The sequence below is a fragment of the Rattus rattus genome, chromosome 5, assembly GCF_011064425.1.
Source record: "Rattus rattus isolate New Zealand chromosome 5, Rrattus_CSIRO_v1, whole genome shotgun sequence".
NCBI classification, from domain to species: Eukaryota; Metazoa; Chordata; class Mammalia; order Rodentia; family Muridae; genus Rattus; species Rattus rattus.
Window position 1 is genome coordinate 105497293 of NC_046158.1, and position 121896 is coordinate 105619188.

General features: G+C 42.9%; 3 protein-coding genes across 6 annotated transcripts in view; 1 reads left to right on the top strand and 2 right to left on the bottom strand.

Moving 5' to 3' along the window:
• Nucleotides 1-10816, bottom strand: part of Gabpb1 (GA binding protein transcription factor subunit beta 1) — a 43158-nt gene extending 32342 nt beyond the window's left edge. For 3 of the 4 annotated variants that reach the window (XM_032904134.1, XM_032904137.1, XM_032904139.1), the window contains exon 1: nucleotides 9547-9876. The gene's annotated coding sequence lies outside the window, so the exon portion shown is untranslated. Of the gene's footprint in view, nucleotides 1-9546; nucleotides 9877-10507 lie in introns of those variants that run through there. The other variant, XM_032904135.1, reaches the window with a different exon arrangement.
• Nucleotides 10817-58202: 47386 nt separating this feature from the next.
• Usp8 (ubiquitin specific peptidase 8) lies at nucleotides 58203-96165 on the top strand. Its single transcript, XM_032904140.1, has 18 exons — nucleotides 58203-58372; nucleotides 60303-60447; nucleotides 65098-65183; nucleotides 67692-67854; nucleotides 70393-70435; nucleotides 72189-72333; nucleotides 74167-74329; nucleotides 75263-75407; nucleotides 75809-76032; nucleotides 79776-80336; nucleotides 84186-84266; nucleotides 84685-84947; nucleotides 87378-87590; nucleotides 88601-88811; nucleotides 91244-91480; nucleotides 92446-92588; nucleotides 95008-95140; nucleotides 95306-96165. Exons 1-18 carry the CDS (start codon nucleotides 58269-58271, stop codon nucleotides 95489-95491), a joined length of 3246 nt encoding a protein of 1081 aa, XP_032760031.1. The 5' UTR covers nucleotides 58203-58268; the 3' UTR covers nucleotides 95492-96165.
• A 2442-nt stretch (nucleotides 96166-98607) lies between these two features.
• On the bottom strand, nucleotides 98608-121612 carry Usp50 (ubiquitin specific peptidase 50). Its single transcript, XM_032904141.1, has 7 exons — nucleotides 121560-121612; nucleotides 118716-118898; nucleotides 118251-118446; nucleotides 116167-116376; nucleotides 113739-113881; nucleotides 107341-107473; nucleotides 98608-98847 (listed from the first exon to the last, which is right to left on the bottom strand). The coding sequence occupies exons 1-7, from the start codon at nucleotides 121610-121612 to the stop codon at nucleotides 98608-98610; spliced, it is 1158 nt and encodes a 385-aa protein (XP_032760032.1).
• Nucleotides 121613-121896: the final 284 nt, after the last annotated feature.

The following is a 121896-nucleotide window of genomic DNA, read 5'->3' on the forward strand; positions in this document are numbered from 1 at the left end:
ACTGCTCTCCAGAGGTCCTGAGTTCAATCCCCAGCAACCACATGGAGGCTCACAGCCATCTGAAATGGGATCAGATGCCCTCTTCTGGTGTGTCTGAAGACAGCGACAGTGTACTCATATGCATAAAATAAATAATCTTTTTTAAAAAAAAATCTTTACATTAAAACTAGGTTACAGGTAAGCTTAAAAACTTCAATACATAATGTTAAATGATGAAAGCATGTTTTAAATAGTGAAAAGATGTAAAATATTAACATGTATATAGCTGTATGTATGAAATACTCTTGGCAATCAGTATTTAATTGTCAACATTCTCATGAGAAAAAAACTTCAGGGGCTGAAGAACTGGCTCAAGAGTTAAGAGCACGTGTTGTCCTGTGTTCAGTACCTAGTACCTGCATGGGAGCTCACAAGTACCTGTAATTACAGTTCCAGGGGACCTAGTACCTTCTTCCTCTGGGCTCCATGGGCACTGCACACACTTGGTGCACACACACGCATACGTGCAGGCAAATACTCTTACACATAAAACAAAACAGAAAGGAATTTCACTAATACAGTCCTCAGAATCTTGTCACCTCTCACTGCTGTCCCCAATGTACAAAGAGAGGAAAGATAAAAGGATTTATTAAGAACACTCGTTTTCAAATGAACCTCCATATCCTTGACTTTGTCTTCTACTTTAAGAGAACACAGAGAAGCTCCTGAAATTAAAGGCAGTATGTCATCTGAAGATCTCCTTGTGGTCTCTGCTCCCTGTCTAATTCTTTAGAAGGGAAAAATGATCACCATACCCCCTTTTCTTTTCTGAAAAGGCCTTCTATGTAGCCAAGGCTGGCCTCATACTCAGTACCCTCCTACCTCAGGCTCCTGAATGCTAGCTAAATGTGCTACCATTTAATTATCCAACCCACATTTATCTTAAAAACAAAATAAACGCTAGAGATGCAAATTAGGGATGAAGGCCCTGCATTCAATCCTCCACTCCCCCTAGCATTCGCGCACACACACACACATCCAATCAAAATCTCCTCCTCCCTCCTCTCTCTCTCTCTCTCTCTCACACACACACACACACACACACACACACACACACACACACACACACCCCTCTCTCTCCCCTTGTATTTTCTCTCCCCCCTCTATCCCTGCTCCCCGACCCAATCTCTCTTTCCTGTTAGCCATTTTGAAGTAGACACAGTAGAGAGCTGAGGCAGGGAAAAAATGACCAGGAGTTCAAAGCTTGTCTGGGTTACATAGTGAACTTCAAGTCATTCAAGGCTATACAGCAAAACTTTGTCTCAAAAATTTTAAAACCAAAAGCTAATGATTTCCTTTAGTTATAAAAATCACTGGAATAGGGGTTGGGGATTTAGTTCAGTGGTAGAGCACTTGCCTAGCAAGCGCAAGGCCCTGGGTTCAGTCCCCAGCTCCGGAAGAAAGGGAAAAAAAAAAAAAAAAGAGTTCTAAAAATCACTGGAATATCCGTTCTATCCAAAGCAGAGTAAAGGGAGAGAATGGATAGCCTGGAAAATAAGGACCCAAAATAAATGCAATGGAAAGGAATTCAGAAAATTGATGGCCTCAAGGCAACAGCTGTGCCAGCCATGGAAGGCAAATCCGACTGGAGCATTAGGGCAGAGGTTGCAGGAAGGCAGCCTCCAACACAAGCCTTCTGCGAAGGAACTGCAATTTTTAATGTAGAGTATGGGGTACATGACGATGGATATGAGGCAGCTAAGTAAAATATTAAAAAGGGGCTTAATTTCTCAGAGAAAAGCAAAAATAGTAAGTTTTTCAGTCACACTGTATATAAGCATAAATCACAAAATGTAGGCTGAGCAATAGTCCCCAATAGTCTACACCCATAATCTGAGTGTTGACTTACACTAGAAAAAGAATATAGATATGGATTACCCAGCAGAGCCCAATACAAAGGAAGCAGGAGGGACTGAGATGTGATGAATTATGATCCTGACAGTAGATGTGAGAGACAGACAAATAAGGTGTGCTGGAACATGAGAGGGGAGGCAGGAGAGGGAAAGAGGAAAAGACTGGATTGAGATTAGTTTGAAGATACTAGAAGGATCACCATTCAAATATTCAAGAAAGATGCATGTAATAAGCCGTGGCCATGATGTTTTCTCACAGCCACATATAAGTCATTAACATAAAAGTTGGCACCAAGACTGGACTGTGGCTGTGAAGAACCCATGTTTGTTCTTTATTTACACACACACTCTTTAATTTTTTGAGGAATGTGGAAGGCTTTGGAACTTTGGACTAGAAAAGCAGCTAAATGCTGTAATCAAAAGTTTAAAGAGCCACTCTCAGAAAAACCTGGAAGATAGTAGTTGTGAAGGAAGTGCAGTCTGTGTTGGCCCAGTTCAACAGGTCTCAGAGGGGACGATACTAACAACTGTGTTAGAGGCAAAAATAATTTCAGCAAAAACAACTTGCCTGGAGCTAATGAAAAAGTAATGAAATACTTTCTTGGGCAGAGCAAACACCAAGACTTCAGTGTTGAGTCTATGTCATGGTTATTGACAAGCTATACAGATTTACAATGAAAAAGAACATGTGGGCAGAATTATGGTTTGGAAAGAAAAGGACCATTGAGAAGTTTAATGCTATACAGTCAAGGCATGTGCTAGAATAAAGGCTACAACTGTTAAGATTAGCACTGGTAAGAAGGGATCTGCTCTGCACTACGGTCAAAATGGGGAAAGAAAGGAAAGAGGGAGGGGTGGAAGGAAGGAATGTATGGATTATAACAAAAACTCAGTGTATAGTTCAGACTTTAAAAATAAACTTTATTTAATAGTGTGGTGGTCTGAATAAAAGTGGACCCCATAGGCTCATAGGAAGGAGAAGTATTTAAAAGGATTAGGACTGTGGCCTTGCTGGAGAAGTGTCACTGAGGGAGGGTTTGGAGGTCCCAGCTCAAGCCAGGCCCAGTAGCTCACACTCTTCCTCCTGCTGCCTGCTGGTCCAGATGTAGAACTCTCAGCTCCTGCTCCAGCACCGTGTCCACCGTCATCATCATAATGAACTAAAATCTCAGTAAGCCAGCCCCCAATTAAATACTCTCCTTTATAAGAGTTGCTAGTCGTGGAATTTCTTCACAGCAACAGAAAGACAAGTAGACACATATCAGATTTCAATTTCTCATGAACCATGACACATTCTAATGAGTTAGAGCCAGTACTTTTAAAAATCTGGGCATACAACATAGTTACACATACACATATGCACAAAACCACAGTAATGAGTACAAACAACCACCATATTTCCCACTGTGGGCTACTATAGAGTATTAGGGACTGAAACAGTAGCTCAATAGTACCTCTCCTTTGATATGTGAGGCCTAGCAGAGTTTTTAACAGCTTGAATATAGTTTTCTAACACCAAGTAGGCACACCCTACCCAACCCACTTAAGGTCTTGAGTTCCTTCAATCCAGAAGTCTCTCACTCTGGCACCCAGGTACCAGGTTTCTCTAACCACTCAAGTGAAAGCCACATCACGGCACTCCTTCCCTTACCTAGCTCTGCTCCTTTCTATTCTGTTCATACCCAACACCAGAAACTGCTTACTACACCCTCCACTCAAATGACAGCTCCCACAACAAGGACTTGGTCTTAGTTTTGCTTTTTTTAAAACAGGGTTTCTATGTAGCCCTGGCTGTCCAGGAACTTGCTCCAACTCAAGATCCACCTGCCTCTGCACCACTCCTCCTTACCCTCCGATGCTGGGATTAAAGGAGTGCACCAACACCGCCTCACTGGTTTATTTTACTTATTACCATGAGATCTGAACAGAGATCAACATGGCTAAGAGCTTCTGAGTAAGAAGCCATGATGCCTCAGAGTAAGGAGTAAGGTCAAAGCCGCAAATGTAATATGAAAAGTGTGAGTATCAGAAAATAGACTTTACCCTGCAGACTACTGGGGTTATTCAAAGTGTTGATTATTCAAACATTTATTGAGCACAGGTTCAATCCATGTTGCTTGGCACAGTGGTCAGTATAAAGGTTAACGGTGTAGTGGAGTACAAAGGCCAAAGCCAAACTCTCCTTGAGCTTTCAGGAGCGCGGACTGGGAAGTTTTGGGAAATTATTCTGGCAGCCACATGCAGGATGAACTCAAGAAAGGAGAATCTCAAAAAAAAAAAACAAAACAAAAACCCTGATTGGTAGATATAAAGAAAGAGCATGTATCATAGACAACTTCAAGATCCAAGGTGGAGAAAAACCACAAACTTATAAGAAGACAGGAAGTAATATAGTTAAAGGTGATGGAAATGGAAATCCCTTAGCTTCTACTAAACCCTGAGCCTTCACACTCTCAGACGTTAGCAGTCCCAAGTTTCTGGGAAAAGAGCGGGGGGGGTGGGGGTAGGGGTGGGGGTTTGTGTGATGCTCTACCTTATTGACAAGAACAATGATACTGGTAACAGTATCACACACACACAAAAAGACAATAATGAAAAGGGGTAAAGAATAGAATATTAATATTAAATAAAGAGAAATAAATGTAAGCACCTTTTTTAAATCAAGCAACAGGGGCTGCAGTATGGCTCAGTAGTCAAAAGCACTTGTTCTTGTAGAGGACAGGAATTTGATTCCCAGCACCCTCATGATGGTACACAGCCCAATTCCAGGGCATCTAATGCCCTCTTCTGATCTCTGCAGGAACCAGGCACACACACAATGCACATACATACATGTAGGCAAAGCACACATACATATAAATCTAAAGATTTCCTAAAGAAAGTCAAGCAAATATTCACACTGGCTCCCTATAATTAAGATAAAGACAGTTATTACTGACAAAAAAGTCCTCTTAAGCAGTTTGAATACCGATGGTATCTAATAACACAGTAAGTTAGGAAAGTAGCAACCGAACCTGGAACAAAAACTGTAGCTGGGCTCTTAACAATAATGAAATAAAAGGAATGAGACACGTAACTAGGAGACTCGAATTTATTTTCTTCTCCCATTTTATGTCTGTATATCTGAAAGCAAGGGAAACACTTTTACAGATAATGAAGTAATGAGAGAGAAAAAAAGTTGTATGTAGCAGCTAGATTCCTGAAAATACAAGAAACCTCTTTCATTTAGTCCACAAAGTGGCAGAGCTGACATGCACTGTGACAGTATTTTTCCAGTAAATAGAAGAAATCAGAATCAACTGAGTTAAAGAGGAATAGAAGAAATCAGGGAAAAAACATGAGATACAAATGTATTCCCAAGTAGCAGGGGACTACTTGAAATTGTTCACCATCAGTTTAAATCCTAACCATTGAACGTCCTCACATATGCTGACTTGTGAGGCAATGCTGAAGAAATAAGTGATGGGAAGTTCTGATAAAGGGAACACAGAAATATGAACGGGACTAATGTCAAAATGCACTCGACAAAACTGTCTTCAGTCTGAGCCAAAAACAAAATGCTCACAAATGACTGGCTTATAGACATGAGGAATGTCTCTCTCATAGTTCTAGAGAGCAAAGTCTCAGATCATGGTGGTATGAACAGATAGCATTCTTTTTGCTGTGCCTTCACATAGAAGGGGGAAACTAGTTGTCTACAGTCTCTTTTTAAGTGCACTAATGTCATACAAAAGAGCTTTATATTTGCCCAGTTGGTAGCATATACCTTTATTCCCAACACTCTGGAGGCAGAGGCAGGTGGATCTCTGGGAGTTCTAGGTCAGCTGGTCTTCAGAGCAAGTTCCAGGACACAACAAGGGTTACACAGGGAACAGGGCTACACAGAGAAACCTTGTCTCCAAAGGGGAAAAAAAAAAAGCTTTGCATTTATCACTACCCAAAACACTCATCTTGAAGATTTAGAGGTCAACATGAATTTCAGGAGGACATATTCAGATCACAGTATAAAGAGAAAGATTGGGGGTGGGAGGCCCTACAAATGAAAAGGATTAACCAATCAGCCATATGGATAAAGGTCAAAGATTTTGCATAAGCCATTTTGAATACAAAGGTAAACTTTTTTTTTTTTTAATCACTGTGAGCTTTATACACCAAATGTTTGGATATAAGTGACACAGACACAAAGGAAATAACAGCATTTAATAAACTACACATCCAATACTTTTATTTCTTGTTTCTTGGGTTTTTTATCTGGAAGGTGAGACAAGGTTTCTTTGTGTAACCCTGGCTCTCCTGGAACTTGCTCTGTAGATCAGGCTGGCCTTGAACTTGAGATTCCCCAGTGTTGGGAATAGAGCATGTGTCACCACACCCAGCAAACAGTTTTCATTATAAAAGAAAATAACTTAAGTCTAGTGTTCAATATTGTAATTTTATGGTCTTAATCACTTCTCTCCATCTACCAAATAGGAGGGGGCTATATTAGAAAGAGGTGTACCCCTCACTATGGTAACACACTACTCACTTCTTTTAAAGAATCACTACATGATTAGTAAGTAGTAGCCTACCTCTCCAGTGTAATGAGACTGAAACACCTAATAATAGACACTCAAAATTCTTCTAGAAAAAGACACATTGTATAATTACAGTATCAGTGGACTTAGCATAATTTAAAAAATAGATTCACAGTGGCTGGTGAGCTGGCTCAGGAGGAAAGGGGTATTTTCATGTGTGTGATGCACAAGAACAGGATGCCACAAATGTGCAGGAGTGGAGTGGGGTCACATACCCCAGAACTGAAATTACAAGCAGTCATACGCTGTCTGACAAGGGGGCTAACAACTGAACTAGAATGCTCTGGAGCCAGCAGCGAGTGCTCTCAAGCAGGCTTCTCTCCAGCCCAGGACAAAGATCTTTGCGACCAAGCCTGTCCTGTCCTGACTGATCCTAGGCCCACATAGTGAAGAAAGAACCAGCTCTCAAAATGTCCTTTAACCTCTAGTTAAAGTGTGCCATGGCCCTCTTGCACTCATGCACAATAAATAAAAATACAAAAACCTTACCAGAACCAAAAGCAGGCCATTTAATATATCCCACTTAGCCTAAAAACGTGAACAATTTCCAGCTAAGATATGTTTGAAAGAGGACACTGCATTGAACTCCTTCCAAAGGTTACATAACATTAATTTGCATATATATGTGTGTATATAAATGCATATGTACACACATTCCATCCAAGATTATTGATTACAAGGGTCTGGATAGTGGGGCTGAGACCCCATAACAACTATGTACTAAGTTGGGCATGGTGGCTCATGACTGTAAGCCTAGCCTGTTAAGCTGAAGCAAGGGAATAAGTACTCCAAGTTTAAGATCAGCCTGACTACATGATGAATATGGAGAAAATTGGAGCTATACAGAAATAAAAACAACAAATCTATCAATTATTTAAGGCAGTAGTTCTCAACCTATAGGTTGTGATCCCTTGGGGGTAGTTGTAGGGGTGTGGTGTATTAAACAATGCTTTCACAGGGGTTACCCAAGACTATTGGAAACAGATACTTACATTACAATTCATGTATTTACAGTTACAAAGTAGCAATGAAATAATTTATGGTTAGGGGGTCACCACAACATAAGAACTGTATTAAAAAGTGGCAGCATATAAAGAAAAAAAAAGTGCTACTCTAAGGCATCATTGTAACCACTTTATATGTAAGAATTTATTTAATTGTCCCCACCATGATTCTAGAATGATCCCTACTTACAAATGAGACAACTACAGCACATAGGAGTGTCCTGTGACCAAAAAAGTTCCAACTGGCATCTTTTGCCTTTTTAGTCCATCGAGATAAATCCAGACTTATCTTTGGAGGAGAAATCCCTTTCTGCCTAAAACCCTACTGCGATGTCATAAGCATCTTCAGTCCAAATAAAGATGCACTAACCTTTGTGGACAACACCACAGTGCTGAGAAACAGGTCCTACTTCTAACTTCTTCTGGCACTGGATTTATCTTTTACAGGGACAAAGGAACAGTCATCCTTAGATAAGAAAAGGCTAATTACTACTGACCCAAAGTTGAGATACTAATGCTACAGAAATGTAATGTTTAGTTGAAAAGCCATGAGGTCCCTGGAAAGCTTTCCCTACTCACATTAAGTTTGCAATTATATATTTATAAACTAGAGCAAAGGGAGTGAATGGGTCCCAACACATAAGTAGTTTAGGAGACAAATACTAACAACCTTAATTTGTACACTACATGACATATACACAGATGTCAAATTCTCATATTTGTCAATCTATAAACAAGTTCCTAGATGTCCAAGAACCTGACTTGGCATGAGTCTCTAATATCTCCAGTGAGGTAAGGACTGGGTCTCATCAGTGCATTTAATGACAAGACAATTTGCCAGAAACTTGCTCACTCAAAACTTGAATCTCTGACTTAAAATTTCATGCGACAAATTTTGACTTTGTAATGTTTGCCTTACCTACACTTAAAGAGATACTACAGGTTTTTTAAATGCCAGGAGTGGGGGTAGGATAAAAAAAAAAATCAAGTTAAAATTAAGATCCAATTTTTATATGAATAGCAGCAAACATTAAAAATGCACCTGGCACTTTCTGACAACTACATGAAGAATGGCCAGATGCTTCCTGTTGATGGAACAGCAGAAACACGAAAAAAAAAAAACAAAAAAAAAAAAAAAAAAAAAAAAAAAAACCACTGAAAACTCAGCTTCCTTCCAAAGCCATTAACCACAAACTCATCTTGAAATATTACAGATTAATCACCCACATCCAAGAAGCCCAGAGTCAGGGAAGAGGCTAAGGCTTACACATGCAAATTATATATGCATTTTGTTTCGGCAAACATCTCACTTTCCACCGAAGTCTGAAGCTCCTAAGGTGCACGTGTCCTCTTGAAAAAAGCTAATTACACGCAGGTCTTTACAAGCTTGTTATATGTGCACATCATTAAGCATAAGGACTGGAACTTAAAATATCTTGTCACTTGAACTATTTCCAGATTTCAAGACTAGAGGTACATTAAATCTTTGTAAGGCTTAGACATCTAAATGCCCATCTTTTAGAAAGTTAGAGCCTTCTCCCTCAAAATACACTCTTTTAAGTTTGTCTTGCACAATATCCTGATTGTATTTAACATGCTGAACACAAGGATGGGATGTCATTTAAATAAAAAAAAGCATGATATACTGCGTTTTCCACTGGTTATGTGTATAATATCACAAGACGGCCTGCAAAAAGAGATTCAAGAATCTGTTTTCTGTTCAACTAGGCATTAAAAAGGTTTGCAAAAGTGTAAGACAGTGTGACTCTTGCCTAAGTCATGAGTTAACACATAAAATAACTTGATTTTTCACAAAATAAGAAAAATGAATAAAGGAATAAGCCATCAGTTTCCTTAAAACTTAAAGTCAGAGTCTGAAGGCCTAGGAGTCAAAATCTATCAGTTAAATTTAAATTAATCCGGGTGAATCTCTGCGAGATAAACTATCTTCTGCATACCAAATTCGGTGCGTTTTCAATTCTGGGAAGGCAACTACTTCACAAGAAAAAGCACACCAACGTTCTCTTCCCCACCCCCACCCCCCCAGTAAAAATTACACTTCTGAAAGTAACTTGCCTGAATAGACAGAAAACCAGTGTCTGGAGAAAGAACTCTTTAAAATTATTTCCATGTTATGAAGCTCCCATTCGGAAGTACTATGGGTCTCGCTCCCTGCTTTAAACAAATGTCTATTAGACACAGTGGAAATGGGCTTAAAGCAAGAGTTCCAAGGGAAAAACACAACAAGTAGGCCCGCTTAACTTCGCTTTCATTTTGGAGATGCACACTTCAAGCTAGGCACGCGGCTTCAACACCGTGGGAGACGTTCACAACAGCACACACAACACCAATCTGTGCCCTGGCAAGACATGACCGACGAAACTCGCGGCTTCTTTTCCGCACCCGCGCTCGCGTGGGTTCCGGCGGCGAAGTCTCCGGGGCAAGTCTCGGCTACTGAGAATGGCAGGCTCTCTCCCTTCGAGACTGTCCGGTCTACCCTGCCCGGGCCCGGCTGTTACCGCCGAAATCCGAGCGCCCCCGGTCCGTGGGCTCCAGCGGGGAGGCGCAGCCGGGCCTTCCCTCCCTCTTGTCGTCGGCCGGGCCCGGCCGGGCCTTCAGGCCGCCAAGACAAAGGAGCGGGCGGGGGCCGCGACGCCTGTCCCGCCGCTCGCCCCACCGGCCCGTACCCCCACGGCCATGGCGACCCCACGGAAACTCCGGCCCGTGGGGCCCGCAGGAGGCCGCGGCGCCTGGCCGAGGAGGGGGCGGCGGCCGCCACCATGTCTGCCGCCCCTCCCAGAAGCCAAGCGCCGGGCGGACAAAGCGCGGCGGCGGCGGCGCGGACACCCAGACCGACCCCGCCGACCCCCGCCAAACAAGCGGGGCCAGGAGCCCCGGAAACCCGGCGCCTTAATGCAATAAACAGGAAATCGCGGGGATGATCTGGGTTCCGGGGGAAGTGGAATTATTTTTTACCAGCGAAGAGATCAACTTCCACATCCGGTGGTAACAGGGCCCTACACAGACCCGCACTGACCTGGAAAAGCTTCGGGAGCGGCGGCGGGGGAGCAGCGGGAGGAGGTGCGGGGACCGCGGCGCCTCGGAGCCGGCAGGGCTGACGCGGCCCCGCCACACACAGAGCGCTTCGCTGCACAGGGCGCTATTTTCCGAAAATGCCGCGTCTGGTCGGCGCCCAAAATCCCCACCGAAAAGTCCCCGTCGGCGCGGAGGGACACGGCGGGCGAGCTCCCAGCATGCCTGCGGCGGCCTCGCCAACCGCGCCGGTTTCCGCCCCACTGGCCCAGGAGCAAGTCTGCCGCCGCCCTCCCCGAGCCCTGTTCCGGCGGGAAAGAGGGACGAAAGGGTCTGGTTTTGACTTTAAACAGAGAGAAAGGAAATAAGCCATTTCTAGCGTTCGGCCACACAAAGGCTGCGGCGGAATGATCCACTGGGCGACCGCGAGTCCCGGCTCGCCCGGCGCCTGCGCGGCAGCGGGGTGAGCGCTGCGGTGGCCATGTGCGCGGCCGGGTATTCGCGCCGCGTCGTGGGGCGGGATGTGTGGGAGTTGGGGTGCGTGTGCTAAGTTCTCCCCGGCGTGACACGTAAAGCGCAGGCACTTCGGGACGCTTGGACTTGACTGCGGGGTATTCTAAGAGATTCTCGGCAGGCGGAAGGGCAGCCAGGAACCTAAGAGTTAGCTTACCGTGGTCTTAGAAGGTACCCGGAATCGCTGGTTGTGGGGCCAGTGCAGGAACAAAGGATGTGTCCTCTTGCATCTGGTGTTAACTGGTCCTGTGTGACGAGGATGTTTCTGCGGTTTGTTTTTTTTTTCTAATGTAATAGTGACACTTTTCTCCTGTTTGTAGTGTCAGGATTTTTGTTTTCGAGGCAAGATTTTTTTTCTTTTAACAGTCCTGCCTGTCCCGGAACTCGCTTTGTAGACCAGGGTAGCCCTCAAACTCAAAAGAATCTGCCTTCCTCTGCTTCTTTATTGCTGGGATTAAAGGCGTGTACCCCCATGCCTGGTGTTGTATTTCATTTTTAATGTACCAAGAATTCATTGGGAGATGGTGATTTGTGAAGAAAAAACCTTATAAATTTACTTCACATGTGATTTTCAAAGTTCCACTTTGGTATATTTAACAGAGAACTCCACTACCCGTGGAACTTTTGGCATCAGGTATCTAGGAATGAGAATGTCTGAGACACAACCAAGAATTTAACCTAGGAATGAAAGGCTTAAATGAGGTCCAAATTGTTTACTGATTTGATTTGTGTGTGTGTGTGCCTGACCTCAGATAAAGACACTTGCCTTATTTATATAGTGAAAGTTTGTAGCCAGTGTGACTAAAACATAGCAAAGTAAACAATATGGGGATAGCATCGTTCGTCTTTTTTCTTTTGATTTAATATTTTATTTCATGGGCTTTTGTCATTGGGGTTTTGGGGTTTGTTTTTTGTTTGTTTTGTTTTTGAGACAGGTCTCACTGTATGAAGCTCTGGGTGGCCTGGAATTCACTATGTAGACCTGCTGGGCTTGAAATCACAGAGATCCACCTGCCTCTGCCTCCCAGGTGCTGGGATTAGAGCTGTGCACCAATACCTCCAGCTCTTACGAATTTGTTTTGTTTTTAATATGTTTTTAAGATTTGTTTATTTTATGAGTAAACTGTAGCTGTCTTCAGACACACTAGAAGAGTGCATCAGATCTCATTACAGATGGTTGTAAACTACCATGTGGATGCTGGGAATTGACCCAGGACCTCCAGAAAAGTAGTCAGTGCTCTTAACCTCTGAGCCATCTCTCCAGCTCCTATGAATTTTTTTAAATCGTTATTCCTTTCCATAATATTTTGAGTAAATATTCAGTTAATTGCTGCAAAATTCTTGCCTTCATTGTGCTATAGCAGCTAAACAAGTATACATCATCGGGGTTATGCCAGAAAAGCTGAATATGGTGTCATCTCAGAAGATTCCCCTGCCACAGACAGGCACACGCACGCACGCTTACCTGACAGGGGAATCAGATAGCCCCATAAAAGTGACTCGATTTAATACAGGAGTTGGTGAAGGCCTTCCAGTTGAAGGAAACAATAATGCAAAGGTTTAGTAGACAGACACTGGGGAGACGACATCATTTCAAGCATTCCCAAAAATGTGCCTGTGGAGGTTGCATGACTGCCACAAATGTCACCTTAATCAATGGATTGCTGTTTATGACTGGTAACTTCAGTAAAACACCCCAGGCATAGAGAAGCAGTAGTTTGTAAAACTGACTACACAGGTTGAGGTAGTCACAAGTAGGATTCAAGAAAATCACAACTTCGTGCTGGGAATTCAGAGAATGTGCTTGACAATGTGAGAATTACTGGAGGAGATGTCAAAGGTGACTGTCAGGTCTGTCAGAGTAGCTGAGGGATGGTAGCGTGTTCACTGAAAAAAGCAAAGGGAGGACTGTGCTAGGGAAGGGGAAGCGTCTGTCTGACCATGTAAGGGCTGTGAACCTGTCAATCAGCTGTTGTGTTCCTTCAGCATTTGCTGGAGCACGCATTCCTTCTAGCCCTGTGTGGGCTAGCAAAGATAAAAGCAGCGGCAAAGAACTTGGCTTCAGCTACTGTTGCTGGTGGGAGGGAGAGCAACTGGAGTTTTAAAACAGACGGATAATGTCCCATAATAATTTCACAAAGAAAACCAAAGGGTAACCGTGTGAAGCAGTTCTCCAAGTGAAAAAACTGACAAAATATTGGCACTTGGTTCCTGGTAGTCTTCCCCTGAGGTGGTGTCTGAGCTAAGCCCTGGCTGGGAAGAAGGCAGTTTGTGAACTTTAAGGCCAATAAGTCTAGGGGAGCAAAGGGAAGGAGGTAAGGAATACGAGTCTGCAGCTTCAGGAAGACGAAGTCACCACTGAAAGCCTCAGGAGTGGAGTAACACAGAGAGCAGTAGGGATGGAGAAAGATGGATCCATGAGAGTTGTTAGACATAACCTGTCTCATCTAGTGTGAGTGAGGGGGAGGAATCAGTGCTCGCTAAGCTTTGAGTGTGGTTGCCTGGGCTACTGCCGTCGGGTAAAGGTATAAGCTACTCACAATTTTGTAGTGGCTTCATTAAAAATAAATATGAGCCAGGCAGTGGAGGGTCCACCTTTAATCCAGCTGTTCTGGAAGTGAAGGCAGTTGGATCAAGGCCAGCCTGGACTATATAGTCCAGGACAAGCAAAGCTATACAGAGAAACCCTGTCTCAAAAAGCCAAAAAAGAAAAGAGAGAAAAATTGGTGTGTTTGATCTATATGAAAAAGTTTTATTTTTTCCTCAGTATTTGAAATCTCGTATATAAATTATTTTAAAAGCATACTTCTTGGGGTTGGGGATTTAGCTCAGTGGTAGAGCGCTTGCCTAGGAAGCGCAAGGCCCTGGGTTCGATCCCCAGCTCCGAAAAAAAGAACCAAAAAAAAAGCATACTTCTTTTAAAAGCATTCATAAAATTGAAACGTTGATTTACCTGTCCACCTGGCTCCAGTTATTAAAAAGTTTGGTGGTGACTAAGCCATGCTCATTTTAACTTTACCTTAAAGTCTAGGTTTTGTTCTTTTTTTTTTTTTTTTTTTTTTTTTTTTTTTTTTTTCGGGGTTGGGGACCGAACCCAGGGCCTTTGCCTAAAGTAAGCTAAATCCCCAGCCCAAAGTCTAGGTTTTAAAAGTAAATTTCTAGATTAAGAATATTTCGGTTGGGGCTGGAGAGATGGCTCAGTGGTTAAGAGCACCCGACTACTCTTCCAGAGGTCCTGAGTTCAATTCCCAGCAACCACATGGTGGCTCACAACCATCTGTAATGAGATCTGATGCCCTTCTCTGGTGTGTCTGAAGACAGCTACAGTGTACTTATATATAATAAATGAATAAATCTTTAAAAAAAAAAAAAGAATATTTCGGTTGGATAACCCTAGCACTTGGAAGGCAGAGGCAGGTGAATCTAGATAGACCCTGTATCAGAAAAAGAAAAACACAAAGGAGAGAAAAGTTGTAATGGCTGAGTATATAGATATAGAGGGCCTGCCTGTCTTAGCAATACCCTGAGTATGCCTAGCACTGCCCCGCTACCACCCCTCCCCAAAAGTTTGAGAATAGACATGAAAGTCTGATGTGCTAAACTAAAGGATTGTGAATTTGACCCTAGAAACTCGGAGTGTTTAAAGCTAGAAGGATACCACTAGGTGGCTGTGTGCTACACCTACCTATGGCAGTGCTTCCTTCCATCCCTTCGACTGTGACACTCAGTTTTAATTTTAGTTATTCTAGAAGAATGCAACCAAAAGTCTGGCTCATTAGTGTAGTCCTCAGACCCTTTGTCACGAGACAAGCCATTTAAGAAAGAGTGAGAATTTAGAAGCACAGGACAATTTAACAGATGAGTATCTATAAATAGACCATCCAAAGCTATGTTTTTTGTTTTTTGGGTTTTTTTTTTTTTCTTTTCTTTTTTTCGGAGCTGGGGACCGAACCCAGGGCCTTGCGCTTCCTAGGCAAGCGCTCTACCACTGAGCTAAATCCCCAACCCCCAAAGCTATGTTTTTTAAATTCCCATTTTCTTGTAATTTTTGTTTTATAAAACAATTTCTTTGGTTGGGTTTTTTTTTCTCTTTTAAGGGTCTTACGTAGCTGAGGTTGGCCTCTGTGTAACTATGACCTCCAGTTCCTGATCTTCTAGTCTCCCTTCCCAAGCAGATAACTGGTACAGGGGATCAAATCCAGGACCTGGGGCATGCCAGACTGGGTCTCTGTTAACCCAGCTACACCCCAGCCTTTCGAATCATTTTTGTAAAGCTGCTCTAGAGTTATAAAGAATCAGAAGGACCAAGTTTTCAGAAGATACCAATTGAACTTGGGTCCTCTGACAGAACACACAATTGCTCTCAACCGAGCCTTCTCTCTCTGGCCTCCCAGCCCCTGTTTATTAAATGCCACCCACTGAGCATATCTTGTTAACAGTTTCTCACTCAGTGCTCAAAATAATAATTGAAACAGGTATTACTATATTAGCCTTGTCGTTCCCAATGAGTTGTGTTGAATAACTTGCCTCAAATTACCAAGAACCTAAGTGTTAGAAGCAGAATTCCAAACAGGCCTCTTAATTCTGAACTGGCATCTAGTGAATTCCTTGGCACAAAGACACAGTGCATTATTTAAGAGAGAATATGTGAAATTGTCTGTTTTCTCGAAAAATTTGTTAGAGAATTTAAGGGAACAAATAGTATTCTATTTTTTTTCAGATACAAAATAGTTACACCTTCTTGCTTCTTGGTGACATTTGATTGGAACGCCTTTTCTGTCTTTTTATCCTAAGGAAGTATCTGTTATTGATAGGGAGGTGTATTTCTGAGAGGCAGCAGAACAATGGATTCTGGTTTCTAATCCAGTCTACCAGAAAATTTAAACCATTACTATGAAGTCTTGTTTAACAGTGTTTATTAATTCCTGTTATTCTGTTGTGGCAATAGTATTTTCTTAAACTTGCATTGATTAACTGTTCTGAAATTGTGTGTGCCCCCTTGGGTATGTTGAATCTTCTCTTCAGTCTGAAGTATTCCTACTTGTATCCTTTATACAGCTGGCTTGATGGATATAAATTCCTTAAATCTGTTTTCATCATAGAAATTTTCTTTCTCCTTTGATTATGCCTGATAGTTTTACTTATATAGTAGTCTTGGCTGGCATCTGTGGTCCGAGAGCTTGTAGAACCAGAAACTTTCAAAGCTTCCATCGAAGTCAGGCATTAATCTGGTATGCCTGCCTTTATATGTGACTTTGTTTTGTTTTGTTTCCTTTTTCAATATCCCTAGCTCTGTGTATTAAGTGTTTTTATTATGTGACTGGGTAGTTTTATTTCTGGTTCTGGTATTCCGTATGCCTCTTGCACCTTAATAAACAACTCCCTATATTTCTTCTGTAATTTTGTTGAAAATATTTTCTGGGTCTTTGACCTGCATTTCCTCCTTTTTTATACTTATTATTCATAGATTTGACCTTTTTGTTTTTGTTTTTTTCTTTTCAAGACAGGGTCTCTCTATGTAGGCCTGGCTGTCCTGGAATTCACTCTTTAGACCAGGCTGGGCTCAAACTCAGAGATCCTGTGTTTTCCTCTGGAATACTGGGATTAAAGGTGAGCACCACTAGTGCCCAGCCATTGGTCTTTTTATGATATTTCAGATTTCCTACATAATCTATTTTGTTGGGTTTTTTTTTGTTTGTTTTTGTTTTTTTGTCTTTAACATTTTCCTTGGCTGTTAAATTTATTTCCTCTGCCTTGTCTGTAACCTCACCTTCTCTTTTCCAACCCATGCTGTCTGGAATACTTCCTTCTGAGCTTTTTGACCTCCCAAGTTTATTTCCTTTCAGCATTTCTTCAGAAATTCTGTCTTTTTATTAAATATTTTCATCTCTTGAATTGTTTCTTTTTTTTTTTTTTTTTTTTTTTTTGTGCAACTGTTTACATTTATGGGAACCGACTCCCATACCCCAGTAATATAGTGTTGAGGTTTAGATATAAAATGCACCCAACAAGTTCAAATGTGTGAACGCTTGGTCCTCAGCTGGTATGCTGCTTTGAGAAATTGTGGAACATTTAGAATGCAGGGCTTACCTAGAGGAAGTGCTGGTTGAGGGGGTGGAGCAAGCCTTAATATTTATAGCCCAGCCTGCTTCCTGTCCTGTCCACTTCCTAAACTGCTTAGAAATGAGCCAGTAGCCTTCCATTCCTGCTGCAGCCAAGAGTAGCTCCCACTACCTTGCCTTCCCTGCCAAGATGTTACCACAATGAACCTCACTCCCATTAATTTGCCTCTTGTCACAATCACAATGACTAAGGAAAGCAGTAACAGTGGGTTTATTTGGTATTATAAGCCTTTCGGTATCATTCTGATAGTATCCATAGTGCCTTCACCTGAGGCAGAGTCCACTTTAAGAAACAACTTTCTGGGATGGTGTTGTGTGACTCCTCCTGGGGAGAAATGGGAACAAATGTCTGCTGATAGATGGTGAACATGATAGTCCAAATAAGGAGACCAAGAAATTCCAAGGTGGTGAACAATAGTTTTATTAGGATTGTTTACAGAGCAGAAATGACATTACCAAAATCCCACTCCAGTGTGGGTGACAGTTCACAGGGCTGGGAACCTGGGTCACACTGTTGAACCCATTGGCAGCTCAACAACTCAGAGAATTTCTTTTCTAGGTAGTTGAATTGTTCTGAGCATCTTCGGGGCAGCTTGCCAGGTCTGCCTCTTCTAAGCAGTGTGGCTTGTCTGATACTCTTCTAGCCTACCAGTTTTCAACCTGTGGGTCATGATCACTGAAAAACACATATCTCAGTGGTCTTAGGAACTCCCAACCATAAATTTACTTTCATTGCTACTTCATAACTGACTTTGCTGAGTCCTAAGACTGCTGTTCTAGGCAGCTCGGCTTGTCTGAGAGTGCCTTTCAAACAGTCTCTACTGCTTATCTACGCAATGGAGAGGGAGGAGTATAGTGAATCTTTTTGTTGGTTTCAGGGACTTCTTGGAGCTATTTTGAGTTCCTTCCTGAGATTAACGATTGAGCTTCCCTGATGGATGGATTATTTCACCTCCCTATACACATCCTGTGTCTGAATGAGCTGCCTCTTTTGATGGGAGGTTTTAACCGTGGAGGAAACTGCTAAAGAGCAGATTCTGATACGGTTCAGCAGGTAAAGGCGCTTGCCACCAAGCCTGATGACCTGCATTTGATCCCCATGTCCTACATGGTACAAGAGGGGAGCTGACTCTTGTGAGTTGTCCTCAGACTGCCACATGTGTACCACAGCATGTGCATGTCCACCACCACCCCCCAAAAATGTAATTTTTAAAGTATTTTTTTTCATAAGGGACAGTGTAAAGTCCCCACTGCCACAGGTTATAAACGCAGTTGTACAGAAATAAACTGCTTTCTTAGCTAATCTGTTAGTGGTAATTTTGTCCAATCCTCAAACTCCGCTGCTAGCTCCCTTACCGCTTAGCCACATCAGCGGCTACTGGGTGATGAAAATTTGAAACCCTCAAACAGAGACACGATGATTAGAATTAACTTCTCGAAATTTCTTACATATTTATAGCTTCTCCTGAGAATATTGGGTTTTTGTTTTGTTTGGAGGGGAGTTGGTTTTCAAGACAGGATTTCTGGGTATAGCCTGGTTATTCTAGAACTCACTCTAGCCCAGGTTAGCCTTGGATTCAGACATTTGACTGCCTGTTCCACCTGAATGATGGGGTTAAAGGTATGTACTCCCATACCCAATTTAAGACTTCTTTAGTAGGGAAAAGTGAATGCTGGGTGTGGTGGGCCAAGGCTTTAATCCCAGCATTCAGGAGGCAGAAGCAGGTGGATCTTTTATGAGTTAGAAGCCAGCCAGAACCACACCATAACACCCTGTCTCAGAGGGGTTTTAAAAAAAAGTCTTCGATTTATGGCTTCCTTTGGTCTATTACTGTAAAAACTTCATGAAACTGATACCATGTTGAAATGTGGACTTGAGGCAATTTGAATCTGTGTTTCCAGGCCATGATCACTATATGATTTCAGAATAAACTGTTTCTTAATTGAGACAAGATCTGTGTGTGTGTGTTTTGATGTCTGGGGTTTTGTTTTGGTTGGAGGGTGGCAGTGACCCAGCCATGTTCTCAGCACTAATATTTTGAAATGAATCCTTTTGTTTTGAGTAGTCCCAACAATCAGCTTAAACTTTTCAGTAAACTATGTTATAAACAAATGTGCCATTATCTACATTTTGTCATTTAACTTATAAAACATAGAGCAAGTGGATTTCTCCAAGGATCACTGTGTTAGTTACCTTCCTATTGACATAATAAAACACCATGACTGCTGGGCAGTGGTGGCACCGGGAGGCAGGGTAGGTGGGTCTTTGAGTTCTGGGACAGCCAAGGCTACAGGAGGAGGGGGGAGAGGGAGGGAGGTAAGAAGGAAGAAGAAGGGAAAAAACCCACCATGACAAAGCAACTTAGAGAAAGCATGTATTTGAGTTTAGTTAGCATCCAGGGGGACAAGGGTCAATGGCCATCATGGTGGGGAAGTGTTCTGGTTTGTCCTGGAGTTTTCCATGACAGGCAGGCATGAGGACTGCAGCAGGAAATCTAGAGATTACATCTTAATCCACAAACAGGAAGCAGAGAACATGAACTGGGAATGTCAGTTGGCTTGAAATGTCAAAACAAGTCCAGTAATCCACTCCCTCCAGCAAGGCCACAACTCCTACACAGACCCAAACAGTGCCATCAACTGGGGACTCAGTATTTAAGTACCTGAGCCTATGGATGACGTTCTCAGCACACACCTAGGATTGTCAAAGTAATAAGCAATGATTTCATCCTAAAGCCATTGATGGTTAATCTTGGGTATCAGTTGCATTGGCTTTGGAGTCAACTAAGACATACCAAAGTCTGTAAAGGTATTTCCTAGAGATTAACTGGGAGCTGTGGGGGGTGCCGGCTAATTTTATTTCAACTTGATAAAAAACAAGAGTCATCTAAGAGGAGGGAACATCGATTGAGAAAATGACTCCATGGGGTTGGGGGTTTAGCTCAGTGGTAGAGCGCTTGCCTAGCAAGCGCAAGGCCCTGGGTTCGGTCCCCAGCTCCGAAAAAAAGAAAAAAGAAAAAAAGAAAAGAAAATGACTCCATAAGATCCAGCTGTAGTGCATTTTCTTAATTAGTGATTGATGGGAGAAGGCCCAGCCCTCTGCCGGCAATGCTACCCTTGAGCTGGGTGGTCTTGGGTGCTATAAGATAGCATATGGATTAAGTCATAGAGAGGAAGTAAGCAAGCACCCACCCTGCTTGAATTCTTCCATGACTGCTTTTTTACATTTTTGTGATTGATTAATTTAGTTTTACTTGCACTGGTGTTTTGCCTGTATCTGTGGCATGCGTGTATGGCATGCATGTATGGCTGTAGGAGAGTGTTGGATGCTCTGGAACTGGAATTACAGTGTGAACTACCATGTGGGTGCTGAAAATTGAACCAGGGTTTTCCGGAAAATCAGTGCTCTTAAACACTGAGCCCCATCTCTCCATCCCAGCCATGACTGCTAAGCATGAGTGTAAAAGACCCTTTCCTCCCCAACTTGCTTTTGGTCGTGTTTTTTCATCACGTCAATAGAAACCCTAACTAAAATGGAGCAAAAGTTTCCCCAGAATGGTGACAAGATCATATACATGAGAAGCTTTAAAATGAACAAGATGAAAAAAAAAAAAAAAGAACAACAAAAAAAAAATGATTTAATAGTGGTAGAGCGCTTGCCTAGGAAGCGCAAGGCCCTGGGTTTCCCCAGAAAAAAAAAAAAAAAAAAAAACAATAAAATGAACAAGATGTAAAACGTAGAGACGAAGCCTAGTTTTTGTTGAGGAAAAAAGACATGTATTGCAATTCAGGAATCTTGAGACATAGATGACGTTTCCTACTGATTACTCAGCAAGTGGGGGAAAGGAAGAAGGAACTGGCTTTGGAGTTTAAAATCTGGCCTCTGATAGCCAGGCATGGCGCACTCAGTGTGCCTTCCATTCTAGGCTGCTCCCTGGCTTGCCTCACTTCCACTACTCTTTTGAGTGCTCCAGGGCTCTTATAAAGGAAGAATCTTTGCCTTTCTCTTTCCCAGGCATTTCCTCAAAGGCATATTTGATGCAAATTTGACGTTGGTCCTAAAGGGTTATGCTCCCCTCAAGGCTCAAGATACTCTGGTTGTTTCTGTGGAAACATGAGTGTGTTAAAGATGAGGTAGAAAGAGCTCGTGCTGGAGACTCAGATGTACATACTTTCAAGTCTTGGTTCTATTACAGCACCTCCCATGGTACTGAATAACTAGCATCTTCCTTCTTCTCTACAAAGCAGTCTACAAACCAATGAAGAAATGGGTGACAGCTCATTGTCCTGTCAGTGGCAGGTCCACTGCGTGCGCCACGCCTGGCTGCCAGGCAGCAGTCTTACTAACAGAAACCTACGTTACCAGTTTCTGAGGACCGGAGCAGAGCTGATCTTCCAGCTGCACTCTTGGGCCTGTCTCTAGCACTCTAGCCTTGGAACATTGTGCTCTTGAGATGTGGCAATTTGACCTGACAAAAAGCCAAGCCCTGGTGTGCAGATGATGTAGGCACCCTGTGGACAAGGCCCTTGGTGACAAGTTCAAGTCTCTAGCTGTTCAGTGATTGCCATCTGTTATGATTTGAATGTGGCTTCCAAGAGTTCCGATGCTGGACCTTAGAACCAGTTAGGCAATGTTGAGAGGTACTTGAAGGGGTAGGGCCCACGAGAAGCTGATGAGGTAAGTGGCCCTGTCCTTAGAAAGAAATAGTGTAGTTTTTCCAGGACCCTGAGTAGCTCCCAAGAGAGGAAGTAATTGTACATTAAGGTAAGCCTCACACGTGCTCTGTCCTTCATGCAGCTGTTGGCATTGTCCTTACTCTGCCATGATGCAACTCCGGAAGCCTCCCACTGGAAACAAAGCATAGGTTTCCCGATCTGGGGCTTTCAGGCTCCAAAACTACAATGAATGAACATCTTTCTTTATAAAGTACTCAATTTCAGGTATGTTGTTATAACAGGAAATGGGTGCTACACACTGACCAATAGTACATGCTGGAATCCCAGCTCTTGGGAAGTGAGAGCAGACGGAACAAAGAATTCAGGCTGCTCTCTGCCTGACAGTAGTTTGGGGATTAGTCTGGACTACTTGCACTCAAATTATAGATGTCTCTGTGCAAGGTATTATGATAAACACCAGAGTTGCAAGGATGAACGTTATTTTGATGCTTGCTTTTGAGACTAAAAAAATTTTTAAAGACTTATTTATTTATATGTCAGTACACTGTAGCTGTCTTCAGACACTTCAGAAGAGAGCATCCCATTACATATGGTTGTGAGCCACCACGTGGTTGCTGGGAATTGAACTCAGGACCTCTAGGAACAGCAGTCAGTGCTCTTAACCACTGAGCCACCTTTCCAGCCCGAGACTAAAAATTTAATAGGGAAGACAGTCTCAGGAAGTATATTCATATTTATCACTGGTAAAGACTGTTATAATGGTATGTTCATGATGTTGCAGAAACAGAATAATTGACTGAGCACTGGACTAGGAAAGCCCTGGATTCCACCCCTAGCCCATCACCACAGCAATAAAATAAAATAAAATAAAATACAAGAAGAATAAAAGGAAGGACTGAATAAACATGTGTTACAGACATGAGTCATTGCTATTGACAACCTGAGTATCTCCTTAACAAAAATAAGAAATGAGAGCTAAGGCATGGGAGAAATGAAAAAAAAACAAAAAAAACAAAACCACATTTGGAACATACTGGTTCTTGGGAGCATTAAAAGCACAGTTTTAATACATTGGTAGAAACGAGACAAATAGGTCACTTATTGACTTTTTGTCCAGTTTGCTAAGAGCAAATGTACAATGAACAACTTGGCCAATTAGTTTGAATAGGTACGGTCCCAAAGACTCACGTGTTTGAATGTTTGGCCCGTAGGGAGTGGTACTATTAGGAGGTGTGGCCTTGTTGGAGTGGGTGTGGCCTTGTTGGAGTGGGTGTGGCCTTGTTAGAATGAGTGTCACGGCACGGGTGGGCTTTGAGGTCTCAGATGCTCAAGCTAGGCTAGTGTAGTTCAGTCTCTCCTGATGCCTGTGAATCAAGATGTAGAACTCTCAGTTCCTTCTCCCGCACCATGCGTGCCCGCACACTGCCATGCTTCCCACCAGGATAATGGACTGAACCTCTGAACTGTAAGCCAGCCCCGATTAAATGTTTGCCTTTTTTAGGACTTGTCATGGTCATCTTGTCTCCTCACAGCAATAGAAACCCTAAGACACAGCAGATATGATTGTTCCTTATGGACTTTGGCAGTGAAGGAAGAGTTCATGAGGACAGTAACTGAGGCAAAATGAATTGGCGAGTTTTGTTTACAGGTTGAAAGAGAAACTGTGGAGAAGATTTAAGAACTGTAGGTAGAAAGGAGGAAATAAACGACGGGAAACTCACGGTATCAGAGTTACCGAGGAAGGAATGTCATTAGGGACTTTGTGGCTATGACCAAATATCTGACAAGAAGCAAGTTTAGAGAGGAATGACTTGTTTGCATGTATAGCCTGGGTGCATTATGTCGGGTATAATATCACAAGGCCTGACCTACTTCCTCCAGCAAGGCTCCTACCTCCTAAAGGCTCCACACCTTCTAAACCACTGTCATCAGCTGAGAATTAGCTCAAACACATGACCCTATACGCAGCATTTCACAATTCAATGGAAAGGAAAGATTAGCCTCAAAAAGACTAAATGTTTCTGTACCAGGGTTTTCTAGGCATAGGAGATAGGTGATGGTGATGATGATGATGATGGTGGTGATGGTGATGATGACAATGATTTTTAAAAAACCACATGCTAATTCAGATTGTCTCACTGTTTTCCTGCAAGTCATTTGGTTACAGTCACATGTATTCCAGGCTGGCCTCCAACTCACTATGCACCTCCCAAATGCTAGGATTAGAGATGTGCAGCACATCCATTTCATGCAGTGCTGGATGAAGCCGGGGCTCTGTGTATGCTATGCAGGCACTCTGCCACCTGAGTTACGTTCCTAGCCCTGCGTTTTATAGGCTCTCCTGGTTATTCCAGAAGCTGATTTTGGAATAGTGTGTTGCTCCATGGCCTTTTTAGCAGGATGGCTTAGCTGAAGTAGATTGAGAGTCATGTAATTGTCTACCCTGGCTTTCCTGCTATAGAGCGCTGCTCCTAAGACTCCCTCAGATTTCATACCACAGAACACAGTGTTCCTTCTTTAAAATTTAAGCCAGGATGGGAGGTGGCAGAGGCAGGTGGATGTTTGGGAGTTTGAGGCCAGATTGATCTACCTAGTGACTTTCATAATTTCTAACTCAGGCATTTTAAAAATCACAGGAAAAGGCTGGAGAGATGGCTCAGTGGTTAAGAGCACCGACTGCTGTTCCAGAGGTCCTGAGTTCAATTCCCAGCAACCACATGGTGGCCCATCTGTGATGGGATCTGATGCCCTCTTCTGGTGTGTCTGAAGATAGGGACAGTGTACTCATATAAAATAAATAAATAAATATTTTTAAAAAATCACAAGTAAAGCAATAAAGTCTGTAGAAAAAAAACTATCAAAGTATTTCTTCATGACTTGAAATAGGCAAGATTTTCTTAAATAGGACACACACAAAAAACATAAAGGGGAAGTATGGGATCATTAAAACTATTAAATAATCACATTTTGTACATAAAAATTCATCTATAAGGGTTGGGGATTTAGCTCAGTGGTAGAGCGCTTGCCTAGCAAGCGCAAGGCCCTGGGTTCAATCCCCAGCTCCGAAAAAAAGAAAAAAAAAATTCATCTATAGACACTGTATTATAGTTATTTCTCTGTTACTCTGATAAAATACCCTGACAAAGCAACTTAGAGAAGAAGGAATATATATATATATATATATATATATACACACACACACACACACACACACACACACACACACTGGAGGGATTGGGTCCATCATGGTGAGCTGCTCCAGGCAGTAAGGAAGCAGAGAGCACATTTCACCCTTATACAGGAAGCAGAGAACAGGAAGTGGGACCGAGCTATAAAGGCCACCTTTACCAGATGCTTCCTCCAGGAAGGTTTCACCTGCCAAAGGCTCCAAACCTCCTCGGACAGTGCTACCATCTGGGGACTAAGTGCTCAAATACAAGAGCCTTCTCGGGGCGTTTTCCATGCATACTACAATTGACATCCATCATAGTTAGGGCGTTATTGCCATGAAGAGACACCATGGCCAAGGCAACTCTTATAAAGGCAAACATTTAATTGGGGCTGGATTACAGTTTCAGAGGTCCAGTCCATTGAGGCAACAAGGCAGCCTGCAAGCTTGGTTTGGGAGGAGATGAGAGTTCTTCATCTTTTTTTTTTTTTTCTCTTTTTCAGAGCTGGGGACCGAACCCAGGGCCTTGCGCTTGCTAGGCAAGCGCTCTCCCACTGAGCTAAATCCCCAACCCGAGTTCTTCATCTTGATCCAAAAGCAGCCAGGAGACTGTCTTCCCACAAGCAGCCAGGAGAGACTCTCTTCTGCACTGGATGGAGCTTGAACACTAGAAGTCCTCAAAGCCCACCTACACATTGACACATTTTCTTCAACAAGGCCACACCTATTCCAATAAAGCCACACCTCCTAAAAAGTGTCACTTTCCATGGGCCAAACATATTCAAACCACCACAATACTAATAAGAATATTAAAAGGCAAGCTACAGGATGAAAGAAAATATTAATATATGGGGCTGGAGAGATGGCTCAGCAGTTAAAGATCACTGGCTGCTCTTCCAGAGGTCCTGAGTTCAATTCCCAGCAACCACATGGTGGCTCACAACCATCTGTATCAGGATCCAATGCCCTCTTCCGTATGTCTGAAGATAGCAACAATCTATTCATAGACATAAATAATTCTTTTTTAAAAAAATAAAATGTTAATATGTAAATAAATAAGGCTTGTGCCCAGAATAAGAATTTCTACAAGTTAATAAGTAAGAGAAAGCTTAGTTAGGTATTCTGGCACATTCCTGAAATCTCAGCACTGGGGAGTGTGAACCAGGAAGATTAAGGGTTAGAGACTTTTCTGGTATCCTTGAGGACAATTCCTGAAGCTCAAGGAAAAATAATGATGGAATGAAGAAGGGTGGAGATCAATAATTATGTTGGCTGAGGTGTTAATTGGTAGTAATTGGAGTAAAGTAATCATAAATCATTCATCATTTGGGAGAATAGTTACACCAAAACAAAACAAAATAAACAAAAAAGCCTTTAATACAGATATCTGGGTAATAGATGGGAAAAGCCCTGGTAAACTAACTTTCAAAGAAATAAAAATAAGCCAGATGGTGGTGGCACATGCCTTTAATCCCAGCACTCAGGAGACACAGGCAAGCAGATCTCTGAGTTCCAGGACAGCCAAAGTTATCCAGAGAAACCCTGTCTCAAATACATACATACATACATACATACATACATACATACATACATACATACCTCATATCAAAGACTCGTTTTGTTGTTGTTATGTTTGATCTGTTTTGAGACAGCATCTAATTGTATAACTCAGGCTGGCCTTGAGCCTTTGTACCTCAGGAACTCAGCTGTTGGGAATAGAAGCAATCAATGTCTGGGCATTATAAATTCTTGATTTTAAAAATAATACATTATTGCCTCCAAGACTGTACAATTTGATGGATATTCCCTTCCACTGAAAATGTGATTTGGAGAGAAATGACATTCCAATAACATTGCATTTCTCACCCAAGAACACAGTGTATCTTTCCAACTATTCCTTTATTTTAATAAAAATATTTATTTGTGTGTATGTGTGTGTGTGTGTGTATAGATTGTGTTTATGCGTGTGTGCAGGAGCACACAAAGGTCAGAACTGGAGTTATGGAACTGGAGTTATGGGCAATTGCGAGCTGCCATGTGGGTGCTGGGATCTGACTGGATCCTCTGTAAGATCAGCAAGTGCTAGATCCACTGGACCATCTCTGCACCCCCTCATTCCTGTCCCCTATATAAAGTTTGGAAGATTCTCTCTCTAGCTATTATTTATAGGCATTCCTGACACTCAGCCTTCCTAAAGGAGCCCAAAGGGAAAAACTGGGTCCTTTTCAGTATTCATTCCCTAGTTCAACTCAAGTGTAAATTTTCCAGCATAACTCAAGAACAAAATCTTCCATTCCTGCTACCTCAGGAAAATTAATCTTTTATTTGAACTGGGGCAAAGGAAATACAAGGATCAGAAGGTTGTGTCTCACTATGTTCTCACTAAAGTACAAATCTTAACATGTATGATTAACTGTCTAATTTTCTCATTAGTATTGGCCTTCTATAGTATTGTCAAAAAGCCTTTGGAAAGGGGTTGGGGATTTAGCTCAGCGGTAGAGCACTTGCCTAGCAAGCGCAAGGCCCTGGGTACGGTACCCAAGTTCCGAAAAAAAAGAAAAAAGAAAAAAAAAAAGCCTTTGGAAAGATCTTCACATCAGATCCTGTGCTGTAGAGGGTCCTGTGTTATAGCATGTGCGTGCATGCACACACACACACACACACACACACACACACACACCCCTCTTTTAAGTGTGTGGTGGCTCATCCTCTGATCCTAACACTGCAGCAGGAGTTTGGAGCCTGCTTGGGCTACGCAGTGAATTCCAGGCAGCCGTGGCCACATAGTTTGTGCTTACCTGGCCTTAAAATGCTGGACGTAGGTACAAATGCCTCACTATGTCACCTAGGATAGCCTTGAGCTCACAGTTCTTCTGCCTCAGCCTTGCAAATGTTGAGGCACCAACATGCCTGGCTTAGACCATTCTTAACATGAGAGTACTTTGGACACTTGAGACCTAGCAAAACTGCAACAATCATTCCCATAATTAAGTACGTTCAGCCCCCAGGAAGTAATTCTGCCTCCACATCTCTTCATCTGTCTTGAGATTAAAAACTCACTTCAAATGACTCAAAGCAAAGTTGCTTAAGCTTTTCAACTTAAGATTTTCACACTCTTAAAAACTGAGAGTACTCAGTAGAAGGAAAACAGTCACAGACTAGGAGAAAACACTTGCTAAAGGCGTGTGTGTTAAAGGGTGTTATCTAAAATAAACAAAGAACATTACAATGTCCAAAACCTGGCTTAAAAAGTTATCTAGGCCTAGTTGACCACAGCCCTATAGTCCAAGCTACTCAGGAGGCCCAGGCAGGAAGATCACAAGTTCAAGGCCTCCCTGAGCTACAGAATGAGCACAGCATCGGCTCAGTGTCCATGTCTCAGATAGAATATAAGAAGACTGGGGATATAGCTTAGTGATAGAGGACTTGCCTTGCTTGCAATCCTCAATACTATAAATTGAATAAACTAGAGATAATTAACCAAAGATCTTAACAGATACCTCATTGTGCTGGTTAGACTTTTGTCATCTAGACACAAACTAAAGTCATCTGAAAAGAGGGGCCTCAGTTGAGAAACTGCCTCCCTCAGATTGGCTTCTAGGCAAGCCTGTTAGGGTACACTTTCTTGAGTAATGATGGATATGGAAGGGCCCAGCTCACTAGGGGCAGTGCCATCCCTGGGCAGCTGGTGATGGGCTGCATCAGAAAGCAAGCTGAGCAAGCCATGGAGATCAAGCCATAGGCAGCATCCTTCCACATCCCTTGCTTCCGTTCCTGCTGTGACTTCTTTCTGTGATGGACTGATCGGGACTTGTAAGCCTATCCTCCCCGAGTTGGTTTGGGTCAGTGTGTTATCATAACAATAGTGAGTAAGACAGGATGCCCTCTAAAGAGGTGAACTAATGTATTAAAAAGATGTTCTACATCACATGTTGAGATGGCTGAACTTGGTTGTTTAATTGACTGAGTTGAGAGACCTTAAAATTGGTATACTTCTAGGTGTGTTTCTGAGGATAATTCTTCTGTATATGTTTGGCACGCAGGTCTGTGAAGTGAGTAAGAAAGGCACTGTCAAGGTGAACAGCATGCCTGACAAGCTGAGACGTGCATAGCACAACAGAATAGAAGAAGGAGAGACCAACAGTTGTGTTCAAGCTTGACTCCACTTGGGCAGGTCTGTTGTTTGTAGCTGCTGTTGCCCATGGATGTCAGATGCCAACATTCTTTAGCCTTTGCATGCAGATTTGAAACTCTCCCAGCTTCTGGGTCCTCAGGCTTGGACTGGGACTGCCCAATCCATTCCCCTTGTTTCGGAGCATATAGCTTCTTGGACTGAGGAGCTACTGGTTCCGACAGGCTCCCCAACCAGCAGATTGTCATTGTGTGGCTATGCTTTCTCCGACAGTCAGCCACTCTGAAATCATTCTTCTACACACCACTATCCCTGAAGCCACTGATTCTGTTCTTGAAACTAACTAATATCCTAGTTTGTTTTCTGTGATTAAGAGCATGTCCAAAAGTGGCTTGGAGAGGAGAGGGTTAATTTCATCTTAGAACGGAAGTTAGGGCAAGAATTCTAGGCAGAAACTGATGCAGAGAACATGGAGGGACATTGCTTATTGGCTTACTTTCCAAGCCTTGCTCAGCTTTCTTTGGGGGGTGGGAGATAAGGATTGTGAAGGTTGTTGTCTCTCTATGTAGTCCTGGCTGGTCTGTAACTTTCCATGTAAGCCAGACTATCCTCACTCACAGAGGTCTACCTGTCTCTGCCTCCCAAGTGCTGGGACTAAGGGTTTGTGCCACCAAGCCTACCTGTCAGTTTGCTGGGCAGTTCTTATATTCCCAGGACTATGTGTCCAGAGTGTGCTAGGCTCTCCCACATCAATCATTCATCAAGAAAATGTCTCCACAGGCTTGCTTACAGGCCAATAGGATAGAGGCATTTTCTCAACAGGAGGCTCTCTCTTCAGAGACAACTTTAGTTTGTGTCAAGTAGAGAAAAAATTAACCAGCACAGTTGATCCCTTGTTTTTTTTCTTTTTTTTTTTCTTTTTTTTTTTTTTTTTGAGCTGAAGGCCGAACCCAGGACCTTGCGCTTGCTAGGCAAGCGCTCTACCACTGAGCTAAATCCCCAACCCCGATCCCTGTTATCTTAACAAATATATTACTATTAAACCATGACCTTTTAGTCCGGCTTTGTGATGCACACCTTTAATCCTAGCCATTAGGAAACAGAGTCAAGCAGATCTCTATCAGTCAAAGTGACATAATGAAACACTGTTTCAAAAACAAAACAAGGGCTGGAGAGATGGCTCAGTGGTTAAAAACACTGACAGCTCTTCCAGAGGTCCTGAGTTCAATTCCCAGCAACCACATGGTGGCTCACAACCATCTGTAATGAGATCTGATGCCCTCTTCTGGTGTGTCTGAAGACAGCTACAGTGTACTCACATACATGAAATAAATCTTTAAAAACAACAACAACAACAAAGACAAGACAAAGAAAGCACTATCCTCAAGAGCTCATATTAATATCATAACATAGAAGACTATTCAACTTTACACTCATATGGTGGCTCCAAACCCATCTGTAACGGGATCTTATCCTTCTTTTGGTATGTGGGAAGACAGAACACATATATACATAAAATAAACACATTAAAAATAAATAAAAAAGAAATAAATAAATAAAAGGAGATGACTTCAATTCCTTCCTCCCAAACTCAACTTTGGAATCACAAGGTTCCTAAAGATAACTCGGGGGTCGTTTTGTTTTGTTTTGTTTTGTTTTGTTTTTTTGAGTCAGGGTTCCCTGACATAACCATGGATGGTGTGGAGCACATTATGTAAACCAGGCTGGTTTCAGATTTTCAGAGATCTGTCTGCTTCTGCTTCCAGCTTGGAGGATTAAATGCGTGTGCCACCACACCCTGCTTATAGATCGTGACTTTAAAAATCTTTCCATCTGTTGTAACTTTGATTTCAGCAGGTGATTTCACAATCCTAAGGCTTACGAAACCTTGCTGGATCTCTGGGAGATAATTAGCACTGTTGGGAAAAAGTATTTCCCGAGCACTTCAGTTAAGCCAAACTCTCTTTTGTAGAGTACTGGCCCATGAGGCTGAAGTTGAGCAAAATGATTTCTTTCCAGCAGAGCCTTCCAGTCCTTCCACTCCTGCTGACCCCGTATCCCCTGATTCTGTTTGAACACTGCCAGAATCCACTGGTAGAAGTGGGACTGCACAGAGCTGCAGAAAAGAAGGGGAAGATAGATTAATTTATTCTCTGTGGTAAAGAATTAAGTACACAATACTCAGGGGACACGGAGAAGACAACAAGAAGAGATAGGAGATGGGACTGAGGGGGGAGAGAAAACTTGAGAGAATGATTACACGGTTGAGAGAAATTGCAAGGCTGCTTGAGGGGAGAAATGCTGCAGCTGGACAGTGAGACAAGGATGCTCATGCAAGGAGAGGTTCGTACCTGTGATCAGAGATCCATACCTGCGATCAGAGATCCATACCTGTGATCAGTGTATAAGGAAGCATCCATGTTCAAGGTACGATAGGAATTCATGAGGAGCTGCTTGCTGAGTCTGCCTCATAGTGTGGGAGTGAAGCTTAACTTACAGTCTGAAGGACAAAAGATTTTCCAGACAATACAAAGGAATAGAAAAATAATAAAGTGGCAAGCTTGCTGCAAACAGTGACAGGAAAAGTTGTGAAGAGACAGCAAATCATAGAGAGCTTTATGGAAATGCTAGGAAAGTGGACCTGTCAGGTGCATAAGAGGCATTTAGTGAGAAACAATCCGAAGGACAGAGAGAATCTCTTTCAGAGGTGGATATAGATTGCTCAAGGGACCAGGTTTGATCACCCAGTAGTGCAAACACATTAAGCATATAATATCCACCTCTTGATACATTAAATATTCATTTATATACAAAATAAATATCAAATTATAAATAGTGTATACTAAATATAAAACACATATACAAACCTCTATTTGGAAGGAGAAGAAATTTTTTTAATTGGTTTATGCAATTATTAGAGCTAGCAAGCTCAAATCACATAAAACAAACCAGCATCCTGGAAATTCAGGTAAGAGTTGATGATAAGGAGCTGGAGAGATGGTTTTGCGGTTAAGAGCGCTTGCTGCTCTTTCAGATAACTCAGGAAAACTGAAGGAATGAATTCCCAGCTGCCACTAAAGTGCAGTCTCAGAGGCAGAGGCAAGACTGGTGGAGGCTGAAGGCTGGTTCAAGTAGTGCCCTGTCTGGTGACAGGGAACTCTGTGAGTCTTTCTCCAGGAGCTAACCGAGAGCTGAGCTCCGAGTCTTCATTCAAACATCTTCCCCTGAAGACAGCAGGAGCACTGGGGCAGATCGCCCAGTCAGAGGCAGGAGCCACATTCATACGTCTTTCTGCCTCTTCTTCTGCCTGCAGTTCTACCACCTTTTGTGTACTGGAGTCCAAATGTACAGAGTGCCAGCGACGCCTAGTTGTCCCTGGTGGAGAAGGTAGGTATGCCAACAACGGGAAAGGGCAGGATCACTCAGGGAAGGGCTGACAGACAGGTAGGGGAGAGGAAGAACCTTGAGCCTGTGGAAGGTTGACTAAAATTTCATAATCCAGTGTCTGTCTCTGCAGAGGGAGGAAACCTGCAGAAGTTGCTCTGTGCCAGTTGCTACAGCTGCCTTTGCGGCCTCTTACTCCTTCCCTGCTTTCTTCTGCTGGGGCATTTCGCTCGGCTGCGAGGCTCTGTAGCTGCTTCTTTTGCAGTAGGTGCATCTCTAGCTGCCCTTGGGGTTTAGTCACCAGCCCCAGACGGTTGTCGGAAAGCTCTAAATCAAAGGTGACTCACCTCTCCCCTAACACTAGAGAAGGAGAAATTTAAGACAGAGTCAATGGTCTCTCGAGAACTAGAGCCCCACAAGTAAGACATGAATCCCTTCTATGAGCAGCGTTCTCTCTAACTTCCACTTCATAAAGGATCCGCACCATCTCTCAACACTGCCGCCCTGAGCACAAGCTTCCAACACATAAGCATGACCAACCCATGCAGCCCAGATGTAGTCACAGCAAAGAAAGAGTACACATCACTTGGTCTTCCTCATATGGTCCAATCATGAAGCAGTGGACAAGTCTACTTATGGATTTCTCTTATATCCTAAATCACTACCCTACTTCTACATGCAGGTGCAAGCTGACCCATCCAGTCATCTTATCTTTTCATGTCCACACAGACAGGCACTCTATTTCTACACAGGAAAGAAGCAGATGTGCAGAGAGGTACAGAGCCTGCCTGGTTCTAGCTCCTCCCATCCAAAGGCGCCCTATTACATTCTAAAATAACTAAGAGTTACTGTGTTAAGATGGTCTTCATCAAGATATGACACTTTGATGACATACTGACATATACTCATGTTCTGTATTTGTGTGTTCATATATACATATACATACACACAAACATATATATATACATATATATACACATATATACATATATATACACACATATATACATATATATATATATGTTGTGTGAGAAAAATCATTACTGAGCAAAGAAACGATTGTACAATGAATTAAAATCCTGGAAAGCATCTACAAAGGCTGACTGACTAATTAAAACCTCAGTGACGAGTTGACACTGTCAGTCTTCCTATGGAGTTGCCATCCCCTTCAGCTCCTTCAGTCCTTCCCCTAATTCTTCCATAGGATGAAGAACTCTGGGAGCAGGAACCTGGAGTGAAGGGCAACATTTGGGATGTAGAGTGTGGATTGTTGCAGGTCCAGAACCAAATTACAATTAGATGTCGGTTTTCCCCCTCTTTCATTGAAAGTAGTTTCCCCCTCACATAATATATCCTAATTATGGTTTCCTCTCCCTCTACTCCCACTTCCTCCAGTCCTTCCCTCCCATCTGGTTCCACCCCCCTTTTAATCCCTCATAAGTAAACAAACAGGTTTGCAAGGGATAGTAATAAACTAAAACAAAAACTAACACCATCAGAATAGGTAAAAGAAACAGAGAGCCCAAGAAAAGGCACAAGAAACAGCAACCCACAAAAACACTAAACTGGAAGCCTTAATAAATACACAAAGGACCTGGAGGGTAAAAAGAAAGAAGAAATAAAATAAAAATTAGATAATTTTTTTGAATAAAGGTAAAGTCCTGACGCAGCATTATGAGACAAGGAGAGTCCAAAGATGCCCTTGAGTTCGTTTTCTGCTGGCATCTACTGCTGGGCGTTCAGCCCACTCCTGAATGCAGCTCACTTGGAAAAACTTCACTTGCAAGTACTTCTGGGTTAGGGATGAGGACCTGTGTCCACTCCTCCTTTCAGCTCTCTGACCCCATCTGGTGCAGCCCCGTGCAGGCCCTGTGCACAGGGCCTCAGTTTCTGAGTTCATATATGCATCAATCTTGGTGATGTAGAGGGCCTTGTTTTCTTGGTGTTCTCCATCCCCTTTGGCTTATACACTCTTCCCACCTCTCCCATGGGGTTCTCCAAGCTCTAGGGGAGGGATTTGATGGAGACATCTCTTAAAGACTTGAGTGTTCCACAGTCTCTCACTCTGTATAATGGCTGGCTGTGGGTCCCTTTACTTTATTTTCCCATCTGCTATAGGAGAGAGCTTCTCTGATAATGGCCGAGCAAGGCACCAGTCTATGAATATAGCCAAATGTCATGTTATTGCTACTTTCTCTTCCTTCCTTCCTTTTTTTTGAACAGAATATTTAGTATTATTAACTTATGTCCCTGGGCCATCTAGTGTCCAGTTCTTTTTCTTTCTTTCTTTCTCTCTTTCTTTCTTTTTTTTTAAATTATTTATTATATTTAAGTACTCTATTGCTGTCTTCACACACACCAGAAGAGGGCATCAGATCTCATTACAGATGGTTGTGAGCCACCATGTGGTTGCTGGAATTGAACTCCGGACCTCTGGAAGAGCAGTCAATGCTCTTAAAACCACTGAGCCATCTCTCCAGCCCTAGTGTCAGGTTCTTGATCCCCCAAGCAATGTTGGGCATTGGTTCAATCTTTTGGAGTAGGCCTTAAGTCAGGCCTAGCATATTTTGCAGACAGGACACCACTGAAGATCAAAGGGTTTATGGCTGGGTTCATGTTCCCATCTCCCTTCGTAGCAATTCAGCATAACTTCCTGTACCAAAGATACTGTCATGTGAGGGTGAAGGCTCTTTGAAGGCACCAGCTTGACTTCTTCATGCTCAGTAAGTTGTAAAGGTGTTATCTTCAGCAACGGGGCCTGGCCATCAGTTTGTGATGAACAACCACATGGCAATAGCCTACATTGTTTGGGGGATTCGTAGTCATGGCAATAGCCTAGGTTGTTTGTGGGGGTTTCCAAGGGACCCCTTTGGCTAACAACTCAACTAGATATAACTATCCAGGTACAAGTGACAAGATATAGCCACTTGGGGCTCTGTCTCCCCTATTATTTGGCAATTTCATATAGGTGTGTATATTCTAGGAAGCTTCTACTGTATTAGGCTTCCACACTACCCATCAAATGACCCTTAATTCTAGATGTCTCTCCCCACATTCCCCCTTTCCCCTTTTGTTTCCCCCACTCCAACTTGATATTTCTGTTCCAGTCCCTGCCATCCACTCATAACTATTTTTTCTTTCTTTTTTCTCCCATAACTATCTTTTCTATTTCTCTTTCCTAGAGAGTCCAGCCTCTCCCCAAATCCCATGCTCTAGTCCTCATGCCTAACCTATGTGGTTCTACAGGTTGTAGCTTGGTTATCATTGACTTAACAGCTAAGATTCACAGATAAGCAAATACTTATCATATTTTTTCTTTCTAAGTCTGGGTTACCTCACACAGGATGAGTTTTTTCCTAGTTCCATCCATTTACATGTGAATTTCATGATTTCACTTTTGTAACGGCTGAGTAATACTCCACTTGTTAATTCCCACACTTCTTTATCCATCCATCTGTTGAGGGACATCTTAGTTGTTCTCCATTTCTGGCTGTTATAAATAGAAAAGCAGTGCTATGGTTGAGGGAAGAGTCTCTGTGGTAGGATGAAGCGTTCTTTTTGTATGCCTAGAGTCTTGGGCATAGCTGGGTCTTGAGGTAGATCAAGTCCCATCATCCAGAGAAACTACCACACTGATTTCCATAGTGGCTCTACAAATCTGTACTCCTGCAGCAATGGAGTGGTCCCCTTACTCCACATCCTCGCAAGCATTAGCTGTTACTTGTTTTATTCATCTTAGCCATCCTGATGGGTGCAGGATAAAAATCTCAAAGTAGTTTTATCTCAAGACTAAGAGAGTTGAACATTTCTTTTAAAAAGCTTGACAAAAATAGTTCTTTTTTTAAAAAAAAGATTTATTTATTTTTATGTTTGAGTACAGAGAAGCTGTCTTCAGACACACTAGAAGGTGTCAGATCCCATTACAGGTGGTTGTGAGCCACTATGTGGTTGCTGGGAATTGAACTCAGGACCTCTTGAAGAGCAACCAGTGCCCTTCTGAGCCATCTTTCCATCCCAAATCGAATATTTCTTTGTTTCCAGACATTTGACTTTCCTCTTTTGAAAATTTTCTGTTTAGATCTATACTCCGGTTTTAATCAGGATTTTTTTTTTTTTGAGATCTAGTCATTGAGTCGTTATATATATTTTATATTAGCCCTGTGTAATTAATAGAGATCTTTTCTCATTCTTTAGGTTGCTACTTTGTCCAAATGACAGTGTTCTTTCCCATACAGAAGCTTTTCAGTTTCACAAGGTCCCAAGCATTAACTGTGGATCTTAGTGCCTGTGCCATTGGTGTTCTGTTCAGGAATTGTCTCCTGCACCAGTGAATCCAAGGCTATTCTCAACTTTCTCTTCTATTAGTTTCAGTATATCTGGTCTTAAGTTGACCCACTTGGAGTTGAGATTTTTGTAGGGTGATAAGTATGAATCTATTTGGATTCTTCTCTGAGCAGTCATCCAGTTTGAGCATTTGTTGTAGATGCAATCTCTCCCTAACCCCCAGTGAGTATTTCTGGCTTCTTTATCAAAAATCAAGTGTCCATAGGTGTATGGATTGATCAATTGATTGTTTGGTTTTTCTTGAAACAGGGTTTCTCTGTGTTCCTGGTTATCCTGGAACTCACTCTGCCTCTCAAGTGCTAGGATTAAAAATGTGTGCACCATCTACAGACTCAATGTAATCCCCATCAAAATTCCTACTTAATCCTTTATAGAGATAGAAAGAGCAATTTGCAAATTCATTTGGAATAACAAAAAACCCAGGATATCAAAAACTATACTCAACAATAAAAGAATTTCTGGGAGAATCACCATCCCTGATCTGTAGCAGTATTACAGAGCAATAGTGATAAAAACTGTATGGTATTGGTACAGAGACAGACAGATCAGTGGAACAGAATTGAAGACCCAGAAATGAACACACACACCTATGGTCACTTGCTGTTTGACAAAGGAGCTAAAATCATCCAGTGGATAAAAGATAGCATTTCAAAATTGGTGCTGGTTCAACTGCAGTTCAGCATGTACAAGAATGCAAATTGATCCATTCTTATCACCCTGTACAAAGCTTAAGTCCAAGTGGATCAAGGACCTCCACATCAAACCAGACACACTCAAACTAATAGAAGAAAAAGTAGGGAAAAGTCTCAAAGACATGGGCACTGGGGAAAATTTCCTGAACAAAACACCAATGGCTTATGCTCTAAGATCAAGAATCGACAAATGGGACCTCATAAAACTGCAAAGCTTCTGTAAGGCAAAGGACACTGTGGTTAGGACAAAACGGCAACCAACAGATTGAGAAAAGATCTTTATCAATCCTACATCTGAGAGAGGGTTAATATCCAAAATATACAAAGAACTCAAGAAGTTAGACTGCAGAGAGCCAAATAACCCGATTAAAAAATGGGGCACAGAGCTAAACAAAACATTCTCAGCTGAGTAATATTAAACAGCCAAAAAGCACCAAAAGAAATGTTCAATATCCTTAGTCATCAGGGAAATGCAAATCAAAACAACCCTGAGATTCCACCTCACACCAGTCAGAATGGCCAAGATAAAAAACTCAGGTGACAGCAGATGCTGGCGAGGATGTGGAGAAAGAGGAACCCTCCTCCACTGTTGGTGGCATTTCAAACTGGCACAACCACTCTGGAAATCAGTCTGGAGATTCCTCAGAAAAATGGACATTTCACTACCTGAGGACCCAGCTATAACACTCCTGGGCATATACCCAAAAGATGTCCCAACATATAACAAAGACACATGCTACACTATGTTCATAGCAGCCTTATTTATAATAACCAGAAGCTAGAACGAGCCCGGACGCCCTTCAACAGAGGAATGGATTAAAAAATGTGGTACATCTACACAATGGAGTACTACTCAGCTATCAAAAACAATGACTTCATGAAATTCATAGGCAAATGGAATGAACTAGAAAATATCATCCTGGGGGCTGGAGAGATGGCTCAGTGGTTAAGAACACTGACAGCTCTTCCAGAGGTCCTGAGTTCAAATCCCGGCAACCACATGGTGGCTCACAACCATCTGTAATGAGATCTGATGCCCTCTTCTGGTGTGTCTGAAGATAGCTACAGTATACTTATAACAAATAAATGAAGAAAGAAAGAAAGAAAGAAAGAAGGAAGGAAAGAAAGAAAGAAATAAGTCTTAAAAAAATATCATCCTGAGTGAGGTAACCCAGTCACAGAAAAACACACTTGGTATGCACTCATTGATAAGTGGATATCATCCCAAAAGCTTGAATTACCCAAGATGCAATCCACACACCACAGGAAGCTCAAGAAGAAGAGTGACTAAAATACAGATGCTCCCACTCCTTCTTAAAAGGGGGAAAAATATCCATAGGAGGGAATATGGAAGCAAAGTTTAGAGCAGCAACTGAAGGATCGGCCATTCAGAGTCTGCCCCACATGTGACCTACATATATATACAGCCATCAAAACTAGATAAAATTGAAGAAGCTAAAAAAATGCATGCTGAAAGGGACCGGATATAGATCTCTCCTGAGAGACACATCCAGATCATGTCCAATACAGAGGTCAACGCTAGCAGCAAACCACTGAACTGAGAACAGGACCCCCCTTGGGGGGAATTAGAGGAAGGATTGAAAGAGTTGAAGGAGCTTGCAACCCCATAAGAACAACAATGCCAACCAACCAGAGTTTCCAGGGACTAAACCACCACTGAAAGACTATACATGGACTGACCCAGGGCTCCAACGGCATATGTAGCAGAGAATAGCCTTGTTGGGGCACCAGTGGAAGGGGAAGCCATTGGTCCTGCCAAGGTTGGACTCCCATTGCAGGGGAATATGGGGGGGGGCAGTAAGGGGGATGGATGGGGGGAATACCCATATGGGGGAGGGAGAGGGGATGAGGACTTATGGACAGGAAACCGGGAAAGGGAATAGCATTTGAAATGTAAGTAAAGACATATATCTAATAATAAAAAAACAAAACATGTGCACCACCACCTGGCAGGTATAAGGATTTATATGTGAGTCTTCAGTTTGACCCCACTTAGCAAAATGTCTCTTTTTGTAACAATACCATGCAGTTTTTATTACTCTAGCTCTGTAATACAACTTGAGACCAGAGATGGTGACACCCTCAGCAGTTCTTTTATTAGTCAGGATTGTTTTAGCAGTTCTTTTCTTTTTTTTTCTTTTAATGTTCTTGGACAAAGCTGAAAACTGTCCTTTCTAGACATGTGAAGAATTGTGTTAGAACTTTGATGGAATTTCATTGGTTCTGTAAAGTGCTTTTAGTAGGATGATCATTTTTATTATATTAATTCTATCAATCTATGAGCATGGGAGATCTTTCTAACTTCTGCTACCTTCCTAAATCTCATTCATCAATGTTTTAAAGGCTTCATCTTTTATGTGTTTAGAGTTACTCCAAGGTATTTGATATTATTTGAGGCTATTTCTCTGATTTCTTTCTATTTGTCATTTGTATACTGATTTTTTTTAGTTAATTTTGTATAGTTACTTTGCTGAAAGTGTTTATCAGCTTTAGGGAGGTCCCAGTGTAATTTTTAGGGTCACTTATGTATACTATCATCTGCAAATAAAGATACTTTGATTTCTTCATTTCCAATTTGTATCCCCTTGATTTCTTTCTGTTGGTGAGGTTTGCCTCTTGATCTTAGCCAAAAGGCCAAGAAGTGATGCCTCTGAGGATCCTGTTTAACTTTCTTCAATTTTTCATTTCTGGGTTCCCCTCAGTTTGAGTTTTCTTTGTTGATTCTGTCTCCACTTTTGGGTGTTGAACTATTTTATTTCCTTCTACTGTTTGTGTTTTCATAGACTTCTTCAAAGGATTGATTCATTTCTCTCTCTCTTTTTTTTTCTTTTCTTTTCTCTTTTTTTGGAGCTGGGGACAGAACCCAGGGCCTTGCGCTTGCTAGGCAAGCGCTCTACCACTAAGCCAAATCCCCAACCCCCTGAAGCCAAATCTCCAACCCCCATTTCTCTTTAAAGACCTCTGTCAGATCCATAAAGGCTGTTTCAGGGTCTTTGTCTTCAGTTCTGTTGCAGCTATCAGGGTCTCCAGTGGTGGGGCTGCTGGGCTCTGCATGCTGTTGTGATTTTACACTGGTGTTTAGGTGTAATGTGTAGTTTTATGCTCTACCCGCCTTTAGTTCCGGGAACAGACCATGCTACCAGCCCCCTCCCAGATTTCCCTGAATTGTGGATAAAAGATCCAGACACACTGTTGCTCAATTACATCTTGCCTACAGCACAGTCTCTGGCCTGGAGAAGTATGCCCTTATCAGTTTCTTATCTCAGTCTCTTCTACCTGCCCTCCACTTCAATTGCTAAACTCCCCGACCCACCCGACTGTAGGAGCGGCCTGTGTGGCCACTCCCTTTTGAGATCTCACAAGGTTGCCTGGTTCTCCTCTCTCCAAAGCAGGGTGAACTCTGTTCTCCTCCCTTGCATCTTGTAAGGTTGTTGGCCTGTGTCTGCTTCCGCTGGGCACAGCCCCCTGGGGAAGTGGAACTTGGGGTGTTAGACTGCACTAGGGAAGCACTGAGGCACCAGGGATGGGAAAGTGCAGTCTGAGACTTGGAAAAGCCAGAGCTGGTTCAGGGATTCCCCTGCCCTGTGACCTTGGGGTTCTCAGACTCTTGGACATCCAGGTGCTTCTGAGAGTCACAGAAGAGCAGAAAACGGAGTTGGGTGCTGGAGGGCTGGGGACAGCTTCTAGCCTTTGGGGCAGTGTGTGTGTGTGTGTGTGTGTGTGTGTGTGTGTGTGTGTGTGCGCGCGCGTGCACATGCACATGCACTCCAACTTGTCCCAGTAGGAATGATTGATTATCCTTAGCTTGGTTGATGCAGGCTTGATAGCTGTTGTAGCTGGGAGTGCAGAGAGACCTTCTACAGAAGATTAGGCTGCGACTCTGTATTCATAGGCCTCCTTCATGGGTCCCCATAATAGAGACAGTCTATGATCTGTCAGGTGCCTACATGACCCTTCCATGTCAGGAATCTGGCAGGGAGAAGGGAGTCACCTAAGCCTTGTGTGCCCACCAAATCTCTGGGTCTCAACCTGCTCTACCTCACTGAACTTCCTGGCATGGTTTTACACCCTACAATGTCTCTCTTCTCCTGGGGCCCAGAAGCCCCGTCTGTCCCTTCTGCCCAGCAATTGGCTCAAGGCTTTCTTTACTGACAGATCAAGAAGCAATTGGGAAACAGGACCTTAGCATCGGACCCGCTCCCTACATTTAGGCATCTGGGTCTGGAAAAATTGTCATTCTAGGCACTGATATCCGCGTCCTGTCCTTGTTGAGTGGACCTTGTTTCTATTGCCCTCCTTGGTTCTTAGGAGACCACAGTGACTATATTTTACCTCGTAGGGAATACTTCTAAGATCCTGATAGATATGGCCATTGGGAGTTTCTAGGTAAAATATATCTCCAGGTACTGGTAAACTGACACTTAGAAGTGTAGATGGGCTAGGAGGGGGAAGGCAGGAGAGGCTGGGGGTCCACAAATGGGAGGAAAGCAGGTGTTCCACCAGGATCTGCTTAGTCCTCTGGGGATGGGGGCAGAGAATAAGGAGAAGCCACAACAGATAGTCACTACAGAGCTGAGGGTGAGACGGGAGGGTGAGACGGGAGGGGTGGATATGGAGGAAAGCAGGGGAAGTGAAGAGCTGAAGCTTGACTATCTCCTTCGCAGGTCTATTTGCTTCTCTGACAGGCTTGGGTGGTGGGTTCCCAGAGAATGTCTGCTGTAGCTTGGGGCTGGGTGAACAGGATGAGTGGGGAGTAAGGTTGGAGGAGGAGAACTGCAGGATCTGCTGGAGATAAGGCAGAGTGGAAGGAGGGATGGTGCTACAGAGCAGGAGGTGGGAAAGGGTACTGGACTTGGAGGAGAGAAGTGAGGAAAACACAGTTAGGCTCGCCTCCGATTCCCAGGGAGTGTCTTTTGAAATTGGGAAGTGGGATGATGATGTGGTTTGCCCTGGAGTTATCTGTATTTTGATGCTAATGTAATTTGATACCTCAAGGACAGCTTCCTAGTCCCCTGCACCAGAACCTTCTCCCCATTTAATTGTAAAATACAGGTGAGGGTAGGTACAGGATAGAAGGAGGCCTGCCATTAGACAAGAAGGAAGGATGGGTGGGAGAAAAGTTTGAAGGAAGAGGAGGAGACAGGAACAGAAAGAGGAAGAGACAAGAGGGACACAGAGAGTAGTGACAGTGGAGAGAAAATGGAAGCGGACGTTAAGATTCCACTCTTTATTTACAGGCTGTTATTAATATTCTTAAGGGATGGATGGTACTGGGCTTTGTATGTTTAGGTGGGCAATTATATCTTATCAATTGGATTATTGTGTTGTGTGTTCTTTCATGTGCAGATTTAAGTGTAAGGGAGTGTGGGACGGCTGGTCTGGGCCACCAGGGAATTGGAATGTGTGCTTCTGGCAAGATGTACAGCAGATATCTTGGGGCACTGCGGTGACAGACCTAGTGGGGGATGAAAGACAGCATTTTATTTTTTATATTTTTACAACAACAGGATGAAGTAATGATTTAGGAGTTGAAAGGTTGGAGGGGAAGATCTGTATGACTCGCTGGAGATGGGGGTAGGGAGGGAAGGGAGGACACAGCATATGGACTGGTACGAGCTGGGGAGGAGACTGGAGGTTGGATTTGGAGGAGATGGGGAGAGATGATAAGTTGCTGTTAGTTATCCTTAGCCTACTTTCTTCCCTGGCCTGTGTGGCAAACAGAGTGTTCCCTGGGAATGCCTATGGGAGTTAGGGCGAGGATGAAGCCTTGAGTGTGTGTGTGTGTGTGTGTGTGGTATCAAGGAGATGATCTGTATAACCCACTGGAGGTGGAGCAGGGACACTGCAGCATGTGATCTGCTACAGAGCTAGGAGTAAAACTGAGGCACTGGATTTGGAGAAGAGAAGGGATACGTGAAGAGTGCAGTTAATCCACCTGTTCTCCTGGCCAGAGTCAGATGTAGGCCCTTTGAAAGTTCAGTGCTCACCCCCAATTACACACTTCCTCCAATAAAGCCACATCTCCTGATCCTTCTAATCCTTCTCAAATAGTGCCACTCCCTGGTGACTAAGTATTCAAGTAGATGAGCCTGGGAGCCATTCTTATTCAGACTTCTGTATTGCCATACAACAGGATCTGTGCACTTTTGCTGAGTGTGTGCAGGTGCTTGTGCATCCTGTATGTGTGTCTGTGTATGTGGGCTATAGGAAAATCTTAGGTATTATGTTTGTTAGTTTATTGTCAATGTATCCCAAACTAGAGTAATTTGGAAAGAAGAAACCTCAATTGACAAAATGCCCTTTCCAAAGTAGCCTATGTATATGAGTTTTGAGGATATTTTCTTCATTGCTAACTGATGTGGGAGGGCTCAGTCCATTGTGGGCAGTGCCCTTCCTGTGCAGGTGGACCTGGGTTGTATAACAAAACAGGCTGAAAGCCTCTAAACAGCTTCCTTTCATGGCTTCTGCTTCAGTTTCTGTCTCCAAGTTTCTGTCTCAAGTTCCTGTGGTGGTTTGAATATGCTTGGCCCAGGGAGTGGCACTATTTGGAGGGGTGGTCTTTTTGGAGGAAGTATGTCACTATGGGCGTGGGCAATGAGACCTGCTCCTAACCATGTGGGATCTAGTCTTCTAGCTGCCTTTGGAACAAGAGGTGGATGTTGTGGTATAATTATAATTATAATTATAATTATAAAATAATTATTATAAATTATAAAAATAAAATGCTGTCTTTTATTCCCTCTAGATCCAGCACTGGGGTGTCCTAAGATATCTGCTAGATATCTTAAATCTCAGTCAGCAAAGCCTCTCACCCGCTTTGCTCCATCCCATATCATACTGCCAAAGGCCTCTCTCTGAGCCGTCAGCAATCTCTCTATAGTTCCCAAGGCAGGTTTCCATGCCAGAAACACACATAACTGTGTGGCAGCCCAGACCAGCTGCCCCACACTCCCTTATACTTAAATCTGCACATGAAAGAACACACAACACAATAACCTCTGATCTAATTGATAAGATATAATTGCCCACCTAAACATACAAAGCCTTGTACACATCAATCCCTTAAGAACATTCATAACAACCTGTAAAGGTACCCCATCCCCAAAACAGACAGGAGCCCATCCGATGCAATCACAGTAGGGCATTTTTATTCAAGCTAGCTAGGGTTCCTCAGTGCACCCCTGCTACGCAGGAAGGTTTTGGTGCTGAGGAGCCCCGAACATCTATCTGGGCAAGACTTTATAGGAAACAGCAAGTGGGGGGTAAGTGTGCAAGCATCTAATTGGGAAGTTATTATGCCATTAACATAATTGGCTGGTGCCGGGAGTCATATTATAAACTTAAGTTTTGAGTCCCTCTGCGTTGGGGTTGTTAGGCAGGGGGCGGGCTTGTAACCTGGGGGTGCAGGTTTGTTGGAGGAATAACCTGGAGATGCTGGTCTTGTTGGGAGATAACTTAGAAACTAATGCTATGCTTGTTTACCTGAGTTCAAACTCAGGTCAGGTTCTCGAAAATGGAGTCTGAATTGAAAAGATTTGGCCTCTCAGCTGTGACAGACCTGACCAACTTTTCAGAATTTGTGGATAGACTTTGAAATGTTGAATTAGAAAAGGAGTTGAATATTCAGAGACAAATGAATTACTGTGGGGATTTAGAACAAAATGGTGAGTGTAGAGCAGATGAGGGAGGCCTGGCTTGTAAAGTTTCAGAGGGAGTTTACGATTCCTTCAATGACTCTACTAGGACCACTTGATATTCTGAGTTTAAAATCTGCACCAGGAAGTGATGGTGCACACCCAGCACTCAACAGGCAAAGGCAGGCAGATCTCTGAGTTTGAGGCCAGTCTTGCCTACAAGAGCAAGTTCCATGGCAGCCAGAGCTACACAGAGAGAAACCCTGCTTTGAAAAAACAAAACCAACAACCAACCAACCAACCAACCAACCAACCAACCAAAGACTGTGTTCTGGTCAGATAGGGTTAAAAAACTTGCTTTCATTGACAAGAGGCCAAAATCACTAAAATGATTGAGAAGACATTAAGCTATGTTTAAGAGGAGACCAGCAGTATCATAGAGGCGGAGTCTTCTTAGGTATTTCCTCAGATCAGCACAGAGAAGATGTAGGCCTTTGGAATGTGGCAAGTCTCCCAGGTAATACTGTTTTCGAAAGCATGAAGAAGGCCAAGAGAAGCCACTGGTGACGGTCCAAACTTAGTTGCACTAGAAGCCCTAGTATTGAAGGGGCAAGTAGAGAATTGAGGGCTGACAGTGTCTGGTCATGTTTAGGTTCCCTGATGAGAGTCCAGAATTGGTTGCAGGTAAACCAGTCCATTTGTAACGGAGAGCCCAGAACTTTAGAGATGCCAGTGCCATGGAACAACCACCAAGGACAGCAGCAAGTGTGGGATGGAGCTGGTCTGAGCCTGTGAGAAAATCTGTGTATACTGTGGACAGAAGAGCCACAGAGGCGGAACTACTCAGCCCCTTCAGAGCCTAGAAGATTGTCATAGCAATAGAAAAATAACTATGGGAGTGGTTATGAATCATACAATTGGAAATAAATTGTGGAGATATTATAATATAATACATAGTGTGTTATAGTATAGTTCTATCTCAAAGAAGGATTGCATCCAAGCACATACATGATATACATTTATAAATATTAAATAAAATATTTAATTTAAAATATCTTCTTTAGACGATTCCTTAAAGTATCATTATAGGTGAAAGTTGGTAACATTCTCCAATTGTTAAAACAGCACATCTCTTATCTGAAATGGTTGGGACAACAAGAATTTCAGGGCTTTAATTTTTTAATTTGGAATTCTTTCATATCTAATGAAGTATCTTGGGGATAGAATCCCAAGTCTAAGTGTAAAGTATTGTATGCTGTTTGTATGCTATATACAAACAAATAACTTTATATACAGTGCTCTTAGCATGCCTATTTTGATTGCAACACCATCACAAGAATTTGGAGATTTTTACTGTGGCTTCATGTTCAGCTTCTTGCAAGTCTTTCAGCATAGCCACTCGTCCCTGCTTCACAGTTTAGATGGTTTTGTCCTGTACATACCCATTATTGCATCTCTCACCCTAGGTCCTGTAGAGCACCACTTTTTCATAGAGCCCTCTCCTGTCAATCCCATAAAAGAGACTGCCGTCCTTCCAGACCCCTTAGTTTATTTTTACCCTTAGAATTTAACAATGGTTAACATAGACTTTATGTCTTTATTATGTCTTTACCAGAAAAACCTAAATCAACTCTGAAAATTGATGAGTGGCACAAACATCTACTAAATAACTGTATAGTTTTTATTTTAAAAATATTGTTTTGTCTTAATTTTTTGAGACAGGGTCTCATGTAGCCCAGCCTGGCTTTAAACGATGTATAGCAGAGGCTGTCTTTGAACTATTGATCCTCCTACCTCTATCCCCTCCCAACAAGTGTTAGGATTACATCTGTGTCACCTTGCTTAACTATCAGTAAGTGGATGTTTAATAAATGGTGAGTGAACCAGGTACTGATTTAAGTGAGCACTGAAGCTATGATTCAATATGGGCCATTACTTTTAAATAGGTATTATTCTAGGCACCACAAGTACTGTTGCCTAGTTTGTTAATATATATATCTGAAAAAGAGCCGTGTCCTACAATACAACTGAATGAGCATAATTTCATCCAGGTGTCTCTCCTCATGAAGATTTCTCATCCCATAAGGACTGAAAAGTTCAAATCTCATCTCAGGATTTTTATTAGTCATCTGGAGCTATCTCCAGTCTTTTTGCTTTTACTGTATGGCTCGGACTGGGGATTAGCTTGCCATTTCTTGTTTCTGATGTTTGGCACCTGTTGACCCACATGTCCACCTCTTTCTCTATTTACGAAGAAACACATGCAAATGACTTGTGCTTTCTAGCAAACCTGACTGAAATGTCAGTGAAGCAGGAAGAATTCTGTTTGCTGGGAGTGGGACGAGACAGAAGCAGAATTACATCAATGCAAGTAAAATAACTCTAGGCGTGGGTTGGAGAGGTGGCTCAAGAGCTAAGAGCTCTTGCTGCTCTTCAAGGGACAAAGCTTGGGGTTAGATTTAGCTCAGTGGTGCTTGCCTAGGAAGCTGAAGGCCCTGGTTCGGGTCCCCAGCTCGAAAAAAAGAACAAAAAAAAAAAAAAAAAAAAAAAAAAAGGGACAAAGCTTCAGTTGCCAGCACCCATGTTGAGTGATTCACAACTACCTGTAACTTCAGCTCTAGGGGCTAGGACACCCTCTTCTGGCCTCAGAAGGCATCACATGCATAAATACATTTAAAAAAATAACTGTAGGTGAATATTAAAAAGCAGTGTTTATTAAAAGCTTTTCTGGGACCTCATCAATATATTAAAAAAAATATTGTTCTTGGGGAGAAAGCACATGGAGATCAGAAGACAACTTTTTGAGATACCAGGTGTGTGTGTGTGTGTGTGTGTGTGTGTGTGTGTGTGTGTGTGTTTCCAGGGATCAAACTCAGACTGCCAAGCTTAGCTTACCCAGTAAGGATTTCACCCATCTTGTTGGGCTCAGAGAAATTTTTTATTGACCCACTCCAATGATGTCTCTCTTCCTCTTTCATTCCTACCTTCTTCCAATTGTCAGAGCACCCCAAAATGTTCTCCATGTGTTTGATACTTATTCTCACATTCAGCTCTAAGTTTTTCTTTCCTTATTCAATTTTACAAAGCTGAGTAGAGAAAATATTTTCCTAAAACAATCCATCCTCAAAAAGCAATTTCTTCCTTAATTATGAGGAAAAAGAAAGTCATTGAGACTTTTATTCAATAGTTTCAAGCATTGTGCCTTATCATAGCAGTCTTTACTTGTCTAGAGAGATCAAATAGTATATAATTTAGTGTTGGTTTTTATTTTTTTAATTTTTTAAGATTTATTTTTTATTTTTTTATTTTTTTGGTTCTTTTTTCGGAGCTGGGGACCGAACCCAGGGCCTTGCGCTTCCTAGGCAAGCGCTCTACCACTGAGCTAAATCCCCAACCCCTATTTATTTATTTTTTATATGAGTACACTGTACCTGTTTTCAGACACAACAGAAGAGGGCATCGGATCCCATTACAGATGGTTGTGAGCCACCATGTGGTTGCTGGGAATTGAACTCAGGTCCTCTAGAAGAGCAGTCAGTGCTCTTAACCACTGAGCCATCTCTCCAGCCCCTAGTGTTGGTTTTTTTAAAGAAGGAATACAAATATATTTTTGCATGTAGCAAACTGTAATGGGAAGGAAATTAATGTTTATTTTAAAGGCTGCTGGACTGGATGCTTAGTAGTCTTTAAGGTTGACTGCCTATTTGCTAAATATTTTCATTTTATATACTTAGTAGACCTGTACTTACAGATTTGACATGCATTAAAGATTTGGACTATCCCTAGGGATTTAGTGACCAGGGACAAGAACTCCACCCTAAGCAATTTTTTTTTTTTTTTTTTTTTGGAGCTGGGGACTGAACCCAGGGCCTTGTGCTTGCTAGGCAAGCGCTCTACCACTGAGCTAAATCCCCAACCCCCGAATCCTAAGCAATTTTTATGTCCACGAGTACCCCATCCTTTCTTCACAAACGATCTTCCAGAGTTCAGACCCAGCTTTGTAAGACTGGACCTTTAGGAGATTTTGACCGTGTTTGTGCAATGTTTTCCAAACACGTCTGTTCTTTAACAAGAGGCTTGGATTTGGAGAATGCTTACTCCCAAGTTTTTGGGGTATCAATCCTCTTCCCGTTTTCCCCCCCAATTTCCGATCTGAGAAGAAAAATACACTATTGAGAGGCGCTAAAATATCCTCGCTTCCTCCGTGGACAGCTTAAAACACGAAGTGACACATTCTGAACTGACTTCCACCAGGAAATGAGATGTGCGAGGACCCCGGAAGTGCTGCATGGGCGCTTCGGTCCCGCACAGGCTCAAACCTCCCTTCCGACGCATGCTCACACCGGCTCCGTGCTCACCCTTCTGGAGAGGGCCACCCCGATGTCCCTCCCTACCGGACAGAAAGGAGGAGTTACGGTTCTCACTGGAAGCCCCGCCCCCTCCGTGACGTTTAGAGGCGCGACCCGTCGCACGCAATGCGAATCGGGAAGAGGGGATGATCTGCGCTGCTTTGCGTCTGAGAACGGAGGCTCGTTCTCCTTCTGGTGGTGGGCGATGGGCGTCAGGCGAGAAGGCCGGCGTTAGCGGAGCGCGGGCGCTGCGGTGAGTGCGGCCTGGCTCCGGCCCCGGTTCCCGGGGAAGGCGTCCTCCAGCTGCTGGTCATCCGGGAGACGAGCCCTGTCCGCGGAGGGGTGGGACAACCCCAGACAACTGGCTGGTCCAGGAAGGGCCCGACTCCTGGTCTCTCTCGTTCCCCTCCTCCGGTGCCCAGCGATTTTGATGTGGTTTGCCGGTCTCAGAGGGTGGCCTTGACCAGTTCTCCTTTCTTTTGGACACTAGACCCAACTTTGGACTCGTTCCTTTTGCTTCCTTTTTCTCATTTTGTGCTATCTACAATCCCAGGCCTTACTACAACCATTTGTCATGTTTTTCCTATTCCCCTGTACCCCGGTCACGCATGATTTTAGTGAAGTACAAGAATTGAGTTAAATAAACTCACCACACTTGAAACTTCTTCAAAGAGGGCATTTTCTATTTTTTAAAAAAACGTTTCTTCGTTTGTAGACTTTTGGTACTGACAAGTTCACTTCAAATATGATGTACCGAGGGGATTGTCAAACCCAAACACAGTGATGTCCATTTACCCACAAAGCTGCAGACCCTGTTTCTGTTTTGTTCTAGCTTTCAGTCTGTGACCTTGACCAAGTCAGTCATTCAAGAAATATTTATGTGACTCACAGAGGTGTTTCAGAGTCTAAGGGGTTTAATGTTTATTAAAAGCTCTAGGGTTTTGAGATCAAAAGGATGCCTAAAGGGTGTAATCTCCCCCACCTCCCAAAGTCTTACTGTGTAAACAAGACTTGTCTTAAACTCACAGAAATCCTCCTCCCTTGGCTCGAGAGTTGGATAAAACTGTGCATCAAGCACCACTCCTGGCAAGGGTAATCTTTTTTAATCTGTAGAGTATTCTTAGTTGTGTATATTATCTTACTTCATTAAAAAAATCCATGTGTTATTTTTTGGGTTTGGTGGCTTTTGTTTTTCCGAGGCAGAGTTTCTCTGTGTAGCCATGGCTGTTCTGGAACTCACTCTGTAAACCAGGCTTGCCTTGGTCTCACCCGCCTCTGCCTCCCGAGTGCAGTCCCACTGCTGCCAGGCTCTGCATGTTGCTTTTTTTTTTTTTTTTTTAAAGCTCTCTGCTTTATGACTCTTGCTGTTTAAGACTTCTAGTTGAAAGTCAATCATGTTGGATTTAGGTAGTTTCTTATCGATAGAGCTCTGCCTAATAAGGCTGTGTTCATGCTTCTTTAAGACCATGAATTAGTATATATATTAATCATGCCACTGTTGATATGAAATGTATATTCCTGCTCTTTTGACCAGATATTAGGTACATATTTTAGTTGAGCTGCACGGATCTTGCAGTAGCAATATAAGCCTGTGAGTAATGAAAAACTAACAGAAATATTTAAAGTTTTCTTTTTATCCTTTAACTTGTTGATTTATTTATTTACACCTTATTAATCATTCTGACCTTTTGTTGATAAGAACATACATGGGTCAGAATCCAGATGACTTTGTAAAACAGTTGTAATATAAAGCCAACACATCAAACTTTTTTCATAATATTCTTAGGGAAGGAGATTTATTTTGCCCCACAGTTTCAGAGGCTTCTGCCCAAGGTTAGTTGGATCCATTGCTTTGCATCCGAGGCGAAGCATAGTCCCATGGTGGCAAAAGTATGTTAATGGAGACTGTTTACCTCATAGCAGCCAAGGAGCAGGGAGGAGTCTTGTATTTTATTTTGTTATAAAAACTGACTGGGTTTAGGTTATCAGAAAGCACTCCAAGATTGTTCATTCACTGTAGTTACTGATGTTGGTTACAGCTGGGAATAATGACTGCAGTGCCTACGTGCAGCGTTAGTGTGGATTGAACTTCTTATAGCCTGTGTGCTAGGTTCCATGACTACACTTTAGTCTCTGAAAAGCCTGTATCAAGAAATTAGCACAGTAACTTCTAGTAATATTCTAGTGGTTAGAGCAATCATGGCACCCTTCCTATCAGATGATGGATTTATACCATTTTTGTGTTTATGTGTGTTTGGTGCTAGGGCACCCAGGGCATGGCATATACATATCAAAGCACTGCTGCGATGTACCCAAAGCCTGACTCCTACCTTTTAAAGCAAAAGGCTCTCAAAACTACTTTACAGGCTCCCAACATGTGTGTGACCACACGCAAATTTATTTTTTGTATATATCAAAAACTCTAATCTAACCATATATAATTGCTCTTAGAAACTAAAGGGTATTTCCTTCCTTCCCTCCTTCCTTCCTGTTCCTTAGCATTCTAATACTTGTTCGTGTGCCTTAGAGTTCTTCTTTTCCTTTTTTAGCATTATGCTTCCCTTCATTGCAGCAATGTCTACTGAGTCTTTCTTCCCATAGGACGCCTAGTGTGAGGCCTTAAGTAAAATATCAGCTGCAGCAAAAACAAGGCTTGGATTCCTTGATGATTTATTCTCTAGTCTCATGACCAAGGCTGGCCTCTAACTCCTGGGCTGAAGAGATCCTCCTGCCTCAACCTCCCCCCAGGTAGCTGGAATTGCAGATGCATGCCACTGTACTCAGTGGCTGATGCCAGTGTTTTAAAGAGAATTATATATGCTTTAAAATACACTACATAAAAGCAGGGTAAATAAAATAGTTGTAAAACGTCCTTCCCAGACTCAAATTTTGCTTGTGTAGACTCCAGTTTCAGCCCCATTTTGAAGTATATGTAGCCTTTAGGAGGTGGGGCCTGACTGGTAGATGTTTGTTGCCGGGGATAGTCTTGAAGGTTGTTCCAGCCTGTGGCTCCCTCAGAGCTTTCTGCTTCTGGCCTGCCAGATTAGAGGAGCCACCTCAGCATACTCGTGCTGCCATAAATTCTGTCATAACTTTCCCTGCTATGATGGACTGAAATTCTTCCAAAACAGTGAGGCAAAATAAATTCCCCTTAAATTATTTCAGGTTTTTTTGTCACAGAATAAAAGTAATACAGTATCATTTTCAGTGATAGTATGCTGTAATCTCCCAAACAATAGGTTTTTTTTTCTTTCTAAGACAGCCTTGGCAGTCCTAGAACTCACTGTGTAGACCAAGTTGGCTTTGAACTAAGAGATCCACCTGCTTCAGCCTCCTCAGTGCTGGGATTAAAGGTGTGTGTCACCATGCCCATCGCTGGTCAGTTTTTATTTTCTTTATTTATTTATTTTATGTATTTGAGTACACTGTCAATCTCTTCAGACACATCAGATCCCATTACAGACAGTTGTAAACCACCATGTGTGGTTGCTGGGAATTGAACTCAGGTCCTCTAGAAGAACAGTCAGTGCTCTTAACCGCTGAGCCATCTCTCTAGTCCCATCACTGATCGGATAGTAAGCTACAGTTTTGTTTTTCACATCTGTTGTTGTTATTGGCTTGCTTGTTTGGTTGTTTTTGAGACATGACCTTTTTAAATAGCCCAAAGCTGCCTTGAATTTACCGCCTTCTGGCTTCAGCTTCCTGTGTGGGCATGCATTTTTGTGTGTCTGTTATTGTTATTTAGTTAATAACATTAGTATTCTTGTCTTTTCACAGAAGGAAAATGAGGTAATGTAAGCAAGTGAAAATACTCAGTTTTAATCATTAAATCACCAAAGCAGTGTGCCCAATTTGTTCTTTCCTGCAGTGACTCTCTAACTATTCTTTCTCATAGTATTGTTCCCTTATTCCTATCTTCAAATCCTCTTGCATATACCCATTCTGGCCGTCCTGAGGCAATACTGATGTGCCGAATGTCTTCTCAAGCCCTCTACTCTGCGACAGTACTTACTTTTTAATCTAGCAGCTCTTAAGTGTTGACAGGATTATTAAGTTAGAGTCAGGATACATCATATCATCAGTGCACTCCTTTGGTCCCAGTGATTATTGCTTCATGATTCCCATAGGTTGCCTTACTATAGTTTCCGAATTGTTTTCTCACAGTGATTTCTCACTTTATGTCTCTATGGTGCTTCCCTTCTGAAACATTGCCTTTCTCACTTCATCTCTCATCATTTCAGCCAATTTGTTATTTGGGCCAAAAACTGTACTGACTGAGCAATATAGGTAGCAAGTACTGTAGGACTCAGACTAAGACATGAACTTCAAGAACTGACAGACAGAGGGAAGCTGAAGCTGAAAGGAAGGGGCCAGCATTGAAGAAGACACTGTGGGCTGGCTGAAGCTTTCTCTGTCTAGCTGAACTAGATTTTTCTTTCCCTGAGTTCAGCTGGTGACCTGAGTCATATTAATATGTACTAGAGCAATTGATTGTTGACTTATTATATCATGAATATTAACTCTGGTTAACCAGAGTAAGACATTTGTGACCACCAATCTTTGTTTTCTATATCCCTTAGAAAAGTGTGTTCAGAGTCTGACTCACTTAAGGTTCCACCTTACCTCAGTGATGAGACATGGCTGCATTATGTAGCCCTGCTTAGTCTTCTGTTTTCTTTAGGAAGTAAAAGCTTGCCTTAGAATGGAGGTTCGAGGACTATAAAAGGTGCGTGCTTTTTGGCGTGTGTTCTATAATGAGCTTATTTGGTTACAGATCAGCAAGTGGTAGTTCCCCAGGCCAGCGTTGGTCTTTGGACTGTATTTGGAATAGCACTGCCGTCATGTGAGCTGTCAAGTTCTCGTTTTGTTTTGAGACATTGTCTTGCTGGTTAGCATAGGCTGGCTTGAATTCTCAGTCTTCTTGCTTTAGCTTCCGGCTACACATCGGGCTACTTTGTTTGCTTTAGTTTATAATCCTTTTTTTAAATATTGCATAATTTTACATATATAATATACATATATACATATACATACATGCATACATACATACATATATCCAGGGTCTTACTATGAAGCCCAGGTTGGCCTTGAATCTATAATCCAGTAAAATACACACACACACACACACACACACACACACACACACACAAAGACTTTAGTAGCATTGTTCCATGCGGAGTCTGACTATGTGGCATGCCCTGTCGCTGTCTTTGCAGGGTTTCTTGTTCTTGTTCTACTTCCTTATTTCACTTCTGTCACCCTGGGTCCAACCTCCATCCTTCTTTCTCTTCCATCATTACAAATCATTACATTAGATAACTAGGATTTTCTTTCTTCACATCTTTGTGCTCTTGTTAGTTGGGGTTGCACAACTAACAAGCAGGTTCCTTCAGAACCCTGCTGTGCTTCTCTTATTACCTTTAGAAAACAAGGTAAATGCTCATGTGCTTTTCATAGCCTTATTTTTTCTTTTCTTTTTTTCAGAGCTGGGGACCGAACCCAGGGCCTTGCGCTTACTAGGCAAGCACTCTACCACTGAGCTAAATCCCCAACCCCTAAAGTCATTGTTTCTAATTGCATATATATCAAGGTATCAGTTACCATTTAGTTCAACATGTTTTGAAAGATGCATGGAGCAAGTATATATAGAAAAACCTGAAAAGGTAAAACTGGGATTTTTAGAGGAAAGCTGTTTGGTAACAATATAGTCCTAACACAGACTTGGAAGGGATAAGACCAGATATCCATAAAGTATTAGTGTTTAATACAGGAATGACTAGAGTCAAAGGAAATTGAAGTGTTTTTGGAGTTTGATGTAAGTGGATTAAGACCATTCCCTTAAATTGTACCTCAATCAGCCCTTAGGAATTTTTTTTTGTCCAGGCACCTTTAATCTCAGCATTTGGAAGGCAGAGGCAGGTAGATCTTGAGTTTGAGTCCAATCTGGTCTACAAAGCAAGTTTCAAGACAGCCAGGGTTATACAGAGAAACATGGCCATTTTGTCTGCATGTACATCTACATACCACTTGGGTGTTGGATCTTCTGGATTGGTGTTATAGATGGTTATGAGCCAACATGTGGGTGCATGCAATTGAATACTGGTTTTCTGGAAGAGCAATCAATGCTCTTAACCTCTGAGCCATCTCTCTACTGCCTTCCCCATTCACTCTCTTGGGAATAGGCACTTGTTGATCTCTGAATTGATTGATGAAACTGAATTGATTGTACCGTTTAGAGAGCACAGAGATGATGGGGGAAAATAAAGTTACAGTTAAATTACTAAATTGTAAGTAGTTATGCCTGGCAGAAGACCACACTGGAAGTTAGTCTGGTTACTGGTTTTCAGGTGGTGACACTTAGGAGCATACCAAGACACTGCCTGGGGCGCTTTGATCTGTTCCATCTCTAGGTATCTTCATAAATAGTAACATGCCATTTTAATTAGTGCATACCTTCTGATTCTTCCTGTTTTCATTTTGTTTACTCCATATTTTCTACTGGTCAGAATTAGCATACCAGGAAACAAAAAATGTCATGAACTATCAAAGATCCTTTCAGAGTAAACCAAAGTGTAGGAGTGTTTCCTGGCAGAAGCAGAAATATGTTGTTTTAGTTCCTAGCTCCGTATAAACCTGGTTTTGCCTACTACTTTTCTTTTATAAACTTATATCAAGAGGAAAACAAAATATTCCAAGTTGGAAATTCTACTTGTATATAAATGTAGTTTTAACAGAAAAATATGAAAACTTTATTATTCTGTTCTTTTTAATAGATAAGATTTTAATACTGAAAAAAAGATTTAAATACTGATGACAAAATGGTACAATAATCCATTTAGTTAATGAACATTTGAAAATAAGTATTTCTTTTTTTTTTTCTTTTCTTATTTTTCGGAGCTGGGAACCGAACCCAGGGCCTTGTGCTCGCTAGGCAAGCGCTCTACTGCTGAGCTAAATCCCCAACCCCTGAAAATAAGTATTTCTTAATACCATAGGGGTATGGGGGTGTGTGTCTTAAATATATCCCAAAATAGAAATTCAAGATAACTTAAAATGGACCCTGTTGGGAAAGGATATAGTTAAATAGTGGGTGTTTGTTTTTGTTTGAATACAGTCTTATTGGGTAGCCCAGATTAGTGATAAACTCACAATCCTCTTACCTCAGCTTCCCAATTGCTGGCCCAGGCTTGACGTGAGTGTGTTGCTAAGCCACGAATTCAATCTAAAACCTTTCACACCACTCACACCACCCAGTCACTTTGCCACTGAGCTGCATTCCGTTTTTTTGTTTGTTTGTTTGTTTGTTTTTTTAAGATTCATTTAATTATTTAGTGTATATGAGTATACTGTAGCTGTCTTAGACACACCATAAGAGGGCATCAGATCTCATTACAGAAGGTTCTGAGCCACCATGTGGATATGACCTCTGGAAGAGTACTCTGTACTCTTAAACACTGAGCCATCTCTCCAGCCCTGAGCTACATTCCTACTTCTGGAATTTCATTTTTCTATCCCTTTTTTTTTTTTGCTCTAAATAATGTAACATTTTTATTAGTTTGTTAAGAACTTAATACATGCATTCAATGTATTTGACTCATACACACCTCACTATCCTTCCAATTTATTCCAGAACCTTTTTTATTGATTTAATTTTTTAACAGTCCAGTCTTTGCCCCCTCCCATAGTTCCTCATCCCATTCCTCCTCCCTCCTGTCTTCAAGAGCATGTCCCTCGCCCCCCAACCCCCTCTCCTCACCTACCCAAGTCTTCCCACTCCCTGGGGCCTCAAGTCTCTCAGGGTTAGGCGAGTCTTTTCTCACTGAGGCCAGACCAGGCAGCCCTCTGCTGTACCTGTGTCAGGGGCCTCAGATCAGCTGGTGTATGCTGCCTGGTTGGTGGCTCAGTGTCAGAGAGATCTCAGGGGTCCAGGTTAGTTACCACTGCTGTTCTTCCTATGGGTTCGCCCTCCTCCTCAACTTCTTCCAGTCTTTTCCTAATTCAATCACAGGGGTCCCCGACTTAAGTCTGATGGTTAGGTGTAAGTATCTGTGTTTGTCTCAGTCAGCTGCTTGTTGGGCCTCTCGAAGGATAGTCATGCTAGGCTCCTGTCTGTAAGCACAACGTAGGATTAGCAATAGTGTCATGCCTTGGAGCCTCCCCTTAAACTGGATCCCAATTTGGGCTGGTGATTGGACCTCATTTCCCAAAGTCTCTTCTCCATTTTTGTTCCTGCAGTTCTTTTAGACAGGAACAATTCTGGGTCAGGGTTTTTGACAGGGATAGCAACCCCATCTCTCACTTGATGTCCTGTCTTTCTACTACTGGAGGTGGCTCTACAAGTTCCCTGTCCCCACGGTTGGGAATTTCATCTAAGGATCCTCCCTTTGAGTCCTGAGAGTCTCTCGTCTCCCAGGGCTCTGGTACATTCTAAAGGGTCCCCCACCTCCCACTCCTCGAGGTTGCCTATTTCCATTCATTCTGTTGACCCTCAGGGCATCTCTCCTGTTGTTTCACCCTACGGCCCCAACTGATGATGTTCCTCTTTTCCCTTCCCTGCTCCCCTTTCCACCCAGATCCCTCTCTCCCTCTGCCTCATGATTGTTTTCTAACTGTTTTTGCTGATGAGGTTAATTAGTGGAATTGTTTACTTGTTTTGTTTTAGGAAAGAACTCCTTTTCATGAACCACATTATCCGTTTGTTGAAGTAGAAAAGCAAGAATCATTCATCATGCCTGCTGTAGCTTCAGTTCCTAAAGAACTCTACCTCAGTTCTTCACTCAAAGACCTCAATAAGAAGACAGAAGTTAAACCTGAGAAAACCAGCACCAAGAAGTGTGTGCTCTTTGCTAGTTGATTAAGTCATATCAATTTTATTTCATTTTCTTACTATTTAGATTTGGTGAATAGCTAATTTAAAGTTTATTTGAAAAATGGTATCACAGGAGTAAATAAGATCTAGAGAAGTTCTTAACTTTGTCTTAACAGAATAAATGTGTGATTGCTCAGATGCAAGTTACCTGCTTCCTGACCAGTATATATACCAGATGATATGTTTAAAAGAGTATGAAGGTTCTAGTAAAGCCATTTTGTCACAAGTCATCTTTTTCTCATAAAACGATATAAGTTTTAATTAAAGTCTTTAATCTTTTTTTTTTTTTTTCTTTTCTTTTTTTCGGAGCTGGGGACCGAACCCAGGGCCTTGCACATGCTAGGCAAGTGCTCTACCGCTGAGCTAAATCCCCAACCCCGTCTTTAATCTTTTAAAAGGTCACCTTTACTCTTGTGAAGGGCACGTGCAAGTTAGGTATTGCGTAGACTTCCTCTGACTGAAAAAGGGGCTGTGACTGCTTTTTTTTCTAGTTATCTATAGTTCTATAGCAACTTAACAGAAGCTAAAGTTATCTGAGAGAAGGGACCTAGTTGGAAAAAATGCCTCCATCAGAACAGGCTATAGAAAGGCAAGCCTATAGGCCATTATTTAATTATTGATGGAAGGGATTTACCCCATCCACTGTGGGTAGGAACATCTCTGGGCTGGTGGTTCTGTATTCTATAAGAAAGCAGCCTGAGCAAGCCAGGAGGAGCATCTCCATGGCCCCTGCATCAGCTGCTGCTTCCAGGTTTCCGACAGGTTTGAATTTCTGCCTTGGCTTCCCTCCATGGACTGACTAGGGATGTGTAAGCCCAATAGTCCCTTTCCATCCTGAGTTGCTTTAGTTATGGTGGAATCTCTAAGGGACAAATATTAGTATTCTATAGGTTTTATTTTTTCCAATTTGATAGAATCTTTAACTTAATGATTTATTTCGTGTGTTTTTACTTCCCTGGGTTTACTTGCCATCTAAGGCACATGTAGAAAATGTGCCTTTGCAGGAGAGGTTCCAAATTTTCATGGTCCAGTGGTCCACTGATTCTAATACTTGCTGGGAATTTAAATTTGCTAAAAATAGATTGTCTTTAAAATTGTCAACTCAAGTAGTCAAAGAACAGAGAATCAAAGAGAACTTTCCGTTCACATTTATTTTCGCCAGCAAAAGAGATTTAGAAATTAGTAATTACATTGTTATTTAGATGGAAATAAAGTTTTAGAAAGAAAGGTGAACCTAGCTACCACATTCCCTAGACTTAGGAAAAATAGGTCTTAGAGAGCAAGGGGGAGCAATAGGTATTCTCTGATTGGAGAGAAATATGATCCCAAATGAATCAATGAGGACAACACTAAGATACCTGTGTAGGCCCTGGGGCATTTTAATGAATCATTTTACAAGAAAATGAAAAATGGCAAGAAAATAAAACGTCAGTGGTGACAGTTGAGCAGTGACAATTTCATTAAAAGTGAGGAGAAAGTCTGACACACACCATTGTTTCTTAATATTACCAGTGGCAAAATGGCTTTAAAATGCCCTTTAGGGGAAAAAGAAAAGTTGGCTTCTTCTTGAGCTGAATTGGTAATGTGGGATAACACAAAAAAATAATTGTTTAATTCTTGTCGCTTAAATTTTTTTTTTTATCAATAAAGCTACTTTGAACTTCTCAAATACTAAAGACAGAATCTTTGTAAATGTTAGATCAAAGATGGTCATTTCTTTCTATCATTTATTTCTTAAGACTAGCCTAACCCCAGAGGGAGGTTATACATTGTAACTGAGGGGAGTAAAAACTTTAATCATGAAATTTATTTTATCAGGGTCATCTGTGGAGTTTATATATTACATGTATTTTCCCCCAGTGCCAAGTTTTATAAATTCTCTTCCTTTCTAAGTTATATACACAGCGCTCAGAAGATTTTCAAGGCAGCAGAAGAATGCAGACTAGATCGTGATGAGGAAAGGGCCTACGTGCTTTATATGAAATATGTGGCGGTTTATAATCTTATCAAAAAGAGACCTGATTTCAAGCAACAGCAGGTACACTCATTTTTGCTATTTTATTTGTTATTTTTACACAATAGAGCTATTGGTTTCCTCTAAAAGCTTTAACTACCTGTGATTAATTTTTGTTTCTCCTCACCTCTCTCCCAATGCTAGCAACCTGGTAATGCTAAGCAGAGGTCTGTCACCAACTTAAGAATGGATTTAGATCCCATGATACCTTGACAATTTTTAACTCCTGGGTGGCCAGGAAAAGCAAAGCAAAAATATACTTTTATTATTTGTTAGTGTATTCATGAATACATTTTGCTTGGATCAATATGTGTATATAACAGCATATAAATGATTGTTTGCTTTTTGTTGTAATAAATTATTGCTAGTGGAAGGATTGAGTTTATTCAGTGCACTGAATGAGAAAAGTAATAGCTGGGTGCTGCAGTGGCTCATGCCTGTAGTCTCTTGTGAGCCCAAGAGTTCCAGGCCAGCTTGGACAACATAGAGAGATCATATATCAATAAATAAAACAGGGATTGGAGACATGGCTCAGCAGTTAAGAGTGCTGTGTGCAGAAGACCCAGGTTTGGTTCCCAGCACCCATTTCAAGTGACTTAACAGATGCTTCTGACTCGAGTGCCAGAGCATCCAGTGCCCCATTCTGGCCTCCTTGGGCACCTGCACATGTGCACATTCACATAACACAGATGAAGAGTGAAATGACAATGTTTTCATTGTGCTTTAAGGTCAAATGCTTGTCAGCCTTTCATTTGACTGACATTGGAGCTGTGTTAGCTACAGCTGTAGAATTAAGAGGAAGACTTTAGGGTCTTTTCATGGTCATGTTTTCTTTTTTGTTCTTAATCTGTTTAGCAGATACTAGTCTTTCACTTTGCTGAAGTCATGAGTAGAAAGTGAGGGCTCTCATGGTATAGACAGAGAAACCGATAGCCAGAATTGGTGTTTGCATATCAGTTGTCCTAGAAACAGGCAAAACAATATATAGGTGATGTTAAAGAATAGGAAGAGTGATGCATTAGTGCTCCCACGTTAGAAATGACCTGATTATCACATACAAACAGCAAAGTACTGCCTAGAGATTTCTTACCCCGCAGAGGAATTTTTCTTTGTCTGAGAAGGTCTCAAAGCCATGCTGGCATAGAGGTTACAGTCCCCCTGCCTTATCTCCAAAGCACTTCAATTTCAACAGTACACCATCATGCCCAGCCATTTAAAAATTAATATTGATATTTTATTTTGGAGGTTACTGTGACACACTCTGTTAGCACTTGATACTTTATAGTATTTTGCTTTGTTCTGTGGTGGGAAAGTTGACTTACAGAAGGAATGAAATTTCCTTTCTTTTTGCCCAGTGTATTGTGAATGATAGATAACATTTCTTAATAAAGAGGGATACCTTAATAGTTAAGCTAATGGTAGTAGGTAATTTCTACCAGCAAAACTATGCTAATTGTTACTGGGTTTTAAAGCAATTACAAAGGTCCCCTTGCACTTAGGGGTTCATCTGCCTGCCCATAAATGGTTGGATTTGTCCTACCATGGGAGAAAACAGCTTTTAATATTTAAAAGCATACTTATCAGCAGATTAAGAAGTCAGAAGCCTGCCTCAATTCAAACACTCTTTAAAATGTTCTGGAGAAACTGCTTTTAAAGAGGGTTGGCAGGTGAGATGGCTGGATGCAAAGCACTATGACCTAATAGGACTCTCTGGACCCATAGGGCAGGGAGAGCAGCTTCCCACGGGCCATTCTGTCTCCCATGTGCGCACTGTGAGGTTGTGTGCCACACCCTCTACCCCAACTCCTGCGCTGGGACTCTGAAGTAAATAGTTGGAAGGCTTGATGATTGCTAACTTTGGTAGCTGCTGTCAGCTGATTGGTCTGTCCTTGCACTGTTTTTGTGTATTTGCTTTTTGCTTTACTTTTGGAACTTAGTAGTGTTTTTTTTTCCCTTTGGTAAAGTTGGAATTACCATTTTGATTGTCTGTTCCTTCTCTTTGAATAGGTTGGGATTAATTTTGATGGATAAAAACTCTTTCCATGTCCTCACTGTCACTGAGTTTGTGAAGGTCAGGTTAGGAAGCTGCCTTGGAAGGGTCAGCTAACCCAGTTTGTTACTTTGGATGCTATAGTTGCTTGTTTCCCTGTGCTGTCTAGAGCCCTCTCCTCTCCTGTCTTAGAACTGTTTTTGTTTTGTTTCATTTACTCTTACCTTCAAGCATGTGAGGTATTAAACTACCTACATATTTTATAACTCCTTTAAATTGAGTAGGGACAGAATATGTAGCTGAATTCCTTCAAAATTGTGTTTTCCCTCTTATTTTATATTGCACAGTGTTTAATTGTAAGTAAAATTATCCACAGTGATACAGCTGGAAACTGCTCCATCCTGAGCAGTGCCTCCAGGGTCCTTTGAGAAGTGAGAGAAGACAAGCACAGCAAATCCTCGGGAAACTAGGGTCATATTTAGGAATCGTCAGAGCATTGCAACCCACTCACGCAGGCATGCACGCACCCCTTGGAGGGGTCCCCTTTTTTTGGACAGGCTCTTACTATGGAGCCTGGCTGGCCTCAAACATGGGATGCACCTGCTTCTGCCTCAGAAGTGCTGGTATTAAAGGTGTGCACATCACATTCCTGCTGGTTGACCTTTTAAATTAGAGAATCAGCAAATAAGAAAGCTGTACTGGTGAACTTGTGAAGGTGTTAATCGCTTTATATGCCACTTGACATGTTATCGACAATATCTATGCTGATAATGGCCTTTAAGGAACCTCAGTAATACTAGAGGACTGTGAGGACTATTGTCTCATAGTTTTGTAATAGACAGTCTCAAACAACATTTAAGTAAGATAAAGCAGGCTCTCAGACTAGCTTTTTGTTTTGTTTTTTGAGACAGTGTTTCTCTGTGTAGGCTTAGTTGTAGAATTCACTTTGTAGACCAGGCTGGCCTTGAACTGATTCACCTGCCTCTGCCTCTCAAAGTGCTAGGATTGAAGGTGTGCACCGCCACTCCCTGGTTTAGACTAGCTTTTTAATTGAGTTCTTGAAAATAAAATAAATGAGAACATTTTTGTTTTTGCTTTGTGCTTTGCGTTTATAAGAAGCTTGCGATGATTGCATTACACTTTTTAAGAACATGTTGCACTAGACGTCTCTAATATTCAGTTGGTACAATTTTAAATAAACTACATCTTTATTAGTATTACTTGGTGAAGGGCTCTTCTGACACAGTGAAACATTAGAATCAAAGTTTAGATCAATGCATAGATAATGGTAAGTGTTACAACAGATTTCTTTGCCATCACTACTCTTAACCACTTCATTGCTGAAGGTGAGCCCTTCATCTTCATGATCCTTCTCACTGCCTTTCTCACACACACACACTTGTGAGTGTGTTTTTACTACTACTACTACTACTACTACTACTACTACTACTACTACTACTACTACTACTAGCGATGAAGTGTCCTAATAGGTTTTGTTTACAAAGTCACAGTGACTTGTAACGAATTAGACTTGATAAGCCTTGATTGCAGAATCTCTTTGACCGTAACCTGTGACCTTTTGAAGTAACTTCATTTAGTTACTTTCCACATCAAACCTTTTTTTGAGTTAGATTTATGCTATTTCTTTCTACTATTTGATTTTAGAAATTCGATTTCTTCAAGTATAAAATTTGTTTTGTGTGTCAAAACTGAACTCTAGTTAATGTAACTATTCCAGATAGAGATAAAAATATCTGTTTACTATAGTAAACATAGCCTCTCTCAGGGGAGCACATATAATCCCATTACTTAGGAGTTGAGGATGAAGATCCTAGAACCTAAGCCAGCGTGGAATACACATCCAGCCCATCTCAGCAAGTGAATAAATCCCAAGCTATTCATCTTTGCATAATTTGCTTTATTCCTTTTGAGACTGGAGAAAAGGAACTTAGTGTATTGCATATTTGTCAGAAGAAACTTTGCTTTATTCTCCCAAATTCTCCTGTTTTTATTTGTGATTAGTAAGAATAGTGTTTACTTTTAGTGGCATCTCATAAATAAGTTAAATGTATTATATAGTGGATTTTGTGCATACTGATGTTATAAAGATACTTTTGAGATATTTGGACAACGTGCTGGCTGGTTTTATGTGTCAATTTGATAGAAGCTGGAGTTATCACAGAGAAAGGAGCCTCAGGTGAGGAAATGCCTTCATGAGACCCAGCTGTAAGGCATTTTCTCATCTAGTGGTCAAGGAGGAGGGCCCAGCCCATTGTGGGTGGTGTCATCCCTGGACTGGTGGTCTTGGGTTCTATAAGAGAGCAAGCTGAGCAAGCCAGGGGAAGCAAGCCAGTAAGAAACTTCTCTCCGTGGCCTCTGCATCAGCTCCTGCTTCCTGACCTGCTTGAGTTCCAGTCCTGACTTCCTTTAGTGATGAAAGAGCAATGTAGAAGTGTAAGCTGAATAAACACTTTCCTCCCCAACTTGCTTCTTGGTCATGATGTTTGTGCAGGAATAGAAATGCTGACTAAGACAGACAATAAATTGTGTATTTATATAGGTTAGAAGTTAAAAACAAATACTTCTGCTTCTTTTCTACAGGCACCATGATTTTAGCGTTTCCTATAACACCAGTGCTATAACTGACAGGTGCTAACAGTGTGGGATGGTTTTCATACTTTTAGGACTATTACCTTTCAATACTTGGACCTGCAAACATCAAAAAGGCTATTGAAGAAGCTGAAAGACTCTCTGAGAGCCTCAAACTGAGGTACCGATGTCAAATGTCACTATAAATTCTGTAAAGAATGCAAATTAGAAAATGATAATACTATAGGTTTGTTCATTTATATCTAACCATACCTATAATAACTATTTCCTACAAGCAAGTCATATGTTAACTAGTAGTGCCCATATTGATGTGCTACTATTAATATTCTTCAAGAACATTTTAGGCTATTAAAATAGCACTGATGTATTACATTAGAACTCATGTCCAATTATTCATGTTTGTAAATTTTTGACATAATAAAAAGGAATTTTAATTCTTCACATATGGTATGTTGAATTAGAAACTGCTATTGGCTTTAATTATACAGAAATGAAGTATTTATTCTTAGTTTTAATCTCCCTGTAGTTGCAAAAGTTAGATATCTTAAAAACAATCTAACTCAGTATTTACCAGAAGTGCCGTACCAGTCTGTGAAATGATCACAAACGAGTACAGAGGTGGCTCAGGAGTCAGGAGCCACTTGCTGCTCTTTAGAGCACTTGAGTGTTTTGTTTGTCCTTTGACCCAGCATTGTTTAGAACTGTGGTGTTTAATTTTCAAATATGATATTTTTCTGGGTATCTTACTTATTTCAATTTCATCATAGCTACAGATATCGGTCCTTAAACAGTTTTGTTTATGGTCCTACATACAGTTTTACCTTGTCCAGTATGCAGTGTGTACTTAAAAAGAGAGTGCAGTGACTGAATACATTGTTTTCTATGTGGTTTATCTATTTTTCATTACTATAGTAAAAATACATAGGTAGGCAGTCTGGGTTTTTGTTTTTTGTTTTTTTAAATAAAAAAGGTTTATTAGAGGCTGAAGGTCAAACAACATTACGGAACCTAAAGCAAGGTCCTTGACGCACCATGTCAGTGAGGACAAGGTGTTAAATTTCTCTTCTGGCTTCTTATAAAGCTACCAAGATCTTTTCACTTCGTTGACCTAACTGATCACCTCCCAAAAGCCCTCCTTCTAAATAAAATTCACAGGAATCTTCTATATTAACCTCACAATGGAAATGAAATTTCTTCAGGAACATGATAGAATGGGGATGGTTAGGAGGGGGATTTAGAGTTGACGGACCTGATGTACTGTTTGTCATTTAGGTCTCTGTGCTTTGTTGAATGCTGTTCAGATCTTAACTATTTTTCTGCCCCACCCCCTCAAGGATTTTGAACCTAGGGCCTATGATACCATAAATGCTTTAACTTGGAAAAAACTCTCTCTCTCTCTCTCTCTCTCTCTCTCTCTCTCTCTCTCTCTCTCTCTCTCTCTCTCTCTCTCTTTGGACTGTTTGCCCTTTCTCTTTGGGTCCTGTTTTCTTGCTACGTTGATTAGTTTTGGACATGGTGGGCTCTGGAGACTCAGCCTCTTGTTTTATTCCCTTGAAGAGTGTTGGGGTATTTTGTTCTGGGATGGGGGTGAACTTGGGTCAGATTTTATTCACTGCCTTGCCTGTGGTAGTCAGCATCTGAAATGTCTTTTAAAGTCCTCAGTGTCTGCTCTGTTCTTACTTAGCTTGGGTGTCGGCTGTAGACTTGGACAACTTTACAAAGCAAAGAGACAGGAGCTTTGGCTTTCTGTGTTAGTTTTAGCCACCTCTGGCACGTGGGGTCCTGACGTTAGGGATAAGGCCTTCAAAACTAGAGAGTTATGACCCCTTCGCAGTCTCTCACTCTGCCTGTTCCTTGTCTCTGTGACAGTCCAGAACTGTAGCTGTCTGAGGAGGCATATGTCCTCCTTATACAAGTATGGAGGATAGACAATAGAAGCATAGTTCATTCTTTACTAACTGACTGGAGTCAATTATTCATTACCCTTTTCTCCCTTTGCTCTATATTCTCTCTCCCTTCTCTCACCACCCCATCTCTGTCTCTGTCTCCATCTTCTCCCTTCCTCTTAAGTTCAGAGCCAGCAGACATTACTGTCATCACTAAAGACAGGGTGAGCAAGGTCCTTGATAGCACACATTCCTAATAATACTGCTTATCATTCTGAGGGGAATGGCTCCAAATACGTTGGATAGCTGCAACTGTAATCACCATAGCTGTTTAACTTTTAGCAAATTAGAAGATAATCACTTCTTGACTTTGATAATAATTCTCCAGTTGGTATGGTTAATACCTTTCTTGCATACTTGTTTTAACATTTTAATCTAAATCGTCAACAGTTTCTCTTCTAGAGACAAACAAATGTTTGTTTTAAAAATAAAATTGTACCAGAATTGATAATTAAATATTTGAAATTAGTGAAAAAGCAAGAACAACATTAATAAAAAAAGCATAACATTTATTTTTCAAGGTGTTTGTCCAGTTTAAAGTACACAGATAGCCCCTAAGGGCAGATGTGTGTGGTTTGTATGGGAACTCTAGCAGAATTCTCTTTTCACTTGGAAGGAAGGAGTGGGTTAAAAAGCCATAGGCTATGCCCAAGGCAGGATGCTAAGTATGAAACACGAACTCCCTTAACTCCATCATGTAATTAAAATCTTCTTTCAACTAGATACGAAGAGGCTGAAGTTCGGAAACAGCTTGAAGAAAAGGACAGACGGGAGGAAGAACAGCTGCAGCAACAGAAAAGGCAGGAGATGGGAAGAGAGGATAGTGGTGCGGCGGCCAAACGCTCCGTGGAAAATTTACTGGATTCCAAAACCAAAATCCAAAGGGTATTGCAAGTTCATTGTGTAAACACTGGTCCTGTCTGCCAGGTGACCTACCTGGAGGAGTTGTGCTGCTTCTGTAAAGTTCTTTGAGGCAGCAGGGAGAACATTTCAGTGTTGGTCAGAATTTGAATCAAAGGTCCCAACTGCAGTTGGTATGTTTTCCTGTAGGTGTCCACAGCAGCATTGTCCTGGTCATTGGTTACAATTTTAGCGTCACTATAGCAGAAGGAGGGTGGCATGAGAGGAAGCATTGGATTGTGATCTATCCATCTAAGTTCTGGGCCTGTGCGAGTCTTGCTTAACAACTCTTGGACTCAGGTTTGCCAAATGAAGGTCTTAAAACAAGATTTGAGGTGTCTTTTCCTCCTGATGAGATCTACATTAAGAGAAGGACCAGGGCCAGGCATGGTGGTGAGGTGAGTGGCCTTTAATCCCAGTAGAGACAGGTGGGTCTCAGAGTTCATTCAAGTGAGTTCCAGGCCAGCCAGGGCTATACAGGGAAACCCTGCCTGAAAACCAAAAATAAAATAAAAGAGGGAAGAGCTTGGTTTGCTGCTTTATTTGGTCCTAAACAATTTTTGTGACTGGAGTCTCGGGCACTGTCATCCATTCCTTTCTTCTTCTATTCTAGTTTTCCCTTTGTCTGTCTGTCTGTCCTGCTCAGCATTTCATTTAGTCTTCTTAGCACATGTACGAGATGTTTTTATCCAAAGCCACCAGTGACTCAGTCTCTGCCAGCTGTCCCTGTGCCCCTTCCTTTACTGTCTGAGAATTACTCTCCCTAAAATGTAAATTGTTTTGAATTTGTTGAAATCCTTGGAGACTGTGCTTCGCTTTCTCTGGTCCTTTGTGTTTCTTCAGTGTTTGAAGTGTTGTCTTGTTGCTAGTGTTGTTCACTTGTTTGGAAGAGCTTCCACTGGGTTAAGCACTCTAAAAGGGTTTGATGTTCCATTGTTTGAATTCACAATGGCAGACAAACCACTAACTTAGGGAGGTGTTTCCCAATCAGCAAATAACAGTACTGGAAAGAGTGGTATGAAGGGAACTTTTCATTTTGTTGCCTTTTCTTTCATTTTCTTTTTTAATAATTTATTATTATTTTATGTGCATTGGTGTTTCCCCTCCATGTATGTCTGTGTGAGGGTGTCAGATCTTGGAGTTACAGATAGTTGTGAGCTGCCATGTGGGTTCTTGGAATAGAACCTGGGTCCAGTCAGTGCTCTTAAGTGCTGAGTGATCCCTCCAGCCCCTGTTGCCTTTTCAAAAGTGGGAAGTTGCTTTTTTTTTTTTTTTTTTTTTGTAATTTGAGACAGGGTCTCTTATAGCCCAGGCTAGCCCAGACTCATTAAGTAATCAAGACTGGCCTTGAATTCCTGCTTTTTGCCTTTACCCTGATTTTTAGGATTATAGGCCTGGGTAATCATGCCCAGTTAATGGGTTGCTAGGGCAAGCATATGACCAACTGTGCTACATCTCCAGCCCTGTTACTTTCACTTTAACGTTTGCCCAACTTTGTCTTGTACATTTTCTATTTTCTTTCCTTTTTCTTTTTGTGGTTTGAGAATTTGAAAGCAAACTCTAGCTGCTCTGCTACTTTACTGCTAAGCACTTCGCTGTACAGCCCACATAGCTGTGGTCCTCTCCACCCTATAAACTTCACAGTAACTCCTTAGTGTTGCCTGGTGCTCAGTCTATAGTCTATAGTCGGATGTTGCTGCTGCCTGCACGTGGTTGGTTTTTAAGTTGATTTGTTGATCATGATGCACAACAATGAACTGCCTTCTGATTGTTATATCTCTTAAGGTGTTAAAATAATTTCCCTTTAAGATTCTCTTCTGAAACTTCATACCATGCACGTGACTAAATAAAGAAAGTGAACCACACTTTCTGCTCCCAACCTGTAGGTTTTCCTTTATTTCCTACAGTGTCAGGGCAGTGCTGTTTTGTTTCATGGTAAGAATTCTCTGTGAACGGTATCCTGTGTTTCATACTAGGAGCCAAGTGATATATATATACCGTGTGCAAATGTGCACCTACAAGTATGTTACTAACTTTGATCCATAGGTCCAAGTGGGTCCTCAGTTTTCCCATCTGAAAACTGAGCTAGCATTCTACAAGGTTATGTCATGTTGCCCTGGAAAATGTATAAGTATTGCTGCCTATTCAGTTATTACTGGTTTTCCTTTAATTTTGTGGTAGAAAACACTGGCTGGAATACTAGAATTGCTGCTTCATTTTAAGAAGCACTTTCTGGTTAAGTACTCAAATTATATCTGGCACTTCTTAAGAAACTTTGAGAATGAACCGTGACTCTGATACACTTCTGGCTATTTTAGCTGGTGCCTAGTAAAGCCAGTACTGTGTGTCTGAAGTCTTGAGAGTGGAGGGCGTTTGCAGGCTTGAGTAGTTCATGCAGCTCTACGGCTGAGCTATGTCTTTTTTTCATGTGTATTTTTTATAAAATGCCATTGCTTTCCATTGCAGTGGAGTATTAAGTTTGAGTCCTTTATGCAATTGAAACTCTTTTCTTCTGTGAACTAGGTCAATGGAGAGAAGAGCGAAGGAGGTGCAGCAGCAGAGAGAGGTATGTGAGAGAGCTGTTCCTCTGAGTCTTTCCATTGGAATAGACTTCAGCTTGATACATACAGTGAGAGTCTTCCTATACTCTCTAAGTTCTGTATTGATTTACTGAGGGGGTATTTTATATATAATTTTAGTCTGGCATGATTAAATGTGTCAATGTGCCACTTACTTATTTTGTTTTCTAAGCACAGTAGTTAGCCATAGCATAGTGTTTGAGAGATGACCTCTCTGAAGCAGCCTCTCAATATATTTATTGAGTATGATACTTAGCATTGTACCTGAGTTTCCCTATCTGTGAAGCGGGGTTGTATTATTTTCTTTTCCTCTTACTTAAGGAAGGAAGGATTTATTTTGGCCTATGGTTCCAAGGTCACAGCAGGTCACTGCAGGGAAGTAAGCCCTGGTGTTAGGAGCTTGAGGCAGTGGTGCAGGCTGCACAGTAGTCAGGAAGTAGAGGAAGTGAGTGCTAGCACTCGGTTCATTTCTCCTTTTCACCCAGACAGTACCTCAGCCATGGAGCCATGCCACTTCAACTGATCTATAGAAATGAGACAGTTCCTCACCGATGAGGCTAGGAGTTGTCTCTAAGGTGATTTTAGATCCTGTCAGGCTGACAGCATTAACTGTCATTAACTGTCAAGGAGTTAATAAGGAAACAGCTCGTAGTGAATTCAGCTGCATATATTGAACTTTGAGAACCCATAGTAAATTTAAGGGTCGCTAGCTCTTATTTGTGACTGTAGGTTGTAAGAGTTAATTATTTAGCAGATGCCCTTATGCCCTGAAGAAGAAATCTTAACCTGTACTTTGCAGGTATCCACACACTGATGGTATTGATGATCTAGTGACAAGTATGTGGCCTGCCAATGTTACGTAGTTGACGTCATCTACTAGAGTCATTTTTTTCTTTTTCAGAAAAGATATAAATTACACATAATTATATGTAACACCAAAGCAATTGTGTACTGATCATAGTTTTAAGAATAAACTGCGTGCAGTGGAAGGTACCTTCCTAGAAGCTGTTGGTGGTCTTAAGATTGGTGTTCATCATCAGCGTAGCTCATCATGCTCTGGTATTGTCCTGCTCTCGGCAGCTGGAAGGTGATCTTAGCAAGCAGCCTTCTGTATCTAAAGTTCAGTGTGACGCTTCTTGATCTTTCATTTCAGGTGGTAAAGGTGACAGAAAAAATAACAATATAGTTTTGTTTGTTTTGCCAAATTGCATACCCCCATTTCAATTAATAAATAATTAGAAATCTAGACATTCAAACATTCCTCATAGCACCTCATCAGAGACCCAAAAAAGATTTAGAAAAGATCAATTAGAAAAGTATTCCACCAGCTGAGCCACATCACCGTCCTTGTGACTTTATTAATCGTGCATTTTGTATATGAAGTATTTCTATCTTAATGAGGCATATATTTAATTTTTTTTCCTTTGGGACTACTAGTAGAACTAATACCAGATACAGTTGGGACCTTGACATGAAGGTTTTTAATTGGGCAAAAGGAGTTGTGGTCGAATCAAACCCAGAGCCAAACACTGCTAGGCAGATACTATTCCATCGAGCTATATGTCTAGCCTGTGTGTAAACAAGACAATATGAATTATACTCAGTGTTCATGTAAAAGATAAAAAAATGACTCTGGGACCGTGAGTCTGATGCCAAGACTTGCTCTTCGTGTGTGCTGATGTGCCAGCACATAGAGCTGGGCGCTTCTTGTCACTTACTACTATGTCTCTCAATTCCAAGGAGCAGTCACAGCAAAGGAGCTATATACAATGATGATGGATAAAAACACAAGCCTGATTATAATGGATGCTCGGAAAATACAGGATTATCAGCATTCCTGTATCTTGGGCTCTCTCAGTGTTCCTGAAGAAGCTATCAGTCCAGGGTAGGTCATTGTGTGCTTAGATAATAATAGATAAAGTCTGCTGTGCTAACAGGATGGCCCTGAATGGTGCTCCCACTTGGCCTCCCTGGTGTGTAAATGACTGTGTCCTTTGAATCAACCAGACTGTCATCACCATCACTGTGTAAGCGGTGTGCTTATTATCATTGCGCTGTTCATTTCCTTATAGAATGACAATGTGATTTTCTTACCTGTTTTATTTAGACTTGGCCTTTATATATTGGATATGATGGTGCTTTTTCCATTTATACAGGAACATATGAATTTATTAAAATAAACCTAGTATAATTAAATTTAATTGATTATTAGGTTACATTTAAAATTAAATTATAGAATGGATAGAACAAATTATGAAAATAATACATAAGAAACTTAAATTTGGGAAACACTTTTGATTCTGTTATTTCCAAACAAGTTCACTAAAATACTAAAGGTAAAGGAACTATGTAGGCGAATAAGTGTCCCTGAGAACCTCTCAGTCCATCTGCTTCCATTCCATTCCATTGTAGGTCAGGCATCTTGATCTGTCTCTGTGAGGACAGCCAGGACGATAGTTCATATCGGTCCTCCTCCTCTACACTTCCCAGTAGCCAACATTATAACTTAGGGACATATTTTTTTTAATTTTTAATTTTTAGTCCAGAGCCATTTTGTTTTATTTATCAGTAAAAGTTTCACCAGTCCCACCCAGCTTCCCAGTGTTGTCAGTTAAATACTAAAATGCCTACGAAATGCTGAGTGCTTTCTAGAATACTGGCTTGGTTTTTTGTTTGTTTGTTTGTTTTAACCAAGGGGATGGATCTGTGTTATTCAGTCACTATGTCATTCAGCAGTATTTTCTGAGCAGTAGGCTGGGTTACTGTGGTTCTGAGTGCTGAGGTTAAACCAGTGAACAGATACAAGTTGTTGCCTTTATGAAGCTTTTATTTAAACAGGCAGATAAAGACAAGAAAAATAATAAAAATTAAAATATATAGTATTCCTAATATTAGTGAGGTGTGATGGGTGGATGTGTATTGGTCTGTCTTTCTGTCTTGAAGTAGACCCTAAAGTTTAGTTTAAGGAAGACTCACAGAAACCTTCTTAACAAGTGTTCAATATGTGCACATTCTGAGGCCAGGAGTGGAGAGCAAACCGAGAGAAGACAGTGAGGATAGAGGTCCTAAGCAGGAGTACAGCAAAGGGGACAAGCCATTTGAGAAGAGGTGACAGGATTGCAGTCTGGGTAACAGGCCACGGTAAGGACCTGAGCTTTCATATGAGCAAAAGAATAGCTGAACACTGTCTCCCGTGTAGTTGAGAGCATGCTGATGACAGGACCTAAGTAAGCATAGACTTGAGCTGTAACCAAATGCCAGGATGCAATAACGTGGGGTAAGGTCTCCTGACTGGTACTGTTGGGAAGATTCAGTACAATCTGAAGCATATGGTGTCTGGCACACCGTGAGGCTGTGTGCACTTGCCAACTAAGGTAAATCTTGCTGTTTAGTTATTATGAGTGTAGATAGACGTGAGCTTAAATATGAGTAATCTATCCAACGTGATTCTCCAGTTTAGATTTGGCTGAGAAGAGTGTCCAGGTGATTTCCTGTTTTGCTGTGCTCCCCCACCCCATTTTTTTTTAAGGAGTTAAAATTGAATCTGTTTCTTTTCCTGTCTTGTAATTACTAAAAGCACTAACATGCAGTGACGAAGGGATAGAGTATCTTTGACTAGTTAATATCTTAATATGGAACTTAACTTGAGAACGTTTGTCCTGGATATAAGAGGATCATTTCGCAACTTTGCCTTAATACAAATGCTCATTTATTTCAGAGTCACTGCCAATTGGATTGAAGCAAAGCTTTCAGATGATTCTAAAGACACGTGGAAAAAAAGGGGGAGTGTGGACTATGTGGTCCTGCTGGACTGGTTTAGTTCAGTGAAAGATTTGCTGCTCGGGACCACGCTACGGAGTCTGAAAGATGCTCTTTTCAAGGTTGGGGGCTCTCCTTGTTGCTGTAACTGCCATTGTCTAATTGTTTGGAGCCTTGTTGTTTTGACTGGCTCTGTTAGACTTTTAAACCAACTGTACTGAAGTTGTGTTCAGTAGCCATCTTGGAGGTGAAATTTAATATTGAAAGTCATAATGTGTTCTAGAACCTGGATTCAGTCATTCTCTTTTTAGAAATTTTACTTAAGGGGGTGACCGCATGGGTGCTTATCTTTGGTGTTTATTCCAGCATGGCAAGGGGTGATGGTTGGAAGTATTTAAATAATTCGTTAAATTCTGAAATATCTGTGCACAAACACACACAAACACACACACAGAAAGAGAGGGAGAGAGAGGGGTAATCATTTTTTTTTTTTTTTTTCGGAGCTGGGGACCAAACCTAGGGCCTTGCGCTTGCTAAGCAAGCGCTCTACCACTGAGCCAAATCCCCAACCCCAGGGTAATCATTTTTGTTATTTTAGGCTGAGGTTGTAGGGTGGGGCATGCTTTTAATCCCAGCACTCGGGTGGAGGTCAAGGGTGGGGCAGAGGCAGGTGGCCAGGGCTATTGTACACAGAACCCTTATCTTAAAAACCCATTATTTTGTAGAAACACATTTTGAAAAGAGTGTGTATATGCAGGAGGTAGGAATAAACCCCAGAATGTAGAAGTGCTATCAGGTCTAAGCACCCAGGGTTAGGTAGCCTTTGCCTTGTAATTATTTTTATAACTTCTAAGATCATGGATTGTTTTTTGGTTCTTGACCGATTATATTGACATATATCTAATACCTTATTTAATGTTATATTTTGAATTTATTTTGTTTTGTTTTCATTTTGCTCAGCAGGGAACAGTTCTACATTTGGGTTTGTTGTGATTTGTGGGTTTTACTGTCAAGAGACTGGTACCATCTTAAAAATATCTGTCCTTATTTTGTAGTGGGAAAGTAAAGCTGTCCTGCGCCATGAGCCCTTGGTGCTGGAGGGTGGCTATGAGAACTGGCTCCTGTGCTATCCACAGTTCACAACAAATGCTAAGGTTACTCCACCCCCTCGGAGCAGGCCTGAAGAGGTGTCTGTCTCATGTATGTATGTATGCATGTATGTGAAAATTGTGTTTAAAATTGCTTCAGTACAGAATAAAACACTTATATGTTCAGAGTAACCTTACTTGTATATACCTTTGTCCTATGAAATGCTAGTCTTCGGGCAAAATAACACCGACTGGGAGTTCATGTTCTTTTTTTTTTTTTTTTTTTTTTGGTTCTTTTTTTCAGAGCTGGGGACCGAACCCAGGGCCTTGCGCTTCTTAGGCAAGCGCTCTACCACTGAGCTAAATCCCCAACCCCGGGAGTTCATGTTCTTTAAGACAGTTGTGATTGCCATTTCACTCTGTTAGCTATCACACAGCCTGCATAGCATGTAAATACCACGTGTGCAGTTGGCGGTTCTTAAAACACGTGTATTGTTCTTTTGGTGGTTTTAGTGGATTTTACTTATCCCTCACTGGAAGAACCAGTTCCTTCCAAACTTCCTGCCCAGATGCCACCTCCTCCTTTAGAAGAAAATGAGAAGGCACAACTGGTAACTGATCCAGATGGTAAACCGAGACCGTTAGTCCAGTCGGCTCTAGCCGGACCCAGTGTGGCTCCCAAAGCTGAAGCTTCACCCATAATTCAGCCAGTGCCTGCTACAAAGAATGTTCCACAGGTATTATCTTGGTGTTTGTTTGTTTGTTTACTAACTTTATTCTTTTCTTTTAATATCATATTGATACATGATACACAGAGTTGTATATATTGTCTATGATACCTTAGGAAACATCAGAAGGATTTGGATTTGTGCATTTTTATTTTCTTAAGATTTATTTTATTTTAATGTAAATGTACAGTACATTGTCTCTGTCTTCAAACACACCAGAAGAGAGCATCAGATCCCATTGCAGATGGTTGTGAGCCACCATGTGGTTGCTGGGAATTGGACTCAGAACCTCTGGAAAAATAGTCAGTGCTCTTAACCACTGAGCCATCTCTCTAGCCCCAGGCACCCTTATTTTTACAAAAACCTTTTATAATAATTATCACTGTTGCCCTGGCTATATTAGATTACTTACAAGACTTCAAAGCTAGCTGGTGATCATTTCCCATAACCTGTAGCAACAGCTTGTGTTCTGAAGTAGCTGGAAGAGCTTAGCTGGTGACATTGCTGTGATTTGACTGGCACAGCTGCCCTCAAGGATCTGCCTCAGATGGCTTCCAGGACTCTGTGAGAATGACAAAGCTTGCAAGTGTTCACTCACTCTCACACATGTACACGTCACCTACACCACACTCAGAGTTTAATTCCTCTCTGCATTACTTCTGGTGGCTACAGATGCCATGGGAGAGCTGCTGTGCTGACTGTTCAGAATAATGGTGAGAAACTCTCTGACATGCTGGCTATAGGAGCAGACTTCTGTAGACAAAGCACTGCCCTGTGGAGGGCAGGCCCATCACTGTGGAGGGCAGGCCCATCACTGTGGAGGACAGAACCCATCACTGTGCAGAGTAGTTGCCTGCTTTTGCATATCAGAGAGTGAGATATCAGTATTCTGGTTTTAAAACATATTTTAGTTCCATTTCTTTGGCGTTTGAAATATTAACAATAGTTATTGAAAACTTGCAAAGATATTCAGATAAAAAATTTAGAGCTTCTTGTTAAGTTCTTTTTGAAGAAACAGTAATAAAACTTACCTATGTAGTATTCAGAATGGATTTGTAGCATTTATTTTCCCTCAGGTATCATCCATTTGAAGTGGACGATGCTGATTTCTTTAGAGCTGTTGAAAGTCAATATCTTTACCATTTTTAAGGTTATCTAATATTTCAGATTAAACTTGAACAAATTGAATAAATAAGTTTCCTTAAAATATAAATGTAAGACATTATAAAGAGAAGGTATAATATTGTATATGTCTTCAAGTTAATTGAATTCTAATCCTTGTGTATCCCAAGATGACTGAGAAATGTACAGTTTGTCCAGTGTATTTTGAGGTCCTTTGCATTCAATAATCTGAGAAGTAATTGAGGAAATTTCTCTATGAAATGAAAGTTTGTAAATGCGGGTAAGATGGACTCCCTGGAGTGACTAAGAAAGACCTGTGTAGAGCCCGGTCACAGAATAGTGCACCATTGCTCTACCAGCCCCCGTGGAGCAGAGCAGGAGAACTGAGCTGCTTCTCCTTAGAGAAGCAGCAGCTTTCTGAACTCTGAGTTCTTAGTGGAGTTTACAGATGCAGAGACCGGTGGAAAAGTGAGTGATTGAGGCCAGATAGCCCTTGACCTCCATAGTTGAGGGTCTGTGCTGGAGAGAGCACCATGACAGCACATGCGACTGAAAGACAGCCAGTGACAGAGACTTGGGTGGAATTTGAACTTTGTTCTGTAGGTATGAGGGACTGAAGAAGGAATTGTAAGTTTGAGATAGTAAAGTATTGTGCTTTTCAGATTGGGGAAGGGTGAGTGAGCCAGCAGACAGGGATAGAAGCTTTGGCTTTGGTTCCTGCTCCACTTGTAATGTTGGCTTCATCTCTACAGTGGTTCTCCCTACTTCATTCTCATTTGTAGAAAAGACAAGTGATTCTGTTTATTTGAGGGATTTCTTTGCTTATTTGAAAAGTAAGAAGGCAAAAAATAAAAGTGAAAAGAAAGAACACTAACTTTGTTCTAATGTTAACATGAAATACCTTTAATAAGCATGCTGCATAAGTCATTATTAAGTTCTCAGTTACATTCTCCTTTCTGTTTCGCACACACTATTTTCAAGAAATGTTAGGGTTACGTCTCACAATATTGCTGGAGCAGCTAAAGCCCCTCTCGGTGCTCACATTCTAGGGATATGGCAGCTTTCTTAATCAGACGTGGTGCTGGGGAGATGGCTCAGTCAGGAAAGAGCCTGCTGTGTAAGGATGAGGATCTGAGTTCAGGGCCCCAACAGCCACATGAAAGCCAAGTGAAGCATCACACACCTGGAATCCTGGAACCAGGGAGGCCAGAGTAAGGGAATCGTGAGCCTGTTTCAGAAAGTAAGATGGGGGAGCCAACAAGATGGCTCAGTAGTTAAAGATGACTTGAGTTTGAACCTTAGGACCTATGTGGTAGAAGGGGAGAACCGACTCCTGCAGGCTGTCTTCTGACTCTCCCTACCAAATAAGTACAATTAATAATAGCTTTAAAATGTATAACAGGGATAAGAATAAAGAAGTAGGGCTGGTGAGATGCTTTAGTGGGTACAGGCATTCATGCACGGGCCTGATGACCTGAGGTCAGCGTCAGTCACTGAACCCTGCAACGTGGGAGAAAAGGCCCAACTTCCGAGAGTTGTCTTTTGGCCTCCACACTTGACTCTGCATTCACACTCACACACAAAAGAAGTAAGTATGTTGGGGCTGGAGAGATGGCTCGGCATTATGAGTACTGGCTGCTCTTCCAGAGGACTTGAGTTCAATTCCCAACACCAACATGGCAGCTCACAACTGCCTATATATAATTCCAGTTCCAGGGTTCTGACACACTCACACAGACTCTTACACTCAGGCAAAACACCAATGCACATAAAATAAAAATAAATATTAAAAATAAAGGAAGAAAAATGTTTAAGTATTAAAGAATGAGTAGTAGACAGGCTATGATAAAGTTTATTTAATTCATTTACTCATTTGTTTATAGGTCTATGTACTTAAGTATATGTATATGAATTACAACTTAAATATGAATAGCAATGTAAAATAGGATTTTATTAAACGAAAGGGAAACATGGTCAGATTTGTTTTACAATGGGTGAGTGAATGACTAGGCAGGTTAAGGCTCTTGCCAAATAAACCCGGTGACTTGAATTCAATTCCTAGAAGGTGTTCCATAAAGGTGGGAGAAAATTATCTTTTAATTTTCACACTTATGCTGGGCACATCAGATATGTAGCTGGAAATGGTGGAGGCTTTTCTGGAGTTTTGGAGTTAGGCAGTAGGCTTCCTGGTAGTCTCAAAGCTGGTAAAGCTGAAAGGAATCTCACCAGGCAGCAGAAAGCTGTGGGAAGAACATGGCCTCGAACTGCCATGGTTTTATAGAGCTGTGTGGAGAGTGAGGGGACGCTCTGTATCGTGGGCATCATACATTCATCTTTGGCCATGCTGGATGTGAGGTATTGTGCGGCACTTCTGTGGAGATGGGGAGGGTAGGTGGGTGTGTCAGTATGGAGCTTCAGACTCGTCTGTCCAGTCTTGGTTCTGTGGTCAATCATTAAGACATGTAACTCTTGTGAGCCCAGAACACATGATTGCAAACAGAAACTGAAGTAATACTCCTAAATTTTGCTGAAGCAAAATTTGTAGGTTTGGGGTCAACTTAGCCTATGTGTAAGAACTTGTCTCAAAAACGACACAAAAAGCGAATTTTGTTCTATTTGTGTTTCTCCAGGTTGATCGTACAAAAAAACCAGCAGTTAAGTTGCCTGAAGATCATAGAATAAAATCTGAAAGTACAGATCAGAATGGAAGAGTTCTTTCTGACCGATCCACCAAGCCAGTATTTACCCCTCCAGCCACCATGTTAACAGATGAAGAAAAGGCTCGCATTCATGAAGAAACAGCCCTTCTTATGGAAAAGAATAGACAGGAGAAGGAACTGTGGGAAAGGCAGCAGAAGGAACAGAAAGAGAAGCTGAGAAGGGAGGAACAAGAGCGCAAAGCTGGAAAGACCCAGGATGCAGAAGAACGGGACTTCACTGAGAATCAGCACAAAGCAAAGGATGGACAAGAGAAGAGAGACAGCAAACAGACCAAGGCGGAAGACAGAGAGCCCCCAGCAGATGGGGCCCAGGACGCCACAGGAACGCAAAGACAAAGTAAGAGTGAACATGATGCTTCCGATGCTAAGGTATCTGTGGAAGGTAAAAGGTGTCCCATGTCAGAAGTGCAGAAGAGGCCAGCAGATGTGTCGTCTGCATCCTCCATGTCGGGAGAGCTGAGTGCAGGCAAGGTAGGTAAAACAAACAGTAAATGTGTATAAGATGGTGACACAGTGACCTTCCACAGACAGAACAGGCATTCTGAACAGTGCTGTAGGGGTGTGAGACTGTCTGCTTCCCTGCTCTCCTTTGAGGCCTGTGTGATGTACATTAAATGATTAGTTGGCAATAGAATCTTTTTTCTATAAAATGCCATACATTTTATTATTATTGCTACAAATAGTTATATTCATTTCTGTGCTTGGTGTGTGTCCTTTCCTTTTGACTCCTGTGCAACAGCAGGGACACTAACAGCTTACTTTTACTTACATTCAAGTAAATAGAAAACAGTTCAGTATTGCAGAAATGACTGCTGGAAAGCAAAATGCTACCTTACAAAATGCCAGATTTTATACCTTTCAAACGGTACTTTAGTCACATTTTCCAAATTAATAATCCATACTAATATGATGCTTAGGGAGCACAGGCTAACCTCACTGGAGGACAAAAGCTCCCAGTAGCCAGGTGTACTGCCCCTGACTTCAACTCTGAGTAAAGCTCACCAGAATACAACTCCTGTGTGAGAATTTTCTAAACACCTACAATTAGAGAGATGACGTTCTTACTTAAGATACAGTTTAAATACTTCAAAACACTCAAGGCATGCCAAGTATTTGCCAACATTTTTTAATTATGGTGGTAGCCTCACAAGTAGTGAGTTTACAGAGGCTCAGTGGCTGTTGTTTGCCTATAATTCCATAGGTAGTGAAATTGGAAGACAGCTTCTTTCCCCCTTCCAGTACTGGAGACAGTCTTTAGAACCTAACATTTTCATGTCTGTGAAGTCATTTGAGGTGCTGTAAATACCCCTACAAACCTAAGTGGCCCTCGGATTATGACATATGTGGGAGAGGGCGCATGCAAACAGTATAAAAAAAAGGTTTTAGAGCTGGAAAGGTGGCTTAGAGGCTAAGAGCACTGACTGCTCTTGCAAAGGTCCTGAGTTCAATTCCCAGCAACCACATGGTGTCTCACAGCCATCTGTAATAGGTTCAAATATCCTCTTCTGGTGTGTCTGAAGACAGCAACAGTGTACTCATATACATAAAATAAATAAATAAATCTTTTTTAAAAAAGGTTTTAGTTAAATAGACCTTGCATTTTGAATCTGCATTTTGATCTGTATAAAGTTCTGTATTTTCAGCATTCTGTTGCTTATGTTTAAAGTATATTAGAGCATAGCCCTTTTCAAGTTAATGAAAACCATATAGTATGTAACGGCAGTAGAGTCTGAGAACATAGTGAATACACACGAATAATTAACATTTTACACCACATTGTAAACCAGCGCTTCACATTCTGTTGAGCTTTATTTCCTTCACTGACTCATTTTTCTCTTTAGGGGTATGAAATTCCCAGTGAGCTCAGTGTTAACCTTGGCAATAAAATACACCTTTCAGAGAGACTTCAAAGTTTTCTTTTTGTTTTTATTTTCAGTCTGATAGGTTTAATAATAGTTTAATTTAGGTATTTACATATTATAAAATTTACCTGTTTTTAACATGCAGTTAGTCAGTGACTTAAAAATTTACAGACTTTTTTTTAATGTGTATGGATGTTTGCCTGAATGTATGTCAGTTCCTCTGAGGAGGGCAGAAGAGCACGTGTCTTGGGAACCCACATCCTGTGGAAGAGCAGCCTGTGCTCTTATCCTCTGAGCCATGTCTCCAGCCCCTTACCCAGCAGAGCTCCCATGTTCATGCTGTAGCATGTATTGGCAGCCTGTTTCTCCATGTGGCTAAGTATTATAGGCTCTGCACACACACACATGTCAGTTTGCATTGTTTAGACATTTGCATTGCTTCTTGGGAATTATTTTGAATAATGCTACTGTGAACATTTGTGTCTTTACTTTTTTCTTTTAAAGATTTATTTATTTAATGTATATGAGTACACCATCACTGTCTTCAGACACACCAGAAGAGGGCATTGGATCCCATTACAGATGGTCGTGAGTCACCATGTGGTTGCTGGGAATTGAACTCAGGACCTCTGAAAGAGCAAATCAGCAGTGCTCTTAACCATTAAGCTATCTCTCCAGCCCTGTGTCTTTACTTTGAGTGGATACTTAGGACTGGAATCTTTCAATCCATTTTGTTAATAAACTTAAAAACTGAAAAACAAACAAACCAAAAATAAAAAAACTTCAAAGGAGCCTGGCACGGTGGCACATGCCTTTAATCCCAGCTTTTCAGAAGGCACAGAGAGAGACAGGCAGGTCTCTTGAGTTTCAGGCCAGCCTGGTCTACAGAGCAAATTGTAGGACAGCCAGAGCTGCCATCTTCAAAAACAAACAAATGAAAAAGCAGAACAGCAACAGCAAAGAAACTTAAAAACAAAAACCAAACAACAAAAAAACTTCCCGGGGTTGGGGATTTAGCTCAGTGGTAGAGCGCTTGCCTAGGAAGCGCAAGGCAAGGCCCTGGGTTCGGTCCCCAGCTCCGGAAAAAAAAAAAAAAAAAAACTTCCCAAAATGCTTTTTCAGTCAGCTGCCAACTTTACACCTGTCAAAGTATATCCACATCCTAGCCAAAACATTACAATGATTGTAAGATGCAGCTTGTAGTTTTAATGTACATTTCCTTAATGACATTGCTCTCTTTTATATTTATCTTTGCTCTTCGTTTTCTGAGATAGTCTCATAGAGCCCAGACTGACCTTGAACTAATGACTTTTTCCCCTTTACACCGCAAAAGCTGAGGTTGTAGGCAGTCGCTATTACACCCAGCTTATCTGTCTTTGACAAAATCGTAGCCAACTTTTAAATTAGACTGCCAGTTTTGACTGAGCTATAGGAATTTATAATATTCTGGCTAAGTCCCTTATTTGAAGTAAGATTTGTAAGTATTTTCTCCATGATGAGAAGTGTCTTTCATTTACTTAAGGAAGTGTTACAAACAGAAAAGCCTCTGAAGCTAGAAGCATCACCAGTCAGTGTGGGGGACTGATGCTTCAGCATGCTGCCCTGCATTACTTACATGTAGAGAACACTACATGATTTTTGTAAAAGGATACAGAAAAGGCTGTGGTGGGAGGGAGGGCAAGGTGGCTTACACTACATCAGGAGATAACCATCTGACAGACTTATGTGGCTCCTTCTCTCACCAACCACCATGGAGAGCCTCCTCCCCACTCAGCACCAGGCTTCCGTGCATACTCATCTCCAGTGCTGCAAACACAGTGACTGCAGAAGTAACCATGTTGTTAAGGTTTTAGGAATCGCTGTTGAAGACAGAGAAGAGTCACACAGCTCTCAGCGAGTGCTCCAGAGTCTGTACCCTTTGAGTGTCTCCAGTCTCTGTGCAGGGGATAATTAACTAAGGATTACTCACTCGCCTTTGGATCTCTCCTAGCTAGCAGCTGCAGTCATAGTCCCTGCTTCCCTGGGCCTCTAGGCTTCCTTTGGAAAGTTCTGGAAGTGTTATTTCATTTCCCCTCTTACTTCTTATTCCTTTAACCCTTGATATAGTATACTTTGAGAAACACAAAACCACCTTCATCTTTGATGCTGCCTTTAAAAATATGAAGTGTGGGCTGGAGAGATGGCTCAGTGGTTAAGGGCACTGACTGCTCTTCCAGAGGTCCTGAGTTCAATTCCCAGCAACCACATGGTGGCTCACAACCATCTGTAATGGGGATCCGATGCTCTCTTCTGGTGCGTCTGAAGACAGCTACAGTGTACTCGTCTAAATAAAATAGATAAATAAATCTTAAAAAAAATATGAAGTGTGGTCAGGAAACTTTTTTTTCCTGTGTAAGTACTTTAAGTTCATGAATGGAAATTTTTAACTGGAAAATCAGATTATTGTTTTTTAAACTAGGCTCAGCGAGAACCTTTGACAAGAGCAAGAAGTGAAGAAATGGGGAGAATTGTGCCAGGACTGCCTTTAGGCTGGGCCAAGGTAAACACCAGAATTCTATATTAAAATGCACCCTACTTTGTTTTAAAAAGGCATTTTCTAGTTGTCCATCCACTTTGCTGGAGAATATAAACTCTTCCCCTGATTACTGTAGAGTGAGATCTCCAGCCTCAGATGCTGGCTAACATATGAACGCCCTGGCAATATAATTTTGAAATTGCATATTCTATTAAGGCAAACCTAAATTTCTTTGAAAGTTTGTAAAGTGATTATCACTTTTATTCAAGTTATTTTAGGCACTGCAGAATATAAAAGTTTGTGCTTAGCAAACTCAAGGCCCTAGCTGTAATCCTTAGCACATACATTTTAACTCAGATGTAAATATTGCAGTGGGGATGACACTTGAGTCACTTCGGTGCTTATATGATTTCTTACCTTTTTGTTATTTTTCTTTTCCAAGTTTCTTGATCCAATCACTGGGACTTTTCGTTACTACCATTCACCCACAAACACGGTTCACATGTATCCGCCTGAGATGGCTCCTTCATCTGTGCCTCCTTCCACCCCTCCCACTCACAAAGTCAAGCCCCAGATCCCTGCCGAGCGGGACAGGGAGCCATCTAAACTGAAGCGCTCCTACTCCTCACCAGACATCACTCAGGCCCTGCAGGAGGAGGAAAAGAGGAGGCCAGCAGTGACCCCGACAGTCAACCGGGAGAACAAGTAAGCACTCCCAATTCTAGGACCAAAACAGTGGCATCAGTTAAACCTATCTGAATGTCGCCACCTTGGAGGATTCTGATGTCATGATGGAAGCTTAATACATGAGAAGTTTAATTAGTATTGATATAAAGTGTTGCATACATTGTTACAGCACTTTCCCAGTATCATGCCCAAGGCCTCCACTCATCTTTCATAGGTCACAATTTTTTTTGTAATTTTTAATTTTATTAAGGAAAGTGTGTGTGTGTGTGTACACATGTGTACTTGCACACACAATACTCTCATCTACTGTGTGGGTCCTGATTGGACTCAGGTAGCAGCCTTGGGAGGGAGTGCCTTTATTCAGTTGGTGCTGACCCAAGATGGTAATTTGTAGGATGGTTGAATTGGCAGTGTTACAGTACTCAGTTTCCAGCATTTGTTTCTCTCACCCAGACATCCAGGAGCATAGTCTCCTCTTCCTATCTCTGCTCACCGGGTGATCAGTGGATTTAGGTTTCCCTAAGTAGCACATCATTTTCTTGCATTTTTGCCCCTAACTGATAGGAGTTTGGCAATTTTGGGGGATGGAGTGGAAATTCAAGTGGCCTTGGCCTCTGGGCTGGGGTGTATGTAACTCAGTTAGCAGAATGCTTACTTAACATATCCAAAGCCTGGATTTGATCCCAACACTGCATATAAACCAGTAATAGTGAGGTACTCCTATAAGAATACGACTCAGGAAATGGAGACAGAAAGGTTAGAAGTTCAGTGTTATCCTCAGCCAGCCTGAGCCTACATGAGACCTACCTCAAAAAAGCAAGAGCAGAAGCATATTGAATGGTTTCTGTATCTAGGACTTAACCAATCAGGAAGGGGTCAGAAATATTGGGGTGGGGGGACTTACAGAAGTACTAAATACGAATAGGTGTTTGTCCTTGCCGTTGTTTTTAGCACAGCACGACAGCTATTTACATCGTATCAGGAATTAATAATCAGAAGTGGTTTAAAGGAAACAGGAAGGGGTACACAAGTTAACACAGACACTGTAGCATTTTATCTCAGGCATGGGATATCCTTACTGTTACTGCAGGGGTCTTGGATATTGGAGTTTGGAGTATATATAAATAAGTGATGGGGTGTTCTTTTCATGTATTATATATCATTTGTTAATTACTAAGGGTTTTCAATTTATCTTTTCTAGCACATCCCAAGGAAGTAATCGGTCCCCTCCCTAAGAATTCACCTTACGAGGGAGAGACCTATTTGAAAGAGTTTTTGGAATTAGTACAGTTCAGATATTAGAAATCCTTATAATGTTATTAAAGCTCATTAATTAGGCAGTGTTTTGAAGCTGTCTCATAAACAGCTTATGTATCTTCTGTAAAAGATACATGAACAGAGAAAGAGCACGTAGAGAAAACTGGGATGTGTGCTGTTTTTTATATTCCCCTCCATAGGTAGGGAACACTTAGTGGGGATCAGGAAGAGAGTGTTCACTGGTTCACTGGTCAGGGCACCTTTAGCCCAGACGTGCCCAGCAGACCATGCTGTCCCCCATGACTTTAAATTTTAGTTCATTTAAATGTGGCCATCCTCTGAGACTTGGTGGAATATTACAGGCATAGTTAGGTCGTAGTACCCAGATAACCTTTGCCTCATTTGAGACCCGTTCTATGGTTAGTATATTCTTTTATTTATGTATAATTTATTTGTAAGGGTTCTTTATTTTTTTAATATTTAATACCTACTACAGTATAAATGCTGTGCATATATAGTGTTGAGGAAATGTTACAAGAAAAATCTCTGTACACACCCCACCCCACTCCAAACTCCCAGCCCTGCTCCCTTCTGCCTCTAGGAATCTATCCATGTCTCATGTTCTTTCCTTCCCTCTCCCCCCTCATTTTTTTTTTTTTTTTTTTTTTTTTTTTTTCCCTGATAGATGTGTTTCTTTCTACTTAACCTAATGCCACTTAAATACACTATTTGATATTTAGCAGCTGAGATCTACATATGAGAGAACACTACATATTACCCTTCTAGAGTCAATGTATAATTTATAATTATACATGATTTTATCATATTTAATTCTCTAACATTCTGGTTGAGTTAGAGTATTTCATGATGCTAATGTCTCTGGGCCACTTGGAGAAGTTTGAAAGAGGCTTTTCCCATTGGGCAGTAGCTGAGTCTGTGGAAGCTAGAGGACCTGTCTCAGGCCACCTCTAGAGCCAAGACCTCATAGGAGAGGTGGTAGGCATGCGTTTCATGGGAGGATCCTGGGTCACAGTCAGTTAACCTAGTTGCTAAATGTCTTAGAGAACACAGCAGTTTAGCCTGTGGATTGTGGACAAGATTTGATGTGGTCCAGCTGCTCCAGCTGTCCGCATCTTCAGTTGCACTCAGCGTGAGATGCTCTGCATAAGGCATCTTGTTCTTCTTCCTTAGGCCGCCGTGTTACCCTAAAGCTGAGATCTCGAGGCTTTCTGCTTCTCAGATTCGGAACCTCAATCCCGTTTTTGGAGGATCTGGACCAGCTCTTACTGGACTTCGTAATTTGGGAAATACTTGTTACATGAACTCAATATTACAGTGCCTGTGCAATGCTCCACATTTGGCTGATTATTTCAACCGAAACTGCTACCAGGACGATATCAACAGGTAAGGGGACTTAGCCCTGCTGCAGTACACCAGTGCGAAGGATGTTTAGCCTTACTCTTGTTGTAGCATGCGAGATAGGTAATCACTTTTGTTTATTTATATAAAGGAATTTTGATTTTTAAAAATGTGTGTATCTTAAGTGTGGCTCTGTACAAACTAGAGCAGACACGTGAAGGTCAGAGGGCAGCTTGCAGGAGTTAGCTCTCCAGTGTGGACTCCAGGATTATGTCGTGTTGTCAGCTCGAATGGCGAACACTTTACCTGCTGAGCTTCTTTTCCATAGTTGTAGAGATTGAGCGTTCATTGGGTCCTTTTCAGCAGACCCAACCCCAAAGCCTTGCAAGGCATGGCGTCGTCAGGTCCTTTTCTGTTTGGTTTTTTTCATTGTGTCTTACTCCTCACTTTTTTCATTGTGTACATACTCCTGTATGTCCATATGTGAGGATAGCAGCTTGAGGGGTCCAGAGAGAGTATCAGATCCCCAGAGCTGGAGTTATGGACAATCGTGAGCCACCATCTGGGTGCCAGGAATCAAACTTGGGTATTCTCCAAGAGAAACAATTCCTCCTAACTAACACGGAGCTATCTCTTCAGCCCCTTAAGGGCTTGTTCCTAGTCTATGTGCAATACCTAAATTTTGAAGGGACGTATTCAGTTGTTACTCAGCTTCAGAGGAGGGGAATTAGCAAAAGAGAACTTATCTTCATCTGTCAGGATACGGGGTAGTTACCCCACTTCTGGTCATAAGGACAAAGAAAATGGCAGACACACTGTCAGGGTTACAGCTTCCGTCTTTGACTGCAGCCTGTTGATGTGCGTGAGGAGCAGGGCTTGCAACCAGGATAAGAAAATGAGTTGGAGGACCACAGCAAAGTCAGGTTCAGATGTGTTTGGTTCAAGCCTGCAGGTGAGTGATTCCTTTGTGTGTTGTGTGTGGTTTTGTGCTGACAAAAAGACCCCACTATAACTTAAGTTTTGTTCCTTTATTTTCCGTAACTTTACTCGCACAGGTCAAATTTGTTGGGGCATAAAGGTGAAGTGGCAGAAGAATTTGGTATAATCATGAAGGCACTGTGGACAGGACAGTATAGATACATCAGTCCAAAAGACTTTAAAGTCACCATTGGTAAGATTAATGACCAGTTTGCAGGATCCAGCCAGCAAGATTCACAAGAGCTGCTTCTGTTCCTCATGGATGGCCTCCACGAGGATCTGAATAAGGTACGAGTGGGGTCTCCTCAGCTTCTCTCACTGCTGTCTTCACAGCAGTCTACATGCCTGTTCACCAGTGTTCCTTACTCAGATACATGACTGTAATAAGTGTGGGCTGTGCCGTGTGGGTGCGTGCGTGCGTGCGTGCGTGCGTGTGTGTGTGTGTGTGTGTGTGTGTGTGTGTGTGTGTTCTGTGTGCAAATGTGTGTGTGTACTGTGTGGAGTCTGCTGAGCTCCCCAGAATAAAATTGAATGTTTACATTTATTTAATAGAATGAGACATGTTGGGACTGGAATCTTAGACTCAACATAAAATTATTTTTATTTTCCATATATACATGTCCTAAAGTGAATTTTTTACAATATTTTTGAATACCTATTTTTTACCTGATTTTTTTTTTCTCATGGAGTACAATTTTCCACTTGTGGCAGCATGCCATGTTTGAGACTCTCAGATTAGGAATGTGCACCATGGATTTGAAAAGTAGTGTGGTTATTCACTCGAGTACTAATAAGAAGTATTACACAGTTAACAGATAGGAAAGTAGCTATTGGAGGTGCTCTTGTGACTCTGCTTATGAAAGCCAAGTCATGGTTTTATTAAGTATAGTCTAACATCTTTGTTTGTTTATTATCTATAAGTACACTGTACAGACGCACCAGAAGAGGGCATCAGATCCCATTACAGATGGTTGTGAGCCACCATGTGGTTGCTGGGAATTGAACTCAGGACCTCTGGAAGAGCAGTCAGTGCTCTTAACCGCTGAACCATCTCTCCAGCCCTGAACATTTTTGTGATTTATATATTATTGCATATTTATATTATGTGTGTGTTATACCCTAATGTTCTAAGACTTATCTTCTAAAATAAGAATTGCTCCATGTAAGCAAGTGGTGCGTGCACATGGCTTTTATTAAAGCAGTATCTTTACGTAAGGACCACCTCCATCTGTATATAGCCTCTCTTGCTGCTTCAGAAAGCCTTTAAGGTCATGAATCTCAGCTGAACATAAGTATAAGTTCACACTGTTGTGGTGGCTCACATCTAAGGTCACAGTGCTGAATCTTAACCCTAATTCCTCCTTACATGACACGTTTTCTCTCAGTGACATGCTTTTGAGACTAGCAGGACGCCTCAGCTGATGTAAAAGCACTGGCAAAGCCAAGCCCATGACCTGATTTTGATCCTCAAAACCCAAGTAAAGGAGGCAAGAGAGAACCAGCTGCACAGAACTGTCCTCTGAGCTTCTCATGCATCTTGACACATGTGCCTTTATGCATATCATACACACATACACACTCAAAAGTAAAAAAATTTTTAAGCCAAAGTTGTCAACTGTTGAAAAAAATGGCATAGACTTAAAACATAATTATGTATATTTTATATACAGAATGTGCATTATATTTATGGATAGTATATACAATATACAATGTATAATATAATGATAATATACATATTATGTATACCGATACAATAATGTATACTTGTGGCATGTTCATACATGTACCTAATAAGTTTTATTAAGCCTGTCTACTCTCCTTGCCCTCCTCCCACTCCCGGCTAGTTCCCTTCCTCCTTCATATTTTTTGTCTTGTAATTCAATGACTTAATGGTACTCGCAGAAGCATGATCGAGGTTTGTTTACTGGAACATGTGCACCTTGTCAGTAGTATGTCACTGAAGAAAATGTCTGTCCTTCATCAGTCATTAACTATGGGGAGGTGTGGGGACCATGAGCCCCTTTCCCTTCCATGGTGCTGTCCAGTCTTGCTCAGTTCTGGTATGTGTCATTACAGCTGCTGCGAGTTTTAAATCTAAGCAGTTGTGTCATGCATACCTCTCCCCCCTGCCCTTCCTTCTCTCTTCCTCTGTGAGCCTTAGAGGGTGACGTATGTTCCATCTATGGCTGGGCTTTCAGCAGTCATTTGTTCTCAGTGCCTTGGCCAGTTAGAGTCTCTACAGTGTAACAACAGCTTCACTCTTGAAACAGAACTGAGCCTCTGACTCAGAGCCACTCTGCAGACGACTCAGGGTTGTCTACGGTCTGCACTTACACACTTTAAATAAAAATATGTCCAGAAGCTGTTATAAGGGCCTGGTAGGATGACTATGCTTTTAATCCCAACATTTGGGAGGCAGAAGCAGGTGGATCTCTGAGTTCAAAGCCAGCCTGACTGCATAATGAGTTCTAGGACAGCCAGGGCTACATAATGAGACCCTGTCTCCAAACAAAATGAGGAGGGGGTAAGAGAGGAAATTCAAGCCACATCCTTTCAGTAAAGTGTGTTTGGGGTAGAATTATTTTTTTTTTTTTGTAGTATTTACTAGGCTCAGAGCTCCTCAGTGTGGCTAAATGTATAAGATATTTAGTATCAAATTCACGTTTAACTGTCAACCGTACCCTTAGATACTAACAGAATTTAATTGTCCTCACCCCTAGGCTGACAATCGGAAGAGGCATAAGGAAGAGAACAATGACCACCTCGATGACTTTAAAGCGGCAGAACATGCCTGGCAGAAGCACAAGCAGCTCAACGAGTCCATTATTGTTGCACTCTTTCAGGGTCAGTTCAAATCCACAGTGCAGTGCCTCACCTGTCACAAGAAGTCTCGGACATTCGAGGCTTTCATGTATTTGTCTTTGCCACTAGCATCCACAAGTAAATGTACTTTACAGGTAAGTTGAAGAGAAAATGTGTTATTAAAATGTTATTTCTGGGGGTTGGGGATTTAGCTCAGTGGTAGAGCGCTTGCCTAGCAAGCACAAGGCCCTGGGTTCAGACCCCAGCTCCAAAAAAAAAAGTTATTTCTGTGTGCATAGAAGTGTGCTTCATCCTGACAGAAAAGTAGGTGAGCTACCCCCCTACCCCTTGTGGGGTTTTGTTACTGTTTTTATGTTTGCATGTTTTGCCCCCATGTTTGTGTACCAGCTGCATGCAGTACCCATAGAAGCCAGAAGAGGGCATCAGATTCTCTGGAGCTACAGTTGGTGGGTGCAAACCGTCATGTGGGTGCTGGGAATTGAACCCAAGTGCTCTCGACTGCTGAGCCATCTCTCCAGCCTAAAGCCCTTGAGTTGAAATTCGTCCTGCCATGTAGTTCAGACTAGCTGGGACTCAACAGCGCTGGGGGGTATAGACTTATGTCAACTAGAAGTTGGTTGTAAGGGCTGAACCCAGAGCGCTGTGCATGCTGGATAAACATCTCACCACACAGCCAAACTAAAAAGCTTGTATTTTAAAGATGTTTTGAAAGCTAATTTAGGAATTAAATTTGATGTTAATGCAGATCTAGTTTTTCTATCTACTTCCTTGGGATCAGACATGTTGGTTTGCACGTGACAGCAGTGTAACTAATGTAGTAGCCTGTGTTAATATCCTCAGTCTTTACTTCCTCCAGTTTAAGTCCACTGTAATCCACCAGACTCAGGACAGAGGTCTGTGTGCTGTGCTACCCTCCGCACCCCTTCCCTATTCCTCACTGCACTTTGCATCACACTGTTTGCCTCCTTCCTTATCGCAGACACTTGTCCACCTTATTGAGGTGCCCCTCGTGTCTCCTCGTTCTTCCAGAAGAGGCCTCCTTAAGGCACTCCATTAGGAAGGGAATCACTGAGTAGTTGTGCTTTTTTCTCCCCACCAGGACTGCCTTAGATTATTTTCCAAAGAAGAAAAGCTTACAGATAACAACAGATTTTACTGCAGCCATTGCCGAGCTCGGCGGGATTCTCTAAAGAAAATAGAAATCTGGAAATTGCCTCCTGTGCTGTTAGTACACCTGAAACGGTAAGGTCTCTGCCTGTGCAGTAGCATTTGATGGAGGAACTGTAATGTCTACATAATTTGCACATACTGTCTCTTAAAGGAAACCTAAGGAATGTTCTCTAGCAAAAAAGAAAGGCAGAGAGACAGGACAGCGGAATAACTACACTTACTTATGTGCATTCTATGCAGTTCTGTTGCCTTACAAAAAAATGGAACAAAAAATTAATGGAAATAATGGAATTTCAGATAACATAGTTTTAAATCACATCGAGTGAAAAATGTTACACACTGCAATTCTAACACAGATGAGTGGCTAACACTTAACATTCTGGAAAGAGGAGTCACTGGTTAGGAGAACGGACTTCCTGCAGAGGACCCAGGTTCCATTCCCAGCACCCACATGGCAGCTCCCAACTGCCTGAAATCCAGCTCCAGCAGATCTAGTGCCCTCTTCTGTCGTCTGTGAGCGCCAGACGTGTGTGGAGCACAGATGCACATGCAGGCGAAGTATCCAGACACATCAAATGATACAGTCGTTTTTAACTGACATTCAAAGTATAAACTCTAGCAACATTATGTGAAACACGGCGGCCATAGCTATGAATTCAAGCTCTTGAGAAGTGGAAGCAGGATGATCAAGACTTTAAGACCAGGGCTGGAGAGATGGCTCAGCGGATAAGTGTGCCGACTGCTCTTCCAGAGGTCCTGAGTTCAAATCCCAGCAACCACATGGTGGCTCACAACCATCTGTAATGGGATCTGATGCCCTCTTCTGGTGCGTCTGAAGACAGCTACAGTGTACTCATATATAATAAATAAATCTTTAAAAAAAAAAAAAAAAAAAGACTTTAAGACCAGTGTGGGCTTCATGAGACCCGGTGTCAAAAAGGTTAAAACGTAAAGTCATATTTTTAAAAAGCGGTGTGTGAGTTCAGGGCATGTGTGCCTTAGCTCCTGTATGACAGTCAGAGGGCAGCTCTTGGAAGTCAGCTTTCTCATGTCACCTACTGAGATCTAGAAATGAACTCAGGTCATCGGGGCTGCGCACAGCTATTAGAGTCTGCTGAGCCTCGCACCAGCCCACAATACATCTTTTAAGTGGGGGAAAAAATAATGCACCATCTTAAAGTAACTGACTTTAAGATAAAAATATTTAAATATTGCCTGTGCTAAATCCAAGCATTGTCTCCAAATTCTGTCTTAGGGTTTCACTGCCGTGAACAGACACTATGACCATGACAGCTTTTATATGGACAACATTTAATTGCAGTTGACTTACAGGTTCAGAGGTTCAGTCCATTCTCCTCATGGCGAGAAGCACCAAGTGGAGGACAGGGTCCCACACAGCAGACAGCACAGCAGTGAGAGCTGCAGCGCATCTCTGCTCTCACTCCTCAGTAAATCCATGTGGGAAGTTAGATGTTACACATAGATGTATACCTCAGGCCAGTTGTGACTCTGTCTTCCCTGGACTCCCTTAATGCTGATATTATGGGTGCACCACCACACCCAGCCTGAATTAGCTTCAAAACAAACAAACAAACAAACAAACAAAAACCTAAAGTTTCATCTTTGTTGAGAACTATATTTTTGTTTTGGGTTACTGGAGATTGATAGCCAACTGCATGTATCAGTTTTAACATTGAATGTTCAGTTTTCTAGTTTAGTCTTGACAAGTTAGTTGGCCTCACTTTGAGCTCTGTGATGACGTAAATGGCAGTATAGCTTTCAAGCAGAGGTTTGTTCTGTTAAAAGTTGTAGTTAGTAAAACATTATCCCTGGAAGCTCTAAAGCAATGGTATAGATAGTTGAGTCTCTGAGAAGCAGTTCATCACTGAACTGTTTTGGTCTGCGTGATGCCTGGGTTTAACCCTTAACACTGTAAATAATAATAGAGCTTGCATTTTGGTGTGTTGCTCTGTAACCTACATCTCCTTCTTTGTAAAATAAAATGAAACATGTCGGGGCTGGAGAGATGACTCAGCGGTTAAGAGCACTGCTCTTCCAGAGTTCAAATCCCAGCAGCCACATGGTGGCTCAGAACCATCTGTAATGGAATCCAGTACCCTCTTCTGCTTTGTCTGAAGACAGCAACTTACTCATATACATACATACATACATACATCTCTTTTAAAAATGAAACATATCTTCCCATTACTAAAACAGGACTTACCAAACAATTTTGTCATGTGTATCGCTGTGAGTGCAGGCAGACTTGTCCTGCCACACACATGGAGGACAGCTTTCCAGAGTCCCCTCTCTCCTTCCACTCTTACATGGGGGGGCAACATTGGCACAGCAAGGACTTTGCCCTCTGAGCGTCTTACTGGCCCTCAGATTTAAAGTGAACTTTAAGAGCTTCCTAAAATCCATGCTAAATAGTGAGATATCATCTTTGTCTTTCTCTGTCAGCCTAATTCCTGTGATGTTTGTCCTGCAGATTCTCCTATGACGGCAGGTGGAAGCAGAAACTGCAAACATCCGTGGATTTCCCATTAGAAAATCTTGACCTGTCACAGTATGTTATTGGCCCAAAAAGCAGTTTGAAGAAATATAACTTGTTTTCTGTTTCAGTAAGTATCGTGTTGAACTGAAGGCATTTTTAAAGCAAACTAGTAAGATAGGAGGCTCCACATGTGCCTGTGTCACAGAAGAGTGAGATAGCCAAAACTGGAAATAACCAAGACATTTTTTCATGCTAAGGAATAACTGAGTTTGTTTTGTCTCACTCGGCACAGAACCACTACGGCGGGCTCGATGGAGGCCACTACACGGCCTACTGTAAAAACGCGGCGAGGCAGCGCTGGTTTAAGTTTGATGACCACGAGGTTTCGGACATCTCCGTGTCTTCTGTGAGGTCGTCAGCAGCTTATATCCTGTTTTACACCTCCCTGGGGCCACGCATGACTGAAGCAGCCACATAACAAGGCGTAGGGTATGGGGTGACATTTCTACATTGCAGCAGCACATCTAATGCTTAGAGATCATGGCTCGCTGCAGCCGCTATGCAGAGGAGCCCAGAACACTGGGGGCTGTGCTACTAGCACCATAGAATTCAGGTCAGTGCTGTTTATCAAAAAAGAAAGAAAAAACCCTGACATTTAACAACTATCATAGTGCACATTCCTTACAGGAATCATTTATTTCAAAACAATTTTTTGAGTCTGCCCCAAAGTTAAATAATTCATTAGCCAGACATTTATTATTCTATTGGTACCAAACCATTGTAACCTCCATTTTCCTATCCACTGCTCTAGCCTCTTCCTACTTCTGTCCCAGCTCGACCCACTGAACTCTCTAGAATGGCCTAACCCAGATAGGAATGTATGTGTACATATTTACTGCACTGCTGCACATCAGACCACTGTACATACTTAACAGATCCTCTGTGGACACCTAGAAAGCATCCGTCCTTCCCACCTCTTCTAGGTAGCTGCAATGCTTCCTTAGGGAAATGACAGGGCAAAATTATTTTTCTGTTGGCTTCCGGCTGTATTTGTGCACTAAATCTTTATTCTAAAAAATGGAAACTTTAATTTTTTAAAAATAATTCATTTACATCTACATTAAAATCTTAACGAGGAAAACTCATTTGAAACCTTGTACATGTTTTGTCTTTTTTTTTTTTTTTTTTTTTTTTAAGTGTTTTAAGACAGGGTCTCACTGTGTGTCATATCCTGGCTGTCCTGGAGCTCACAGATCCACCTGCCTCTTGCTTCTTGTATGCTTTTCTACACACTATTCCACACTCACTCTGGGTTTAGTTACTTATTCTGCAAATTAGGACCTAATTCCTCTCTTCACGTGTGGTATTCAGATCTCGAGAGCTGGAAATTAGTTAAGTAATCCCAGCTGCCCGTCGCGATTCTATAGAAGAGTCAGGGAGGAGTCCTGAGTCGCTGTGCTTGTCACGTGCACACTGCACTAAGGCTGCAGTGCTGTTCTCTCTAGAGCAGGGAGCCCTGCCCTTCCTTAGGGACAACAAGGAACTGCACAATGGGTCTTAGAGGGGTTTGTTTCTTTGGGTGTGTGTTTGTTTGAGGCTTTCATACAGTGCTGTGTTTAGATCATTTTCACCCCGTCCTCTCTCTGAAATCCATGACCCCTTATGTTGCACGTGCATACACACACACACACACACACACACACACACACACACACACACACACACAGACCCAACCTGCTGAGTCTGTTTACTGTTACTTATGTGGTTTTAGTGGTTCTCTGACCACTTGAGATTGGATTTAGTGTCAGGGTGCCAATCCCTGAAGGAGACTGATCCCCCTCTCTCAGTAGCCATTACTTGCTTGTAGCTCTTCATGGGGATGGCACTTTGTGAGGTTACGCTCATCCCTTCTGACATATCAGCTGCTGGTGTCACTGTGCAGGCCTTGTTTAGGCAACCACATTGCTGAGATTGTGTGGGTGCAGCTTCCTTGTCATGTACAGAAGACTGTCTCATAGCAGATGCCCTGCCCCTCTTCCAAGATGGCCTGAGCTTGAGGGATAGTGGTTGTGTTGTAGAGAGATCATTTGGAGCCAAGTACCACGTAGTCAGTAGAATGCATTTGATAGTAATGGCCTTCTGTGATTGCCTCCATCCACTGCACAAAGCTTCCGCAGTAAGGGGGTGGCTACTACACTATGGCAATGGATACTTAGGATGAAGGTGGGAATTGTGCTGGCAGTCATAGTGTCTAGGGTCTGTCACCTCACCAGCTGTGTAGTTGACTAGATTTACAGTCTGTTTAGCAGGCATGGAGTCCCTCCTGTGGAACGGTTCAAGTCCAGTTAGACAGCTGTTGGTTGTCCCCAAGACATAAGTACTGCCATTGCACCTGTTGGGATATCCCCATCCCATTCATTGTGGCTCATAGTTGTCGCAGGTGACAGGACTGCTGATTGCTTCCTCCCTTGGCAGCTTGCACAGAACTTGGGAAACTATGAAAATGTCCTCAAGTGCAGGCTGTCAGGTCACTTCCAGCTTTACTCCTTCAAAGCCTGTGTCTAAAGTGTGCTGTCCTCAGCACTGGGGCCTCGACCTTACAGTGCAGTAGGCAGCCGAGGGCGGGACAATGGCTCTATGGCTTGGGGGTCTCTTCTAAACGACGACTCTTAGGAAGTGGTTGTTTAGCTTACTTGGGGGAGTTAGAGCTTGGGCTTCAAGTCATCAATTTAGTAACTTGATCTTCCAGGTCTTTGTATGGGATTCTTTTGTTTTGTTTTTGTTTTTTGATAAAGGGTTTCTTGGTGTAGCATTAGCTGTCCTGGAATCACAGAGGTCCGCCTGCCTCTGCCTTCTTAGCACTGAGACTAAGGGCATGTGCCACCACTGCCTGGCTGCATATTTTTGTTTTTTTAAACTTACTTTTATTTGTATTGGTGTTTTACCCGTATTATGTTTACCATATGGGTGCCGAGAACTGAATCCTGGTCCTCTGCTAGCAGCAAGGGCTCATAACCTCTGAGCCAGCTCTTCCAGCCCAACAGGTCACAGTCTTACACTCAGAGCCATTTATGTGCATCTAATTTTTTCCCTTGTGCTAGCAATCAAGGCTCAGGACCTCGTGCGTGCTGAAGAAACACTCTGCCACTGGGTTCTGCTCTGCTCTGCTCTGTTTGTTTATTCACAGATGTAAACAAAGTTATTTGTGTTGAGCTGGAGAGATGGTTCGGTGGGTAAAAATGTCTTCCACTAATGCTGAGGACCTGAGTTCAGTCCCCAGGACCCACATAGTGGAAAAGAAAATTAGCTCCTACAAGTTGCCCACATACGCACAGATATAAAATTAGTATAAAATTTGGGGGAAAATAACTTAGTATGTATGAAATACATTGTAATAGAAACCCGTTGCAGGGAACACTGACCCTTGAAACCTGCAGTTCTTAGGCCCCTGTGGTGGCCGGGCCTGGCCTCCGTGTTGCCCTTAGTGAGCAGGGCCATCTTCTGTGCTGCAGACTTGTTTTAGAGAGGCTGTCTGTAAGACGTACAAACCTTAGCGATGTGAGTAGGTGGGAAGGATTTAATAACAAAGCATATTCACGGCCACTTCCTGACGGCTGGCTTGCCGTGATCAGGAGTGCTGTCCCAGCTCTTGCGCTTCTGTGTTGGGATAGAAAAAGGCTGGCAGCTATAGAATAAAAGATAAGCTGTGGCTGTTTGAACAGAAGTATCTGGAATCTCACTGACTCGGGTGTCGTCAAAACTATACCAGGCCTGAGTTACTGAGTTCTTGCAGAAGGCAGTGTAGTGGCCACCATCCAGATCTCCAAAGTGGTTCTAGGAAAGAAAGGATGAAAGGCATGGTTTGCACATTGAATGCTCTGACTGAACACTGTATTCACTGAATAGTAGAATTAGGTAGGAAATCAGTACGCATAAGCTTTAAAAGATTTAAGAGGGAGCTGGAGAGGTGGATCAGCCGTTAGCAGCACTGACTGCCCTTCCAGAGGCCTGAGTTCAATTCCCAGCAACCACATGGTGGCTCACAACCATCGGATCTGTAGTGGGATCCGACGCCCTCTTCCGGTGTGTTTGAAGACAGCTACAGTGTGCTCCTATGAATAAAATTCCCATCCTGTGTGCCACATGCATGCTCAGTGCTGGGAGGCCTGAAGAAAGCACTGACTTCCCCTGGAACTGGAGGTGCGTGCGGTTGTGAGCCTCCATGTGTGGTTGTGCCTCCTCGTCTCCGTGCTGCAACACTAACACTGGGGAGCTGGCACAAGAACCCCTGCCTCCAAAGCCTACAGTATCTCCTAGCTGGTTTTCACAAAGTATGCTGACCCCTCATACAAAAGGAAGAAAATAACGTCAGATGGTAACTTTAGGAACCCTTCCGCCTTGCCAAGCCCTAACTCTGCGTCTGTTAACAGCAGGAAGTAGGACTTGTCCTGAGCCACTGTAGCTCCTACCTGTAATCCTAAGCCTTGGAAAGGTTGAGGCAGGAGGACTGCCACAAGTCCAAAGCTTAGACCCTATCTCAAAATGAAAGCGTCGGGGTTGGGGATTTAGCTCAGTGGTAGAGCGCTTGCTAAGGCCCTGGGTTCAGTCCCCAGCTCCGAAAAAAAGAAAAAAAAATGAAAGCGTCCAGCTTTTTTATTTAATATGTGTATTTATTTCCCAAGTGTCTGTGTGTACACCACAGTGTATGTGGAGGCTAGAGGAGAGTTTCTGCTTCCCTGGAATGGAGTTACTGGTGGTTTTAAGCCATCATGTGGGTGCTGGGAACCACACTTAGGTCCTCTGCAAGAGCAGCCAGTGCTCTCGAGCACTGAGCAGCCTTCTCTCCAGCCCCCTTTATCAGATACCCTATGCAATGCAGCACAGGGATGCCCACGTATGCTCCCTTAGTCTCCATCTTGGCTCTTCCTGTCATGGATCAAAATGGAGGAAGCAGATTAAAGAGGAGGATGAGGTGGGCGGGAACCAGAGCGCTCGAACTGTGAAGTCACACAAGGGCTGGAGAGAGCAGGACTTAGGTTCCAGAAAACCTGCAGGATTGAGGTCTGCACCCCTCGGTGGAGGGACAGGCCAAGGCACTCGCCAGCAGGCCTGATAGCCTGAGCTGGGTATCTGGCGCCCAGAGGCGGGGAGGAGGACTAATTTCTGCAGGTGTCCTCTGAGCTCCGTATGTTTACTCCATGTGTGCCTCCATACGTACATACACACCCATGATTAAATAGCCTGTAAAACATAAAACCTTCCGCATGTAAAAACTAGGCCTGGTGGCCGGAATCCCAGCACAGGAGGCTGTGGCAGGAGATTGTGAGTCAGAGGCCAGACTGAGCCAGGGGAAGAAGAACTGCCTGAGAATGGGAAACCAAAACAAACAGAACGCCAACAACCAGGGACAAGTATATGACAAGTGTTCAGTGTGATAGATAATAAAGGAACTTCTACTCAAAACCACAAGATATCCAGACGTGGGGGCATGTGACAGTACTCGGGATATGGTTCAAGACCTGCCTGGGCTATAAGATACTCTGTTTATAAATAAATAAGTAAATAAATAAAAATGTCACTTTTGGTCATTTTTTGTTGTTGTTGTTGTTTGTTTGTTTTTTTCTTCGGAGTTGGGGACCAAACCCAAGGCCTTGCACTTGCTAGGCAAGCGCTCTACCACTGAGCTAAATCCCCAACCCCTTGGTCATTTTTTTTAAGAGCTGTGTAATACCAAGAATGGAGAATTTGAGTGAGCTGGGACCTCATACATTGATGGAACAAAATGTCACCATCACAGTGGAAATCAAGTTGACAACTCTTCAAGGTTTAAGTATACAGTTACCATGTGTCTAAGCAATTCTCTCATAGTATCTGCCCAAGAGAAATCAAAGGTATGTCCACACAAAACCCTGTGCACCACTGGTAACAGTTACAGAGTAGAGTGGTCCCAGGTACCTCTCAGTGACTGAAATGTGTTGTTTACATAGTAGAATGTTATTGGCAACAAAAAAGAAATAAAAGTACATGCTTCAACCTAGGGAAATCTTTAGAAGCATACTGAGGGAAAAAAACCCACACAACTTAGACCTTTACTCCCAGACAAAAGGACTCAAGGCCAGCCTGCTCTACATAGTGAGTGAATTCCAGGCTAACCACAGCTGCATAGCAACATGCTCTCTCAAAAACCCAAGGTAAGTTTTATGATTCCATTGTGTGACGTGCCAAAAATGCAAACCCAAACAGAAGTCCACTGATGGTTGCCAGGGTCTGGTGGAGAGAAAGGAGTAGGGAAGATTCTTTTAGGAAGACTGAAAATGTTCTAAAATGAAATTGATGGTCATGAACAACAATGTAAATAGACCCCAAACCCACTGAGCTGTACGCACCCTTAAGTCTGAACAACAAAATGATAGTTTACAATTTTTGAGCACACATTATGTTTTGGAACAGTGCACCCAGATTGACATATGTAGACCTTGTCCCCAAAGTGAGCTGGTAGAACCTTTAGAGATGGAGATGGGCATGTGCTCATCTCCAAATGTAAGTCCTTGTGTGTGCCCTGCTGAGGCACGTTAGGTAAATAAGAAAGTAGCTGTAATGCACTAAGACCTGGATTTTCCTGGATACTAAGGTTGAACCTAGGGATTCACACACACCCAGCAAGCAGTGTATCCCTGAGTGTTTCAGCCTCCGACCTGTACTGCAATAAGAACACACAGGTAACAGAAAAACAGACAAAAGACTTGAAGACCTCTCTCTCTCTCTCTCTCTCTCTCTCTCTCTCTCTCTCTCTCACTCACACACACACACACACACACACACACACACACACACACACACAACCTCAGTATGGACATGAGAATGCACACAAGAAACCCTAGCACCCAGAAACCAAGTTCAAGCCCATCCCATTGTGGAAGATGGAGGACAAACATCAGGTCAAGTGCTGTCCCTCCATGGAGACAACTAAAACAGCCCAATGGGAAGATGTAGAGTACAGTAGGGACTTAAGGCAACCACAGTCTGTCTCCCTTCCTGCTGCTGAGAAGTGAATGAGAACAAGTGCTTTGGAATGCCACCAGCCTGTGTTTACTAATGTTTGCATGCCCTCCTGCCAGAACTCCCAACTCCTACAAATAGACTCCAAAAGGCTGTGTCCGTCTTGCAAACATCCGAGAACCACCACAGCAATACTCACAATGGTCCAAAGCACCCCAGTAGAACACGTGAGTAGGGGACGGTGTCTTCACACAGTGGAAGCCTATCCCGTGAGAGAATGAACCATCCTCTGTAGCACTGTGGATCATGGCTAAAGAATTTTGAGCAAAAGGACCATTTCCTAATGACCTGATACATACTGCAAGATTCATTTGCGTAAAACAGAATCAGAGTTACCCCATTAGAGGTCTGGTTTCTGCCCTCAAAGAGAAATTTCAGATAGTTACACACTGATGAAACTGTCTGAGCCCTGTTCACACTGCATGGATGTGCTCACGGGACAACTTGCCAAATTCTATACTCCGGTTTTGTTTTCCTGTTTTCCTTCAAAAACTTTTTGGAGACAGGGTCTAATGTAGCCCAGGCTAGCCTCAAGCTTACCCAGGTAAAGATAACCCTGAGCTGGTCCTGCCTCTGCCTCCCAAGTGCTGAGCACTTACGTTATAGGCATGTGAGCCCGGTGGCAGTTTATGGTGCTGCAGATTAAAGCCAAGGCATTGTGGGTCCTGAGCAAGTGCTCTATCAACAGCTACAACCTCAACCACCAATTTCTCATTTAAACACAGCCTGGGAGCATTGGTGCACACCTTTTGTCCCAGCAGTTGGGAGGCAGAAGCCTATGAATCTCTGAGTTCAAGGCCAGCCTGGTCTACAAAGTGAGTTCCAGGACATCCAGGGCTACAAAGAGGAACCCTGTCCCAAAAGACAAAAACAAAAAACTTTCCACACGGTGATTTAACCAAAGCGACAGCACCTCCTGTGCACCTCCATAAAGAACCAAGCAGCAAGTGTAGAACTGCGTAAGTTCCTGAGAACACTAGAAATCAGCAGGAAAAAACCAAACTGCAAGACCCAGAGATCTGGGGATACCAGCACAGTGGCATAAATAAAATGACTGCTCCCACTACCACAGCTCCATGGCAGTAAGAAATCTACTGTAGGGTAAGGGTGCAGCGTCTGCCCACTCTGTAACAGTGTGGAGGATAGCTGTCATCTGCCTCCATGGAGTGAGGAGTCTTTCTTCTGCAGTGAGACAGGCAGGGCACTCCACTCACCTTGTGGATTATGGAAAAGTGAGGCTCGCAGATGAACTACATAACAAACCTGACCGACATTTCCCAAGTAGCCTGGCTTTAGAAAGCCTTTTCCATCCTCCTCCTCCTGTTTCTTCAGGGTGCTGTGGCCAGGAGCTATCTGGATAAGGGACCTGTTGTCTGAATGCAGTGTGCTAGAGAAACCTCACCCTGACTGGCAAATGTAGATTGCTGCGTCACAAACCAAACAGCCACTGACTGGCTCCCTCCCACTCAGCCTTACTGACTGGCCAGTAGAGATGTAACATGGAGGGGAATAGAGAACACCCTCAAGTGCTGGGGGAAGAGGAGCCTTCCCTCAGAGGCCAGGCACCTGGGGACTCAGAAGGTTCACACAGGTAGCACTGCATCATTTGTGTCACCCCTTCCCCACATTGCTGCATATGAGCACCTGCCTCTCCTCAGAGATGCAGAGAGGCAGCGTCACCCTCTTTCCAGCAGGGGGCAGCACCAAGCTTAGGACCAGAAGATGCTATTGAATCTTACTTAGAAATAGCAAATCATCCTGTGAAGGTTTCCGAGTAGTGGACTCTCATCAGATGCCACATATTGATACGGGCTACAAAATGTTGTGACCTAGTGACTGAAAATCCGACCAGTGGAAGTTGAGAACTACACATCTTCAAATCTAGTCCAAGGAGAGGGATGAATGCTTCTGGTAACAGAAGTCCAGAGCCAAGGAACACTTTCTCCAGACAGCATTAGGCATAGCAACAAGAAGGGTGGGGACTCACCTTAGCCTCGCAATTCCAACAGACTGGGCTGGGATATGCTTTAGTGAACGGTGAAATGGATAGTGCTGGTGGAGCAGTCTGTGTTTGTGAATCCTGTGTGTAAGGTGTGTTGATTATTGAATAGAGTAAGGGCAGATCTGCAGAATCAACAGGATAGAGCTGTATGGTCCTGTTTCAGTCAGCACCAAATGATTAAAGACGAATCGAAGTGGTGTGTGAAAAGCTATACTACCAACCCGCAGTAACAAAATAGCACAGTAGTAGCGTGAGAACAGAGGCGAGATCGGAAGAACAGACTAGAAGAGCCAAGTGTGAGTCCATGCAACTACAGCTTCCTGATTCGTGTTTGAGATTGCTAAGTTTTTAGTGTGTGTGTGTGTGTGTGTGTGTGTGTGTGTGTGTGTGTCCCCTACGTGTTAGTCTGCACCATGTACATGGCTGGTACCCCACAGGAACCTAAAGAGGGAGTTGGATCCCTCTAGAACTGGAGTAACTAATGGTGGTAAGCTGCCACGTACGTGCTGGGCATCAAGCGTGGGTCCCTCCGGGGGAACAGCAAGCTCTGAGCGATCTCTGCAGCCACCTACTTTTTGACAGAGATGCCGAAACTACAGACTGGAGAAAAGACAGCTTCTTTAACAAATGCCTTGGGGAAAGCTGACAGCGGTGCGTAGAAGAATGAAAGTAGATCCTTCTTTTTCACCTTCTACCAACATCAACCCCAGAGAGATCAAAGACCGTAACATAAAGTCCAAAAAACTAAAGCTCCTATAGGGAAAGGGAGGAGCGTGTGCAAGACAGAAGCACGGGCAAGGACTCCGTGACAAGACTTGGCAGCTCCGGAAAGAAGGCGAGTGGGACCTCACGGAACCGAGAAGAGCACACACATGGCTCTCGCCTAGGCGCTCGTCACTAGGCAGATAATGGAAGTATGGCCCATACACATGATGGGCTTTGTTGGGCCTCCACTCACAGCTACAGATGTGCACATGCACCATGAATACATGCCTGTCCCCATGAACACACCTTCTCAAAGAAAACATGAGAGCAAAGGGACACAGCACTGCTCTAGGCAAAAGCCTTGTTGTATGCGATCAAAACTACAGGCAGTAAAATTAATAGATAAATGGAATGGCACAGTAAAGAAAATGAAAGAGTGGAGGGGAAAACCATAGTGTGCAGGAAAATATTTGCAAACCATATATCTATATAAAATAAAACATGCACCAATTGAGGGGCTGGAGAGAGAGCTCAGCGGTTAAGAGCACTTGCTCTGACAGAAGGACCATGTTTGGTCCCCAGCTCATAGCCATCTATAACGCCATCTCTAAGGGATTCAATGCCCTCTTCTGGCCTCTGTGGGCACTGTACACATAGGGTACACACACACATAGGGTACACACACACACACACACACACACACACACACACACACACACACACACAAACAATAAAAATTTTAGAGAGAAAATTTTAAAGGATCTACTTTCATTCTTTAGAGAAAGCAACACATTCAGCCAGGTGTGGTAACACCTGGTACCATGGGCATGGGCAAGGACTCCGTGACAAGACTTGTCACACCTGTTACCTCAGCATCTGAGGGGTGAAGGCAAGTCACCAGGAGTTCAATGTTACCCTTGACAAAAGAGAAAATTCAAGACCTTGTCACAAAAAAGCTTTCAGAATGACACTATAAATACAATTAGTAAAATGTTCACTATCACTGGGCAGTGGTGGTGATGCCTTTAATTCCAGCACTTGGGAGGCAGAGGCAGGTGGTTCTCTGTGAGTTTGAGCCCAGCCTGGTCTACAGAGCTACAAAGAGAAACCTCGTCTTAAAAAGCAAATCAACAAAAATGTTCACTACCTTAGGTGTAGCAATTGAAAAATAAGTAAACGAAGAAAGAAAAAATGAATGGAGTCCACTCTCTTCCAGGGCGCGCGCACGCACGCGCACACACACACACACACACACACACACACACACACACACGAGAAGCCCCTCTAGTCAGAAGAGTTGTTCAAGGATCCGTGTGCACATCCCGCCCAGCAGCTGGCGCGTGTACCATAGGTCAGGAGGTCCAGAATGGGACCGGGAGCCGCCCTTTTCTAACAGGTCCTGACGCTCTGGCTAGCATAGCCGGGTGTAGTCACCCTTTTACTACCGCCATGCATGCATTATGGTTTGAAAGAAGCTTAGCTCTTATCTCTTGCTGCATCAGCCACACAGCACAAGCTCTACATGTCTGTGTCTTTCGGAGCTAACTTCCGGTGCCTCAACTAATAACTCAGTTCTATAAATCATAGGACGTTTTAAAGATACTTGTGACTCTTGCATAAGTGTGCACCTTTCCTAACACAGTTACATTCTAAAAATAAGGTCTATTTTTTCTGTTGTTAAGATCTTTTTTCTAAGTCAGAAACAGATATAATGAGAAGTTAAAAATCTAAGATCTCAGGAAGCGGCACCTTTGAAACTCCCACTAATTAGCATCTACGTGTGATGATGGGAGAGCAGATGCCACTGTAAGACCTCAGGGTAGGAGGAACAATGGTGTGGAGAGGAAGGGCTAATGGTATAAAGGAGGCGGGGCCTACAGAGGAGACAGGCGAGCTATAAAAGCACAGGGTGGTTCTGTGCCAGGGAGCATGGAAGACGGATGACAAGCCCTTTCCCTCTCCATATTTCTGAGACAGGGTCTCACTATGTAGCCCTTGTTGTCCTGGAATAGACTATTTAGTCCAAGCTGTCCTGGAACTCAGAGATCTGCCTGCCTCTGACTCCCGAGTGCTGGTGGTGTACCCCACACCTGACTCCATAGTTCCTGTATTACTGAGCAATGGGATGAACGGGCAGTCACCAGCAGCACGTCAGAGGGCCCATGACAGGGTTACCCTCTGCAGGAGCCCCCACCCTCAGACACGACAGCTCATACCACGATCCCAAAGCCCAGAGAATGGCTTGCTGCTTTGGTGGCTCCTGAGGGAGGCTCTACATCTGAATCATAGCACATTGTTTGCTAGGATTCAGCATGAGTCACAGCTGACTTGAAGCCAAAGGAACCCCCTGGATGTTCTAGGACAGGCTTTGGCCAGACATGGACTCTTGGAACTGTTAGTACCTAGCGTGGGGTGCTGGCTACAAAGTGTTCATGATGACACAAGAACGCTATTACCACAGACCTGACCTCTGGCAGTGCACGTGGCCAAGGCCAGGCAGAGGTGGGGCCAACAATGGGTGTCCTCTCCTCTCAGTATTAAAGCGTTAGCAGTGAACTTACCACAACTGCACACAGGTTGTACTTGGGATGTTTCCGGAAGACTGGACAGATATAAGGAGTGAGGTCCAGGTTGGTCAGTGGGTAATGAATATCTGTCCTCAGCTTCCTCTTTACTGCACCCTGGATGTCAAACCTGGAGAGATAACAGATGCAGGAAATCAAAAGATGTCTGTGGGCCTCATGCGAGGGAGGTCCACCTGCCTAAACACAGTTGGTGTGCAGTTAGGGCCAATTTCTGAGGTGATGACCTGATATGTAAATTGCTTCCTCATCAAAATATATTTGCAAATGCTAGACCCATATGTATGTGACAACAAAGTATGTCAGTGAGAGAGCTCAGCCCTTAGCAGACTATACCTACTGTGGAGAGAGCAAGGCAAGCCTGCCTGGGGGAGACAGCGGGCGCTGAGGGCCGAGTCAAATCACCCTCACTTCTCTCTCTCCACACAGCCCCCTCCATGGCCTCTCTCCCCTCTCTTTCCTCCTCCCTTTCTCTTTTCTCTCCCCTCCCCCACCTTTCCCTTTTCCTCTCCTTTCTCTCTTGTCTCTGCCCCCCCCATTCTGTCCTCGCCCCTCTCTCCATTCTGCCCTCTCCTCCTTCCTCCTCCTCTCTCCTTTTGCTTCCCGCTTCTCTCCCCAGAGTCTCATTCTGTAGCCTAGGCTGACCTGGAACTCTCTTTGTAGACCAGGCTGGCCTCAAACTTGCAGAGACCCACGGCCTCTGCCTCCTGAGTGCTGGGACTAAAGGCGTGCACCACGGCACCCAGCTCTTGCCTTGATGCTAGCCTCGTTATCATCCTGGTTTCAAAGCAGAGATCTAATCTAAAAATAGCATTTTAATAAGAAATCCCTGTTCGAATCTTTAATCTCTCTGCTTATATAGATCAGAGGTCAGCGAATCTAGGCTTTTATCAGAATCATTCAAAACCTTTTAAAAAGCATGGTCATGGGACTGGAGAGATGGCTCAGCAGTCAAGAGCACAGACTGCTTTCAGAGGACCTGGGTCCAATCCCAAGCACCCACATGGCAGCTGTCTGTCACTCCAAGATCTTACACCCTCACACAGACATATAAGCAGGCAGATAAAGTAAAAACAAATTATTTTTAAAATATCATGTTCACTCAGAAAATGTGCTGATTTAGGTCTGAGGCAGGAAATTTACCAGATGAGCTAAGTCATTGTTGGGCCATAAAGAAGCAAACCCTGTTCCCCAAAACTAAGGGGATGCCCTTTGTGGTGGTTTGAATGAACATGTTTCCCATAAGCTCAGGAAATGACATTATTAGGAGGTGTGGCCTTGTTGGAGGAAGTGTGTCACTGGGGGCGGGCTTTGAGGTTTCAGATGCTCAAGCCAGGCCCAGTGTCACTCTCTCTGCCTGCTGCCTGTGGATCCCTATATAGAACTCTCAGCTACCTCTCAGCACTATGTCTACCTCTACACCACCATGCTCCCTGCCATGATGACAATGGGTTAGACCTCTGAACTGGAAGTCAGCCCCAGTTAAATGATTTTCTTTTTTTTTTTTTTAAAGATTTATTTATTATATGTAAGTACACTGCTGTAGCTGTCTTCAGACACCCCAGAAGAGGGCATCAGGTCCCATTACAGATGGTTGTGAGACTCCATGTGGTTGCTGAGATTTGAACTCAGTACCTTTGGAAGAGCAGTCAGTGCCCTTAACCGCTGAGCCATCTCTCGAGCCCCCTTAAATGTTTTTCTTTAAAGAGTTGTCATGGTCATGGTGTCTCTTCACAGCAATAAAACCCTGTGACCAGGTCTCCCAGACAGGAATCATCCCCAGAAACAGGAAGTTTTCTAGACTACATGGTCATGCTATACAATGCAACAACTTTATCCACAATTGCCCAGACTGCACACAAGGCCAGTGTCCACCAGCTAGCTAATGGAGAAGTAACTGTACATGCACAAAAAGGATTAAAACATGGGGGGGGCTGGAGAGAGGGCTCAGAGGGTAAGAGCTGCTCTTCCAGAGGTCCTGAGTTCAAATCCCAGCAACCACATGGTGCCTCACAACCATCTGTAATGAGATATGGTGCCCTCTTCTATTTTTGGTTGTGAGCCTAGCCTTTAACGGCTGAGCCATCTCTCCAGCCCTGGCGCCCTCTTCTGACATGCAGGCACACACGCAAGCAGAACACTGTACACATAATAATCTTAAACAAAAACAAAAATCAAGTGAAAGGAGCCAGTCTCAGCAGGCGAAAACCAGCATGGTGTAGGGTGCTCTAGGAAAGGCAAAACCACAGAGATGGAAAACAAATTAGAAAATCCCTGGGGTGGATGTGAGAATGGATCTCAGGAAAAGTGCCTACTGTGTAAGCATGAGGGAGGAGCTGAGCTCAGACCAGCACCCAGGTCAATGCTAGGTAGGCATGTGGCCCACCTGCCATCTTACCACAAGGGGGCAACTGTACGGTCATCGGAACAGGTGAGCTCTGGCCTCAAGCCGGCCATGGTGTGTTGGGGATTAACCTGATGCTGCTATGTATCCAAATGCTAAATGCTGGCCCCCAAGACCTGGTTGTTTCTTGACATGGAAATCCTCATGTATACCAAATACTGCTATGCAACTTTGCTCTCCAAGTTAATTGGTCGACAAAAGGCTAAAGCCTGTGATTGGGCAGTGGAGAGAGATAGGCGGGTTTTCAGTTACCTGACTGGGAGAGGCAGGGAGGGAGAGAGGGAGAACAAAGGACACGGAAGAGAGGACGACCTGCCATGGGAGGAGATGGACCGTGAGCACGCGGCCAGGAAGAACAAGTCACAAGGGACCTATGACTGGAGTGTAGGTTAGAATAGCTCCCAAACCTGCCCAATCTAGACTTCCAGCTTAAATAACTACCTGGACTGTGTGTCTTTTAGATGGACTAGCTAGAGTGATTAATTCCTTTTACGGTGATACATGGAAGTGACTGAGGACACCAGATATCAAACTTTGGCCACACACACACACACGTGCACACACCACCCCCACACATAGACATCCACACACACATGCACACACACAACCCCCACACATAGACATCACACACACACACACACACATAGACATACACACACACACATACACAGACCACCCCCACACATAGACATCCACACACACATGCACACACACCACCCCCGCACATAGGCATCCACATAGTTTTCTTTAGGTAAGTCCCAGAGACTTAGGCAGAGAGAGAGAGAGAGAGAGAGAGAGAGAGAGAGAGAGAGAGAGAGAGAGAGAGATAATGGCAAAGAACCCTCCAAGAACCTTCTGGGGTGACAGGTGTTGTTGATACAGGTGCCGCAGTGAATATGATTGTGTACATTTGTACAATTTCATAAACAAAAATAATACATTTTATATGGGTAGATATATCCTCTTAAGAGACTTAAAGTTCTTGCCTAGCAAGCACAAGGCCCTGGGTTCGGTTCCCAGCTCCGAAAAAAAGAAAAAAAAAAAAAAGAGACTTAAAGTTTTATGGACATAAGTGTTTTGTCCTCCTATATGTTATGTGTGTGCCACATGACTACCTATTGTTTGCAGAGAGGCCATAAGAGGGCCTTGGATCCCCTGGAACTGGAGTTACAAATGGTTGTGAGCTGCCATGGAACAGAGCCCTGGTCCATACAAGAGTAGCAAGCGCTCTTCTGCTGAGCTATCTCTCCAGCTATGGCGGTGTGGACAGGAATGCCCCCGTGGACTCATGTGTTTGAGTACTTGGACACAGGGAGTGGCACTATAAGGAGGTGTGGCCTTGTTGGAGGAAGTGTGTCAATCACTGTGACGGAGAGCTTCGAGGTCTAGCTAGCACCCACTAGTTTAGCATTCACTTCTGCTGCTGTGGTCCAAGATGCAGACCTCTCAGCTCCCCGTGCGCTTGCACCCTGCCATGTTTCCCACCATGATGATAATGAGTTAAATCTCTGAAACTGTAAGCCAGCCCCAATTAAATGTTTTTCTTATAAGAGTTACCGTGGTCATGGTAATAGTGAGAGAAACCCCAAGACACTAGTCATTATATAAACATATCTTAATATTAATAAGTGCAAAGCTAAAACTAATTAACGCAGTCACAAAACCTGGATTGAAAGGCTTGTGTGCCGAAGTGCACGTGTGGAGGGGTGCTGCTCACCGGCTTGCTCCTCATGGCTTGCTCAGCCTGCTTTCTCATGGACTCCAGGATCACCAGTCCAGCAACAGCACCACCAACAATGAGCCAGGCCCTCCCATCAATCACTAGTTAAGAAAATGCCCTACAGGCTTGCCTGCAGCCTGATCTTATGGAGGCGTTTCCTCAATCGAGGTTCTCTCCTTTCAACTCCAGTTTGTGTCGAGTTGCACAACTGACCCCTTGCAAGCTTCAGTCCCCAGCATCTCACATTAACATGAAAATACAAAGCCTATCACACACTTCTCCCCGAGACCTCTTCAGCCCTTGGGCTCTAATTTCTACTGGAGCTGCTCCCTCACCAACGGCCTCTCCTGGCCTCTCAACGGTGCCGAGCCTCAGCTGCTCTCTGTGACCCACTCATGCCTTCAAAAACCAGTACTACCCGGAAGACCCTTACAAATAACCTAGTCCATCTGCCAGCACAAGGCATAGCCTTGGCTACCTATGGAACACTGCTTCTGGGTGCTAACTTTGTGGAGACCCTTCTCAGATTTCACCCCAGTGATACTGATCTCTTTTTAATCGTTCTTAATTGTAGGCATAATGTTTTATATGCTGTGTGAAGTTTACCCTTGTGTTACTCAAATGCTGATTTCTCTGCCCTCATCTTGTTTCAATCCAGACTCAGCCTTGTTTTGCTTATACCAAGAATCTCCTGCCTCAGGTTTGTGTAAACAGTTCTTAGCATGCACTCTCTGCCGTGTCAATAAATGCTGATCACCCAGTGGCTGGGCAGAAGAGAGAGTAGGCTGGGGCGTCTGCCAACAGAGGAGAGAGAGAGGGAGGGGGAGAGGCAGACCAGTGAGGAGGACGGAGAAATTGGAGCCATGAAGGAGTCTGCAAGCCGGATCAATAATAATGTGCAAGCGTCAGGGGCTGGGCTGGGAGGAAGCCAGATTAGCATAGAAATTTCAGACGCATCATTTAACTGCTCAGCTACTGAGGTGCAATTTTAAGTAAGTCTTGAATTCTTTATATAATTATTGGGGAAATAGCATAAAGAAAAGAAAGACAGCCACCGCATTAATTCACCCTTTATATTTATATTAAGGATAATTCATTTACAATTAACTTCTTGCCTCCAGACAACCATCATCAGTTGTTCCCAGTAAGCATAGGTTTTACTCCCGGGCTACTGACTCCTCTTCACCACAGCTGACTCTTCAGCCCCAGCTGACCAGACTAAATTCAAAATAGCAAATATGCAACAGCCCCAACAGTCTATAACCCTCACGCTTCCCTTGGAACTTCACGAGCCAGGCCTCCGTTGTCTCCATGGCTATCAACATTCTTATCTCCCTAGATCCTACAAAACAGCCTGGGCTCTCGACATTCACTGCCTCTCTAGACCGAAGTCCCACTGTCCTTTCCCAGTCTCCCCACCCGCACAGCACAGTCAAGTCTGTCGCAGCAACACTCCACTGTCTGGTACCAAGCAACAGGGTTCCTATTGCTGTGATGAACACTGGAGATCAGGCAGGAACACAAACAGGACAGGAACCTGGAGGCAGGAGCTGAGGCAGAGGTCACGGAGGGGTGCTGCTTTCTGACTCGCTCCGCCTGTCTTCTTACAGGACATTAGACCACCATCCCAGAAGTGGTACCACCCACAATGCACTGGGTCCTCCCCCATCAATCTCTAATTAAGAAAATGTTCTACAGGGTCGCCTGCAGACTAATTTTGTGCAGGTGGCTTCTCGATTGGGGTTCCCTTTTTTCAGCTGACTCTAGCTTGTATAGCCACACTAGCGCAAGAACAGCTAAATCAGCAGAGACAGAAACAACAGTGGGGGCGTAGGGACCAGGGAGAGGAAGAACGTGGAGGTGTTGCTTGATGGGTACAGGGTTTCTGTTCGGAGCATTAAAATGTTCTGGAAATTGTGGTGATTGGCATTAGCAGTGTAAAGGTAATTATAACAATTGGCTATACCCTTGAAATGATCAGAATGATAGATTTTATGTTGCATATTTTTTATTACAAAATTTAAAGGAAAATAGATATCAAATCAAAATCCAATCCATTAAACTGGCTTGGACTCTTTCTTACTTACTTGACACTGAGAACTAAACCCAGGAGACCTTGCAGCTAAGCACCCACTTTGCTGCTGAGTTTTAGGACAAGCTACGTATTAAATGGATAAACTATTATCATGTGAATCATATCTCAATAAAAACTGTTGAAAACCATCTGCCCACAAGAGTTCAAAATCCACATACCTTTTTAAGTGAAGAACAATTATTTTTGGTGCCTTGGAAATCGTGGTCCTCACAGCTGTTTCTTGCTTGATTTGACAAAAGGAACAATGGATTTGGTTGTTCCAGGTCAGTGTGTCTTGTTGGAAAAAACACTGGAGACAGTCCTGTTGGGGGAGAAAGAACATTTGGTGGCCATGGATCCTTAGAAGACATTAGAAGAAAAAGCAGAAATCAGTGGTGTTTGTGTGTTGGAGGTGGAGGCAGGAGAGTCGTTGGTTTGAGACCAGCCTGTATAATGCAAGGAGACTGGTCTTTCAAACACACAACAAAAGCATAAAAGTTGGGAAGAGCTGTGCAAATGTGCTTCTGGGAGCTCTTCTAAGAAACAAACCCAGGAGCTACCACTCCGCCACCATCTGGGACACAGTCTGTAAAATCTGCTTAGCGACCTTGTTTTTTGTTTGTTGAGCCGGGGCTGGGGGCTCACACATTTAATCCAGAGGTGGGAGAAGCTCTTCAAGTCCAAAACTAGGTTGTTCTGCAAACCAAGTTCCAGGCCTGCCAGGGCTATACAGAGAGACCCTGTGTAAAGAATAATAAGTAAAAATCTACTTAGGGGGCTGGAGAGATGGCTCAGAGGTTAAGAGCACTGACTGCTCTTCCAGAGGCCCTGAGTTCAGTCCCCAGCAACCACATGGTGGCTCACAACCATCTGTAAAGCTGGGCACCCGATGCCCTCTACAGTGTGTCTGAAGACAGTGACAGTGTACCCACATACATGAAATAAATCTTTTTTAAAAAAAATCTACTTAGGGGGTTGGGGATTTAGCTCAGCGGTAGAGCGCTTGCCTAGCGAGCGCAAGGCCCTGGGTTCGGTCCCCAGCTCCGGAAAAAAAAAAAAAAAATCTACTTAGGAATGAGTGAGCCTTTTCACTGAACTGCTAGGATAGGGTTACATTCTTTTCCCACTCATAATCTATGAATGGTACTTTACCTTTTCTGTTTTATTTCAGAAGAAACAACTTTGAAATTTCTACTAACAAATCAGACAGCCCTTTAATAATTATATGTCTCCTGACTCAACAGGGGGGCCTCAAAAACGACCATATCTCATGGTTCTGGGTGACACTTTACAGTAGGTGAATTAGAGCCCACACCCAGGAAGATGACATCTACAGCCAGGCCCTGCTTCTGCAAGGTCTTGCCTTAGAGGAGGAGAGTACAGTGTTTCCGTTAGACCTGTCAGTGCCTCACTCCAGAACGGGTCATTCTTTCCAGCAACCTTTATTTAGCATTTGATCAAAAGGAAAACAAAACTAAAACATAATAGGGTTCTGTTGTTCCCCAACTACATACACAAAAACTGTCATCAACAGATGTATTTTTTACAATTTCAAAAGAACAAGACATTTGTGTAAGTCTGCAAGGAGAGTGTTGTCTGATTCCCGAATGTTCCTAACCAAGCACGGTCTTTCTGCACTGCAGCCATGTCTACACACACACACACACACACACACACACACACACACACACACCCCAGATCATTCTGAGTACTGTGGTAAAGAAAATCAGAGAGGCGAACCAAGCTACTGGATTCCCCTCTCCCCACACAGTACACAGCTTCCATCCAGACTGTACGAGAGTCTTAGGGGTTGGGGAAATGGCCAACCAGTTAAGAGCACTGGCTGTGTTTGCAGAGGACCCCAGTTTGGAACCCATATATATGGTGGCTCATAACGGTAACTGCAATTCCAGGGAACCTGATGCCCTCTACTGGCCTTCTCGGGCACCAAGCTGCACACGGTACACTATACAGGCAAACAAGCATACGCTGTGTAATAAAAAGAAATCCTTTTAAAAAAGAATATTATAACTAGTGTTAGCCTTAAACCGTAGAGTGTGTGGTGGGGAGGCCTGATATCATCATAAGAAATCACACACTGCCCATCTCCAGAGACTGAATAAACCTCTCCCATATCCATGATTTTAAGTGGGCCTCTGCCTTGAGTACATTTAGAAATACAATTAAATTCACAGTAGCTATAACCACAGGTTGCTTTTTAAAGATGCTGTTCATGCATGGGCTACCTTTATTTATAGAGTTAGGGCATAAAACATCCCTCTCCTACTTAAAATTGTAGGAAATTACAGCTGTAACTGTAATCCCAGTCCCTGAGAGACTCAGGCAGGATTGCTTGAGCCCAGTGTCCCAGGGTAGCCTGAATAACACAGAAAAGAACACTGGCTGCTCTTCCAGAGGCCCTGAGTTCAATTCCCAGCAACCACATGGCTCTCAACCATCTGTAATGGAATCCAATACCCTCTCCTGGTGTGTCTGAAGACAGCTACAGTGTACATTAAATACATACATACATACATACATACATACATGCATACATCATAAAAAAACAAAACAGGAAAACGTGTTCAGGAGCTGGGCTCTCCCTACCTGGAGGGAGCATTCGTATTCCGATGGGATGGGGAGAGAAAGGATTGTGAAAACTTCGTTCTTGTAGGTGCAGGTCTCACACTTCAAACACGTGATGCTGTAACTGAGCTGCCCTTCAAACAGCCGGGTGATGATTGAGGTCTCATGGGCCGGCACTTTCCTGCAGCAGTTTTGGGCTGTTCTTTTCTCACTCGCTCTTCCTCGGCAGTGCTGCGTAAAAGGACAAATCCCTCTTATGAAACCGCACAAAACAGAACGGCCGCTTTCTCTCCTAGAGTGACACGTGGACCAGAAAACGCGTAGTTTGGATTCAGACGGGACACTAAGACGCTGGCAGCATACGCCGTGTGCGATAGCTGCTGATGCTGCTATTTTCCTTTCGGGATGGCAGGAGAGAAGATACTTCAAGGAGAATCACTTGTGCCCTCCCCTCTGGCTATCAGGATACTAAACAATGGTCCCCAAGAAACTGGAATTGCCCCTCTCATGGCTGAGTGAAGCTTGGTGTGGGTGGTGGAGGAGCGGGTCTCCCGGCAAGAGATTAAACACAGTTGTAACGTCGACTTGCCAGACTGTCTTGCAAGAAAGATAGGTGCCAATACAAAGATGGCTCAGTGATGGGTAGCACCCGCCTTGGACAGGACTCTTAGTTACGTACACCGCTAGCCACCTTTTTAAATCTAAACCTCGTGTCAGTACCTCAAAATTGACTTGGGGATCACTGAACCTCTCCTTTATTGGTTCTTCCCAGTGTAGGCAAGCAGGATAGATCTCCTGCATCTTCCCAGTGTTACTGCCTCTCACTGTCCCCATGAAGAAGGCAGGGGTTGAACCTAGCTGGTTAAAGGCTCAGGCATTGACCCTTAGAAAGCGCTGGTTACAGATTGGCAAGCTACACAGGCACTTGGAAGCAGGTTGGCCTTGGGTGGAATGGTTGAACAGGACCCCCACAGCCCCTAGACTGCTCTCCCTGAGAGGACTGTGATCTCAAGCTTCAGCCAGCATGGGCTACTTTGTAATTAGGACAAAGAAAGAGTGTTTAGACACTCTGTTTTGAACACAGGTAAATTTCTCCTGGTCAGTTGGACCTGGGTTTTGCCTTCCGGTTGGCTTGGAAGGTTCCTACTGTGTTTTTTGAGTGTTTGATTTCGTTGAACCATTTGGGCTATTATCCTCTGAATGAGTAAATCTGGAGTACTTTTGGTCTCCTGGGCATCTGCCACATGTCAAAGAAGGCTTGGGATGTGAGTGTTTCAGACATCTATAATATCTGCACAATATAATATCTATCTGGGCTGAGGCAGGAAGATTCTGAGTCATAAGACTGGGCTACAGTAAAACTCAGTTTCAGAAAAAAGTAAAAGTAAATATAAAAAAATAATTTTAGGATCCGGACAGATGTTTAGTGACTAAGAGCATTGGTTTGCACTGGGCAGTGGTGGCTCACACCTTTAATCCCAGCACTTGGGAGTAGAGGCAGGGGGATCTCTGAGTTGGAGGCCAGCCTGATCTACAAAGTGAGTTCCAGGACAGTCAGGTCTATACAGAGAAACCCTGTTTTGATAAAACAAACAAACAAACAAACAAACACTGGCTGCTTTTCCGGAGGACCTGGGTTCAATTCCCAGCACCCACAAGGATGGTGGCTGGCAATTGACTCTAGTTCCAGGGCACCCGACCCCCTCTTCTGGCTCCAAGGGAACACAGCAAGCAAGTGGCACACGACATACATGCACATACAATACTTTTTTTAAAATATAAGTAAAAAAATCAAACCAACCAATAAACAATATCCTAACCTGGATGTTTTCCTCAGGACCCCCAGCACCAGAGCCATGTCCTACTCACTGCAGGGCAGGCCATGCAGACTGAATACATGCATGTATATGCACATACACACACATGCATACACACATATGCACATAATATGCCCATGCATACACATACATACACGCACGGGTGCGCGCACGCACGCGCACACACACACACACACACACACACACACACACACACACACACACACACACACACACACACACACACAGAGCAGGCGTTTCTGATAGCTCAGGGCTGTAAGTTCTTACCTTTTTCAAAGCTTCATGAAGCTCGTTGAGGACGTAAATCAGGAACTCCTGCGCATCTTGCTGTGTCTTTTTCAGAAAGGCTGGGTAAAGACTGCCAACAGCCGACAGAAATATCTCTGGGGAGACACAGTCTGAGTCGCCAAGCCACATGTCTGTCATCAGGTAGGCAAAGGCCGTGGTGACCTCGCTGCAGTCCCTTAGAAAAAGAGGGGCAAAGGGCAAACGTCCCCCGCTGATTTAATGAAAAGACCCAGTCTCGGTTGGGGGTGGGGGTGGGGGACACGGGATCAGTCCACAACACTGCACCAGAGCCCCATCTACGCTGCAGTCCTCACCCTCCGTGTGCTCTCTGGGAACCTATGGTGCCAGGGCTTGTAGCCCTTCACCAGGACTCCAGCGGGTCCTTTCCTCACCCTCACCTGGGGGAGCTGGGGTGGGGCAGACTCGGGGAAGAACTCCTCTTACTTCTGAAGAGCCGTGATGTACTTTCCGGACAGGAAGTACTCCACCAGTGGAGATGTGCTGCAGAGGCACTGCAAGATGGCGTTCATGTAGCAGGTGTTGCCCAGGTTCCGCAGTCCCGTCACGCCCTGGAAGTGTGGCTGGGTCTCAGACTCCGGAAGGGAGTCATAGTCTGCACACTCCGCACTGTGTGGGCCACATGGAAGGAGAGTGTTTCCAGGGAAGAGTGAGTGCTAGTACCAGTCAGGCCCTGGCAACCTCTGAAATAAAAGCGTTCTTTTGTGGCTGGGAGGCAAGGCCCGAACTGACAATTCTCTTCTTTCTCACCTCAGTGACTGAAGTTAGAGCATCAGCCAATCAAGAAGGGTTTTGTTCATTTTGTTTTGTAGTAGAGCCTCCCCTTATATCCCTGGCTTACTCTGTACTGGCTATGTTGACCATGCGGGGCTTGAACTCACAGAGATTGCCCCTGCTTCTGCCTCCTGAGTGCTGGGATTAAAGGTATGTACCCTGGGCTGGGGAGATGGTTGAGTGGTTAAGGTCCTGAGTTCAAATCCCAGCAGTCACATGGTGACTCACAAGCATCTGTAATGAGATCTGATGCCCTCTTCTGATATGTCTCAAGACAGCTACAGTGTGCTTATATATAATAATCAATTTTTTTTTCTTTTCTTTTTTTCGGAGCTGGGGACCGAACCCAGGGCCTTGCGCTTACTAGGCAAGCGCTCTTCCACTGAGCCAAATCCCCAACCCCATAATCAATCTTTAATAACAAAAAAGAAAGCTCTTTAAAAAATAAAAAGGTATGTACTTCTATGAGTGGCTAGGAAAGATTCTTAATGGGTTTTGCTCTCAAACTCACTCTCTACCAAGGGCAGAAGGATTGTAGACCAGCCTTCCAGGTCTTAGGGTGGCTTGGCTAAACGTGCAAACGCAACTGCTAAAAACCAAAGCCTTTCCTGTCTTAACAGTAGCATCCACCGACATTTTTACTTAGTCTGACTATGCTAAGTCCTGAAGACATATTCCCCATTAAATGTCTGCCACAGCTCTCCTGGGTAGAAACAGTCCTGCTAAAATCCCATTTACAGATAGAATAACCGGCTTCTGTGAGTAAGTCATTGGCCACAGTAGTATTACAAGGGGAAGCACACAGTGATGCAGAAGAAACAGAGATATTTTCCTGTCCATTAAGCTATATGGAATTAGACCATACAGTGAGAATAAATATAACTCTCTAAGTGCCACATGATATATACACATGGCAGGAACATATACATTCATACGTTAAGGGCACAGATATGTATGTATGCATACACAGATATGTAAGGCATGCACGTACATACATAGAGGAAAAGAGAAAAAACAGACTCAAATCATTGCTATGCCAATAACTAGTTGTATAAATATGATCTGGTTTCTTATGCCTGCTCATTTATAACAGAAACGATGAGCATGTGCTTAATGTGTGTGAGACACGGATGTGGTCTCGAGCACCTGATCCCCCAGCAAAACAGGGAACACTACTACCTTCCTGGCAGGGTTGCTGTGAGGCCCACGCAGGCACCACGCAAGGCACTTAGCTTAGATCACATAGTCAATGATATCTTTTAAAAGATATTGATGGGGGTTGGGGATTTAGCTCAGTGGTAGAGCGCTTGCCTAGAAAGCGCAAGGCCCTGGGTTCGGTCCTCAGCTCCGGAAAGAAAAAAGAAAGAAAGAAAAAGATATTGATGGCGCTGCCTTTGATCTGAGCATTCAAGAGGTAGTGGCAGGGAGGATCTCAGATTCGGAGGCTAGCCTGGGGTACAGAGTGGGTTCTAGAAGAGAATAGCTAAGGCTACACAGAGGAACCCTGTGTCCAAAAAAAAGTGTATATTTATACACACATACATATATATGTACATATATACATATATGCACATACACATGTGTGTATATATCTATGTGTGTATGTATATATACACATGTATATACACACATATAATGTATATGCACACATATACATCTTTATATGTATATAGTATGCATACACACATATACATGTGTGTAATCATCTATATACATGTATGTGTGTATTGTACATGTATATACATATATACATTTATATATACAGACACACACACATATATATATATACAGATATCAATGTACACACACACACACACACACACACACGGCGGGGGCTGAAGAGATGGCTCAGCAGTTAAGAGCGCTTTCTGTCCTTCCAGAAGATTCTGCCTCACTTCCCAGCAACCACATGGCAGCTCACAACTATTTGTAACTCTAGTTGCAGGGGATCTAATGTCCTCTTCTGGCCTCCAAGGGCACATGCCAGCAAAACATTCATATATGTAAAATAAAATCTTTTTAAAGAAGAATTCAATGACTTATTTAGTGCCTTAATGGCAGGAGATGGGTGGGGTGGGAGCATCCGCCCAACAGGCAGAGATGAGGAACACTGCAGGCTCCAGGAGGCCTCCTTGATCCGCGCAGCTCCCTTTTACTATCTGACGGATTTCAGTAGGGCCGCTGGTCACCTTTGTCTTGGTGACCTGTCTTCCCACGGCCTGAATCTGAAATGCAGGCCCCATGACACAGCAGCCTCCCTCTGTGCCTCTGCTCACAATTACACCCATCTAAGACGCACTCACTGGGCCAATCGTTTACTTCACTCAGTGATGCCAGGGAGGCCCCCTGAGGGTTAGGAAGTACAAGTTACCTCTTGTGGGTCCTTCAGGGGCCAAATCTGGCAGAGCCCTCCCAAATGCAACAGGCGCCACGCTCCTCTGGGTAAGGCCCCCCACTGTTAAGGTTATCTATAAAGGCACAGGGTTTGAGGCTCACAGGATGTAGTAGGCACCGAAGTCATCTGCAGGGAACGGCCGACGAGACGCCATGTTACTGGGAGCACATCGGGCTTTCACGTCTACTCACAAGCTAACCGTGAGCCTTTTAACTTCATTTCTCCAAAACTGTTCCCCTGGCTTGTTTTTGTTTTTGAACAGTTTGAACGCCTTCCCCCCTTTTCTCTACTTTCCACTTTTCCCTACTTTTCTGACTTCACTGAACTCAAGCCTGGTTCCTCTTGGGTCCTCCCCTGCATCACAATTGTCACCCTTCATACCAAGGTTCTAACGTGTTGTCAAGGGATACCATTACTGGTTTGTTTGAAATGCTTCCG

Coding starts and splice junctions, on each gene's coding strand:
- Usp8 (XM_032904140.1), top strand. CDS start 58,269: ATGCCTGCTGTAGCTTCAGTTCCTAAAGAACTCTACCTCAGTTCTTCA. Junction 72,334..74,166: donor GAAGAAGCTATCAGTCCAGG/GTAGGTCATTGT, acceptor CATTTATTTCAG/AGTCACTGCCAATTGGATTG. Junction 84,267..84,684: donor TGCCTTTAGGCTGGGCCAAG/GTAAACACCAGA, acceptor TTCTTTTCCAAG/TTTCTTGATCCAATCACTGG.
- Usp50 (XM_032904141.1), bottom strand. CDS start 121,612: ATGGCGTCTCGTCGGCCGTTCCCTGCAGATGACTTCGGTGCCTACTAC. Junction 118,899..121,559: donor TTCGGTGCCTACTACATCCT/GTGAGCCTCAAA, acceptor TGGCCCACACAG/TGCGGAGTGTGCAGACTATG. Junction 116,377..118,250: donor TTCATGAAGCTTTGAAAAAG/GTAAGAACTTAC, acceptor CCTTTTACGCAG/CACTGCCGAGGAAGAGCGAG.